Source organism: Sphaeramia orbicularis, chromosome 16 (assembly GCF_902148855.1).
Source record: "Sphaeramia orbicularis chromosome 16, fSphaOr1.1, whole genome shotgun sequence".
Classification (NCBI taxonomy): Eukaryota; Metazoa; Chordata; class Actinopteri; order Kurtiformes; family Apogonidae; genus Sphaeramia; species Sphaeramia orbicularis.
The window spans coordinates 38,395,675-38,539,853 of NC_043972.1; the positions used below are offsets into that span (position 1 = coordinate 38,395,675).

Genomic DNA, 144,179 nt, shown 5'->3' on the forward strand with positions numbered 1-144,179 from the left:
CTGGCTGCATCCATTTCAGGTAAAAGTCTTTTAGGCAGTTGTAGAACTTCCGCGGAGTCTCTCCCAGCTGCTGGTCCGGCTCCCGAAACCGTTGGCGGTATACCTCTTCATTGATCTCATATTTCATCAAAATTGCTTCTTTCACGCATTTATAACAACAAGAGTCTTCAACAGCCATGGCCATATATGCTGCACAGGCCTTACCATTCAGATATGGGACCAGCCTCACCGCCCAGTCCATCTTTGGCCAGTGGTAGGCAGTGGCCAGTTGTTCAAATGTGGTGAGGTATTGTTCTATATCATCCCCATCCTCTAATCTGGGAATTGCTGAATGTGCTGAGCCTCTTGTAGTGTCCCTCCCCCTGGGGGACACTGGAACTGGTTCTTCCAGTTGCCATGGAGGGGAACTGGGCCCAGGTTGGTTTCCACCCTGGGCCAGGGTCTCACGGCCACCTCTGAGTCAGTCCACCTGCACCTGCATTTGTCACCATTGCTCTTCTTACCTCACTCTCTCTCTGCTCCAACGTTCATTCAGATCTGATTGGAACTTCAAACATTGCTGAAGCGTACCCATAATGGTGCTCATGCTGGCGCCCCCTGGTGACTCTTCTTTGAGCTCTTCAACAACTGGCACTCCCCCTGTAGCCCCCTCCACCTGAGTGTCCTCCTCCGGGGTTTCAGCCACCTTCTGGACCTTGGGTGCTTTAGGTGGCATTTCTTTGTTGATTCATGCTCAGGCTAACTGCAACGATCCCACTCCTGACACCAAAATGTAAGATTTGTTGGTCTTCTTCCTTTAACCAGGGAAGCCACAGCGCCCGAGTCAAACAAAAGCCATTAGGAGTTGGAAAAATACTTAACTTTTTTTTTTTTTTTATGCACCAACAAAAATACAGCAGCATCTTCCCCCTTCACAGGCATCAGGGGGAAAGAAAGAAGAAAAAGGAAAAAAAAAAAAAAAAAGAACATTTACAAGTCTGTAGACCCCCTTTAAATAGATAGGCCTGGCCCACTCCACCACCCCCTCATCCACAGGTGAATCCAATACGGACTAGTTTACAAGTCTGAAACAAACATCCACCTCACTTAACCCCCTCTACAAACACAAACCTAAATATCAACCTTAATATTTAAATTAATGTATTATCTCTAAAAAAAAAATGTACCCCTTGTGATAACTTTAATCCTGTCCTTCCCTGCTACACCTCCCCTCCCTTTGGGCTCCATGGTCTGGCCTGATCAGGTCGATCGTCTGCACCTGGAGAGACTCTGGTGGTGAATGATCTGGACTGATCAGGCAGATCTTTTACACCTGCTTGCACTCACATGGGCGTACATCCATGTGAGTGCCCCACCTGCTGACCTCAAAAGGAGAGAGAGAAAACAAAATGAGCCAACTTCAAGTGAAGACAAACTAAATAGGTACCGTCTTAGATGTCAACACAAAAAGTGGTCATCAGTAAATTAAAGGATTAAATACCAATACTGAATAATTAAACTAAATAGGTGCAAGGATAAATACAAGTACTAAATGATTAAACTAAATGGGTGTGAGGTGGATGGGATACACCTGGTTAGTGGGGTGGTGGTGGTGGGGTCACTACAGCTCCCTCACACTGGCACAAGGAACAAATGATTAAATTTTGGTGGTGATCAGGGGGGGTTGGGGGATCACAGGGGCCCACTGATCTGCCTTGGTGGGGGTCTGTGCTCTATGAGTGCTTTTCTAGAAAAGACAGCGTAGACCTCCGCCAAGGCAGATTAGTGCCTCCCCCCCAATCACCACCAAAATGTAATCATTTGTTCCTTGTGCCAGTATCAACATTTCCTTAAATTTTCATCCAAATCTGTCCATAACTTTTTGAGTTATCTTGCACACAAACAGACAAACAGACAAACCAACGCCGACAAAAACATAACCTCCTTGGTGGAGATAATAATAATAAATAAAATATAAACAAAAAACAAAAATGAACCTCCACAATATCTGCATTTGAATAAATACCTAAAAATATCATTACAGTACTTTTTAATATCGATACAGTATTGTGAAATATTGCAGAACCAATATTTATTTTCTCACACCCCTAGTTATGATTGTTGACATTTGTATTATTATGTATGTTTTGTTTGTTCACATATATGTTAAATTTCATTGCATGTTCGGAATAAATGACTACATCGCTAATCACTAATATGTGGCTTCTCTCACTTCATCTCGCCCTCTATTTCATATCCCTGATCATTTCCATCTTAATTCTCCAGGGTCTGGCATTAACTATCTCATGTACCTGTGCAAACAACACAGGCCATTTCTTCTCTGTAATTTCGAGGTGATAAACAACCTTTCATTTCCTCTTCAAACACAGTGAGCTAAAGTCATTCAGTATAGGGTAGCTTCATGTTTTTTAAGTGTCTCAAAGCAATTGTTATGCTTTCTATTTTAGGATGAAATTATTTCCGTGTGTTATTGTTCCTCTGCTAAAGCTTTATCCTGGGAAACACAAAGTACAAATTCCACAGTCAGAATTCTGTAAAAGTGGAGGATAGTAAATACAGTCTTATTGCTTGGACACCTGAAGCCTCATATTTGGTTTATCTGTATCAATTTATGCACAGTGTGTAGTTGGGGATTTATAGCCTCCTGTCAGTTACTTTAGAATCGCTTCAGAAAGAGAGTCTTGAAATATAAAATTATCCTTGAAAAAATCTTTGAAAAAGAGGTCTGAGATGAGATATTATAGTGTCTAAGAGGCTTTCAAATGTTGACTTTTTATTTTTATGAATGACAAATGTTTTGTATCAGGTCATAGTGTTGTAGAATCACTTTTTACAGCACAATATCCAGGCATTTCCTGCATGGGTTCTGTGAGCTTAAGGTCTGGGGGCAGAGTACTTCAGAACAATGATACTTTCCTCTCAGGTCAGATTCACATTCCAAAGCTTCCATTCAGGATTTAATGGACTAACGTAATCAGAAGTTGTAAAGATAAGATGGCCTTGGTGGTCAGAAGGATATTTCTACCGCAGAATAAATCCTTAGCACAACTCTGACTCCCACGCTCTTTGCATTTTTGCAGTTTCATTTCTTCCAACAATACGACTATACGTTGGATGGATTGTGAACCCGACTATCGCAGTTTAACTTCCTGACTCCTGGCCCTGCCCTTTCCAAGTCTCTCCCCGTCTCTAACATACTGTAAATTATTTACCAACTTCTCAATATCCTCCCTTTCTCCTCCTCTCTTTTCTGGCTTCCATTACTTAGGCATGCATACACAGCCCACACTGAAAACAAATATCAGCCTCAATTGCCCAAACACCATGGCAAAAACTGATAAATGAGGGAATTAAAATGAATGATGATCCATAGGGGGAATTTTTTTTTTTTGCTTGGGTGTGACAGTGCTTATCAGTGGTTGGTACAATATCTGTAGAGTAAATGTGAGGCATCTCCCTCCCTCCCTCCCTTCATATTCCTCCATCGCTCTGTTTCTCCGGCGTACTGTCACCATCACTCATTGCAGGCTTGCATTCCCCACATTCCCATGTGGCACCTGGCTCATGAGAGAGGAAAAGTGGCGAACATAACACTCTAATGCACATTCACAAAGAGAGAAAGTGCACACACACAATCACACCCTGACTTTTTTTTTTTTTTTTTTCTGACTGGTCTTTTCTATGAGATGGAAATGAACACAGGAAGCTGACTTACTTACATTTAACACAAATATGTGCATGTGGGAATATCTGTGTGCGTGCAAATACACTGTACATTTGTGGGTTTCAATTCACAAGCCTAATGGTTCACTGAGAAAAGCACGGGCCAAGTCAATCATGCCCACTCCCTCTCCGTCATCCCATTGAGACCTGTGGCTCATCAGGGGAGATAATTAGTCTGAAGAGCTTTAATGAGACTAGCCTAATAGCTACAAGAGCATACTGAGAGCCACGAGCGTGCATGTGTGTTTTTGCGTGTGTGTGTGGGATGTGGTGTGTGAGAATGAAGGCATAAGTGATTAAAAACCATGTTTTGTTAATACATGTGTTCATGAGAGTGTGTGAATAGGTGATGATAAGTCAGAAGCTGATGGGATAATGAATATTATGGCTACCACCCTCAAAACCACCCACTCACCGGCACACCAAACCCTCACCCACTGTTACTTTGCTTTTCTCCCACTCCCTCCATTGTTAGCATTACAGACAAGTGGTGACTTCACTCACTCCCTGCAAATCCAACCCTGATGCACACAACCTCCTTCTGTGTGTGTGTGTGTGTGTGTGTGTGTGTGTGTGTGTGTGTATGCATGCGTAGGTATGTGTGTGTATTAGGCTTGTAACAGTAAACAAAATTTTCGGTTTGGTACGTTTTCGGTTTTCAAAGCCACGGTTCGTTTTTTTTTCGGTTCGATATGGGAAGAAAGAAAACCAAAATGCCTATTAATGCATTTATGAATTTTTAAAACATTTTTCCCCCAATTTTTGGAGACAATAGAATATAGAAAAACAGGAATAATATAATTCTGCTGCTACAAATGAAATTGAAAATAAAATAAATTATTAAATTTACTAAATGTATTTTAAACATTAGTATTGCACTTTTCCCAGAAAGGTAGTTTTGAACAAACAAGAAAAATCTAATCACAGTTCTGTCAGTTTTCATTCTGAATAAAAATAACACAAAAAATCCACGTGAAGTGCAACATTAACAAGAGGGTAAACTGGTATTCTGTTGAAACAAACTGAAGGGAAACTTTGACAACACAATGAACCAAATTATTTATTTTAGGACAGAGAACAAACTGTTTAGGACACTGTGTGTATTTGTGTGTGCCTGTGTGCACGGGGGATTTTTTTTTTTTTTTTTCGGAGCCGGGGCATGGGGGGGCACGCAATTATATACCTGGGGGTGCGGTCCATAACTAATGTAACGAATGCTGTCGTGAAACGAAAGTGAAACTTTACATACTTTCAACGTTCTATTTATTCCTCTATTATACAGCGTGTGTGATAGACAGACAAACTGACAGACAGACAGACAGACAGAGCTAGTGTAAGTGTTTTAGAACTACCGTAGTTCCTAGGGGCCAAACAACGTCTGTCTTATTAACGTCTCTTTCCTCGTTGTTGTCTTTCACCTGAACCTGAACTGATCCAAACTGGACTGTAATGATGGTGGAGGGTCTTCAGTCTCTTCCTTCCAGGTTCACATCATATTTGTTGTTTTTTTAACCTTATATCAACTGCTATTTCATATTCAATGTGTGCTCCTTTATTAAGTCCGTGTGAAAATTGCGCAGATTTAAAGTTCCGTGTTGAACGACGTCTTTCATTCCTTTTTCTTTTTCTCATCATACTGTGTTGTTTCGGTACAGCTGTGTACCGAAACGAACAGGTGGGTACCGAAACGGTTTGGTTCAGTACGCGTACCATTACAGGCCTAGTGTGTATATATATACATATATATATATGTATATATATATATATATATATATATATATATATATATGTATATAGGGAGAGAAAGAGAGAGAGAGAGAGAGAGAGAGAGAGATGCCCTTTTTAAGTGTATTTTAGCTATTAAAACCTGGATGGTAGAAAGCTTCTTACAGCTCAACCAGGGCAAAACTGAATTTTTAGTTGTCGGTCCTGAGGCTACGACAGAGAAACACTGACCAAAACTACAAGCGTGTTCCTTTAACCATCAAAACAAATAAAAAACCTGGGTGTTATCTTTGACTCTGAGCTCACTTTTATCCCACACATTAGATCCACCATAAAAACTGCTTTCTGGTCTTCCCAAAGATAGAACTTCACAACTCCAACTTCTCCAGAACTCAGCTGCTCCAGTGCTGACGAAGACCAGAAGGCGGGCTCACATTACAGCAGTTTGAAAACCACGGCATTGGCTCCCTGTGTATTTCAGAAATGATTTGAAGGTCCTTTGAATGGTTTTTAAATGTCTTAATGGTCTTGCTCCTTCTTATCTTGTAGACTTGCTTTTACCGTCTGAACCCTGGTGCAGCCTGAGCTCCTCTGGCACTGGCCTGAGAACTGTTCCAAAAGCTAACACGAAGACTCACGGTGAGGCAGCTTTTCAGCATTATGCCCTTGAGGAGAACCTGAGGAGAACCTGAGAAGAACCTGAGGAGAACTTGAGGAGGACCTGAGGAGAATCTGAGAAGAACCTGAGGAGAATTTGAGGAGAACCTAAGGAGAACCTGAGAAGAAATTGAGGAGACCCTGAGGAGAACCTGAGGAGAACCTGAGAAGAACCTAAGAAGAACTTGAGGAGAACCTGAGGAGAACCTGAGGAGAACTTGAGGGGAACCTGAGGAGAACCTGAGGAGAAATTGAGGAGAACCTGAGGAGAAATTGAGGAGAACTTGAGGAGAACCTGAGGAGAACTTGAGAATAACCTGAGGAGAACCTGAGAAGAATCTGAGGAGAACTTGAGGTGAACCTGAGGAGAACCTGAGGAGAACTTGAGACGAACCTGAGGAGAACTTAAGGAGAACCTGAGGAGAACCTGAGAAGAACTTGAGGAGAACCTGAGGAGAACCTGGGAAAAAACTTGAGGAGAACCTGAGGAGAACCTGAGAAGAACCCGAGGAGAACCTGAGGGGAACTTGAGGAGAACCTGAGGAGAACTTGAGAATAACCTGAGGAGAACCTGAGGAGAACCTGAGAAGAATCTGAGGAGAACTTGAGGAGAACCTGAGGAGAACTTGAGGAGAACTTGAAAAGAACCTGAGGAGAACTTGAGAATAACCTGAGGAGAACTTGAGGAGAATCTGAGAAGAACCTAAGAAGAACTTGAGGAGAACCTGAGAAGAACCCGAGGAGAACTTAAGGAGACCCTGAGGAGAACCTGAGAAGAATCTGAGGAGAACTTGAGGAGAACCTGAGGAGAACTTGAGGAGAACTTGAAAAGAACCTGAGGAGAACCTGAGAATAACCTGAGGAGAACTTGAGGAGAATCTGAGAAGAACCTAAGAAGAACTTGAGGAGAACCTGAGAAGAACCCGAGGAGAACTTAAGGAGACCCTGAGGAGAACCTGAGAAGAACCTAAGAAGAACTTGAGGAGAACCTGAGGAGAACTTGAGAAGAACCCGAGGAGAACCTGAGGAGAACTTGAGGAGAATCTGAGAAGAACCTAAGAAGAACTTGAGGAGAACCTGAGAAGAACCTGAGGAGAACTTAAGGAGACCCTGAGGAGAACCTGAGAAGAACCTAAGAAGAACTTGAGGAGAACCTGAGGAGAACTTGAGGAGAACCTGAGAAGAACCTGAGGAGAAATTGAGGTGAACCTGAGGAGAACCTGAGGAGAAATTGAGGAGAGCCTGAGGAGAACCTGGGAAGAACCTGAGGAGAACTTGAGGAGAACCTGAAAAGAACCTGAGGAGAACCTGAGGAGAACTTGAGGAGAACCTGAGAATAACCTGAGGAGAACTTGAGGAGAACCTGAGGAGAACCTGAGGGGAACTTGAGGAGAACCTGAGGAGAACTTGAGGAGAACCTGAGAAGAACCAATGGAGAACCTGAGGAGAACTTGAGGAGAACCTGAGAAGAACCTAAGAAGAACTTGAGGAGAACCTGAGGAGAACCTGAGAAGAACCCGAGGAGAACTTGAGGAGAACCTGAGGATAACCTGAGAAGAACTTGAGGGGAACATGAGGAGAACCTGAGAAGAACCTGAGGAGAAATTGAGGAGAGCCTGAGGAGAACCTGAGGAGAACTTGAGAATAACCTGAGGAGAACTTGAGGAGAATCTGAGGAGAAGTTGAGGAGAACCTGAGGAGAACTTGAGACGAACCTGAGGAGAACTTAAGGAGAACCTGAGGAGAACCTGAGAAGAACTTGAGGAGAACCTGAAAAGAACCTGAGGAGAACTTGAGGAGAACCTGAAAAGAACCTGAGGAGAACCTGAGGAGAACTTGAGGAAAACCTGAGGAGAACTTGAGGAGAACCTGAGAAGAACCTGAGGAGAACTTGAGCGCCAGTGCAGGTCGCTCCCTGTGATGGCGCCTCCTCTCTTTTGCTTTATGGTCCTCCTGTGCTCAGCCTGTTTCTTTTCTTTATTTCTTTATCTATTTCTTTTTATCTTACTGTTAATTATGCATACTAACACTGGGTACGTGTGTGTGTGTGTGTGTGTGTGTGTGTGTGTGTGTGTGTGTGTGTAGGTGTGTGTGTGTGTGTGGGGGGTGGGGTGGGGGGGGAGGATGTTTGAAAGAGACACAAATGAGGTCGGGCTGGAGGAAGTATAATGCATTCATATTGGAAAATTGTTGTGAATTGTAATGAGCATGTGTGCTTTGGTGGACACAGTCTGTTCAGTAAATGCAGTACAGGTCACTGCAGTGCAACAAGTGGAGACACAGTAATTGGAATATTGTATGCTGTTATACACTTATACTACAGCTTCATTGTGCAACATAAATACACAACATACAGCTGCATGTGCAACTACAGCTGGAGCTAAAAGAGAAGAAATCATTTGAACATTTATGACCATTTGAGCCTGTTCCTATAAAGTTACCATGACGCAAAACTAAGAATACATCGAAATCTTAAGGTTTGGATATCTAAACTGTGTGCATGATTCTGTGCTTGTGCAAACTTTTGTGTGCTAATTTTAGCTGACACCATTTCTGAGCTAGCAACTTTTTTTTGTTTGCTCGTTCGCTTACATCAGTCTATGTGAAGCACTTAGGTTTATGACCAGGTTTAGCGCTGTGTTTTTCAACCTTGGGGTCACGACCTCACGTGGGGTCACCTGCAATTCTTAGCAATTGATTAAAAAAAAAAAAAATTACTAATATTTGTTTTTAATGATTCAATATATATTTCATTATAATTAAAACACCGCATACTTTTCCTCATAAAAATCAAGTTCAAATAAAATGCAGGATATAATGTCTGAGAGGGCATATCTATGGAAGCAAATCCGTGTCGTCAGATTTTGAATTATAAAAGATTTGTAGCTGAAGAAAAGTTTTGAACACACGTAAAAAAAAAAGAGGTTGTAAAAATAATTTGTGCAAGTGTAGACCATATTTGTATCATTGGGAATGTTTTGTTCATATGATTGTGTTGTAATGCAAAAGTATTGCGTTATAACACAATACTTTTTGTTTTTTTCTTCACGTCCCTTCCCGGGCTCCGTAAGATTGTGATGAGAAATATAAAGGAAATCATATAACCAAAGAGGCTGTGATGCATCAATAATAAGCCTAGATGATGTTGTTATTAGGGTCTAAATTTTGTCCTCGGCTAATGGTTATAGTGTTGGTGTCGTACTTGTTGAACTGAGGGGATCGAATGGACGACTTCGAGCCCTCTTTTTAAAATACGCGATACACGGGAACGCCCCCTTTTTCTTGGTACCTTAGTGCCGCCGAGTTTCTATTTGATTTTCGAGTGTGTGCAGGAAATTTGCCGCTACTATTTGATTGGGTGGAAATTTGCATATAGGTGGGGTAATGTTGATTGGCAGGTCAGTGAATAACGCTCTGATTGGTTATTCGCTCGGACATCAGAACAAGGCCAAAATTCGTAATTCGTAACTTGTATTTGGTGATCTGTAACTTCAGTTTCGTAACTCGTAACTTCAGTTTTGTAACTTGTAACTTCAGGTTCATAACTTCCGTTTCGTAACTCGTAACTTCAGTTTCGTAATTCGTAACTTCACTTTTGAAACTCGTAACTTCAGCATTGCACCTGAGGGTGGCAGAGTTGTGCCTCCATCAGATTTAGTTATACATGTGAACAAAACATTCCCAATGATACAAATATGGTCTACACTTGCACAAATTATTTTTACAACCTCTTTTTTTTTTAACGTGTGTTCAAAACTTTTCTTCAGCTACAAATCTTCTTTTATAATTCAAAATCTGATGACACGGATTTGCTTCCATACATGTCTTGACTGACCCAATCATGTGACCGCATGTGTTACTACGCTTCAACCCGCCCAGACACAGTCGCAGTCAGAAAACCAGACGGAACAGAGAATGGAAAGATTTCTTTGCCTGCCTGACCCCGCTAAGATGTCTCTAAGAGAAAAATGTCTCCGTTTTGAATGTCTGGGGTCACCAGAAATTTGTGATGTTAAAATGGGGTCATAAGTAGGGATGGGACTCGTTAAGAATTTAACAATTCCAATTCCATTATTGATATTGCTTATCGATCCGATTCCTTATCGATTCTCATTGAGTGAAGGAATAAAAGAGTACAAACGGGTGTGTTTGCATTAACTGTCTTTAATATTTCCATCTCTGCACAAAAAATATAGCATATACACTATGTACAAATAATAACAGATGACGCTGGGCCCGGTTGGGGGGGCGCAGTGAAAGTGAAACTAAAGACTCTTTACTAATTCCTCTATTACCGCATTTCTACTACGTGGAACTGGTTCGACTGGGCTCGGCTTGTCTCTCGTTGTTGTGCACCTCATTTCCTTTCCCTTCTTACCTTCGGAAACTTGTATTTGAGGAGTTACCACGTTGTTGCCCACACCGGAACTGGCGTTCACTCTGCCGCTACATTCACAAGCGCCACTAAGTAGAGTATCAAATACATGACATTCCTGTAAATGATTCACTTGCTGTGGACAAATGTTTGAGGATATTGGAAGGATTCCACCCTTTTGAAGACATGGAAGCTTTGCACGTGTTCCAAGTAAGTGGACCTGGTGTCATCTGTTTAGACCGTTTCTGCCTCAACGCCATGTTGGCTACGTTCTGACCAAAACAATGCGTGTGACGTCATTGTGCATGCACAACAAAGGCGGAATCAATAAGCAAAATCGTTAAGCAGGCAGGCAAAGAATTCCAAGGAATCAAGCTACTGGGAAACGGTTCTCAAAAAAGAATTGATTTTCGATTCCCATCCCTAGTCATAAGCCAAAAAAGTTTGGGAACCACTGCTTTAAAGCCATCAAACAACACCGACTACAATATAAACTGTACAAATTTAATCCTAAAACTTCAACCTTTAACAATCATGGAATATGTTTGCTCTAAAGTCTAGTATTTGATCTAGTTTGACTACTGTTACTATTTGAGACCACACCCTGTTTATTGTAAGTGAAAGTGCCTTTATTCTTCTGAATCTCATTAATTTAAGTCCGACAGGGGATAGAGTTTGTGTATTTGTTGTGTGTATGTGGGTACAATTACACGACCAGTGTAATGGAACTGTATTGACTGATCTGGGAATGTTTGGGTATACGTGATGTGGAAGGAGGAAGATCACAGGCACATGTACTCTGATAATGCATTAGTATTGATGGCACTGTGTTGAGGAAGATCACAAACACACTCTTAAAATATCATCCACCCCCACCCCCACCCCACAAACACACACACACACAAACACACAAACACACACCGACTCAAGCGCCGACACACATGCACATTTGAAGTAATGGTTTCTCAAAAAGGGGCCACGGCAACAAAGAGGTAAACCCCACTGGGAATCCATTTGCCTTCCTTTTTGCAATCATCACACACTTTTCTAAAAACACTATGGACTGTGGCTGTTGCCATGGATACATGTGGCTTCACTCCTCCCTCTTACTTATGCTCTCCAAAGCATCTTATTTTTCTCTGTAAGGTCTGCAGTCCCAGCGGATTGGTTAACATTTGTGGAACATACCTGAACGTGTTGTTCCATGTATATACGTGTGTGTGTGTGTGTGTGTGTGTGTGTATGTGTGAGGAATGCAGGAGGAACACTCTACCTGGGGGCACATTTTACATCAGGGAGACAAAAAAAAAATAACACCCAGTGATCCTGCAAAAATACACACACTGGACATGATTCTGCTAACAGCTGCTCACCAAAGTGTGCAAGCGCCACACACAAACACACAAACACACAAACTTAAGCTGAGGAAGACGTCCCATCGTGAACACCAGGTAAGTCTGAAAACTCCCCCTTGAGCTAAGCCGGGACTCATTTATAGGTTTGTCACACAAGGGAGAGAAGTCGGCTCATATATCACCACAAAACCTGGAAACTCCCTGCCTGCAGACAAATGTCATCCATAGAATACTGAAAATGCCACAGACTGTTATTTTTCTGAGATAACCAAAGGAAAAACAGTTAGCTGATCAAAATGGATATGATCACAGCGATTCTGCTGTAGCTGACTATTCTTGTCTCACACCTGAGAATCATAAATAATACATCATTTAGCAAGATTTGCTTTTCACACCTGTGAGACCATTTAAACAGGTACACTTTAGAAGCAGAAAATGACTACAAACTGATAGGATCCTATTTGTAAGCTGAGAAAAAGCTCCATTTAACAGCTTATATAAAAAAAAATATGAGAAATTGAATTTTGGATTCAATTTTAGAACTCACTTCTTGTTGGTGGTTACTGCTGTTTCATTGTTGGTTCTGTCATATTTTATATTTTGTTACTTTTTCCTTAAAAACTCAATTTGAAAGACATTATCTTCACCTTATTTACAGTTAAGAGTAAAATGTGTATGTAAATGTTTCAGTTGTAAAATCTTTTATAATACCGGTATACGTTACATCACTGACTCCTTGTGGAATTTAAAGTATTTTTTACTCTTGTGTTTTTACTACTGTTGTTTTTAAGTTTGTGATACTGCTGGAACCTGTAAATTTCCTTATGGGATGAATAAATTATCTATCTATCTATCTATCTATCTATCTATCTATCTATCTATCTATCTATCTATCTATCTATCTATCTATCTATCTATCTATCTATCTATCTATCTATCTATCTATCTATCTATCTATCTATCTATCTATCTATCTATCTATATCTACAGTATCTCCCATAAATACCCAAACATCCTCCGTCGACCATAAGCATCTACTGATCTAAACTGTTGATCCATAATCCTATCAATACATGTAAATAATTGGTGTAAAATACAGTTTGTCATCTTTTCATGGTCATCAGATATGACTCATTTGGACGTTCAGAGGCTCCATAGTGAACGTGGAAACACTGTCATCTTCTACAGCATTGATTCAGCAGTAAAACCCATGGAGTTTGATCCATGACAGTGGATGGACACACTTGGTTTATGTCCAGTTAATGCTATATTTTACTGAAAAAGTCATCTTTTCTTCATTTTTTTCTGTTTTGATACAATAACCTTTGACTTTACTCTGAGCTTTTATGAACATCTTCATGATCAGTGAATTAAATATAAGAAATACATGATTTTCACTGGAAAAATGCAAAATTCAGAGGATAATACTATAATAAATGGCGATAAATCACTTAGGAAAGGTTAAATAAAGAGAAAAAATTCATGTGGGAACTGCAACAAAAGTCCCACTGGGTCCTTATGGGTTAAACAAACAAATAAAAATAGGAATAATCTTTTACTCATGTCAAATCATTCACATTCTTACATCTGATGTCTATAAGTCTAATGCCATGTGTCTTATTTGAAGCTCAAAACAAAAAAAGTGGCTTTGGTTTGATTTTTTTTTTTTTTTTTAAAGAAAAAAAAAAAAGCTGTATTATTTTTTTAACGCTGGAAACAGCCTTGACAAAAAACAACATTTCCTGATAAGATCATGACCTCATTTCTACTGTAATGTCACAGCGAACCTTAGCTCCTACCCTTCATGTCAAAGGTTGGCTTCTTTGCAGAAATTTTCCAAGCTGTTCTACACTGTGAAGCCCACAGAAATAACACGATGGTTTTTTTTTTTATGTGTTTAGAGGCAATTTCATTGACTCAGGTTTGTTTCTTTCAGCTTTACTGCAATCACAATATTCCTAACCCTTAAGTCAAGTCCTCACAAGTGCTTGTCAAAACAAATTTATGTCCCCGTAATGATATAAATACCCAGACTACACACACAAAGAGGGGAGGGTGGGGAAACACATACAATTAGTGAGGAATGTTCACCCTCTAACCCCACCCATGCCGCCCCCTACCCTGCAGCAAGGGTTGAAAAAACGCTTGCTATTACAGTACAGGTCATGACTAGATGGTCAGAAATCTGTATTTACGTTAAAATATTTCCATACTTTTACACAGGTCAAAGTTAATGTTAGTAGGTAAACAGATAAAATATACTGTATATGAATCTACATACTGTGTGTGGTCCAGGTATTTATTATGTGAGGACATGACACCGGTATAACAAATGAAACATGATGTATAAACAGTGTGGGGAGTAACATGTTACAAAAGTAATGCATTACAGTAACAGATTACTTTTTGCTGTAACACAGCAGTGTAAAGCATTACAAATCAGTTTTTGGTAGTATTTTACTCAGTACATGTTCAGTAGCACTTGTGTTACAACACACTTTTTTCCCATAATTTAATTGGTCAAATGAAAAAAAAAAAGGGGGGGGGGGGGGGGGGCGCATGACAAATTCATGGGGTCCAGCATTCCTGAGGGCCCATACAGCAGTGGAGTGTGCCCGGACAGTTAGAGGAATGGTAAATAAAGCTTTTTCAGTTTGATTTTCACTATCCCACCGCTCTGAACATCACAACCCCCCCCCCCCCCCCCCGCCCCAAAAGATTGTTTCCAGTGAGTTTTTTGTTGCAGGGGCCCAACATGATTATTTTTCAGGGGGCCCAAATTTGGTTGCAGTGCCCCAGCAGTAGACAGTACACTAGGGACATGAATGTATGCTAGTGTTGTCAGATGTACGATAATTACTGTATTTGTACAAAAATTTCACCTTCTGTACTGTGTCAATAATTCCAAAAATCCCAGAATGTACGATAATTTGACCCTTTCAATACATGACTATTTGCAAATACAAACAGGTGATTTAAATTTTTGATTTAGAAAGTGTGTTTTGAACATAATAAAACTGTAAAACAGCTTTCTTCAGTGAGTTCTTCAGTTATCAAGCATTTTAGTCATTTAAGTGGATTAATGGATTAAGTCTCCAAATACTGATGATACAAGACCTTGATACATGATAATTAAGACCATGGTTAAATTTGACTGGTATTCTGGGCTGTTCAGTGCAGTGGCTCATCCTGCACACCCCACAGGTGGGGGCGCTGTTCTGCCAGTGGCAGCTTTTTTCCATTAGTGCTGTTAGTTTATTTAAAGGTCATCTGTATTATAAGCTCTACTATACACAGTCTGTGGTAATGTTTTACTGAGGCAGATGGTCCTGATCAACATCAAATCGGGTATGTACGATCATTTCCTCAAAACACGATAATTTTAAGCTTCTGCTACGATAATTTGTCATTTCCCATCTGGCAACACTGACGTATGCTCATTACCAACCCTAACCCTGCTTTCAAGAATCTAGTTAACTTGGTCCATGTGATCAGCAATGACAAGGTAAGCTCATGTTTTTATGATTACTTAGAATTCTTTATCATTTTCAGATTTATCTACCGCTGTCCTCTGCGCCACATCAACTGTTTGAACATGTAAAATGTTGAAAAAAATGCAAGCGTTCCTGCTGGAATTCAAACATCACAGACTGTAGTGTTACTTACTGAGCTATCCATCCACATGTACTTCAGAGTGCAAATGAATGTGCCCCAAAGGTCTCCTATCTCTTGGTTGGTGGGTGGTTGTTATTCGACAAATTGGGGGGGGGGGGGGGGGGGGGGGGGTGTTCTACTGCACATGCCCCATTTATGACGAGAGTCTGTATGTTACTCAAAAGTAAGGAGTTATGTGATGCATTACAATTCTGAGACAGTAATATTGTAAGGTAAGGAATTACTATTAAATAACAGTAACATGTAATCTGTAATGTATTACATTTTGAAAGTAACTGGCACAACATTGTGTAAAAATAATTAAAATTAAGGTTTAAGTGTTTTAAAGCAAGAATGAAGTTAATGTTAGTGGTAAGTTAAGCCTCCTGGAAATTAAAGTAGTGTAATTCAGTGCAATATCCACTAAACACATGGAAACCCAACATATGTGTGTGTGTGTGTGTCTTAGTGAATGTGTGTGTGTGTGTGTGTGCGTGTGTGTGTCTGAGTGAATGTATGTGTGTGTGTGGACATAGTTAATTGGTAAGAGGCAGACACAGCCAGGTAGTGCAAGGCAGAGGGAGTAGAGTCTGGGGGCTTTGGACCTAAATAATTTACACTAAGATGCACTTTCAGTAGTTGACTCTTGGAAAAACATCTCACAAAAACACTTCTCGGTCTCTCACTGACACACACCCACATGGCTACACAATTTTTCCCCCATGTGTGTGTACGTGAGGAATTGCAGAGCTACGATGTGTCATCTGATTCCCCACCAAATAAGATGGACAGCCTCTGATAGGCTGATAAGGACAAGGAGAGAAATCCCAGGTCTGTTTCCCTACATACATAGAAGGAAAACCTTGACACGGGCAGAGCGGCAGACAGAACAGTGCCTGTCAGTGACTAAATACTGTGTCGTGTTTTCTATTACCAGCGAGAGCACTTTGATAAGACCTGTGTAATAAGCAGCACTAACTCATCACTCGGTAGCTTTTCCATTAAGGTAAAGGAAGTAGGGGAAGGTCACAGACGTGAACGAGTGGTATAGAATTAAAGCTGAGGTGAAAAGGGGAAATTGAAAATGGAAAAAAAGGAAAGACATGGAAAAAATGAGACAAGTCCGATCCAGCTTGTTCGAAAAACACACAAAAACCTTGTTTAACTAATAAAGACCCGCTGCTACTTTTGTGTCATTTCCCAAATGATTTTTTTCTCTATTTTTAACTTCTCTTAAAGGGGTCATATTTTGCTAAACCCACTTTTATTAAGCTTTGGTACATTTATTTGTATATTTGAGGACCCTAACAGTTTCCAAAGGGACAGTGGACAGTGGACAGTTTAAAGGGCCAGCGCTCAAAATGACCTTTTTGGTGTCATTACTCAGAAATAGAGTTGAAGATGGACCTGTGGAGTTGAATTAATGAAGAATTCAGACCCAAGCATAGCATTTACTGTTTATATAGAGCACAGAGAAATGTTTAAAAATGCAAAATCACATTTAAAAAGAGCAAAATATCATTCCTTCAAGTGATTTATCACCATTTATGCTAATTTGGTGAAAATCAAGTATTTTCTTATATTTAATTCTCTGATCATGTAGATCAGGGGTGTCGAACTCATTTTAGTTCAGGGGCTACATACAGCCTAATATGAAATAAAGTGGGCCGGACCAGTAAAATAATGTAAATAATAGGATAAGAACTTATAAATAATATCAACTCCAAAGTTTTCTCTATGTTTTTGAGTCAAAAAAGTAAAATTCCGTAATGAAAATGTTAACATCTATGAACCATACTTGAACATAACATGAACAAATATGAACAACCTGAAAATTCTTCAGAAAAATAAGTGCAATTTTAACAATATTACACCTCAGTTTATCATTTATACATGTGCATTACAACTTACAGATCACAGTGGATCTACAAATACACAAAACATTTAATAATAGGCTGAATATTGTTAAAATACTACGTACTTCTCTTAAGACATTTCAGGTTGTTCCTATTTTTTGTGAAAGGCTAGTCTGTAACTGTAAACTTTTTTTTGTAATTTTGCCTTTTTGACACTAAAACAAAAAGAAAAATTAGCTTTTTTCATTATTTATAGGTTATTATGATAGTATTTTACTGGTTTACAACTTTAGATTGAACATCCTTGATTGTTAATATCTTCAGTGTAATTTTTATATTTCACAAATTCATCCCAGGGGCCAGACTGGACCCTTTAGCGGCCGGTTTTGGCCCCCGGGCCGCATGTTTGACACCTGTGATGTAGATGTTCATAGAAGCTCAGATTAAAAATGAGGGTTATTATATGACAAATAGAGAAAAGTGAAGAAAAGTGACCTTTTCGGTAAAAAATATCAATAACTGAACATAAACCAAGCATCTCCATCTACTGTCATTGATCCAACTCTATGGGCTTTACTGGTGAATCAATATTGTAGAAGATGACGGTGTTTCCATGTTCACTACGGAGCCTCTGAATATCCAAATGGGTCATATCTGATGACCACGAACAGATGACAAACTGTACTTTACACCAATTATTTACATGTATTGATAGGATTAGTGGATCAACAGGTTTAGATCAGTAGACGGTTTTGGTCGGCGGTGGATGTTTGGGTCTTTATGGTTTAAGAAAAAGAAAGAAGCATACACATGAGATCAGGTTTACTCCGACAGCAGGAGAACTGAGGATGAATACAAGAATGAAAGAAAAAAGGGGGACAGGATGGGATATAAAAGCAAAGCTCCATTAGTAAGTCAGTGAAGCACATCATGGTAATTATCAGGTGTACTCTTGGGATGCCCTAAGCTGTTCCCACTGTCATTGCTGTTGCCGCTACAATGCACAAGGGAAACAAACACTTGCATATTACGGTACATTTGTACAATGATGGAAATCTAAACAAGACCAAAGGGAGTGAAGGAACGATACGTGCTGGCGTATGCTTCTGTGGTTTGTTGTGTGCCTTCGGCCTCAGTCAGGTGTGTATATGTGTGTCTGAGCTGTGTTTTTATAGTTGGAGTTGAGCAACAAGGTCAAACGCAAAGAATGTGCTACTCTTTCATTACGCTACAAAACTGAACATGCTTCTAGGTATGTATGTCATTTCAGGGGGATGGTCTTAAAGTGAACACACACACACATAGTGAGTATTCATGTGAGGATACAACATTTCTGTGGGGAAGACATAACCAAAAAGTGTGTAAGCGTGTGCGATGAATCCTCCAGACAGCTGCTGTGCTGTAATGGTAGCCAGTGGGAGGAGCCTGTAGCGTGTACTGAAGTTCTCGGAGGAGCGGCCCTCAACAGCTGCTCATCAGCTCCTCAGGGCCCTTCTCTCCTCTTCCTCTTCTTTTAGCTCTAACTTTCTTCTCTGATCCCCAGTCTCACTTTATTCCTATAAGCCCCAGGGGATTGTTTTGCACTTTTGGCACTACTTTAAATCAAACGTTACACGGTGTGTGACTGTGTGCAAAAACAAATGCAGGAGTATTCTGTGGTATAACATGTGGTATTTTATCCACAAGGAAGAAACTGGTGAACACAGCCTTGTTATAGTTTATCATAACCATTTTACAGTGAAATTGGTTAGCTTTTCATGCTTCAAAAGTCGCTAAAATTAATCTTCCACATCTTTATGCAGCGTGGTCTGGATTCTGTCTGTATTACTACACCCTTAACTTTGTTCTATAAAAAGTACTATATACAGTTTCACTTCACTTCATGTAATCAACAGTAACTGCCAAGGGCATCATTTTGTGTTGAAAAGTGGTGGGAACATTTTTTCATCTGACATCAGGGCTCAGGTGTAAAAACAACATGTAATGGAAGGATCAATATGAGGTTTGAGTGGGTAACTGTGGAAAAATAACTGCATAACGCATCAAGAATGCAAGAGTTTCCACAAACAAAACCTTTTTCATAATGTGCTTGTTTGCTTGTTACAATTTCTGGATTTTTTCAGATCATTTTTTAGGAAATTATGCTTTTAAAAGTCATGGAAATGCAACTGGATATTTCAAAAAGAAGTGACAACATGTCTTCAGTATGAAGGACAAAAGAATGATAAGACTGGTGGACAATTTTTTGTTATATAAATTATCTGCCTCAGATAAAATGTGCTAAATCTTACTTATTGTGTTAAGTTGAATTGCAAAACAAATAACAAAAGTGCTGGTTGGCTGATGTCTTTATGATACATGAAAAAGTGTTGTTATTACATATACACATTTATGTATATTTACCTGCCCCCACAGTGGAGGTAAGGGGTATTGGTTTTGGTTCGGTTTGTTTGTTTGATTGTTAACACTCTAGCAGCAAATGTATTGGTTGAATTCATCCCAGATTGGATTTATAGATTTCCAGGGACCCAGGATAGATCTGGTTACATTTTGGGAAAAGTAGGTCAAAGTTCAAATTTTTAAAGAATTTTTAAAATCTTTTTTTTTTTCTCCCATTTTCTTATAATGGGCGAAATTTCAAATGTCTATAAAAACATCAATTTGGTTTCAATGTCCTTCAAACTTGGCACATATAAAGAGGCAGTTGATATGCTGACATCAGCACATGCGTAGACATGATGACGTCAGCTGGACTGATGCCAAAATAAGTTACAATACATAGAGGCTGACTTTGTTGTGCCTGACACCATTTGTTATGTAATAGATTTATAAATCTTACACAAACAGAATGTGAAAAGTGAAGATATTTTAATGTACAGACTGTTTTGAAGTAGAACTGGAAGCTCAATGACAAATCATTCTCTTATAAATTTAGAGACATTTTTGTCTAATACTGTATTTTAAGCTGTAGCTAACTAGCACTTCTGACTTAATTTTTCTTTATGAGTGATCCAAATTTGATAAAGATTTGTTACACTCTGGAAACCTTATGTTTATAGACTAGCATAACAGCGTGGAGGTAGAACAATTATACTGTTTCCCATAAAGTTGGAATAAAATATTTTGACCTCTTCCCATGAAATGATAATGATAATGTGATTAACCCTTCATAGGGCACTCATAGAAATACCCTGAAATTAAAAATTTCAACCTTAGTTTGTTATTAGAGGACATAACAAGACTTTATGAGTTTCGTTTTTTATTTATTTATTTATTTATTTATTTATTTATTTATTTATTTATTCATTCATTCATTTATTTATGTATTCATTCATTTATTTATTTATTTATGTCATGTAGAAAATTAAGGTCAATGAAGTTACCCTATTTGGTTCCCATAAGTGGCAAAAAAAAAAATACAAGAACTAAATATAAAAAATACAAGAAAAACACAAGGTGAAAGGAACATGTATTTTAGAATATTAGAACATCACTTGTAGAACATTAGACCAACACAAGTGCTGATCCGGACCCCTGTCCACATTATCCCTTTGAATTTCATTCCTTACATTAGTACCATTACTTCATGGTACCTAACAAAGCAGGTACACTCACTGTTCATGCAGAGGTGGACCTTACAGACCCTGTAGACCACATTGGACCTGAGATTGTAGACTTACTGTCCTCACTGGAACTGTTGTTGTCACTGTCTTGTAATGAATGTGGAAATTACCAAAAAATAATCACTTGCCTGATAAAGGGTTAAAATGTAACTGGGACTCAATTTGTAATCAGTGTACCAGGTTAAAGGTGATTACTGATGTGTATAAATAGATAAAAAGTGGAATGTGATGTGAATGAAAACACCATTATTCCAACTTTATGGGTAACAGTGTATTATCCATGGGATGGAGTCAGCAGAGGACGACATCAAAACCCCATTTTACAAACGTGCATTTTAATGAGACATGACTAATCAGCTGTGTAGTCCATGGCTTATTTACATGTACCTAAACTTGGAAGTACAATGTGAAAGTTACCTGTACAAATTACTTACGCAACATCACTAAAATTATATTAACTCAGAGGGGGTTGAAGCACGTACAGCTCTCATTACAGTTTACTCCATTAACGCATTATGGATATTTATACACATATTCATAATCTTTAGCATAATAACCCCGCAGGAATTCCATCACCCTCTGTTTTATTTGCCTCTCATTCCGTCACATACAACACAAAGTAGCCTATTGAATAAACACCAAGACACACCCGGCTGCGACTTAATAACCAAACATCCCACAGGTGGTCTGACTCTCCTGAGCGAAACACATTCAACGCCGATGGAAGGAGATCGACTGACACTTGGCTTAATAGCACGCTCACTGATAAAATCAGTGAAACAAATCTTCCATGCGGCGAGATTGAATATTAGAAATACAGCAAATAAATATCAGCTGACACAGGTGCGTACGCTTTACACACGCTGGTAAGCACACAGGCGCCATCGCTGTGTCCTGACTCTCATAAACACACCCAGACAGTAAACACATTCAGGCCACACAGGATATTAAACCTCAGAAGTGACGGGGATAAACACATTTATCTCACAACTGCTCTTTTCTTCTTTATCTATGTCCACCTCCATCTCCTTGCTTCTATCTGTCTCCTACTTTATGTTTCCGAGCAGGTATTTGTTTAGAGCCCCGAGTCGGTGCCGATTTATGACATCTTAAGGACACTTCTACTGTTTCATCCCTCAGGGCCAATCACTATTTTGATTTTCTCCCATCTTGAGAGTAAAGCCTGCTTTACCTGCTCCCCTCACCTCCCTGCTTTTATCCCTTTAACCCCCGAGACATTATTTCTGCTGTGAATTTGCGTCTATTTCAGTGTCATAAAAGCTGTTGTGAGTATGTGCCTGTGTTCCTTTTAAGCAGTGGTTTTGCTTTACTGTGTGTTTTAGGTCAAAACAGGGTGGAATAACAGAAAAAGACAAAGAAGTTTGACAGGTTTTTACTTAATAAGGTGCTCAGAATGTACATCAGGAAGAGTTTTAGGATGTTGGACATGAACTGTGAACTGGAACACACTGAACAACCAGTATTTGAATTTTGGCCCAGTAGTTTTTGTTTTGGGGCTATTTATTTTCTAAGTCAGTCCAGCTACTTTTGACATCTGGTTGAACTCCAAAAAGCAGTTACACGGTCAAATCTTGATATAAAAAAAAAAAAGAAAAGAAAAGAAAAAGAAAGAAAGAAAAAAGAAAATCACCACATCACTGCAAACGACAGTAAAACAAAACAGAACATGCTGCACACCAGGGTTATTATCGTTAACGAAAACAAACAAAATGACGAAAACTAAAATTGAAAAACATTTTTGTTAACCGAAATAAATAAAAACTCAAATTAAAAGAAAAAAACGATAACTAACTGAAACTGTATTGTGTGCTTACAAAACTAACTAAAACATATAAAAATTCTGTAAAAAATTCCCTTAGTTTTCGTCTTTGTCAATGTTGATATAGGATAGAACGTGAAAATTTCGTCTAAGATCAGCGGTATAACAGAATATATAATATATAATAGAAGTCGGGGGGCCAACGGTGAAAGTATGGAAAGTTTCATTTTCATTTTCACGCACGTGACGTTGTGTATGGATCACACCCCCACCTACATTACCCCCTCCAACCTGCTACAGGGAATTTATACGTCGTACTGTACATATGTTTGTGTCTGTGCTCAGTCAGAGCCGCCCTAACCCCTCCACCAAATAAAGTGTCCAGGGTAACCTCACTAATTTCTTTGAATAGGATGGAAGATAAAATATATGAAAAAACTGAAACTAATACTAAAACTAAAATAAACTAAAACTAAGCATTCAGAAAAAAATGTCAACAAATAAAAACTAGCAAACCTGCTCTAAAACTAATTAAAACTAACTGAATTAGAGAAAAAAAGTCAAAACTAACTAAAACTAAACTATAATTAAAAATCCAAAACTATTATAACCTTGCTGCACACTTTTAATACCCCTTGACTAAATATAGTGTAAGATTCTGTTGAAAGTTACTTCCCTATAATTTACATTAGATTGTCTTTATGTAAAACGTATTACATACATATTTATATCTGGGGGCAGCTGTGGCCTAGTTGGCTGGAGTGTCAGCTTGAGACCCAACGTTTGCCGGTTCGATTCCCTAGACTGGCAGAGGGGTGTTGGCTGATGTGCATGATGAGGCCACTGCTCCTAGCATGCGGTGAGTGTGCTGCATGTGATGGGTGAAAGGCAAAAGACACATTTTGGTGTGTGGTCCATGTTTACATGTGTGACAAAATAAAGATTCTATTCTATATTTGAAAGTACTCAGATATTATAACTGCACCAGGCACAAGGCCATTTGACCTTGAGAAAGTAGGTCAAGGTCATCTATGTTCAACAGGCTTCTGCTCCATGCCAAGATGCATCCACAGTATAAATTTGGTGCAGATATCTCAATGCATTCTTCAGATAATGCGATTATGTCATTGAATGGACAGACAGACAGACAGATGACAAAAGGATTACAATACCCTTTCAGCCAGATGTTGGCCAAATGACAAGGAAAACGGTTAAAAAGAAAAGAAAAGAAAAGCCTAAACCGTCTATTTTTATAGTGAATCTATTTTTATATGGTCTGTGTTTTGCCCCCATTCCTCAGGTGATGGGGGGTGCACTGAGCATGCTCAGATATTTATGAAAAGAACATGGTCTTTTCTATCAGCACATTTTGAAAATGTTCCTATTGAGAAAACAGATGAATTTTTGAATTTTGAATTTTTAATGAATTTTTTAAATGAATCATACATTCAGAATGCTCACCACAGACACATCAGGGGTTAAAGGGGTTATTAAAGTTGTTTTTTTTTTTTTTTTTTACTTGTCTTATCCAGCATCCTAACAGCAGAATGGTAGTCTGGCTGCCTTTTGGTGCTTTGCCAAGGGAAACTTCATAAACTATACGAAGCTCCCCTTGATATTCTACTGTCTTTATTATGAGTTTTGTTGAACCACATTTCCATGCCGGACCTGACATTGGGGGGAGGGGCAAGAGAGAAGACGGTGGCGAAGACCATCACAAAAAAGTATCAACAATACAAACAGTAACAACCATGGTGATAATCATAATGGTAACAATAACTACAACCAGACCTGAGCAAACTGGGCAGAAGAGAGAGAGAGAAAAAACAAAGCAAACAAACAAAACTACAAAAAAATAAAATAAAATACATAAGACCTATTAAATCAGGGGTGTCAAACTCATTTTATTTCAGGGGCCACATTCACCCCAATATGATCTCAAGTGGGCCAGACCAATAAAAAATAATACCAGTGAAATAAGTAATAAAATTACATTGTTTCCTTAAAAATCTGAATAACATGAACAACTTGAAATGTCTTAAGAAAAACAAGTGCAGTTTAACAATATTCTGCATCAGTTTATCATTTACACATGTGCATTACAACTTACATTACAATTACAAATACACAAAACATTTAGTAACAGGTATAATATTGATGAAATTGCATTTACTTTTCTCAAGACATTTCATATTGTTCATATTTTTTCAGGTTATTCACATTTTTTGTAAAAGGATAGTTTGTAAATGCAAACATGTTCATGTAATTTTGCTTTTTTTTTTTACGCTAAAACAAAGATAAAATCTGCAGTTGTCATTATTTATAGGTTATTATGACAGTATTTTTCTGGTCTGACCCATTTGAGATCTAATTGGTTTATATGTGTATGTATGGAACCTGAAATAACATGATTTTTACACTATTGATTAATATCTTCAGTGTAATTTTTGCATTTTACAAATTCATCCTATGGGCCAGATTGGACCCTTTGGCGGGCCGGATTTGGCCCCCGGGCCGCATGTTTGACACCTGTGTATTAAATGATGAACATAAGGAAAGAAAGCATGAACAGAATATCATACACCACGTCCACCCAAATAATACCAGTAACAAATCCACACAACAGGGGGTTACTGAAGTTAAATAATACACTTGTACTCAGTGTCTTAAGTCTCTTTATAAATCATCTTGTTTCTCTCACTCCCTTCTGACACAATCCTCTATTAATCTATGCTAATCTTTTTCTTGGCTCATTGCAGTCGGCGTCATGTGTGCAGACTGTATATGTGAGTGCTCCTGATTGTGCAGCAAGATAGAGTACATACTGACATTAGAGCCTCGGTTAACCTGGATGTATCTCAGCAGTGCTGCATAAAGAGTTGTGTGTCTATTCCCCTTTGATTATCGAGCTGAACCCAGGCCAAGCACAACCGAGCGGCCATCAGATCCGGGTCAAACAGGCAGGAGGCGACAGATTGCGGCTGTCATCCCTCCATAGTCTGACAGTAAACAGCTAAATCAGTTTAAAGCCACTGTAACTAAACCCAATGGAGGAAGGAAGAAAAAGTCACAGCGGGCTCATGGAAGGAGGAGGGAGGAAGGGAAGGAATGACAGTAATCCCTGTCATTGTTAGCAAGGCTGAAAAGCACCGATCCTCTCATTCTCAAAAAACAACAAAAAAACAAAAGTGACGATCGTACTCAAACAAGATGCAGAAACACATGGACTCTGAGTGAATGCTTGGCATCTCGATCCAAATCCATTTACTGAGCTTAGAATGACATGTCATGTATTTATGCAACAATTTTACATACACTATAAAAAACATAATATTAAAATGAGAGATGACATAGCAGGATCATTCACTTCGAGTTCAGTTCCTGAGGAATGACGCCCTTTTTACTGACACTGACTTAACCCATAAAGACCCAAACATCCACTGGTGACCAGAACTATTTGCCTTGGTTTTGTGTATTGAAAAAGTTTAAATAAAATTGTATAAAAAAAGAAAAAAAGAAAAAAAAAATATTATCATAATCCAATCACCCAGCATTTAATAGCCTTAAACCATAAAAATCCAAACAACCACTGGCGACCAAACGCATCCGCTGATCTAAACTATTTAATACCTGTTGATGCACTAATTCTATCAATACTTGTAAATAATTAGTTTAAAATACAGTTTACCATCTTTTCATGGTCATCAGATATGACCCATTTGGACGTTCAGAGGCTGCATAGTTACCATGGAAACATTCATTCACCAGAAAAACCCATGGAGTTTAATAAGTAGTTGAAAATACTTGGTTTATGTTCAGTTAATGATATCTTTTACAAAAAAAAAGTCATTTTTTCCTCAGTTTTCTCCATTTTCGATATAATAACCCTTAACTTTATTTTGTAGCTTTAATGGACATCTACACAACACTCAAAAAACTGAAACCTTGACTTTAATTAAATTTATTTTGTCAACAGGTTCCATGTAAATGTATTGTGTTAGTTGAAAGCAAAAATGTTAAGTTCATCTAAAATTAAGTTAGATGAACTTAACATTTTTGCTTTCAACTAACATAATACATTTACGTGGAACCTGTTGACAAAATAAATTTAATTAAAGTCAATGTTTCAGTTTTTTGAGTGAATCAGTAAGTTAAATAAAGGAAAATACAAGATTTTCACACAAAAAAACTAAATTCAGAGCATAATATCAGAATTAATTGCGAAAAATCACTTAAGAAAGGTTAAAAATAGAGAAAGAATCATTTGGTAACTGCCACATAAGTAGCACTGGGTCTTTATGGGTGAATCTGTATTTTAGTGTCCAGAGCTGCTTTTCCCAAACTTTCGGTTGGAAACTAAAACAGGTCACAGGTGTGTTTTTATTAGGTCTACATTGGTAGAATAGTATACATTACAATACAGTGATATGTGGTTTGCAACTCTAGTTCTCTCGTCTCGTAAACCTGAAAATCTGATAGCGGAGTTGGTACAAATGTAGAAGTTAGAGTCATTCACTATGTATTTTTGTAAGTTTGGGGTCTTGAGCTGAGAAGATTCAGTAACCTTAGCTCCAGAGCTTCATGTCTTTTTCAATAACTAGAAGCTTATCCTCCAGAGACCCAGGAAAGTGCAGGATTCTGCTTTTTTACATGAAAAATGTGAGTGAAAACAGCAGGATGAAACACTGTGTCCCCCAGATTTTTTTCTGAAAGTTCTATAGATAGATAGTAGGTGGATGGATGGATGGATGGATGGGTGGGTGGATGGGTGGGTGGATGGATGGGTGGGTGAATAGATAGATAGATAGATAGATAGATAGATAGATAGATAGATAGATAGATAGATAGATAGATAGATAGATAGATAGATAGATAGATAGATAGATAGATAGATAGATAGATAGATAGATAGATAGATAGATAGATAGACTTTATTGATCCCAGTTGTAGTGCAGCATGACACATTTTTTTCAGTAAGATGAAGGTGCATAAATATCAATGAAGCACATAGTGGAAATATGTTTATGACCAGGTTTAAATATCAGTATCTGTTTAATGGATATTATTGATTTGTCAAAATTGTGTTTCCCACATTCATTACTAGTTTTGTGAGTAACGAGTTACAAAGTAAGTCGTCCAATGTTTTCTTGTCAAGTGCTCTGTTTGTGGCATTTTTTTTAGAACAAAGAGCACAGAAGAAATACTTGTTATGTCCTCCATAGAAGAACTTTATGTAGCCCCACACATTTAGGAACAGATATGTGGTTCTGCCCAAAGTCCAGCAACATAAAAATAATGTAAAAGTAATGAGTAACATAAGTTACTTTTGCAATGGAATTTAACTTCTTTATCTAATTCCCTTCTCTGTTCCCATATCCTTTCCTGAACACCCTTCCCCACTGTATGCTACCTTTCATGAATATGCCCACTCCCTGATGACTTTCCCATATTTTTTTTTTCTTTAAAAAAAATAAATTAAAAAAATAAAAAATAACTTTCCCATATCTTTACCCAAACCCCCCTATCACTCAATCAAAAGGCCCATTGAAGAGACTGGAGGTGTTACTTGCAAATGGGATTCACTCTATAAAAGGTGGATCTTGTGAGAAGCTCTTTGTCTTTTCTTCACAATCGCTGCTCGTGTGCAGAACTGAACTTTCTTCACAAAGAAATAAAATCTTTTCGGCCGGCAGATGTCTCTATTTCATTATTCACCAGCAGCAGAGCAAAATTTTCCGTAACACTTTCCATAGAGGGCTACTAAGTAAAGTAATGGATAACAAGCAAGTAACTTCCCCAACACTGTTTATTACAACACATACATAAACTCACCTTACCTTACAGGAGACATGTTTTCCACCTCCAGAGTTAAATAAAGTTGTACTGTACAATATGTGCTGCTGGAGTCCTTGAGCTGCTTCTCCATTCAACAAATAGATTAAATTGTGCCAGGACATTCTACTTAGACTTACTATACTTTATGTCAAGTTATTGAATGATGTCCTTATGGCCATTTGAGAAAATCTGAAGATTAAGTAGCTGTTAGTAGCCATTCTTTCTGTACAATACAGTGTAAAAGTCTTAGGAGCACCATTAGGTTTGTTGTTTCAATAAAAGTATAATGTAATGAGTTCTATGCAATTCTCATTTTCTGTATTAAGAAAAATACAGCAAATACAGGAAACATATAGACGATTAAAAACCAGAGTTTCAAGAAAATACATCTTCTACAAGTATGAAGTATTTTCTCTGACCTCCCTTTGCACTTAACATGTCTTTAACCCTTTATCAGGCAAGTGACTATTTTTGGTAATTTCTGCACACATTACAAGACAGTGACAGCAGCAGTTATCTCAGGTCCAATGTGGTCTACAAGGTCTGTAAGGTCCACCTCTGCATGAACAGTGAGTGTACCTGCTTTGTTAGGTACCATGAAATAATGGTACTAATGTAAGGAATGATGTTCAAAGGGAGAATGTGGATGTGGACAGGGGTCTGGATCAGCACTGATGTTGGTCTAATGTTCTAAAAGTGATGTTCTAATATTCTAAAATACATGCTAATTTTACATTACATGTGTTTTTCTTGTATTTTTTATATTGACTTCTTGGATTTTTATTTATTTTTATTATTTTTTGGCCACTTACGGGCAAGGAACCAATTTCGGTAACTTCATTGACCTTGATTTTCTACATGACAAAAAAAGGGGAAAATTTCACGAAAGTAATACAGTCTTGTTATGTCCTCTAATAACAAACTTTTTTTTTTTTTTTTGCCACTTATGGGAACCAAATATGGTAACTTCATTGACCTCGATTTTCAACGTAGCCATAAAAAAATTTTGAAAAAATTTACAAAAGTAATAAAGTCTTGTTATGTCCAATGTCTCCAATAACAAACTAAGGTTGAAATTTTGAATTCTATTTTTATAACTATAAAGGGTTAAGTCTTTTGTTCGGAGGTTTAGCCTGTATACTCCATTTTAGTTCTGTTTTATTTGTGATTTTTTGTTTTTAATACTGTGCACATATTTCCTATATTTTCTTATATCTGGAGCAGAGAGACTGAGAAACTCACTGATCAGTCAAAACAGTCTGACCCCTGACAGGCAACGTGGTAAGGGGACCTGTCAGTGGGTGGGATATACCGTATTACGCCGCAAGAGAACATTTAGTCCTTGAAGTTGATGTGTCAGAAAGAGCAAAATGGGCAAGAGTAGGCATCTGAGCAACTGTGACAAGGGAGAATATGTGATGGTTAAATCACTGGATCAGAACGTCTTGGTTGGTACTAACCACTACAGACCAGGAACACCCAACACGACTAACAGTTGTGGAGATACTCTGACCCAGTCATCACTGTTAATATATGACCCAGTTTTTTTTACATTGCTCATTTTGCTGCTTCCAACGTCAGCTTTTAGGCTTAAATTTTCACTTGCTGCCTAATACAGCTCTGGAAAAAAATAAGAGACCACTGTAAAATGATCACTTTCTCTGATTTTACTATTTATAGGTATGTTTTTGAGTAAAATTAACGTTTATGTTTTATTCTCTAAACCGCAGGTGTCAAACATGCGGCACAGGGGCCAAAACCGGCCCGCCAAAGGTTCCAGTCTGGTCCGCGAGATGAATTTGCAAAGTGCAAGTTAGGGCATCAAACTCAAATAAATAATGACAACACAATTTTTTTCCTCTTTGATTTAGTGCAAAAAACATTATATTATGAAAATGTTTACATTAACAAACCATCATTTAACAATAAAATGTGAACAACCTGAACAAATATGAACAACCTGAAATGTCTAAAGAGAATTAAGTGCAATTTTAACAATATTCTGCCTGTTACTAAATGTTTTGTGCCTTTGTAGATCTGTTCTTTAATGCATATGTATAAATGATAAGTTGAGGCATAATATTGATAAAACTGTACTTATATTTCTTAACAAATTGCATTTTTTTCAGGTTATTCACATCCTTTTTGTTTGGATAGTTTGTAAATGTAAATATTGGCATAACTGAATGTTATTTTTCGCACTAAAACAATTTGGAGTTGTCATTATTTATTGGCTGTCATGCTATTATTTTACTTCAGATTAAATTGGGCTGAATGTGGCCCCTTGAAGAAAATGAGTTTGACATCCCTGCTCTAAACTATCAACATTTCTCCCAAATTCCAAATAAAAATATTATTATTTAGAGTATGTATTTGCAGAACACGACACATGGTTAAAATAATAAACAGATGCCGTGTTTTCAGACCTCAAATAACACAAAGAAAACCAGTTCATCTTCATTTCTAAACAACACAATACTAATGTTGGAATTTGGGAAAAGTTCAGACGTCAATATTTGGTGGAATCGCTCTGATTTTCAGTGTCAGCTTTCATGTGTCTTGGTTGTCCTCCATAGCTGTTGGATGACTTTATGCAGCTCCTGACAGAGAAATTCAAGAAGCTCAGACATGCTCCATGGCTTGTGACCATCCATGTTCTTCCAGAAGTTTCCAAAGTGGGTTCAGGTCTGGAGATTGGACTGGCCATGACAGGGTCTTCATCTGGTGGTCCGTCATCCACACCTTTATAGACCTAGCTGAGGCCAGGAGCATTGTCTTGATAGAAAAACCAGTCCTCACAGTTTGGAAACATCGTCAGAGCAGAAGTCCAGCAGTTTTTAATAGTTATTTTTGGATTCTAGTCACTTTCGTGGTACTAATAGCACTGTTTTTGCCTGTTATAAGAAGATAGTGATGGCCTCAGTAGTGGTTTTTATACTTCTTCTTAAAAAAGACATGGATCAGGTGTTTATTCAGTAGAATAAGGTGTGCTTGTTGCAAGGTTTTAATAGTTTTGGATTTTTCATTATAGTTTAGTTTTATTAAGTTTTGACTTTTTTCTGTAATTCAGTTAGTTTTAATTCGTTTTTAGAGCAGGTTTGCTAGTTTTTATTAGTTTTCATTTTTTTCCTAAATGCTTAGTTTTAGTATTAATTTTAGTTTTGTCATATCTTTTATCTTCTTCGCCGTCATATTCAAATAAATCCCATACAGGACTTTGCTTTCTCCCACCTAGAGTGGGGACGAGAAAACGACTCTAAACAACAAGTGACGAGAAGTGACGGACTGTGAAGTGCCATCTAAAATTGCTAGAGCAAAATAAATCAATTTTGTATCAATCCAACATTGACAATGACAAAAATGAAGGGAATTTTATCCATAATTTGTATATGTTTTAGTTTTATAAGCACACAATACAGTTTCAGTTAGTTGTTTTTTTCTTTTAATTATAGTTTTCATTTATTTCAATTAACAAAAATGTTTTTTTCAATTCTAGTTTGCGTCATTTCGTTAGTTTTCGTTAACGATAATAACCTTGGCTTGTTGGAATTCAACAGACACAGGAATGGAATGGCTGTCATACATACAGACATGCTGATTTCACAGGAAATTGCAGTGGTCTCTTAATTTTTTTCCCAGACCTACAGGGTGGGGAAGCAAAATTTACAATATTTTGAGGCAGGGATTGAAAGACAGTGTATGACCAATTAGTTTATTGAAAGTCATGAGAATTTATTTGCCACAAGAAAATTGACATAATAGAAAATGTTTTTATTCTACGTATGTGTCCTCCTTCTTTCTCAATAACTGCCTTCACACGCTTCCTGAAACTTGCGCAAGTGTTCCTCAAATATTGGGGTGACAACTTCTCCCATTCTTCTTTAATAGTATCTTCCAGACTTTCTCGTAATAGTTTTGCTCATAGTCATTCTCTTCTTTACATTATAAACAGTCTTTATGGACACTCCAACTATTTTTGAAATCTCCTTTGGTGTGACGAGTGCATTCAGCAAATCACACACTCTTTGACGTTTGCTTTCCTGATTACTCATATGGGCAAAAGTTTCTGAAAAGGTATGGATAATAGTGTTAGGTATGATTATGACATCAATATATGTTTGGTTTCAAAACAATTGACGTAGTGCCTGCTGAGAAAAAACAACTAAATGTTCATTGTAAATTTTGCTTCCCCACCCTGTATATATCCAACACAGTTTAAAATGCCATTGTAATGAAATAAACAATATTATTTCCACCTCTTATGTCAGTGGTCAGGATTTTATGGTAGATCAGTATGAATAGTATATGTGTGCTCATTTACAACCTAACCTAATCCTGCTAAAAATAACTTACCTAATGTTGGCCTAAAACTTTTTACACAGAACTCTACATTTACACCAAATTATGCACTTTGATAGTTCTACTTTGTATTATCTACAGTGGTTTTTGTGCCAACATCGATGTTTATCTACATATATTTTGAGCCAATATTCACATTTGCTTTTAAATAAAAACACGGAACCCAAGCCCCATTACTACAGGAGTATCCTCACCTCCATCACATCAGCAGAGGATGACATTGACGCTTATTTACATTTCCCATAAATTCTCTCTTACTCCCCATAATGCATTACTGCTGCTTCCTTTAGTGCTGCTTTGTATTCAGAGCACAGATCGATTTGTGCAGGTCACATTGATGGGAGGCTTTTAATTTCCTAATGGACAGTCAGCAGAGCATGGGGTGTGTATCAGGACGGTGTAACCAGAGAGCCCGTGTAGATTCATGTGCTGGACAAAATTGGCACAACGTGGTACAAGGTTAGAGCACACTGTTATGTAACATCAATGTTATAGAAGATCAGGGGAGGGGTGTTTACATGTCTGGAGGAATTCTTTCATCTTATGTCCTGATCAATAGTTCATTTTGTTATTTTTAATATATTATTAATAGCCAAATAACCAATCATGGTTAAAGCAGTGACTGACAGGAATGATCCTACCAATTGTTACTAATCTATGCACAAAGCTGCATATTTGGTGATGATTGATGGCTTCATTTCATTTCATTTTTAAACATGAAAGAGAATAGAGGCAATACTGCATGACCGAATCTGCAATGAGCCCATCCTTTACACAGTTATCACGGAAGACACCAGCTTCCTCGATTTTTCTGTTCTGTCACAACAAATCATGGGATCAATCAGTGTGTGGGCACATTTACATAATACTGCTTATATCAAAGAGATTAAACTGTGGTGCAAACAAAGAATCAATTTAGATGTCATCTTTATGGAAGTGTAAGAAAAACATACATGGATGAATCACATCAAAAGCAATTGGATTTCTCATAGACCTTCATTTGGTGTATGATTTTGGAGAAAATATTAAGCCCTAAATATAGGGTTTCCTTATTATATGTGACTGGATAGACTTAATTGCTCCATTTCTCAATTTCACACTTTTTTTTGCAAATATTTGAATAAACACACAGAGAAGATAGGGGTGTGATTGGGTTTCTTGAGTTTTTCATTATAAATTCTACACAGCTGAAAAAAAAACAAAAACAAAAAAAAACATCAACACACAGAGGTCACAACAGCGTACCACAAAATATACAGGATACAAAGAGGTAAAGCACTGAGAATATTTTATAAAAAAAAAAAAAAAAAAAAAAAATAGAATAAAGAAAAAAAAAATCATCCTCTCAATGAAGTGGAAAAGCAGGAAAATGAAAACTCAGTAGTTCCAAAATTAAGAATCCCCTTTCTAAATATATATATAAAAAAAAGTCATAGCACAATATTTTATATAAAACATAAAAATCAAAGAGTTCAAAGTTCACTTATCTATCTTCACCTGCCATGACAGGTTTGCTAACAGTCAATATGTTGATGGCAAGATCAATAGACAGACATTTAGACAAATCAGCCTCATAGGCAGAGATAGTGGTTTGAGGTCGCCTTTTTTCTTTCTTTTTCTTTTTTTTTTTTTTTAAATTTTTATCAAGGCCATTAGTTCCAGTGTACATCAAAAGTTAAATGGCACGTCAACCCGCTATCACACCTGCTGACAGTGCAGTGAAAAAACAAAACAAAAAAAACAACAAAATGCCAGTATTTCGTACCGTACCAACAGAATCACTCTTGCTGTGATAGTCAAAGACTTTTTTCATTTGGTGAAATTAAAAGGTAAGTCACATACTCCGGTCTGAAACCCCCTCCCCCTTTTTTCGCTGCCCTGCCATGTCCTTGTATTGAACTCCAATGAACCTGTGTCGGTGGTTTCTCCGATTTTCAGGTGAATCGGCGACTGCTGTCCCACATGAAGGGAAAAAAAAACACAGCAAGGTGTAGTTTTTGCTAGATCTCCCTGATTTTAGAGTGACAGCTGATGATAATTGGGCTCTCTGTGCTTGTGAGAATAGTTTTAGACTGGAGAAAAAGGACTCTAAAACTGTGAAAGACTTGGTAAAAAAAAAACAAAAAAAAACAGTAGCAATTACAGCCCCTGGGCCAGCAGTTTTAGTAACCACAGACACTTTGAGCACAGTACTCATGCACAGTTCTCCTCCTGTGTGATAGACAGGGCAGTCACTAAATGAATTTACACACACACAAAAAAAAAAAACAGCACAGAAACGAAAACCAAGTTAACAGATAATATACTACCTTAATATACAAGTATGCTGGAAATGGCAAAAACAAATTTATACAACCTAACAGCTGGCTTATTTGGTTTATCTGGTTAAAAGCAGCCAATTTTAGTGACAGGACTGGTGCTATTTAATGTCTGGGCTGTCCCTAAGAGAAGCTAATTAGGGATATTGGAGAAAAAAACATTCACAGGTGGCAAAAATGCAATTAAACAAACAGCACTACAGCTTTTTTTTTTCAGCAGAAATGTTACAGCAGTGTGCTAAACAGTGTGCTTACGGATTAAATGTTGCAAGCGACCAAAAAAACAACACACTATTTACTGAGGTGGATAAAAGTGAAAGGCAGCCTGTGATTTTTTTTTCTAGTACACCAGCAGGAGCAGAGAATATAAGTGCAGACTCCAAAACAGAGGAGCTGTTTCAGTGTAACACTCAGATACAGAAACACTCCAGAAAATTGCTGTGGCTCAAAGTTACATTTGAAAGAGATAAGAAAGATGCTTTGCACAGCTCTTCTCTGCAGTGGAGTCTCCCCGAAGATGTGATTGGTGAGTTAAAAGTTAGAATCAAATCAAGCAATGGTAATAATCTGTCAGTGATGTCACATTATAATGTTGCACATGTGTAGTTTTCAACCTGCAGTAGTACAGAGGGGTGGAGTTTGGATCAAAAATGTCCCCAAAAAACTGAAAAATAAAAGGAGAAACTCCACTCATCAGCTCTACTCCAGGTTTTAAAACAAGCATAACCAACGTGCCTTCCCAAGGTCCCCTAAAACAAGCAAACACTTCACCGCGCCACCTTTTCCCGTCCCCTTATTCCCTCTAGTGACGTAAATAAAGAAAAATGAGCCCTGTTGTCTTCATAAGTCTCCTTCCCTTCATCCCTCCGTCGGTCACTTTCATTGTCCCACTTCATCACTACAAGACAGACAGAAGGACAGACAGACAGAAGAACACGTTTAAAAAGGGAAAAATCAACTGTACTGATAATATGTGTTCACTAAAAAGATCATGCGTGACTCAAAAATCAAAGTCTAACAATATTCATAACCTCCTTCTAGATGTACTTGACCTTTTTCATGTAAAATCATAATAATGGTTAAAAAATATGGATAGAAATATATACATAATAATAATAACTTTATTTATATAGCACTTTCAAAAACTGAGTTTACAAAATGCTCTGACAGACAAAGCAAAAGTGCATAACAGCAGAATAAAAACATAGCAAACAACACAACACAATGTTTACGCATTTATGTTTACGCATTTGGCAGACGCTTTTTTCCAAAGCGACTTACAGGGGAAAACCAATTAAATCACTCAATCAAATTTTATTTATATAGCGCCAGATCACAAGAAAGTTATCTCTTGACATTTTATATATAGAGTTGGTCAAAACCAGACTCTAAGTCAATTCTACAGAAACCCAACACAATAAAAGAGACGAGTACAGCAAACATGAAAACATGACTAACTTTGAATGTATCGTAGTGGAGAGGGCAGAAATAATATAACATGATGCTGTCAAATGCGAAATGAAGGAGTGGAATAAAACAACATCATGTTTGTCAATATAAATGAATAACCAAAACAGGGTAAAATTCAATATTCACATTAAAAACATTAAAAAGAGACATCACATGAAGGCAAGTCTATAAAAATGCATTTTAAGAAGTGACTTAAAAGATGACACTGATTCCGCAAGCCTTATCTCCTCGGGCAGGCCGTTCCAAAGTCGAGGGGCCCTGATTGAAAAGGCGCGGTCGCCTTTCGATTTAAACCTCAACTTTGGAACAACCAGGAGCCCTCCACCCGAGGATCTAAGGCTGCGTACTGGATCATAATTCGCTAGCATGTCCATTATGTAGCTAGGGGCCAGGCCCATTTGGGCTTTAAAAGTGATCAATAAAATCTTTAAATCAATTCTAAAATGCACAGGAAGCCAGTGAAGTGAAGCTAGGACTGGGTGATGTGATGTTGTCTGTTAAACCAGTGAGAAGCCTAGACAACATGACAACAGGACAGTTCAGTATGGTATAATATCAATTCAGTCTGCATTGACCACCATATATTTTTGCGTGTTATGTCATTTCAAAACTGTTACGCAGTGATATTGTATTCGTCATGCTATAGGAACATGTTTAGTTGCATGTGCAGTTTTGCTTTAGCTTAGTTGCACATTATGTACAAGAAGATAATAATAAAAAAACAAAAAACAAAAACAGATTGCTCAGAAGAGGTTAGATGCCAAAAGCGGCTTTTGCAAATATGTCTCCTAAGAAAAATTAAGCAATTAGATAAAAATCACAGACACTAATCCAAATTCATCTTAAGAATCTAGTTATTCTTCCTAATGTGCACATTTTATTTGTATTATTCCACCAAAACAACTACTCTGTGTAGACTATTATTGTAGCTGTTTTAACATTTACTAATCAGATGCAGATAAACTTTATTTATACCCAGGGGCAAATTCATCAATTCAAGAAAATAAAGACAAAAAAAATAGAAATAACATTAAAATTACATACTACCACTACTTCTACTGCTTCTTCTTCTTCTACAACTACTACTATTACTACTACTACTTCATTTCAAAATGTTAATGTTAATGTTGCAGTGACATTGTGGTTAGTTTAGTTCAGAATATTTACCACATTATGTACAGTAATAAAAAAAGTTATCACATTGTGCAGTAGAGGTTAGAAGCCAAAAATATGTCACCTTAAAAAAAATCAAATGAAGCAATCACATAAATTAATATAAAATCTTGGTAAGTACATAGTTAATATGTAAGACACTATAAATGTCCTTTTCAGATGATGTTTTTTGAATAAATAACATTTTTCTTAAATTATTTAACATGAAAATGCATCATAATATGAAATGTATCTGTGGCAGCGTTGTGGATGGCAGTGGTATTTTTTAATGATGTTGCAGGACAGGAACATGACTCAATAACACAGAGACAGACATTTACATCTTCTCATTATATCTATTTCAAAAGCAGAGCAAACGGTGTCTGCCGTCTCTTCCTGCGAGTCTGAAATGTCATGCGGTGTGCTGTCACTGGCTTCAAATACCACCTAAGACAAGGTTCTCCTAAACTGACTTTCACACGCACATCATATCTGCCACCGCTGTGAGTTTTATGATGAAATGTTTTACATTTATGATGACATTTTCAGATGAGTCTGAGCATGCTGCCATGCTGCACCATCTGAGGCAGCGCTATGAGACCGGCTGTCTTTGAAATAAAAGTTGGATGTAGAAAATCAATCATGTCTCTGAGGATCTATTTGCTGACTGTATGGCTGGCGTTCATGTCAGCCTGGTCTCAGTTTGTATGACGGAGAACGTCTACAAGGTCATATTTGACTGTTTTATGTGGAAGTACATTTAAAAGGATCTGGTAGTTTAGTTACAGCAGGATAAACTATTAAACCAAACTAAGCTCATTACATAAAGCATCAGCTCGTTTATACTGATTATAATGATAAGAATCTGAACCTGCTTACATGCACGCTAATACTCCGATCATTATCCGATTTCTGGAATTATCAGAATATTCAGGTGATCATGTTAACAGGATATCTAATATGGTTTATCAGATAACAACGGTAATCTGATTATGAGAAATCAGATTAACACACCTGTTCTAATTTTGTGTCTGAATAGAGTGTTTTAATATGTATTTTACTGTAGTGTGTACAAACAGCTTCTATAAACCAAAGCGGTCATATTTAGTGTGACCTTCCTTTACCTTCATTTGTTCAGATGATATGACATTTTGGCATTCACTTTCTGATGGTTTATACCAGGTTTCATTCAACACATGTCAGATGTTTCAAATGTTTTTTACTACTTCTTATCACAGGGTCAGGGGTCACACAAAATACTGACTTTAACCTTTAGAACCCGTTTAGTTCTGTTTTTTGTGTGTCTTTAAGGCTGTGGACATATTTTCTATATTTTCTTGTTGAATCTGAAGAAAAGACACTGAGAAATAAAATGCATGTTCATTTGAACGCTGCAAAAACAACAATTCTAAAGGCCGCCTCAAACTTTTTCACTGTAGTGTGTGTGTGTATTCCTATATGTTTGTATATATAGAGCCAAGAGGAGCCAAGGGGCATTATTTTTGGTTTGGTTTGTTGGTTTGTGTGTTTATTTGTTTGTTAACACTCTAGCAGCAAAATTATTAGCTGAATTCATACCAAATTATGTTTATAGATTGCCAGTGACCCAGAACAGATGTGATTAAATTTTGAGAATAGTAGGTCAAAGTTAAAATTTTTTATGAATTTTTTTAAATCTTTAAAAATCTTTAAGTCTTAATTATAATGGGCGATATTTCAAATGTCGACAAAAACATCAATTTTTTTTCACTTTACTTCAAACTTGGCACATATATAGAGGCAACTGATATGCTGACATCAGCATACGCATAGACATGGTGACATCAGCTGGATCGATGCCAAAATAAGCTACAATACATGCAAGGGGCGGGGTTGGTTGTGCCTGGCACCACCAATCTATAAACCCAATTTGGTATGAATTCGACCAATAGTTTAGCTGCTAGAGTGTTAACAAATAAACAAACAACCAAAAACAATACCCCTTGCCTCCCCTTCGGGGGTGGGGTAATAATTTCCCTTTGGGATTAATTAAGTATTCTGATTCTGATTTCTCCCCCATACTCCCATGTCTTCCTGCATATATACAGGGTTAACGTGATTTATTTCGTTCTTTTACATCTGTGCATGTGTAAAAACAATTATAGTCATAGAAAACGGAAGTTATGTAGTTAAACGTGAGCAGAAGACAATAACAGGAAGTTTGATTCTGCCATCACTACATACGTATGAAATCCGATAATAGACTGGAGCATCTAAACCAAGATTTACAATCACTGCATATCTTAAGTGCATGTAAACACATCAGATCTGATTATTAGAATTATCTGATTACTCTCAGTTATTAAATTTTATGGTCATGTAAACAGGCTCACTGCAAGCTTTAAAAAAAATCTACTTTTTTACCCCCTCTAAGAGCCCAATGGACTCACCAAAAACAACAGCAAACAAAACAACCTTTCAATAAGAGTTCAGTAGTGGAGTGTATTATTCTGACCTGCTCAGTAGATGGTCTCTTGTTGAGGAGACCTGCCTCTTCATTGGCCTTTTCTGTCTTCATCTCCACCACTATGTCGTTATTCACCTCTCCAGTGGCTCTGTAAAGAGAGCAGGAGAGAAAAAAACAGCAGCAAAGATGAGAGAAAAGCTGGGTGTGTTTCAGAGTTGAATGTTGTCCTTTGAAAGATGTTGACCAGTGGAACATCAGAGTATAACCTCTGTTCAGTGGTTGAATATAAGTACCAACATGTACTGCAGGACTAAATCTGATGTACTTACTTTCCGTTTGACGCAGCTCCGCTTTTATACCCATCCCAGAAGCAATATTGTATGTCTGTGATAAGGATGAAGTGTTCCTTTATGGATTCTTCTTCTTAAGCTACAAAAACTCTCTAAAATCCTGTTACAGAGAAAATACTTTTCATAAAGCTTGCATTTTAGAGATATATGGTTCCAACAGGACCAACACCACAAACACACTGAATGCTATCTTGAAAATACGATGCATTGTGGTAGATTACACTATAAAAGACTTTATAAAGTAATAGCCGAACACCTCAGAGCTGCAACTCCACATTGTAAGCGGCAAGTTTTGACAAAGTTGTATTGTTTTTTTTGGTAAGGATTTAGTTATTCTTCCTCATGTGCACATATTCTGACAAAACAACTCCTCTCAAAATACTATTTTTGAAAACTACTGTGTATGTCACCAAACCAGATTATTATTGTAGCTGTTTAACATTCAGATGCACAAACATTAACTTTATTTTATATCCAGGAGTGAATTCATTTCTTTATCAGTTCATGAAAATATAGAAAATACAAATAAAAATGACATTAAAATTAAACACTACGACTACCACCATTTCTATTGCGACTACTACAGCTACTACTACTACTACTACTACTATTACTACTACTACTAATAATAATAATCATGAATTAACACATTGCAGGGTCAAATGTACAATAGACTGCTAATAAAGTAAAGTGGTACGTATGGTATGAGCTCTACTTATCTTATAGTTTCCTGAATCATTAAAATATACTTACTGTCAGGTTCCAGTGAAGTACTACCTACTGAGTAACACGACAATATTACTGGCAAAGAAACAGCTGACCTTCAGCGTTAACAAAAATCTACCAGAGACCTTCCTTTTATTGTACTTTTAATTAAATTTTAATTAATTTTTTTCTTCTTTTTTTCTTTTTTAACTTTCTGTGCAAACTGCTGGTTTGGCAATGCAACTGAGACACAGAAAACCTCTATCAGGAAAACCAAACTAAAGCCAATAGGTTTGCTGGAGAGCCTCTAAAGAGAAGTTGTATAACTTCGTGCTACTTTTTAGGGTGACAATTTCACACCTGTCTAGGGACTGCAGATGAAAAATAGGGTCATTAGGGTAACTGTGGTGCATTTACAGTAATGTCAAATAATATATAATGTCCCTGTTAAACCAACCAGTCAACCAACCAACCAACCAGTCGTTCTCGAGACCAATTTTTTGTGGTCTTGGTCTTGTCACAGACTCAACTCATTTGGTCTTGGTCTTGTCTTGGTCTTGGACATAGAAGTCTTGATGGGATTTGTGAAAAAAACCGCATCATCACAGAATAGTATCATTATTTATTAGGCGCTCTCTTCAAGACATAAGGACAATATAACAGAAAAGACAACATGAATTTGATTTCAATGTCTTTAGCTCTACAACAGATATGAGTAATCATGTCATGTCGATTTTAACTCTAGTCTGTTTTCAGTCTTGGTCTTGGACTTGGTCTCGACAAGGCTTGGTCTTGGTCTCACCTTAGTGTGTCATGGTCTTGGCCTTTGTCTTGTCTTGGTCTCAATACCCTTCGGTCTCAGTCTAGCCGGTCTTGACTACAACACTAATATACAGGGGTTGGACAAAATAATGGAAACACCTTCACCTCAAGATGATAATGCCCCAATCCATACAGCGAGAATTGTTAAAGAATGGCATGAGGAACATTCTAATGAAGTTGAGCATCTCGTATGGCCGGCACAGTCCCCAGACCTCAACATTATTGAGCATTTATGGTCAGTTTTAGAGATTCAAGTAAGACGTCGATTTCCACCGCCATCGTCTCTAAAGAGTTGGAGGGTATTCTAACTGAAGAATGGCTTAAAATTCCTTTGGAAACATTTCACAAGTTGTATGAATCAATACCTCGGAGAATTGAGGCTGTAATTGCCGCAAAAGGCGGACCTACACCATATTAAATTATATTTTGTTGATTTTTTTAAGGTGTTTCCATTATTTTGTCCAACCCCTGTACATTCATACATACATACATACATACATATATGCATAAATTCATCCATCCATCCATCCATACATACATACATACATACATATATGCATAAATTCATCCATCCATCCATACATACATACATACATACATAGATGTATGCATAAATTCATACATGCATACATACATACACGCATGCATGCATTCATCCATACATGCATCCATACATGCATACATACACACATACATACATACATGCATACATACATACATTCTGGGTGTTGATAGGCCAGCTGTTTTCATTTGTACCTCATGCCATTAAGTTCTTAGACGTAAACACACATCCTATATCTGTTTGGTCAGTGGTATTGGAAATAAATACTATGTGATTCTGCAGCATACTAAAACTAAAAACTAATCTCAACCACGTTAATTCACGCCTTCCCCCATATCTTATACACTTACACTTCCTTTGCGTCCTTCTTGCTGCAGGGCAGTTTGCTCTTCTTGTTCAGGAAGTAGATGAGGGCCACCAGCAGCAGGAGCAGCAGAACACACACCACCACGGCTATCACCACCCCGCTGGAGCCTCCCTGCTGCTTGTCAGCTACAGCGCCGCAGTGGATGGACACATGGAGGGAGGGGCAGATGGTGGGGTGGGGGGTTGGTGGGATGTGGAGGGAGGTGCGAAGGAAACATAGAGGTGGTAGGGGGAAAATAATCACAGTGGAGAAGGTGGGAGGAAGGGCGTTGGATGAGGGGGTGATTTGATTTCATAGCGGCAATCACGATGGGTGGAGTGGGTTGGGATGTTTGATTCGTGGGCAGAAGAAGAAGAGGCAGTGGGGTGGGGGGTGGGGGGGTGGTGGTTCATTTTTGGGGTTGGGAGAGAGGAGGAGGAAAACAGGGAGAGGGAACGGGGCAGGAACAGGTGGGGTCCGGATGGAGACAATGGATGGGTAGGTGGGTGGAGAGGAGAAGGGGCAGGGGTGGGGAGTGGGATGTGGGGTTAGTTTAACTTTTGAATGAAATGACTTAAATGTGACGGGACCCCAGAGCAGGGTCTGTATACTCACACAATACTAGACAGCTCAGAGAACAACAGTGAACATACTCACCCATCCACCTACTCTTGTATTACTGTATGTGAGTGGACACGACACTGAAAGGAGGTTTCTAAAAACAAACGTCATCCTAAACATACAATAGGGTTAATTTAAGAGTTTTGAGAGCGGAAATCAAGGTTAATAGTATGTGATAGCTGTTTCTGTTTGACTGGACTGTCCTTTGAAAGTGGGTGATAGTCATATGTTGACTTTATTTTTTTTTTTATCTCTCACTTTACTGATTAAACCTATGAATTAAAAATGATGAACTGGCAACATGTCCAGGGTGTAGGTAGCTGAGATAAGACCCAGCATCCCTGGAAACCCCCTCAAGATTTAACTGTTCAGAAAATGAATGAATAAATTAAACAAACGTGACTTTTTTTAATTCATGTTCAGTTTTGACTCTATTACCAAATTAAACAGTGAGCATGAATCATCTGAACTGAGGTTTTATGAAGTATTTTATACTTCATAAAACCTGTTCAGATGATTCACAGTGAGTGTATTGCCCACATTAAATGATGGCCAGCATTTTGGAAAAGTCCACAGAAATGTTCTGCTTTGCTGTACTGCTTTGGAAAAGTATATATATTTTAAACCATTTAAAAAAGACCCACCTAAAGAAATCAACATAATTCCAAATGAGCTGTAAAATGTATAGTTAAAAAGAGCTTTTAAATAGCTTTTTATTATTTGAATAGAATCTAACATCCGATTTTAATTTTGACAGATATCAAAGTCTGCAGTAGCTGGTGGTTATCATGGAAGAGCAAATATTTGATTGAAAGATCTTATAGGTGAGATATAACACAATATGTCCCTGAGTGAGTTAACTATAGATTCATAAACACTGACACTAAAGGGACTAAAAACACACTATTTCTGCTAGTTCTGCAAATGACATACTTTATGTGAAAACTCAATTGTGCAGTCATGACCCCCACTCAGTTTATTTTAGAGTCACTTCTCTACATACATTTTTACACTACTTACATTTTAGAAAAACTTCTGAATCCCATAAAAGTGGGTTGTAATTTTATGACTTTGGAAAAATGTGTGTCCTAAGGCCAAGCAGGTTGAGAACCATTTATCTATTGTATAACCACAAAAATGCCCAAATATTGTTTATACAATGCATTCATTTAAGTTTCTGTCAGGCTCCAAAACAAATTTACCTCATATATTTACGTAGTCACAGAGAAACAACTATCACATAGCATGGACGACTTGCATGTTTGAATACTGTTTAAAAAAGCTGAACTTAAACTGATCTTAAAACAACAACAAAAAAAAGAAATCCCCGTAAGAAAACCTCCATATTTTGTCAAACGTCTCACTTTAAGCCTGTCCTCACACCACAGTAATACAAGTATTGACACACAGTAGCTCTTGTAAATACAAATACATTACCGGTGTGTGCACACAGACATAAATACACACACAGTAACTTACAGTGTCGAACATACACCATACACAAGTCAAAAGGGTTAGCAATACAGACCTTTAAGCACAGGGTTTCCAGAGAGCAGCACTTTGAGAAAAAGAGAGTTTCTCAGTCTTATAGCATAGCAAAGCAACAACCATATAACACAAACACACACCACTTAAAGCATATGCACACAAAAGCTAAAGTTCTACACACAGCAACCCGGTGAGTGGAAACGACGGAAGGTAAAAGCCACAAGAGACAAGAAGGCAGTTGGAAAGAAGAGGTGACCAAAAAGGAGACACTGAGTGAAGAAACAAAGAGAGGAAAGTAAAGAATAGAATAGAATAGAATCCTTTATTGTCCCCAAAGGGCCACAAAAAGTTGTAGTAGCATCCACAAAATATAGGACAGACATCATACAAAGGTGACAAGAGAAGAAGAATAACAATATACAATATCCACAGTGTTCGGTAGCAAGAGGGCAAATATACAAGATTACAGTACAGCCAGGGAGGTGTGTACGTGTGTGTGTGTATGTGTGTGTGTGTGTGTGTGTGTGTGTATGATGGAGGGGAGAAGGGGCAAGAGGAGGTGGGTGGAAGGGGGATTTCTAAATTACAGGGTCTGTACAACAAAGAGTCCTGAGAAAAGGAGGGAGGAGAGGAGGAGGAGGAGGGAGAAGGCTCTACCTCTGTCGGAGTTGACAAGTGCTGTAAGAGAAGAGAACATAAAGAGGTTCAGGCTGGACTTTATGGAGCACAAATATCTCTTCTCAGGTTATTGTTGAGGTCTAAAATCTCATTTTCTGAGAAAGAAAACATGAAGCAGTAGAAAAAGAAGGGAGGGGGATAGGACAACACAATCACTGCTGTCATCTGCTGACACTGACCTCTTTTGAGTGCTACCCCCATGACCGCGCTATCACTTCCGTGCTCGTTGGAGACCTCGCAGATCACCCCGTTCTTCATAACCTCGGCTGTGGCTTTTAGGGTCATGGTGCTCACCATCTTGTTACCTTCTGGTGATACGGACTGGCAGCACCGGAGGAATGGAAGGGAGGGGGGAGGGAGGAAGAAGACAACAAAGAGAAGACGTAAAAAGGAGCATTCTACAATAATTACTGACACACTTCCATTACTTCTATTACATACTATACTGTGTTATAATATTATATATATTATATATGAATAATACACTACTTATTATTATTATTATTATTATTACTTTGCTACTTGATTACCTCCGCCAAGGAGGTTATGTTTTTGCCAGGGTTTGTTTGTTTGTTTGTTTGTTTGTCCGTTAGTGTGCAACATAACTCAAAAAGTTATGGACAGATTTGGATGAAATTTTCAGGGTTTGTTGGAAATGGGATAAGGAAGAAATGATTAAATTTTGGTGGTGATCGGGGGGGGGGGGGGCCCACGGGGGGCGCCACTGATCAGCCTTGGCGGAGGTCTGCGCTCTCCGAGTGCTTCTAGTTCTACTAGTATTTTCCAATGTGTAATTGCAATTTTTCATTCTATTTTTATAGTTATTGTTTTTCTATTGTTATTTGCTGCTATTGGAACCTCAATTTCTTGTGGGTTCTGCCCAAAGGATCAGTAAAGTTATACCTAATCTAATCTAATCTAATCTAATTTACTCTAATCAATCTAATCAAATCTAATCTAATGTAATCCAATCCACTCCAATCCAATCTAATCTAATGTAATGTAATGTAATGTAATGTAATGTAATCTAATCTAATAACTTTGGTGTATGCTATAAATCTGTGGTGTTCTTCTTAATCTGGGTTTTAGGTTTGACATCAGGTTGCATCACACACTTAAGGGAAATCTTCACAGATGTTCTCTTTTTCTCATACATGAACATGTTAGATACATAACATAGAACAGGTTTTGTACCCAGGGGAGCGCTGCACCTCCACATGTGGGCTTGTGTAGTATAGAGTATGTGATAAAACTGAATATCACGTACAGTCCTATTAAAGGTATCCAACTGCTCACTGCACAGGACAGATTTCTCAGTATGCTGCTCAAGCTATCTGCATGATACACTGCATGCCACAATGTCATCTTCTTCTTCTCTTTGTGTAATTGCAGGCCAGACTTCATACAATTACTGTATTACTGCGCCCTGCTATGCTGGACCGGAGTTCACTGTTTACATATATTAGCACATGAGGACACAACTCCAAAAATGTAAGGCAAAAATGTGATGCAGAGATGAGTGACTACAAGTGCAAGTACATGTACCTCTCCTCTAGCAGGATCTAAGAATGATGTTTTTTCCTACAAATGATAATTTGCTGCAAAAATCATCAGATCATTGATATAATATATCATGGTGATAAGACTGGTGGTCATGTGACAGTGCGGTACACTGCATTAATATTCAGGATACTACAGAGTATAGTATAGAGGAGAAAATAGCATGTACAATCCAGTATGTATGTACACTGTTTACTTTGTTTTCAGACAAATTCCTCTTTTTATTCCTATTCTTACGCATCAGTAAAAACTTTTAACCAGGTGTAATGATTACAAACTGAGTCCCAGTTACACTTTACAATCAAGAATAAATCACATTGTCACAATAATTTCATAAGAAGAGGTAAAATATTTTAGTCCAACTTTATGGGCAACAGTGTAGTTGTTCTAACACAGACCACATCATCTTACTTATACATTGTTATGCTAGTCTATAAGCAAAATGCTTCCGAGTGTAGCTAATGAAACTTTACCAAATGTGGGTCACTAATAAAGAAAAATGAAGTAAAAGTGTGAGCTAGCTATAGTTTAAGATACAGTATTAGATCAAAATGTCCAATTCTGTAAACTGATTTGTTACCAGTTCTACTTCAAAATAGTCTGTACATTAGAATATCTTCACTTTTCAAATTCTCTAGTGTAAGCATAAATCTATTCTCTCTCTCTCTCTCTCTCCTCTCTCTCTCTCTCTCTCTCTATATATATATATATATATATAAATATATATATATATATAATATATATAGATATATATATATATATATATATATATATATATATATATATATATATATATATATACATATGCTTATGTATGCACTATGTAGCGTGTTATTTTCCAATTTTGAACCCAGCCTGGATTCCATCAAGTAATTAGGCTACGTTCATACAGCAGGTCTTAATGCACAACTCAGATTTTTTGGTGAAATCTGATTTTCTGTGTGCTCATTCATATTACACATTAAACGCAACTTCTATCAGTTTTGAGTATGAACTGAATGGGACCCTGAAGTAACCTGCATGCGTAAAAGAAGTCCTAACGTAATACGTGACCACGCAAGCACGCATTGTGTTTACGGAAGTAACATTCCTAGGACGCAGAATTGTAACATTTGTTGCATTTCAATGATGTAAAGGTCGGATAAATGCGACCTGGCTGCTCAGACTGAAGACACATTGCAAAATATCAGATACGGATCGGATTTAGGACCACATATGAAAGTGGCCTGGGTCAGATTTGAAAAAATCTGATCTGTGCTGTTCAAACTGTCTTTAATAGATCGGATACAGGTCATGTATGGGCAAAAAAATCGGATTTGGGCCACATTTGCCTGCAGTCTGAACGTAGCCTTAGATGTCAGATGTACAACTTAAAACATAGTCAAGCTGCTTCTGGTGTGGACACATAAAACTAAAAAGCACAAGGCTAAATGGAGAAATACTTGTGAAAAACAAAGTTAAAGGCTATAATATATACTATTGGTTTGCAGCACTAATGTTTTACCAATGTTACCGTTCACTAAGTACAAATGTAACATCCAGATTTTAACTCCTAAATATCAAACAGGTTCTGTGTAGGAGGCATAAAACTGGATCTTTAAAACCATGAAAAGCTATTCTGTTTATGATCTGGTTTGAAGATGTATTGGTTTGAAGGTAAATCAGCCAAAAACCTCTGTAGCATGAATCTGGAATTACTATATATATATATATATATATATATATATATATGTATACAGGGTGGAGAAGCAAAATTTACAATGAACATTTAGTTGTTTTTTCTCAGCAGGCACTACGTCAATTGTTTTGAAACCAAACATATATTGATGTCATAATCATATCTAACACTATTATCCATACCTTTTCAGAAACTTTTGCCCATATGAGTAATCAGGAAAGCAACGTCAAAGAGTGTGTGATTTGCTGAATGCACTCGTCACGCCAAAGGAGATTTCAAAAATAGTTGGAGTGTCCATAAAGACTGTTTCTAATGTAAAGAAGAGAATGACTATGAGCAAAACTATTACAAAGAAAGTCTGGAAGATACTATTAAAGAAGAATAGGAGAAGTTGTCACCCGAATATTTGATGAACACTTGCGCAAGTTTCAGGAAGCGTGTGAAGGCAGTTATTGAGAAAGGAGGAGGACACATAGAATAAAAAAACATTTTCTATTATGTAAATTTTCTTGTGGCAAATAAATTCTCATGACTTTCAATAAACTAATTGGTCATACACTGTCTTTCAATCCCTGCCTCAAAATATTGTAAATTTTGCTTCCCCACCCTGTGTGTGTGTGTGTGTATATATATATATATATATATATAATTTTGCATGCATCAGTACTGCAAGCAGAGAAAGTGGAGTCATTAAAGTTTCATTTTATTTTAGGATTATTTCAATAGTGAAGCTACGTACATTCCCTCTGTAGGTTTCTTTAAAGCTGCTTCGTGTGGGAGTTTTCCTTTTAACTATCACTTCAATATTAAATATTAGAATAAAATATTACTTTCCAAAGCCCTAAGATGTGCGTCTCTTTCCCTTCTCTTTCCATTACTTTTGAAGTTTGATACACCAGTCTACCAGGCAGATCTTAGGCTTGCCTGTAACTTCACATATTGACCCAAATGAAAATGCTTTTAAGTATGGCTCTGTTTGAAGTACATCTCCACTTTGGTTTATAGACTTATAATTGCAGTGTCCTTCAAGCAAAGCAGCAATGGCATCTGTTTACTAGCAATTCAAGTAAATTGCAAATGAGGAAAAAAAATGCAACGCTAATGTGTTTTTGTCTGTGTAAAAGCAAGACGTCTGTACTTGCTTGGGTCTGAGCCCTGTTTTTACATGTGTACCTCTTTTCCTGAAGGCTTCCAGGTGAACTGAGGGGAAGGGAGGCCGTACGCTGAGCACTTCAACGTCACCGTGTCTCCTTCCTTCTCCACCTCTGCAACAGCGGGAGATTCAATCACTGGCTTTCCTGGAAAAGAAAGGATATTTGATATTAATAAAGGAGCGAACACACAAACACAGACACACACTAATCTATACTAATCTATATCATAGCGCTGGGGTTGGAAATCAGTCGCTCCAGAACCACATCCGGCTCCATGTGTTGCCTTCACGTGCTATTGGGAAGATGATCCTTTCCACTAGTGAATTCGAAATAACCAGTGCGTTACATTCAAGTGCTTTTGTTAAAAATAGCTGACACACAATTATTGTGACCTGCTACTTGGAAAAAAACAGTTTTGGATATGTTAATTAACCCTTTAACCCCTGACGTGTCTGTGGTGAGTGTTCTGAATGTATGGTTTGTTTTAAATATTCCCAGAAATTCATCCTTTTGCTCAATAGTTAAAATTTCAAAACGTGCTGACAGAATACACCTTGTTCTTTCCATAGACATCTGAGCATGCTCAGTTCACCCCCCACCACCTGTGTAATGGGGGGTAAAACGTAGAAGAGTGAGTGAGACTGACTCACTACAAAAATAGGGCTGTTTTATTTTTACACTGTTTTCCTTATGATTTTTTGTTTTTACTGTTGTTTGCAGTGTTGTCATGATTTTCCTTTTTTGTTGTGTTTTTACCAAGTTTTGACTGACTTTTGGAATTCACCAGATGTCAAAAAGCCAGCTGGACTGATTTAGAAAAAAAGAGCCCCAAAACAAAAAAACTACTGGGGGCCAAAATTCAGTATGTTCCAGTTCACACTTCATGTTCAACATCTTACATGTCTTATTGAGGTTACATTCTGAGTGGTTTATTTAGTAACAAACCCTGTCAAACTCAATTCCTCTCTTTGTCTTTTTTCTGTTATTCCACCCTGTTTTGACCTAAAACACACAATGAAGCAAAACCACTGAAGAAAAGGAACACAAACATATACTCACATCAGCTTTTATGACACTGAGAAAGACGCTAATGCACAGCAACACGTTTATAACGTCTCCAGGATTAATCTGCCACAGTGTTTTTTTTCATTCGTTCATCTTCTGAACTTTATCCTCAAGAGGGTCACAGGGACATGTATACACTGACATACAGTATATAGACGAGCAACCAATCATTCTCATATTCACACCTATGGGCAATTTAGCTTAATTAACTTATCATTAGCATTATTAGCATTATTAGCATGTACCCACACACACGAGGAGAACATCCAAACTCCTCTTTTTTTTTTTTTTCCAAATTGTGTATTTCTATACTATAAATGTGCCAAATCATCAGCTAACAGCAGCAGAACAATAATAAAGGCAGTGTTTCATTCGCGATTAATCTTTCATTGCTCTCCGCTATGTTGAAGAGCTCAAAGGTTATTTTCATCTCTGTAACTTGTGTATCAAAATTGTTTTTCCCAGTTTGCCAGTGGAAAATATGACATGAGGGGCGTTGATGTGTAATTTTCGAGTTCGTAACTATATTTACCATTATTCCTATACCACATGAAGGCAGCATTAGTCCCATCTCCAGTGCCATATAGATACAAATATTAACATTTACTGTCATTAGTCCCATTGCTCAGGACTAATACATCCTGTGGACCTGTGATGATAAGCCTGTTTTTTACTCAGATTTGCTCACAATATTCCCTGGTTTTGGTGTTTGAAGCTCATCACTTACAGATAACTGTTGAAAGACAGAAAGTGTTCCTCAGTGTCACTGTCATACATCTTGTCAGCTGTCACCTCGTGTGACAAGATTTCAGGTTGATCTTTTAGTGATATCCCTATGCTGTACTGCAAATGGAGCCTAAATGCTTCTAAAACACCATTTAAAAACTCATAAAAATTCATCATCACCAGCGCTGCCTCCATCATCCTCAACCAGGAAACAGGCAGAATATAATATGTGGAGGAAACAAAACATGTTGCATATCCTACCAAATTAGCTACAGAGAAGTCAACTTGCACAGGACTAATCATATATCATATCATACCATACCATACCATACCATACCATACCATACCATACCATACCATATATCATATCATATCATATCATACCATATCATACCATACCATACCATACCATACCATACCATATCATATCATATCATATCATATTATATCATGTCATATCATATCATATCTTTACAAATAACAGACATGGCAGATTCACACAGAATTAAGCTCACAGACGACCTCCACAATTATTCTAAATTACCAGACATCCACAGATAAAACTAGTCCCATGTAAAGAGGGTAATTCTAACAGTATCTGCTGATAATCTGTGGATGATAATCAAATTAAAAAAAAAACTACAACATTAGATGCTACATTACAGTATAATGAAGACTACTCTTTATTTCATTAAGCATGGACTATTCATTTCATTTGCACAAATAATTGAAATGAGAAGACACCAAAATATTACCCACAACTTTAACTAGAGCAAAACATTGCATTATTCTAAACCTATTCTGAAAGTGCACATTTTAAGTACCTAATAACCATAAACATAATAACTTAGACCTAAAAGGGCTCTGATACCAGCACGTAAATACTGTGAAGTTTTCACTTTCTGATGCTTTAGATATTAAAGGTAGTAAACTTCTGTAATAATGAAACTGAGTTATTAACAAAGCAGAAAGCAGCTCCGCTTCACAGTTATTTCCACCCACTACACCATATCCTTCCTCTGATGAAAACAATACCCAGTAAAACCTGCCTGATAGTTGTTATTGTATTCTGCATGTGTGTGTGTGTGTGTGATTAATCGTGTTACCTTTGACAGTGAGGTTGACACTAGCTTCTGCTGTCAGTCCTGGCACAGATGGCACAGCTCCAACACACATACTCTCCTGCTTTATCATAGGAAACCTCTTGGATTGACAGAGTACCATCCTGAGAGAGCACTTCCGAACCCTGGACAGACACACAAGCACACAGATGCAATCAAAAAAACATTCATATCACCACTGGTTCCATTTTCATTGCACTGTACAATGGTATTTTGTAATGACAATAAAGGTTTTTGTATTGTATTGTATTGTATTGTATTGTATTGTATTGTATTGTATTATTATTATTCTATTCAACGGTGCTGGGTAAGTAAAAGATGAGCCTTCGCATACATTTTTCCAAACCGCCCTGATAACAGCAGTAAGTCCTTCATGATGAAACTGTCTCTTGCATTTTTTTTTTTTTTTGTACTTCTCATAGGAATCACTCTTTCTAAGAACAAACAAACTGTCTGGCCAGAAAGGCAGTGAGCTCCTATCACACCCTGGGGTCACAACAGCACCGTAGATACACAGACAACAGCAACAAGCCCGATGATAGAGCAACACATAACAAGGAGGAGTAGGGTTGAATACCAACACTTTTACAGGATTTATAAGTATAGAGGTGTTCCACAGTGTAAGTCCAGATGTCAAATATACTTTAAAAATTAATTAGAATGTACTTAAAAATTTAAGTTTGATGACATTACTAGAAAATATTAAGCATAGTCAACTCATTTGTAGATATAGCCGAATGTGTGAACAAATTTAAGTTAAATGGGTTTAAATTAATAAGTTTTAGTCATGACCACACCACTTTTTCTTTTGACTACGAAATTGACAACTCTTTGGCTTTTGAAACCACGTGAGATGTCTGAATGTATTGTTTTTATTCAGTTGTTTTATTTGGTATTGGTTTATTGCTCTTATTTGTTTTTTTTTAATTGTATAGCTTTTTATGTTTTAATCTGTTCTTGTATTTTATTCTTTTATTTAGGTTTTATCTATTCTTCTGTATTTTTATTTATTTATTTATTCATTATTTTATTTTTACTGTTGTTCTGTGTCTTCTAATCTATTCTTGCATTTTACTCTGTTATTTTGGTTTTTATTTATTTTTCTGTACAGCACTTTGGTCCACTGTGGTTGTTTTTAAAGTGCTTTACAAGTAAAGTTGGATTACATTGGAACTGCCCATGCATGTCTGGACATGCCAGTCTCAGTGCTTTCGGACAAAGAGTAGCTGCGATGGGAGTTTCGGTGCTTATCATACAAGATACAAATCAAAAAGTTCTAAGCGGCTGTCGGCTATCAACAATTGTCTGTTTTAACCATGAGAAGAGTGTTTTGTTTTATTGTCCACCAGTTCCATGGAAATTTTCTCTTAGCTCTGTGTCCGCTAGCTGACTTGCTACTTTTCTTAGTAACTGACTGTAAGCCCAGATAAGTTGAGTTTACTTAAAAACATTTGAAAAGTGGTTGCCTTAAAAAAAAAAATTAAGTATTGATTAATGAACTTTTTTTTTTTTTTTTAAGTAGATTTAATTTAAAGAATCTTAGTTAAATGTGAGTGAAATGTGCTTAAAAAGTTCATTAATCATTACTTAATTTTTTTTTAAGGCAACCACTTTCCTCAATTTTTTAAGTAAACTCAACTTACCTGGGCTTACAGTGCAAATCGACTCTGAGACTTAAGAACTATTCGTTAGTTTATGTGTTGTATTTATCATTGTATTGTGTTGCTGTAAAGCCCAGTTCAGGTCAAAGATTTATTGCAGGGAAAAACTGCAGCGGTGTGAATTGATCGGTAATGGTGTCAGCTGCAGCTCACCTGCAGAGCGATACAGTGTATGTTTTTCTGTAGCTCACCTATAAAATTTACAGGTATTTCCTACTGTCTGGTGAAATGTTGTTTTGGGGATAATTAATATTTTCTCTGCCAATGAGAGGTGAAACCGACTCCCTAATAGTGGAAAAAATGGGACAAATTCCTCATACTTACTTACTATTATTTATTTACTGTTTTCAATTATAGAATTGCAGCTGCAGAAAGAACCCTACTATCACTATCCTCATTCATATTTTAACACACTACAGATTCTATCCGGCTACAAATAAAGCTTGTAAAGATGACAGAAGTACAAAGAGTCATCGCTACAGAACGTACATGATCTCCTCTTGCTTTGCTATAAACTGCCAGGTTTTCAGGAAGTTATAGACCAGACCAGTGCAGTGCAAGAAGGTGCATGTTTCAGTGTGTCTGCGTGGAGTCTTTCGGTCTGAACAGGGTTTTAAATTCTGCCTATTCTGGTAAACGAGTATGCAACTTCCCAAATGTTGCATATACTATTGCATTTTCTGTTGACATCAGTCGCGTGACGTAAAGTTAAGGGGTATTGTTTTTGGTTTGGTTTGTTTGTTTCTTTGTTTGTTTCTTTGTTAACACTCTAGCAAAAACTATTGGTTAAATTCCAGCCAAACTGGGTTTATAGATTGCCAGTGACCAAGACAGATGTGGTTACATTTTGGGAACAGGAAGTCAAAGTAAAATTTTTATGAATTTTAAAAATCTCTTTGTTTTCCCATTTACTTATAATGGGTGAAATTTCAAATGTCTATATCAGCAAAAGTCTTAGTTGAATTCATACCAAATTGGGTCTATAGATTGCCAATGACCCAGAATAGATGTGATTAGGTTTTGGGAAAAGTAGGTCCAATTTTCAATTTTTAAGGAATTTTTTAAAAATATTTTTTCCCCATTTACTTTAATGGGCAGAATTTCAAAAGTCTGTAGCAGCGAAACTATTGGTTGAATTCATACCAAACTGGGTTTATATATTGCCAGTGGCACAGAATAGATGTGATTACATTTTGGGAAAAGTAACTCAGAGTTAAAAATTTTTAAGAATTTTAAAATCCCCCCCCCCCCCCCCATTTACTTGTAATGGGTGAAATTTCAAATGTCTGTAGCAGCAAACTCTGAGTTGAATTCATACCAACTGGGATTATAGATTGCCAGTGACCTAGAACAGATGTGGTTACATTTTGGGAAATGTCCAACTTTCAATTTTAATTAATTTTTATTTATTTATTTATTTATTTATTTTTCCACATTTACTTATAATGGGCAGAAATTCAAATGTCTGTAGCAGCAAAGCTATCAGTTGAATTCATACCACATTTGGTTTATAGGTAACCAGTGACCCAGAATAGATGTGGTTACATTTTGGGAAAAGTAAGTCAAAGTTAAAAATTTTTATGAATTTTTAAAATCTTTTTTTTTTTTTCCCATTTACTTACAATGGGTGAAATTTCAAATGTCTGTAGCAGCAAAACTCTTTTTTGAATTCATACCAAATTGGCTTTATGGTTTGCCAGTGACCCAAAATAGATGTGGTTACATTTTGGCAAAAGTAGTCAAAGTTAAAATTTTTTATGAATTTTTAAAATCTTTTTTCTTCTCCCATTGACCTATAATGGGCGAAATTTCAAATATCTATAAAAACATCCATTTACTTCAAACTTGGCACATATATAGAGGCCACTGATATGCTGACATCAGCACATGCAGAGACATGATGACATCAGCTGGATTGATGCCAAAATGAACTACAATACGTGCAAGGGCGAGGTTTGTTGTGCCTGGCACCACTTATTTTAGTTAAAGTTTACTTAAAGTTAAAATTAGTACTGAAAATATTGGACCTGAACATCTCCTTCATTGGTGTAGTTTTATTTTGAGACTAAACCATGGAACAAAATGCTAGTACATAATAAACCAGGGACTCTGTAAAGAGAAAAGAGCCTCAGACCTTCAGATCCAAAGCACTAAGTCTGTGTCATATCATAAAACATAGCACAACACAATGGAAAAGGCCAACCCAAAGCTGTGGTACAATCCCAAAATGTCCAAATATGGAGCGTCAGGGAGGACTGAACTTTTGAAGCATAGTTTAACACCAGCCGGTGGTGTTAATATTTAGGGGTGATAGATTCTTGGTGTTAAACTGTTATCTAGGAATCCTTTAAAAAAAAGTATTCTGTGGACAGATAAAACAGGGCATTTCTGTATTCTGAGTAATACAATCTTTGCCAGTAAAAGGATGAGGGTTACAGGGGTTGACAGTGATGGAGCTCACCTTCTTCCAGTGAACTGTATGTGCAGCAGAGGCCTTGGTCTTACACTGCCACTCCACCTTGTCTCCAAGCATGACAACTTGAGGTTCGACCGGGGTCACACTCACTGGGTCGATGTCTGACAGAAAGAAAATCAAAGCGAAAAGACAATAAAGAGCCGACGAACAGGCATGAAACCTCACATCCACCTTTAAACCCCATTTAAGGAGCTGTACTAACCAGCATGTTTCAGCTTTTCGGTGAGTACAAAGCTAATACACTTATTCTTAAGTTAAGCCCATTTTGGAGACTGTTAAACCTATTCAATGCAATTTCTTTCTCCACTTAATGCGTGCGATAGGATCAAATTAGGGAGTGTGGTTGGGATAACATTAAAGTAACTGATGAACTGTGAAAAATTGAGTTGGATATCTCCCAGCTGAAAGCATTCCATTAAAGCCCTAACCCTTTCAATTCTATGATTTACTGATGAAAAGAAAAGTCTCCAAAAAGGGTTTCAATTGCACAAACAGGAGGTAAATTGTGCCTGTGTACGTGTCTGTTTACTTAAATCTCATGTTTTTTTTTTCATGTGTGTGTTTGGTTTACTCACATTGGACAGTGAGTTCAATCTTCCCACTCAGGTCAGCATCCAAGTTATCGAAATCTGTGGCCTGGCACATGTATTCACCAGCATCTGTGCGCTTGACGGATTTCAGCGTCAGGAGACCCCCTTCACCTTTAATGTTATTTCCCTGGAGGTAGAGGTGGAGGTAGAGGGAGAGGAAGTGTGTCAAGACTTAATAATGAGTGCAAAAGCAGAAATCAACTAAAAATATTTCTTTCTCTGCAGATCTGCATCAAAGACACACATACATCTTTAGTGAAGTCAAACTCAGGCTGAGGGTTCCCATCAGTTTCACACTTCATGGTGACAGTATCGCCCTCTTTGACGGGAGTGGTGTTGAGTAATACAAAGGTTGCAGTCTCTGATGGATCTAATTGGACAAGAACAAACAACAAACAACACCTGTTTATCAGTAATCACAATGTTTTTTCCAGAGCTTCCTAATTACACTTCATTTCCTAAAAAAATATCATGCTTCATACTGAAGATGAAGAATCTGGATATAATTTTAAAACTTTAACAATGGCAGTCTCTCCAGTGCTACATTCTGTACTTCACAGTATTTCAATTACTGTAACTCCTGACCCGTTTGTGCTATCCACAAAATTCAAATGGAATCGGAAAAATGAGATCCTGAGCTTTCGGACTTTACAGCAGCAATGTTGGACTCTATTACAAGTGGAAAGGCACTGTTTCAGAGACTTCCACACAGGCTAAAAAACGCCTGTGAACAAAAATATGAAGCCATATAATTGATATTAAATGTTCTAGACCAAAAAGCATGTTTGAATGTTTGAGCAGATGTAAAATAAATGAAAGTTTATTTCAGCAATCTCAAAAAGTTGCATTATGGACATTTACAGTTGTTTCTGATAATAAATATGCTAACAACTTCAAGTCTGTTTTTTTTTCTTTTTTACTAAAACAGACTGTTTCAAGCATTTATTATTTATAATAATGATAATTATTGACCAGATATTGAAATTTAAGTTCTTCCTGCAAACAAAGGTGCAAAAAAAAAAATAATAATATATATATATATACATATATATATATACACACACACACACAAATTATCCATTAAAAAAAGTCTTATCTATAGAACATAACAGTCATTTGCTTAAAATGTTTGCATTCATTTGTCACATTTCTGGATAACACATGGTAGAATGACTTAAGGAGCTACAGCTCTAGCATTCTTTTGACTGTATGAACTAAAAGTTTGCATCATTTTTGACTGGGTCTCTTACATGAATTGCAAAGTTGGGCCAAATATATCAGTGCCCTTTGCTCTAAACGAGTCTGTCATGCCTGTGTAAATTGTTGAAAACATATCAAAAAGTAAAGGAGTATAATAAAGTAATTCTAGTGGTTACTACTTTTTAGAGGATGTTTCAGGCTTTACTGGATGAAGACAGTAGAGCTACAGAGATCCGATTGTTTTGTAATCAATTAATCAGTCGATTATTTTCTTTCAATTGATTCAATTAAATGATTATTTGAATGGGTGAAAACATAGTAAGAATGTGAAAAGACTTATCTGACAATGACAAACAACTTGTCATTTACTCTAGAACCGGCTGAAACAACAACCACAAAAAGTATAATAGTAAAAGCATATAGAAAAAAATATCTATACAACAATAACAGCAGCATAAAAATATATAAAAATAACTACAGATAAACAACAACAAAGTCAAATGAAATCAACAAACAATATGTGCACTGCAGTCTTCAACACATTTGTATCCAACTTACTGACCAAAAACTTAAGATGACACAAACAAACCACTCTGTGTTGATCCTGACGTCATGTGTGTCACAATAAGTGTCCATGTGAAACACAACAGTGGAACCAGTTTTTAATGGCTTCAAAATTAAGGAAGCAAAAGTTTAATTAAGGAAAATCGTAATCTTTTTTTTTTTTAATCAACTGAGTTGATGAATCAATTAATCATTTCAGCTCTAGAGAATACTATCCAAAAGCAGGAAATGAGAGGAGGAAGAGGAGGGAACTGACCTGAGACACTGCTCAGGGTATTTGTGCACATGTGATGTGTGAACTCAGCCAATAGGTAACACCGCAATAGGTACAATTCCATTTCTTATCAGATTTCTAGGGTAACTAATAATCTGTAACCTAGTACATCTCAGAAATAACACTCTAAAATAAAAAAAAATAAATAAAAATTAGAGTTTACAGCCCCAATACTTACAGTTAAGGTTGATGGAGATTTTGTCTGACATCTTTTTTCTGATCTGGTTTTGTGGCATTAGGTACTCCACCACACAGTAGAACACAGAGTCCTTGTCTGCCTTCGTGGGTCGCATATACAAGGTGCTCTGGATGGTGAAGAGCCCTGAGGCCTCCTTCACCACAGAGGGAACCATGTAGGTCTCTGACAGAGAAAACAGAACAGACTTTACACTTAACCCATGAAGACCCAAACATCCACCAGCAACCAAAACCATCTACTCTAAAACGTTTAATAACTTCTGATCCACTAATCCTATTAATCCATGCAAATAATTGGTAAAACACAGTTTATCATTTTCACGGTCATCAGACATGACCCACTTGGACGCTCAGAGCCCAGAGTTACCGTGGAAACACTGTCATCTTCTGCAACATTGATCCACCAGTAAAACTCATGTAGTTGGATCAATGACAGTGGATGGAGACACTTGATTTTACATTCAGTTAATGATATATTTTACTGAAAAAGTTACTTTTTCTTAAGTTTTCTCTGTTTTTTGATAGAAAAACCCTCAAATATAATCTAACTCTGATGATTAAAGCACATAATCAGTAAATTAAACATGAGAAAATACCTGATTTTCACTGAAAAAATGCAAAATACAGAGTATAATTATGATAAATGGTGATAAATCACTTAAAAACAGTTAGAGAGAAAAAAATTATTTGGGAACTGACACAAAAATAGCACTGGGTCTTTATGGGCCATTTTCAGGACGTAAAATGGTTTATGCTTCCTCCTACTATCATCTTTTTAATGACAACACATACCCTGTGTCTTGTCCTTGACCTCAGCTAGAGGGTTGTTATCTTTAAACCAGATGATTCTTGGTTGAGGGTGTCCATTCATAGACACACATTTGCTGATCTGTCACACATGAAGAAAGAAGAAATAATAAACAGATAATGTGCAGCTTTTGGTATTTAGTTAATTACGATATTTGCGCTTATACTGCGATTAAACGCAGCTGCTTACATACCTCGGAGCTTTCAGACCCTCCGATATAAATGGCCTGACTTGATGGCTTTGTAAGTTCCGGCTTCTCTGGAGCAACTGAGGAAAAGGGAGAAAAGTGAAAGCAGATAATATTATTACATCATTATGATTCACAGGAAGAAAGGCCTGTACCTTTAACCTTACAAAAAACAAAAAACACACACAAACACATACTCTAGTACTACTTATGCAGGCCAATCTTCAAACCCGATGACCTTGTTAATTAAGTTGGTCGGTAAATATCCTGCTTCACATAATTCCACCGTGACCTCTTTCACATGAGCTGATAAGGGTCAAATCACAAAAACAAAACTCCCCAGTTCTATGACTCACACACACAACTAGAGGTGTGAGCGTCATTTCTCTCCTCAGCTCTCGAGCTCAGTTGTTCACATGCAAGGTCAAGTTATCACTACCTGCAGCTGTGGCCAGATATAATAAAACAGTAGATATTTGAGGATATTCATGCCTCTTCACTCACTCCTTTCACTTTAGTTTTTTTTTTTTTTTTGTCTTTTTTGTCCTAAAATGCACCACAAACTGCTTTAACGTCTGTCCTCACATGTATTAATGCAGGCTGTGAATGTAAGAACAGAAATTTAGATGCAAAATGAGGACTTGATACAGAAGTAGGTCACCCAAAACACACTGAACACCACAAATGCTCTCTTTCTCTTCCTCTTACACATTAAGCCCCTTAAAGGTTTGAAGAATTTTAAATATTAAGAGAGTTAACATGAAAGTACAGGCAGGATGTTCTTTTTTTTTGCTTTAATATACTTTGTACTGCTTATGTTCGTCTGCAGACTGAAACCAGGCTATCACTGACATGCTCAGCCCTCTGGAGACCTTATAACTCACATTTATTAAGTTAAAGCAGGATGCACACACTATAACTCACCCAAAATGACTCAAGTAGCCAAATGTGGACTAAGAGAAATAGCTGGTTCGCAACACAGGCTATGTTTTGAGACTGTGTGCATTAAGTGCATTTAACAAAACCTTTGTCAAACATCACTTCATTGAAGTGGTATGTGAATGATGCACTCTACACAGGGCTGACTCATTCACAATTAAATTTTATGGGTTTGGGATTTTAAAATGCAGTACTTTTGGGTGCATAAATGTTGATGAGTAACTTGTAAGTTCCTTTTCTTAAAGAAGAAGAAGAGGTTGTTTCGCTATTCTCTAAAAGAAAACAGTTATCTTTAGAATGATTGATCAGTGCAATCCAAAATGCAAATACATCCTTTTCGTTTTATTGAGGCAACTAAATGCTAAAACTGTGATTGATGTCTGTTAGGGTTCGCTGTGGGAGGGGCAAGGACAAGGCAGCCTGCGTCAGGGTCAGCCTGGGCACCGTGGTGATAAATCTGGACTGTTATTAAGGTGATATGTATGAGACATGACAGATGTGATTGAATATCATCAATTGTGTCAAGAGTGATTAGATTGTGGTTAATTGACCTCCAGGGAATTTATCAAAGGGATTCTTCAACCCTGGATACCAAAAAAGTCTGTAAAGTGTCTGAAGTCTTAAACATGCTAAAAAACAAAACTATTAGACCAATGTTGTATAAAAGTCATGACAAGTGATGGCTTATGATGCTATATTTCTGTTAAGTGGTTTTGCACGGTGTTAAGATGAATATGTGAAATGCAATCATCAAAGTGTATTATAGGAATTAGGCACAGTTAATTAAGGTATGCATGAACAAACAAGCAAAGCCATAAAAACATTTAGTAGAAGTGACACTAACAAACAAGTCATAAATTCCATAAGTCAACAACTGGTGGGAAGTGACGGGGGAGGCCAGAAAAAGGTCACGCTAAGGTCAAAGGGCACTGGTTGACTCACAGAAGACTTTGAGCTGAGTGGCACCATCTCCAACCCCAGCAGGGCCTGCGGTGACCTGGCAGATGTAGGTCAGCTCATCGGAGGGTTGAACGACCTTAATGGTCAAGCTGGAGTCGTCACCGATGGTGACCCGACTGGACAAAGGGGTACCCTCATCACTTTTGCCCTCACCACCCTCAGAACGGAAAGCCACACGTTTCCTGGTTCCTTGTTCCTCCTGATAAAATGGGTGAATGTGTAAGAAGAAGGAAAAAAAATTACAGAAAAATGTATTATCATAACCCAATCACACAACATTTAATAGCCTACTTTTTTGCCTGTCTAAAGTTAATTTGTGATTGTTGTTTTGGTTTGTTTATACTCATTAAGAGTATTTGCTTTGGTTATGTGTATTGAAAAAAGTTTAAATAAAACTGTCTGAAAAAAAAAAAAATATATATATATTATCATAACCCAATCACCCAACATTTAATAGCCTTAACCCATAAAAATCCAAACAACCACTAGTGACCATACGCATCCACTGATATAAAATGTTTAATACCTGTTGATCCACTAATACTATCAATACATTTAAATAATTGGTGTAAAATGCAGTTTGTCATCTTTTCATGGTCATCAGATATGACCCATTTGGACGTTCAGAAGCTCCGTAGTTACCGTGGAAACACCATCCTCTTCAACAACAATGATTCATCAGTAAAACCCATGGAGTTTGATAAATGACAGTGACTTGTTTTTACATTCAATTATTGATATCTTTGCTAAAAAACAACACTTTTTCTTCATTTTTTTTCTTTTTCTGATATAATAACCTATGAATTTACTATGAGTTTTCATCAACATCTACACGATCAGCAAATTAAATATAGGAAAGTGCATGATTTACACTGAAAATGCAAAATACGGAGGATAATATTATAATAAATTCTTTTAATTCACTTAAAAAAATAATGTTAAACATGGAGAAAAATTCATTTGGTAGTTGCCACGAAAATAGCACTGGGTCTTTATGGGTTAAATGAGTGAATAGTGTAAATTTCAGGAATAATGGTGCCTTTGTGGAGTTTTATTCAACTACTTGCAAGCAGGAATATAATCACTAACATAGCAAGTGTCAGCATGTTTATACATTCCAAACTGCAGTTACTAAGTGTGAGGCCGGTACATATTAGCTCCTGCACCATTTTACCCCTACATACACATTTTAAAAGTTGGTCAGAGATCAGACAGGTGTTACAACTTATGCTGAAAAAACATTTGAGATTAAACTCTTAAGCACTGCAAAAATCAAAATCTTACCAAGTGTATTTTTCTAATTTCTAGTCAAAATCTCTTTTTTTTTTTTTGCCTAATTCAAGCAAAAAAATCTGCCAATGGAACAAGTGAAAATTATCGTATCTAAGGTTTCTTGAAATAAGATTTTCTAGATCTATTGTCTAAAAATAAGTTCTTCTATCTGACTTACAAGTTAGTCTTTAGGTGATTATGTCTTATTTCAAGTATGATGAGATATTTGGACTAGAAATGAGAAAAATACACTTGGTAAGATTTTGATTTTTGTAGTGAGAAGAGCAACTTACTGCAGAGAAATAAAAAACCATTACAAACTGGAAAGAGAACCGTAGCACAGGGGTTCAAGGTAACATAAAGTCAGACTAGTTAAGTAAACTGTTATTATAGAGGATAAATATAGATATAGAAAAAATATGTCAAGAAACTACTTACAATGTACCATTCAATGACAGCTTTGCTTGATGATGACGAGACGGTGTATGTGCAGGGTAGACTGATGGCTTCACCTTTTTCCACTTCCACAACGGGAGTCACTTTCACAGTCACAGTCCCGTTGCAAACTGTAAACAGAGAATGAAATAAGAATGTCAAAAAAGGCTTGAAGGAACATCTATGTGTGAATGATGTAAAATGATTTATAAAAACTCTTCTCTGAACGTAAAAGCAGCCAATACCAACATGATCGTCAGTCAAAAGTACATAGAACTCGAGAGAATTGGTGTTTTTAATGGATGAATGTTAAAATGGATGCTGTCATGGCAGGAAAAAATAAACAGAAACAGAAATTTACTCACTTCAGTATAAGAATCAGAATACTTTATTAACCCATAAAGACCCAAACAGCCACTGGTGACCAAAACTATCTACTGATGTAAAATGTTTCATACCTGTTGATCCACTAATCATATCAATACATGTAAAACTAGAAGCACTCGGAGAGCGCAGACCTCCGCCAAGGCTGATCAGTGCCCCCCCGTGGGCCCCCCCATCCCCGATCACCACCAAAATTAATCATTTCTTCCTTATCCCATTTCAAACAAACCCTGAAAATTTCATCAAAATCTGTCCATAACTTTTTGAGTTATGTTGCACAACGGACAGACAAACAAACAGACAGACAGACAAACAAACCCTGGCAAAAACATAACCTCCTTGGCGGAGGTAAAAATTGGAGTAAAATATAGTTTGTCATATTTTTATGGTCATTAGATATGACCCATTTGGATGTTCAGAGGTCCGTGATGAACATGGAAACACCGTCATCTTCTACAACATTGATTCAACAGTAAAATCAATAGAGTCGGATGAATGACAGTGGATGGAGACACTGGGTTGGTGTTCAATTAATGACAGATTTTAAAGAAAAATACCGTTTTTCCTTCAGTTTTTTTTTTTGTTTTGTTTGTTTTGATATAATAACCTTTGAATTTACTGCTTTTACGACCATCTGCATGATCAGTGAATTAAATATAGGAAAATCCGGATTATCTCTTAAAAAACACAAAATCCAGAGGATAATTTTAGAATAAATGGTAATAAGTTACTTAAGAAATATTAAATATAGAGAAAAATTCATTTGAGAACAAACACAGAAGTAGCACTGGGTCTTTATGGGTTAATCCAAGGGGAAAATTATTGGGTGCTACATTGTGCCATTTAAATATAATAAAAAGAAGTAGGAGAAAAAAACTATCAATACAACAGAAAAAGATTTAAAAAAATACATATATAAAGCTCTAAATATAAAAACATATATATACAGTAACATCATATATACAGTATACAGTGAAAAGAACAATAGACAAATTTACAACTTGTAGTAATCAGTACACTTCAGTAAAGTACAGTGCTTGTGAAAAAAGGCAAGAAGCAATGAGATGGAAAGAATAGCAAGCTAAGACAAATAAAGCCACAATGACAACAGTTTTCTCTTGTTATTAGATTGAAACGCTGTGTGTTTTGTTTAATGCCCTCAGGCTTTCCGTCTGTTAAACTAGTGTGTTACGAGAACCGGGGACGGCCGCGTGGCATCCGCACAGGACTTTTATCAGCAGTGGAGCACGCCTTTTCCTGAAGTGCCCTGGGCAGTTCACACTCATCACTCCTCACAAACACACACACATAACTACACAAACACAACAAGAGTCCAGGGTCTGCGATTTCTCCAAGCTTTTAAGTGGGGAACCTCCCCCGCTGGAAGTGCAGCTACAGAGACACACACATTTATTCATGCGATACACGCCCACAGAGGGACAATAAAGCAAACACATGTAGTATTGTAAGGTTTAAGAGATGACAACGGACACCAGAACATCACTAGAGGGTAAACACATAGACCACACACACATAAAATCTAATAGGGCTGCACAATATTAGAAAAACACTAAGACAGACTTACATCTTATTGTACTTTCCCCTGGAACTTATATGAGAAAATATAGCTGGGCCTGCTTTGTTTGATCAATAAAAATACTTACCATGAATAAAAATAGGACCAATAGCCCTGTATCTCACTGGCATGTTCTATCAATAAATCAATAACAAGTAGAATTTGTGAGGTTGTCCAGTTCTGGCACTAGTCCTGTGGTGCAGGAGATCAATCTCCCAACAGAAGTGGGCGGTACTTTCACTGGAGGAGAACTCAACTAATTAAATGAAAGTCCATATATGACTTCCATCAGTGACCAATAGTAAATATATTGATGTCTGTAACCATTTACATGTTATGAGCCATCAAAACTGTGACCAAACTTTGTAGACATTGGCCCAAGGAGGCTACATATGAAGTTTTAAATGAATCTGATCAGTAGTTTCCATGGAGACGATGTTTGAAGAAATTGCTAATGAAGACGACGAAGATGATAATGACATAGATGATAATGACAAAGGTGATGATGACGAAGATGATGATGATGATGATGACATAGATAATGACAAAGGTGATGATGACGAGAGATGATGATGATGATGATGACATAGATGATAATGACAAAGATGATAATGACAAAGAGATGATGATGAAGATGATGACGACGAAAATGATAAGACGAAGATGATAATGACGAAAAGGATAATGACGAAGATAATGACGAAAAGGATAATGATGAAGATGAAATGACAAAGATCATAATGCCGAAGATGATAATGACAAAGATGATAATGACAAAGATGATAATGACGAAGATCATAATGACAAGATCATAATGACGACAGATGATAATGACGAAGATGATAATGACAAAGATGATAATGACGAAGATGATACTGACGAAGATGATACTGACGAAGACGATAATGACGAAGATGATAATGACGAAAAGGATAATGACAAAGATGATTATGACAAAGATGATTATGACAAAGATGATTATGACGAAAAGGATAATGACAAAGATCATAATGACAAGATCACAATGACGAAGATGATAATGACAAAGATGATAATGATGAAGATGATAATGACAAAAAGGATAATGAGGAAGATCATAATGACAAAGATGATAATGACAAATATGATAATGACAAAGATCATAATGACAAAGATGATAATGACAAAGATAATAATTTGAAGATGACGGTGGAAGCAGAGCTTTCACAATTGCTCATGGCCTATCATCTGGTGAGCTAAAAAAGCCTCTACGTCACTCACTAACAAAAAACCTTAAAAGTTCTATTCAAAAGTCCAACACAAGAGTAAATAATATTAAACAAATTTCTGACAGATTGATCAGTGATTCGGATGTATTTATGTCGATATTTATTACTTTGACTTTGATGCTCACACAAAATTAAACACATGGACAGTGGTTGGATGATTCTTATATCAGCCTTTAACATCATAGTAATGTTCAACCTCCAGAGGAAACAGTATATTGTAGAGCAGTAAACTGTACCCTGTTTTAATATAGAATACCACAGACAACCCACAGTGCGGCCATGAATCCAGACGTCCATATAAACTACTCCTCTGCAGCATAATTCACTTTCTGTTGTTGCTGTATTGGTATTCAGTTTCATCACATCATAGTTCAATCTAACGCTTCCACAAGTCCTAACTTTAAAGCTCTGCCCTCAGGGAGAATATTAGTGACTTATTAACCCATAAAGTTCCAAAATATGTTTTTCTCCAATATTTGACTTTTATTAAGTCAGGGGTTCTGACTTTATCATTTAAAAAAAAAAAAAAATCACGGACCACCTAACCAGCCGGCCAGCCACCCCCCCCAAAAAAAAAACAAAAAACAAACAAACAAAAAAACTTTTTAAACAGCCTATATTACAATATTATTATATTTTGTATATTACAAATTAAGTCTGCAGTATATTACAAATGGTGCTAACAGCTCGATGCTAACAGAATGTCTTTGCACCTTGTTGCTAACACTGGTCGTTGTTTCTCCAGCTTTTCTCTTCTGTCACCGAGCCATTGTTGTATTTTATAAATGTTCAAGTCGCTCTTTATTTTGTTTCATTTTGTTTCACGCTTCATTTCTGATTAGTTAGTTATTCTACTTCATTTCCACCACAATTCACAAGTCATGAGAGGTCTTTGATATGACAATAGGCAACCTGGGTAATGTAACTGTATAGAGACGGTGACTCAAAACATTGGTTGGCATAGACAAATTCAATAACAGTCGACTCTTAGGCTTATTTAGACTCATTTGATTCACTTTTAATTTAGAAAACAATTATCTATTCTTGTAACTTTGCACTGGAAGTCAGATGAGGGCGATTTCAGAAACACTGATATAGATTAGACTTTTTACGACATTCTCTCACGGACCACACACTTTGATTATCACTGTCTAAAGTGATTGAACACCATCTTATAATATTATCTACTGTATTTTGTATTTGTTCAGTGAAAATCACTTTTTCCTCTATTTAATTCACTAATCATGTAGATGTTCATTAAAGCTCAGAGTAAAGTTGAGGGTTATTATATCAAAAACAGAGAAAACTGAAGAAAAGTGACTTTTTCAGTAAAATCTATCATCAACTGAACATAAAACAAATGTCTCCATCCACTGTCATTTATCAAACTCCATGGGTTTTACTGGTGAATCAATCTTGTAGAAGCTAACAGAGCTGCTGAACATCTAAATGGGTCATATCTGATGACCGTGAAAAGATGACAAACTGTTTTTACACTAATTATTTACATGTATTGACAGGATTAGAGGATCAACAGGTATTAATGTTTGACATCAGTAGATGGTTTTGGTTGCCAGAGGCTGTTTGGGTCTTTACGGGCTAAGAAGAGGAGGTTGTTTACAGCAACCCAACATATGGATCAATAGCGAAGTGGATTATACTGTTAGAAAGGTTGTTGAATGTTGAGCTCCATGAACCTGGGTCTGCATTTATGATAAATATTGCAAATTTAAGCTATAACAAGTTGACAGCTTTTAACAGCCTCCTCTAAAGTTGGTGTAAAAGTGTTGAGTGACCTCGAGGGAAGCTAGAAGGTCCTCGTGACTGAGACCGTCTGTGTCCTGTCCTCCATTCAGTGGAGACATTAGGATGCACAATGTGTTCCAGATCTCAATAGGATAGAGTATGCAGTTGGTGGGGACATAATGGACCCAGACTAGTTCCTACGGGGATAGGAAACACTATAGATGTGTAACTCTCACATCTTGCTGTGGTGTAAACAACATGACAATGAGATTGGATTACTGAGAGGCAGGCAATGAGGGAGGAGTGGAAAAAGAATCTGAAGAGGAAGCACAATAAGAAGCTGAGGAAGCAACGGAGCTCCATTTTTGCTAATGAAGTCAGAGTTATAAAACCTGTGGTTCAGTAAAGCGTAAAAGTGGGGAAATAACAAACAAAGGCAATGCTGTTTAAATGAGAAGTGCACAAGACAAATTAATTTTGTGGTCTGACTTAAAAATCAATACGCTAACACTGCTTTGTTCTTAGTCTATGTAACATGATCCACATGTCTGCTGTACATTAGGTTTATAGGAGCGATGAGTGCATGAGAACACACTTAAATTGGCTGATTTGACAGCTAAAGAGGCATTTTTTTCCCCCTTAAAATCAAAGACTAGAAAATATATGTGCTGAATTAGTAATGGATGCATCAGGGATATAGTAAACAAACACTCAGTCGCATCCTCCGAAACCTTTCTGTACTACAAACCCAAAATTTATTATAGTCATTAAAAAGAAAGAAATTTACACTCAAATTAATATTCATATTTAGGATTTACATGTTTCTAAAGAACAACCCTGCCCCCAAATACTGTATGAAAAAATAAATTAATCATGCAATCAATTTCTGGACTACAAAATCCACAGTTTAATAATTTATTTGTTGTGTAAAAAAGCCAAGAGTGGGGAGGATGGACTTCTGGGAATCATAGTTGTTTGACAGACTCGTTTTTAATAACAGGGAAGAGAAACGCAGACAGGGAGGATGAAAGAGTGTTTGCTGAAAATGTCTAAAGGGAGATGAGAGGACGCTGAGGGATGGCCACCTTGTTATCACTATACTGTGAGGAAGAAAGACATTGAAGGAAATGAGAAGGCAGACAGGACATATAGTGGAGATAATAAGAAGAGTTGTCAAAAACACATGATATGGCTGCGTGAAAGAGGCAGGAGTGTGTAAATGACATTCCACCAGGGCCGTACACAAACACACTAACCACACAGAGGTCAAGAGTCAGCCAAGCACTGACATTTGATGAAAAGATTCAATTCTCTCTGTCGTAATGTCTTTTCGCTTCCTCTTACCACACTTTTTCACTTCCCACTTGTTTCTATTTCTATCTCGCCTCATTTTCTTCATCTCTCTAAATATTTGGTTCTGTCAGCTCGGTAGCTCACGAGTGAACCGACATCGGTTTTACAAACACGCGGTCTCATGTTCTGCGTTTGTGAGGAGAACGCTGCCCAAAAGAAAATCCTCCTCTGTTTCTGCGCCAACTCAAACAGCAAGCCAGACAAGCAAACCTACAAGAATGTGAGAGCAAATGGAGAGCAATGCACTTTTAGGCAGCGCTCAGGATTTTAGAGCTCTGTTAAGTGGTGCATGGGGAAAAATATACACTCACACACATACCGCATTAAATCAAGTGACTTTCTGGCACAAGGACAGAGGCAAAATCTTAACTTTGTTACTTGAGTAATTTGTTTTTCATCTTTTGAAAACTCAGAATCCCAATATTTGGGAATTGCCAGATTACAGGCAAAACTGAATTGAATTCTGCTGGTTACAATGTGGCATTCACATCATCTGAAACCACCAGACATTAAATATATATCTGGGGATGGAAATCATTAAGAATTTAACGATTCCGATTCCATTATCGATATTGCTTATCGATCCAATTCTCTTATTGATTCTCATGAGGGAATAAAAGAGTACAAACGGGTGTGTTTGCATTAACTGTCTTTTATATTTCCATCTCTGCACAGAAAATAGAACATATACAATATGTACAAATAATAATAACAGATGACGCTGGGCCAGGGTGGGAGGGGGGTTGCAGTGAAAGTGAAACTAAAGACGCTTTACTAATTCCTCTATTGCCGCATTTCTAGTACGTGGAACTGGTTCGACTCAGCTCGGCTCGTCTCCCATTGTTGTGCACCTCATTTCCTTTCCCTTCTTACCTTCGGAAACTTGTATTTGAGGAGTTACGACGTTTGTTGCCCACACTGGAACCGGCCAAGCGTTCACTCTGCCGCTACATTCACAAGCGCCACTAAGCCACATACGACAAATATGTGACATTCCTGTAAATGAATCACATGCTGTGGACAAATGTTTGAGGATATTGGAGGGATTCCACCCTTTTGAAGACATGGAAGCTTTGCACGTGTTCCAAGTAAGTGGACCTGGTGTCGTCTGTTTAGACCGTTTCTGCCTCAATGCCATGTTGGCTACATTCTGACCAAAACAATGCAGCATACGTGTGACGTCATCGTGCATGCACAACGAAGGCGGAATTGATAAGCAGAATCGTTAAGCAGGCAGGCAAACGATTCCAAGGAATCGAGCCAGTGGGAACCGGTTCTCAAAAAGAACCAGTTCTCGATTCCCATCCCTATATATAACTAATACTGAAACCTAAGAAAACAAACTCTTAAAAAATAAGTGGTGTCAGGCACAACAAACCCCGCCCCTCGCATGTATTGTAGCTTATTTTGGCATCGATCCAACTGATGACATCATGTCTTGCATGTGGTGATGTCAGCATATCATTTGCCTCTATATATGTGCCAAGTTTGAAGTAAATTGAAACAAAATTGATGTTTTTATAGATGTTTGAAATTTTCCCGTTGGTAAGTGGAGAAAAAAAAATCATAAAAAATTTGAACTTTGACCTACTTTTCCCAAAATGTAATCACATCTATTCTCAGTCAATGGCAATCTATACACCCAATTTTGTATGAATTCAACTAATAATTTTGCTGCTAAGACATGTGAAATTTTGTCCATTGTAAGTAAAAGGGGAAAAAAATAAATGAATAAATAAAAATTCCTAAAAAATTGAAACTTTGACCTACTTTTCCCAAAATGTAATCACATCTGTTCTGGGTCACTGGCAATCTATAAACCCAATTTTGTATGAATTCAACCCATAATTTTGCTGCTAGAGTGTTAACAACCAAAGAAAGAAAGAAAGAAGGAAAGAAAGAAGGTTTTAATGGGTGGGCTGGGGAGGACAGAAGATAGACCAGGTAAAGTCAACACAGAAAGGCTTCAAAATGGTAAACTTTCTGTGAGGCATAAGTGCTAACCACTATGCCACCATATCACCAAAAATGAGTTTTTGTCTCTTACAAAATTATTTAAGATTATTATATAAAACCATGCAAACAAATTATCTAGACAAAGACACAGAGTGGGAATAATTATTTACTGCAGTGTATATTTATTCTATGAGGATATTAACATGTACTCATTACTTTTTTATTTCCAATGTATGAACCAAGGATTAAAAAAAAAAACCTTAAAAAAGATTGCTTTCCAATAATACTTAGGTTGTCTACATTGATGCATTCCAATTGCCTTTGCATTAGTTTCTATGAAGAGGACTTGGGTCAAGTTTTCTATGTGCGCAAATGCAACACTAGCCATTGTTAGCTTTTATCAACAATAACCAATTCCCAGCACAATACAAACTTCCCAGGATCATGCACAAATCTTACATATTGCACCTTTAAAATCACTTGATAGATCTTTATTGTCATGATGAAAAATCCATGATTACCTTCCAGGGTATTGTAATTCAAGTGGTCTGACTTCTGCTGTAGAAGATCTACTTGGTGATGCAGGTTTCTGGTCAATCACAGGTGTTTTCAGACAGGCAGGGAGGTTGAATACATGACTGATAGCTAATAATTACAGATTGCAGATCAGATTCTGTCAAGATGTGACCTGGACACATATCTACTGCTCTGCTCTGTGTTTTAACAAAGAAGTTTGGAAATGGAAACCCACCTCTTTTCTTTGGCTTTTCAGACCAAATAGGTTTTTGATTTTATGTGCATGGATATTTTATCTGAGGTGGACAATCTATATATTTATTTATTTATTATGTTTCATTGTGTTTTTATCTTAGAATTTTATCCTCTTATTATGTTTTTACTGTATTTATTTTACTCTACAACACTTTGGAAAACTGTGTTTCTTTAAATTTGTGCTTTATAACTAAAAATGGATTGGATTGGATTGGATTGGGTTGGAAATGTGGATTCAGTTTTCCATAACGGCACGAAACAGTGTCAGGATCATCTACCTTTAATATTAGGTCTATTGATATGGACCAAGTGGACAGAGCTGCGGGTGGGCATTTCTAAATTCAAGTGTTTCTTCCCCCTAATCTTTGAGGATGAACCTAAACTTTAAAAAAAAAAAAAAAAAAAGAAACTTGGCCAGTGACAGGTTTAAAGCAGGTAAATGTGAAAAGAAGTTAATTCTCTAACAAAAACGGCTCATATATAACTGAGAGCAATCATGGTTCTCTCTCTGACTCACTTCCTTTGTCAGTTTTTCTTCCTCCTCCTCCCTATCTCTTGATTCAATTTTATTCTGTGCCTCACTCTCATTTTCTTTTTGTACACTCATCTTTTAGTGTCAGTCACAATATGTTTTAGTGATCAATGAGACCGGCCCTCTATGTTTTACACACATGGCAGCTGGACTGACAGAGACGGGCAATTAAAGCTTAATTAGAGAGGCCTCTGTCCAATCTGAGCCGAGAACAGAATGTGTGTTTGTGTATTTAGACACAGGCTGTTGGCCATTACTGTGTGTGTCTAAGTGAGTGAGGAAGAAAGAGGTTTGGGGGGACGCTGGGGAGGGGGAGTAAAACTGGCTACATGGGGGTCTCGTTAGCTGACGCAGGCCAGATAATCGGATTTAACCAGAAAGGAAAAGTGTGTGTGTGTGTGTGTGTGTGTGTGTGTGTGGGTGTGTGTGTGTGTGTGAGGTGGTGTGTGATGGGGTGCGTGACCGGGTAGAAAGACAGATGGGAACGAGACGGTCAGACTGCGACCCATATGCACACACACACACAAAACACACACACACACAACACATACACTCCCTTACAGTATATCTATAATACATGTGATATTTATGAGTAACTGAAGTACCCTCAAGAGCCACGGTTACGCACATTGTGTGTACAAAGAAGATCCAAGTGCACAGTCAAAGCAGCGTGGCAGAGTCAAGGAGACCCAGAGAGCTGTGTCATTCCCACATCTACTGAAATGTTAATGTCAAGCTATCTTTAATACTCTCTGTATGTGCCTCCTTTTGCCTTTTTCCATCTACTTTTCTCTATGGCTGCATCTCTTTCTTAGTCTGACACACAAGCCGGTGCCCCTCATTACTAAAAGAGCCGGTTGGATCTTCCCTCTTCTGTCCTCTTTTCTTCTGTTGTTCTCCCTTCACCTACTGTCGTATTCTGGACTTCAAACCAGGAACTTCTTTCTCTCTCACACTCTCCCCTTTTTTATTCCCCATTCTCAAAGAGCATTCTTTAATACCCAGGGCACAACTGTGCCCTGTGCCTTGTCTGCACATACATGTGGTCGGGTGTTTGAAAAGAGTAAGACCAGAGAGAGGAGACAAAGAAAATGCAAGACACTCAAAAGAAGCTGAGAGAAAATAAGAAATGCAAGAAGGGCATAAAAGGAAGAAAAGGCCCATCACTCGTATCAAAAACTAGAGCCCCCACAAATGTCATTTATTGTTAGGACGTGCTCGACGCCTTGCAAACCCAAACAAGAGTGATGTTCATGGTGGTATCTTTATTTAAGTCAACTACATACACCTGGATGGTGGTGCTAAGGGTGTGAAAGCAGAAAAACAAAAAAAAGAGTTTATGCAAGACAAGAGTATACATGTGAAAAGGATAGAATAACTCTAACTTAGTGCTGATGGATGAACAGTGGCAGTTAGTGTGCATTTTTGTACCTGAGTGTATTGTACGTGTGTGTATGTGTAGCCCAAAACATCCTTGAACTCTAACAGGATTAGTGTGTTTGATTGTTGGCAAAGCAAACAGTGTCCTGCTGCAGAAGACTCAGCTTCAATGTCACGAGGATGGAGAAACCTCCAGCATGAGGACACACACACACAAAGGTCATAAAGTACGAATAAAAAAAAAACCTTATTTCAGTCCTTTCTACTAATCAGCAGGTTTTTCATTTCACACTGACCTTTTCCATTTTAATCAGCAGTACATACATCACATTTTTAATTCTTTGTTCAGAGGTTATTTTTGGACAAATGATGTGTTCTTCAAGCAGTCACAAGGTGCTGAGTAATCTTATTTTCCATAACGGTCGACATATTTTTTGACCTTGCAAAGTCATCTCCATTGCACATTATCTGCTCACCATACTTCTCCCTCTTATCACAAAGTAAAACAAAGAATGTAAACACAGCTTCTTACTTCAGCAGTCTGGTAATACTCAACACAAGGTCTAGTGTTGTGGTGGGGACATCAGCAGGGAAACTCACTTCTCTAAGTCTTAATTTAATTCCTAGGTCTGAGCTGTGACTGCTAAACACACTGACCCACAAGCCTCACCCTCACCCAACCTCCTGGGCTGAAAAATGAAGCCAGTGCCAAGTGCCAAAACCTGCCTTTTCTTCAAATAGTGGGCTCCTACTTCAACGCAATCAGCCTGGTATAAAAAATTGTTGTGGTCTCTGCAGCTAATTTTACGTAGTAATACAAAGGAGGTAAATTTCAGTAGAAATCACCTCTTTACGATACATTTAACTGAGAAACTGAGAGTTACACATAATTAAGGGGCAGTGTTGAATGGAAGGATTGCGTTTGGAAAGTCAACATTTGATTCGTATCACTCCTCTGAGCTTCTGTTTAGTGAGGAAAATATATTTTTCCTGACAAACAGCTGATCTGTAATGTGACCAATGTTAAGTTACACTAATAAGAACATCATGGTTTTACTAATGATATTGAGAAAGGTAGTTGTTGTAAACATGTCAGTAGTTTTTCACTAATTCACACCTTCGCTCCAAGATTATTATCATTAACAAAAACTAAGGAAATGATGAAAACTAGTATTGTAAAAACATTTTCATTAACTGAAGTAAATAATAACTATAATTAAAAGAAAAAATGAAAACTAATTGAAACTGTATTGTGTGCTTAAAAACTAACTAAAACGTATAAAAATTATGGATAAAATTCCTTTTGTTTTCGTCTTTGTCAGTGTCGGATTGATATGAAATCAATTTGTTTCCCTTAAGCAATTTTAGCTGCTGGCACCGTATGATATTTAACGGTCCGTCACTTCTTGTCACTTGTCGTTTAGTCGTCTTCCTCTCGTCCCCACTCTACCTGGAAACATGGAGACTAAAGTTGGGAGAAAGCAGCAGAGTCCTGTCTGGGATTTATTTGAATATGACAGAGAAGAAGATAAAAGACATAAAGAAATTAAACTAAACTAAAACTAAGCATTTAGAAATAATGAAAATTAAAAAAACTTGCAAATCTGCTCTAAAAACTAATTAAAACTAACTGAATTAGAGAAAAAAAGTCAAAACTAATAAAACTAAACTATAATGAAAAATCCAAAACTATTATAACCTTGCTTCGCTCATTGAAAAATTCCACCATTTCTGAAAATGATTCTCTTCAAATCTCAACTCTGTCCCCATGGTTTCCAGTGGTACTGCTCCATATTCTCTGGTTGGGTTCTCATATGCAAGCTCCCAGAGGATGGAGAGAAATACAGAATGCAAAGAATGGACAGAGCATGCTGTAGATACGTGTGCGTATTTAAAGTTGAGCATAAATGAAATGGCTTGGTGGTGCTACATACCAGTGTGGTCTGTCCAGTAAGTTAGCAGTAATGTTGGAAGAAAAAAAGCTAAACTCATTTCTTCAGTACAGCAGTTTCAAACAACTTTCTGATGGTGGAGGCAATGCTAACTCTTTACCAGCCTCGGCTCCCACCACGTGCTCTACTGGCTACTGTGAGCACAGCCTTGGTGTGGCTGACTCACAGGAATCCCCACCATGAGCCAGATGGGTCTGCGTAGTACAGTTACAGGCGTGGCAGGGTGCCCTAAGTTCCAGTCTGGGACATTAACGACCCATTATCTGTGTGAGAAAGCTGACTCGAATGTTGTGTTTATGGTCCTTTCACATTCACTCGGGGCTCACATTAGTTTGTACCCACTGGTGAATGGGAACAGTTTGTGCTCCTTTAGGATATTCAGCTTGTTCTGCTTGTTTCCTTTTGCTGGACAAACACAACACATAAGGGGGACATAAACATAAAAGGCTCCCATGTAAAAAAGAATGGTGTTTATTTACTGTAGTGGTAGGTAAATGGTAGTTAGGTCAATGCTTTATTTATCGCTGCTTGCTGTCAAAGTGTGAATGGCAGACTGTTGAAGATGTATAGCAGACTGGGTATCTGGGTGTGTATTTCTGATATACAGTATGCTTGCGTGTGTGACGTGAGTGGGTGGGGGGATGACGGGGCCAGACTGGGTCACACCACTAGTGTCAGGGTGGGTCCATGTAAGGCCTGGAGTCCGTCAACGCCTAACTGATGAGACAAGAACAGGTGCAGTGCAGGAACAGCAGCTGCAGCAAAGCACACACCACACACACTCCCCAACAATGAATGCCACTTAAGAGACGGCAGGGAAGAAAAGGCTGAGACAGACACGCACTGTGAGAGTGACAGACATGGAGAGAGGAAGCTGTTCTCATGACAGCCGTGTACAGAACTAAACGTATTCAAGAAGTAAAACCACTCAGAAACCAAGGAAACAAAAAACATAAACATAGAGTCAGAAAGTCACTGTCTGTCTGCCGGGATATTCCTAATAAAAGTAATATAAGGGGCATGCATTACAGACTGAATGGAGCACAGGCACAAAGTGGAGCACTCAGATATTAATTTCAACCAAATTGTTATTAACAATGGCCACTTTTACACAGAGATCCTGGAAAAAAGGTGAGATGGTGATCCCACCTTTTTTCCACCATTAAACGATTTTCACAGCCAAACAGAGGTGAGACAGGCTGAACTTCTACACAGCGGACCTGCATTCTGGAATCAAAGGGGCGGTGATGCAATGCAGCATATAGTGTGACGTAGAACTTGCACATTGGGAACACCCCAAGCATAGCGGTGTTGCTAACCTCTCCAGAGTTGGCCTGCCTTTCACCGTTCCACAAATGTTAGCATGGATAGAGTCCTCTGCCTGAAGTGACAACAGCTCACGGATCTCAGCGTCTCCCCACTTCATCTTTCTGGCGGCGTTGATATGTGTGTTTACTGTACAGCATTTACTGCGTTCGGGAATCAAAGGGGCAGTGACGCAGCGCAGCGTATAGTGTGATGTAACTTGCACATCGGAAATACCCCGAGCATAATGGTGTTGCTAACCTCTCCAGAGTCGACCCGTCTTTCACTGTTCCACAATTGTTAGCATGGATGGAGTCCTCCGCCTGAAGTGACAACAGCTCACGGATCTCGGCGTCTCCCCAGTTCATCTTTCTGGTCTGCTCCGATATGTTTGTTTACTGTGCACGGCTCACACTTATTTCTAAATCTCTCGGCACGGGGTCGCACACACAATTCGTCATCAAAACGACACCTTGGTTGAGGAACTATTGGGGAAAATATTTAGTATGGTGATCTCATTTCATGAAGTTGAGTAACTTCTGGTAAATTGTGTGGTTATGTGTGTCCTGTTTCCTTGAAGGCCTATCAATAGGTCACAGCGACCTGGCAAATTGACAGAACTTTGGACAGCTTAGTGGTGACAGCCGAGAAGACTGGAAGTTCTCACAAGCACATTTCCAAACCATTCTAAGAGAGTCATTAATAACATAACATCATATTTGGCTAAAGAGTCTATCACGTACCCATCAGATGGTTGATTCCTTTTATGGTAGTAATGATGTTCAGATCACCCCTGTTTAAAACCCCTGTTGAATAAAGAATGGGAGAGATTCCCTGACACCATCCAGAAGTTGTGGTTTCTTCGTTATTTTAGCCACAACAGAACGATAGGTGTTCCTTTTACATAATGTTCCGAAATCATGATTCCACCTTTATCACAGCTCTGTTACTACCTCCAGAGGTGTTACAAAGCCGCAATAAAGGTGGGACCAAATGATCCCACCATTTAATTTACACAGACGTTGTTCCAGAATAAAGGTGAAATATTCCTGTAGCAGAAGTGCTGTGTTAAAAGGGGCTTAGAGTAGGATAACTCAAAGACAAATACAAAGAGAGTATAAAGAATAAGAACAGGAGTAGAGGTTGGAAAAAGTAGGGAAGAAAGTGAGGACTAATTGGTAGTTTTCTGCTTCTTCTGTAGATCCTCACTAAAAAGAGTTTACTTCAAAGTACTAGTCAAGACTTTTGAGAAACTTCTAATGAACGAGCTCAATACAACAACCTGGCTTTAACTACAGCGAACTTTGCAAAAAAATCCACAGCAAGCTTTTATTTTTTATATTTTATTTTTATCAATAAAACATTGATGGTGGTGCTCAAAAGTACCAGTTACAACCAATCAGGAATGGGAGAATCAGACTGGTAATCTTGTAAATCTCATCTGACCACTCACAGATGGGTCAAAAGCTCCTGCAGTCATAACTAAGACCATATCTGGGCCTCTAATTGGAGTCAAACACAACAATATCTCCTGAGTTTCATTTCTTGTTGAAACTGTGCACCTCTGCTGTTTTTCATGGATCTGACTTATGTTTTATGAGGGTTATGTTTGATGTATAAGTGAAGGGTACTTGATTAAGGGTGAGATAGTCTGATCCCGGATGTAGAGATGCAAAACCTCTCCACTACAATTACAGGATATGGAGGGGCCGTGATTCTGTCTGGGCTTGTAAACGCACCACCTGAGTGGAGGTAAAATTCACACCTGTGACCCTGCGGCAACACAAACACATACTCACTCATATATTCATGTTGCAGCTGGTCCAAAGGGTCATTTGAGTCTAGCAGAGGAGATAGTGTTTACAGGTTTGTTTATTCATTGGTGCTAAATCATCGGCTACTGCCTGTTTACAGACAGAGGAGAGAAGACAGGGCATAGGAGAGAGTGCAAGGATAGATTTTATTATTTTTTTTGGCATCTGTTTTGAGAAAGTTCTTGCATTAGCTCTATTTTCTCTCTCTCTCTCTCTCTCTCCTCATTTTTACTTTCCCGTCTGTTCTGCAAAGCCTGAGTTGATGTGATTAGCACTTGAAACAACTTAATTTAGATTCATTCGTTGAACTTCATTTAATATACGAGAGGATAACCAGAGGACGGAGGCAAAGGGAGGGAACAAGGACAGTGGTTTAGACGAGGTTTGATGTTCCCAGGGACTTGACGTTGACGTAATGCAGCTGAGTCAAACATAAAGCTATTAGCAATTAGCCTGCGTACACTTCAGTCTCCTGCAAAGCAGTAAACCCAAGAATATCAGCATCTGTGTATCCTTCACAACACAATAAAATCCAGAACCCAGAGTCATCACAAAGCTCACTGACTTGACAAATGATGCCTCTGAGCCAAGCTGCATGTGCACGCTTTTGTATATGACAGTATCTGTTGTGCTAGACAGACGGGCTGAGGGCACGGAGGTAACATCACAGTGTGTGCAGTTGCAACTGATAAATCACAGCTTTACAAATGTGTGTGTGTGTTGTGTCATGTCACTGTAGTTTAGAGGTCTAGACAAACAGTGTGAAGTGGGCAACAAGGTCGGCCTTTCACACACTCCTTGTCTACTAGTGATTCCCCTTCGCCAGTCCTGTTTCCTGGCCAACGGGGTGAAAGGTCAACACAAGAGTTTGGAGTGGTGTGGTCACTTAGCATGTTTGGTGTGTGTGTGTGTGTGTGTAGGTGTTTGGGTGTTGGATGAGTGGGAGTGGGTGTTTTGTCCTCTGTGGGTCAAGACAGGAAAATGAGGACAAGGATATATGGTAAGAAAGGAGAGAAAAAGAAAGTGAGACAGAGGCACTAGCAGAAGTATGAATTTGCACAGCTGACTTGCAGTCTTCCCCCCTAGTCTGTAGAGAACTACAGTTGAAAAAAAAAAAAAGACATATTTTAAAGGGATTATAAATAGGGCTATGGATACATGGAACTTGTGAGTTTTAGTGCTGTGTAGTGCTTCATGCAAAAAGTAGCTTTGATATATAGTCTCAGTGATAATCGGCAGGATTCTCTGTATGTCCTATGCCATTAGTTCACTGAATAAAATTGGAACTAATCTCTCATACAGAATATCTGCGCCATTTATAAAACTAATGTCTCTGAGCTGACCAATCGACTGCCATTATATGTGCCTCCATTAGAGAGTGGTTAACATGACAATAGCCAGTGTCTTGCCCTGTTAGAGCTCAAATTTAGGCTTTAATACAGAGACGATGACAAAGAAAGAAAAGCAAGGCCAGATCAGTGGATGGCACCACATCAGATGAAAATATCAAGAAGATTTCATTATTTTTAGAATCAAAGGGCAACAACACAGAAGGTCCGCCAATTACTGCACCGTGTCTTCTCCTGGCCACCTTCACATTCTGGGGGAACTCAGTTTGGTGAGAGAGCAACACACACACACACATAGAAAGAGCGATCAACTGAGAGAGCAAACCAATCAGTGAGGTCACTAAAGGGGCAGAGATGAGAAAAGGTGTTAATATTTAATGTTTCGGGGGCCCCGAATCTGGGCCTCCTTTCCTCTTCTCCCTCTTCCTTCCATCACTACTCGCCTCAGGCACTCCAATTAACACACCCTGTCCTTTTTCCTACCCCCCCACCCCCACTTCTCTTTCCCACTCTTTCTTGTTATTCCCTCCTTCCTTAAAATGCAGCTCTTGGCAAAAATAAAAATTTCAAGCAGGAGTAGAGGGAATGCAGGAATGGAATGATGGAAAAGGAAGGAACGGGGTAGTGTAAGGCAGCACAGAGGCTCAAGTTTGCAAAGTTGAGAAGTCTGGAGGGCTCAAAGAAGTGAGCAAGGAAAGACAGAAGAAGACAGATGCAAGTGAATGGCATGTGGGGAAAGTGTGCTCAGAAACCCACACAGAAGGAGATGTTAAAATTGCAGCAAAGGAGAAAGAAAAAGATGAAGTGAGGGAAGGAAAGAGTCCCCTGCCTTTTCAATTCCCCTGAGCCTCTACCTATTTATCAAGGTAAATGACTTGCTTTAATGGACCAGAATGATATGCAGTGTTTGGCAGAGGCAATCTGCTTGCATATGTTGCTGCTAATGTGGCTGGCGTCCATAATGGAGTGTCCTAATGAGGTGCATTCAATGATGGGAGAGCCAGTAAATATTATAAATTCCTACCAATATCCCATAAGACCAAGGGCAGCACTGGAAAGATGATGGATGCGTGGCTTGATGGATGAATACAGAATGACAGAGTGTGCTCAACGCTCTGTTTGTGTGTTTTTGCAGGACTGCAGCACTGGTAGAGCAGTATTGTGGTGGTTTGTGTGCGGTGAATTTGATTACATGTTTGCACTGAACATGACATAATGTATTATATCTATTATGTAGTGGTTGACCAATGGATTTGTTAAAAGCAACTCAGATTTGGCTCTAAAATTCAATTATAAGCCGAAAATACGCTGACATGTCCAGTATTTCAACCATGTTAATGCAACAGTATCATGAGAGCTTATTTTTGAGCCTTTAACATCATTCAAATAATTCCCCTGCACATTATTTTACCTCAAAGCCTGTAATTACAGCAGTGAAAGCTAACATTTCCTATAAGAGCCAGCTCCTGCCATTACTGAGAGTCGTATAAGCACCACATAACAACCCAAATAGATTAATAATTTTATCTTTAATGCAAGGTTTGTGAATGTTAAAGGAAAAGCTTTGACAGCATTACTATGTATACAGTGTATTATTAGTAAAATGAAGAGTAACCCAGAATACAAAATTCCTAAAAAGACAAAAAAGAGGAATTAAGCATTTATTGACTGTAATGCAAATAGCCAGGAAAGTCTATTTACAAAAATACCAGTTATAATTCAGCACCAGTGTACTGATAAAGTATCATAAGCAGAGGTAATACAATATAGTTTCGTACATCCTGTCCCATTCTGAATATGAGGTACATTATCCACAGGAACCTTTTACACATTTCCTACAATAAATGGGTAATTTCACTTCTGCATTCCATATTCGTAGTCATATTAAGCGTCTTAGTGGTGGTGTTTGGAGGACTCTGAAACATTTCAGTAGTCGCTTTTCCATTGGACATCTGCACAAAACTTTACCGATATTTACTAAATGTCAAAAAAACAGAAGTGCGTAATGTTGGTTTTTCCATTAAATCACACATGCGATGATTTGTTTATTTATTATCGTGAGATGACGTGAAAAGTCTTCCATAACCATGCGACAAACGTAAATATAGTGTTGATTTACAGATATATTCATTATTATTATATATTACCCCTCTATCTCGTACTAATTAAAAATGATTGGGTTTCCTCATGTGTCCACACATACCGTGACATGTTTCTTCTTCTTTACTTGTTGTACGTCTGTCAGCATCCATTTTTTATTCACCTGACTCTAGTTGCGAAAAAAGGTCTTTCCATTGCAGTTTTGCGCTACGCCCGAAAAACCACCTCTAGCCAGCGCAAAAACCTTTAATTGAAAAATTTGACTTTTGGCAAAATTGTCATTTTTCCATTAGGTAATTTTTATGCAAAAGTTATATTTGCGCAGTTTGAGGGTCAATGGAAAAGCGACTAGTGAGACAACATGTATTCAATTGTAAAAGGAGAGGCAGAAAGAAGAAAAAAAAAACTACTGTCCTTCCTGGGGATGAAACTCACGGTGGTCTTAACTTGTTTTGGATGACTGCCACACTGCAGTGCAGAACAGGTTCATTAATAGTTATTGCTATTTTTTTGGTTTTTGGCTTGTTTATATCTTCAAAAACAGAAGCAGACATGAAGGCACGCTCTAATTTGACGCCAACTGCTATGGATTTCATATTTTCCAAATGAAAAGGTATTGACAACCTCTGTCTTTTATGGTCAGGACAGACTGAAGGAGAGGAGAAAAGGCTGACTCAGAGTATAAATAAGGGGAGAGACATTAGGACTACAGCTAATCACACTAAAAGGGTTGGGACAAAGTGCTGCTGGCCTCGCTGTCTCTCTCACTTCCCCTCTCCCTCTATCCTTGAATCAATTCATTCTGGCGAGTCATTTCCAAAGCGTCTACTGTACAGACAAATGCTCAGAGTAAGGCAGCTCTTATGTCCATTTACTGAAATAAAAACCTACTGGAGTCTGTCCATTACATCCACAGATCCGCATTTGTACTGTCTATGTGTGTGTTTTTGTGTGTGTGTATGTGGTTTTCTAACAATACATGACATTATCGTGTGTTTGATTAAGATTAAAAAATACAGTAGCCGGCTTTTTTGTTCTCTGGGGGAAATCCGATTGGAGATAAGTTGTAAAATGAAAGCAGGCCAACATGTCTCACTGTATGTCTCAAGTTTCTACTCTGGACTCTACTACCAAAACCACACACTCCTTCTGTCACACATGGGGAGGTCTTGCCAAGCTGTGTATATTTTAATACTGACGAGTTGAGGGATGAATGCCTCCCCGTCCATTTACAGTAGCCTGTTTACAGTATGATCAGTGTTGCATTCACAAGCGCACACAAACACACCTGCCTGCCCTTCATATCTCAACAGCTCATTTCCTCAAACACCTCACGCTACCACCTTTTACTCAGTGGTCGTCATTTAGTGAATTGTAGCACCCAGGTGTTTGGTTGGCCTGACAAAGGGGCTTATTTCTGGATGAATGTTTTATGCACCACTCCACAAGCTGAGGTAAACAGTGTAAAGGGAACAGAGGGTAAATAACACCAGGATGCTATTACTGCTTACTGAAAGCTTACCGATGTGCTCTTTCCGAAGATAACTTTCATGTATAAATTCCGTTTGGGACTATCTTCACACTAGATCTGAATACAGTATTTTTTTTTTTGCTCTAGTTTGCACACTAATGCATTTTTTCCCACTCAATTCTAAGCTTTAAAATGGTTTCAAGAGTGGGACAACCATTCGCCAGTAGACTTAAACTGTTTACGGTTAAAAATATCATCAGACTTCATTGTGATTAAAATGGTCTTTTGATCCACATCTGCATTCAAATTACTAGAATGTATTTTACATCTGGTTTTATATAATCACATTAACGTCAGCATGATCCATTATACTGAAAATTCCAAGTCAGTTTTGCTACAATATTGAAGATGGTGCATCTGTTCCTCGGAGCGCCCATGGCCAAGCTGCGTAATGAAAATTCATCCATTATTATTCCTCCAATTAACTAAATGAATAAAAGAAAGCACTCATAGACCCATCACTTTCTTCCCTAACACATCACTAGTCTGATAACATAAAATGAACCCTTTAGATGAAGCTAAATGCAGTTCAGTTGTGACTTTGGCTGTATTAAAAAAAAAAAAAAATCTGCCATGGTTTAAGGGTTACAGACCACTACTCCATCACCACTTACTTTTCAGTTCTGGGTAGTTTTATGCTAATTTTAAAGATTAGGTGATTGCAAGGATTGAGCCAATCTGCACTAATGTTTTGCTGTTAACGTTTTAATGGCTTTGGGCTCTAAAATGTAATGGGTTCATTCATGATCCACACCTTACTTTACCATCAAGTTTAACCCATAAAGACCCAAATATCCACCGCCAACTAAAAGCATCTACTGATCCAAGATGTTAAATAACTGTTGAACCTCTAATCCTGTCAATACAAGTAAATAATTGGTGTAAAATGCAGTTTGGCGTCTTTTCATGGTCATCAAATATGACCCATTTGAACGTTCAGAGGCTCTGTAGTGAACATGAAAACACTCATTTTCTATAAAACTTATTCACCAGTAAAACTCATTTTGTTTGATAAATGACAGTGGTTGTAGACACTTGCTTTTATGTTCAGTTCATGATATATTTTGTTGAAAAGGCCACATTCAAAGTCATTTTAAATCAATGGGAAAAGGACAAACGTGGGTGTAGATGTGTTTCTAATTGATTGAATTGGGTTCAGCTTTGAGATGCTTTTAACGAACATTGTTATTATACTTTTAGTACCTTTTAAAATAAACGTGATGCTTCATATGTATGTTCTTATCAGTTTTAAGTTTGTTTTTAGTACTGACTTTCATTGTGTTTATGTATATTCCTAGTGTGGATGTATGGCTGTGATTTCCACTTTGTGTAACTTCTGTTACTGCTGCTGAGATTTTTAATCTCATTAGCTTTTTTCCTGGTTAAATAAAGGCTATAATAATAATAATAATAATAATAAAAAATAATAATAATAATAATAATAATAATAATAATATAACTTTTTCCCACATTTTTCTGATTTGACCTAATAATCCGTGAATTAAGTCTGAGCTTTCATAACTTCTACATGATTAGTAAATTAAATACAGGAAAATACCAGATTTTCACTAAAAATCCAAGATGCAGAGGATAATATTATAATAACTGGCGATAAATCACTTGGGAAAAGGTTTAATAAAAAAATCAGTGGAAACAAATGGTTACAAAAATGAAAAGTTAGAAGCATTTTTTTTAGCCTCTATGTGGACGTGTGTTTGCTTCTTTAATTTTCTCCCCTTACATTCACTGTATGTGTTCTCCATACCGTTCCTTCCCTTGCTTTATTTTTGAGGGAGAGAAGCAACCTCTGGCTTGCTTCTCTCCCTCATTCCCTCTCTGTAGGAGTGCTGAGTAGCACTCTGCCCATCTCATTTATAACAGACCTCCCTTCACTTCTAATGAGCCTTCATTTTGGCAGAAGAGAGAGAGAAAAACCAGCGAGAGGAACACCATCGCAACTACTTGAGCTGACAGCAGTTCCCCTCTTTAAGTCCTCTTCAAATACTCACATGGGACTGTACAAGAGGGGTGGAATAGGGAGAAATGGTGGAACAAATGGATATCCACCCTCTCTATTAGCCTTCATTATCCATAAGCGTCATTTCATAACTAGCGACTGACGAGGCCTCTGTGCATGTGTCTATGGCCCTGTTGTATGTTGAATGTGTGCCTCGTTAGGTTTGGATACACAAATCTGGTGTGGAAAGCCCAGAGACCAGAGAGATTGCCCTTCTTTGTGCCTGAACTGAAAATACGAGAGTGCCGGGTGAATAAAGGAGGTCTTATAAAGGGGCAAGGGTGCTCCTTAGGGGGGTCACTCAGCCATGCGTGACAAGCCGGTACCGCTGTAATGAGATAACAGGCCACGGTGTACATGTTGATTCATTCCTCTTTTCTTCCTTTCTCTACATCGGTTATGCCTTTGCTGTTTTCTCATCCTTCTTCTTTTTTTTTTGTAACAACATGCCATCGGATCAGCAGGCCGGTAAAGCCTGTGTGTGAGGACAGATAGGAGGGGGATATCGAAGAGGGGGTAACACACTGGCAGAGAGATAGGCCAATGGAGAAAGAAAGGGGGTACAAGATTGAAATTGAAAGCAAGGAGGAGTGTATCCCCATGTGTGTGTGGTGTTTCCTGGAAAGACATTCAAGCACAGATTCATAGGGGCTTGAAAAGCAAGATGAATGCAGGCATGACTGCAGAGGAAAACAGCACTTCAATGAAGGATGAATAGAGTACATAAAGTAATCAAGAGATAGTAGAGGTGTATAGGCCACACTGCTGAATTGGTACTAAGTGCTTTCCTCATAACTGAAAACCAAATTTAAATGCATTTAATTTGGCAAATCTAGGATGTTTTCTAAATGCTTCTATTACCCACTGACCACAAACCACGACTTGCAAAACAAGCATCATTTACAGAGTACTTGCCATTCCATTTCCATTCCAAAGTACTAAACTTCTAAATTTCAACTCCTGAAAGAGATACCTAAATTGTTTTGCTATGTAAAAATAATGTTCGCTGCATCTAAGTCTGAGTCCATTGGCCAAAGCAATACATGTTTGGATAGAAAGTCTGTTTGAGCTCAGTTAGTTCCATTATTTTTGATGCAAATGTGTTCCAAAGAGTGAAATCAAGGTGGAAAAAAACCAAACAAAAAAAACATCCATAGCAAACAGTATTTTCTGCAAAAAGAAAAAAAAAAGCTTTTTAGGTGTTACGGCAGCAAAATATAGTTGAAACTGTCCAGAACTGAGCGAACCATCTGCTGAAAATTGGATCAAAATGAGCTAAAAATGGGCTTTAACGAAAACAGTCGCAACCAAAACTACACAGGGCACAGCCAGAAAGGGTTGCACAAGAAGTAGTGACGCCAAAATATGAAATGAGTGTTGTGTTTTTAATTGGGGTTTGGCGGTTTGTTTGTTTGTTTGTTATAGCAGGATAGACTCAAAAAATGACGGATTTGGAATGAAATTTCAGAAATGTTGACACTGGCACAAGGAACAAATGATTCAATTTTGGTGGTGATCGGGGGGGACTGATCTGCCTTGGTGGAGTCTGCGCTCTCCGAGTGCTTTTCTAGTGCTGTAAATATTAAGTTTACAGTACTATTTTAACCCTTTCATGCAATAGTGGTCACTACAGTGACAGTTATTCTACAGCTGTTCTCTTGTATATTCATGGATTTTATTATTTTAGTTTCATATCAGCCAACACAATACACAATGCACGGTAACTGATAACATTACAGTAACTTGGCTTTCTTGATAAACCCGATCTAACATGTTTGAGTGTAAATCAATTCCTTGTTATCGTTACAGGAGGTCCTCGGGTTACGCGGTACTCGACATACGCTGTTTCGACTTTACGACGCGTGAGTCTAGAGTGTCTGTGTTGTGCTCCGTAATTTTCCTCGGTATCCTCGCCTTTTTCACCCTCCTTTTTCACATCATGGCCCCAAAAAAGAAAGCAGTATCTTCTAGCAATGCTGGTCCAGCCAAGAGGAAAGCCATTACGATGGAAAACGAAGCAGGATATCATCAAATGGTCGGAGAAAGGGCGAGATGCCGACGAACATCGGTAAAGCCTTAGGCTTCAGTTGGTCGACCGTGGCGACCAGTATTAAAGACAAAGCCCGTAATATGTGTATTTGGATATTTATTTAGAGATTTAGGTGGTATTTAGGTGGTATTAAAGGGTTAATTCCGATTTACCGATTTTTTCCGATTTCCGCTGAAATTCGGGTTACGTCGCCAGCGTAGGAACGGAACTCGTTCATAACCCGAGGACCTCCTGTATTAGACTTTAATTAACAACAAAAATTCTTTTTTTTTTTTTTTGGCATGAAGAGACTAGTATTGGAGTTCACTACAAACAAAAAGTTAAGGATATTTCTTTTTTGTCATTTTTTTGGTGGTCATTTTTGCCATTTGTAAATAAAATTATGTCTGGTCATTAAAAAAATGTTTCAATTCAATTCACACACAAAAAAAGTAAAAAGTGTTGTGCAAAAACCCCAACTGAAAAAATAGCCCCAAAAATTTTAAATATCCATAACTTTCTGTTTGTAGTGTGTGTTAAATGTGAGAAAACATCAAATTAGCAGCATTTAATGTTTTTATTTCATAGTTTCACACAGTATATCAGTAAATACACGTTTCGTTGCTTTAAAAATTAAACGCACATTTTGGCAACTCCGTGAAAAACAGCTTCATTAAAAAAAAAAAATAATATATATATATATATATATATATATATATATATATATATATATATATATATAATATATATATATAAATAATCCCATTGTTTTTTAAATGCCTAAAGAGGAATAAAGAAAAAAAATCTTGATTGACACTCTCATAATTAATGCATGAAAGAGTTAACTATTAATGTAGGTTCAGTAGGTAAACAGGTGAGTCTTATCTGTGATTTGCACCAGATCATGTAAATTCAGTGGTTTACACCAGTTTGGTAGAATGGCCCACGGCCCACCACAGTCTGGGTCACTGCCTCCAGACATGTTGAAAAAAATCCACCTCCACTCCTCAGCCATCACCAATGTACCCTTGCACCTGCCCTCTGCCCCCCCCTTCTTTCCCTCCTCCTGATCCCTCCCATCCTGAACAAACTTAACAGTGTTGACAGTGGCAACACTTAGTGGGAGGTAGAGAGATACGGGAAATCCAAGCTAAAGGGTACACTCATTCATCGTATGTTAGCGAATGTATGACTTCAGCTTCCTTGGACAAAGGCCACTGCACAGCCCCCCACCCCCCCTCTATCTTCATAACATGTTCTAATTCATGCCTTTACTGACCTCTACGTGACACCTGAACCAATCCATTTCTACTTATCTTTCTCACTTCTTCATACTCCGCCGGTGATTCATTCATAAAAAAAAAAAAACCAACAAAATAAATGTGCTCAGTTGCTCCCTTCAGATTCCGTTGTGTTACAAAGGGGCGGCTAGAGCAATGATTTCATCTAAGTGACATGAGGTGTCTGCCCACCTGGCTTATCAACACTCGCTGTCCCAGAACAGGGTATAAGCCGAAGATTTAGAACGGTCTGTCTAGCTTTAAATCTGTAGTCTCCCGCCTGGCATACCTCACACACAGCAGACTGTTACACACACTCACCACCTTTTGAAGCCCCACCTCCCCAGCCCTGTTCCTCCTTTACCTCCCTACCTCCCACACCCGCTCAACCCCCGTTTTCTGTCTTTTTGCCTATTATGGGGGATTAACTTATAATGCTTGGATGAACTTTGGTAAGTGGGGGGTAGAGTCATACATCAATACACACACAATTGCTGGCTGGCAGGCAGATATGGTCACAAGCCCTCTGGCACAGACACATGGAGCCTTCTGGAATACAGCGAGACACATGAGGACGCCCGTATGCGCACACATACTGTACATGCACACATAAACAAATGTTTGCATAGAGGAACCAGACTCCCATACTGGAAAAGTGCAAAATCCCATCCAAAGCCTCTATTAATCCCCCTGATCCCTTGGAGATAGAATAATTCAGAGTTAATTACTATTCTCCTGAATTCCTCCCTTTTTTCCTTCTTCATTTCTAAATCCAGTAAACACCCTCTTTTCCCTTATTTAGGCAATGTTTGAATATACTGTCTTTCACTGCCTACTGTAGAGTCTTCTTTGTGTTCCCTCCCAGCTTTTATTTGTTTTCCCCCGCTGCTCCTTTTTTGCCTTGGCAGACTCTTCTACACTATGTCTCAACAGAGTACAATGAGAAGTAAATATGGTTATGAGCCCATCTCAATTTTTCTCCCCTGACACTCGTAAAAACATGCAGGTCTTGGCAACAGCTGACAGAGAGACTGGCACTAAGGTTGTGTCTTTCTGGTTGGAGTTTGGAACCACAGGGAGTTTAATTACAGTGGAGAGAGACCACATGGTTGGTGGACTGGCTCGGGTAAGACTGGCTGAGAGATATGGACAAGAGAGATCCACCACAATCACACTGTGAGACACTAACACTGGGTAGAAATGTATTTGTACAGCTACAGTAGCTCCACACTCATTTGTATGCAGACAGCGAAGTCAAATATCTTTTTTTTCTATCTTTTTGGCTCCGGCTAAAGCCAACAATGTTTTCCTGCAGATAATTTCATATAGATTAGAAAAAATTGCTGGTGTTACACAGTTAAAAACATCCTGTGTCATTGCTCACATTATGCTGCTTTATCTTTTGTGTCTCGTGGTTTTGTGTTGCATGTGTAGTGCATATTTGAGAATGCATTCCCACAAAGTAGTTTCTATTTTCTGCAACCAACACTTCAAGACAGGCCAGAAGATAAGTTGGAGACAAGGAGATAGTGAGCGGCTACTCTCGCCCATACATGGGGAGGGCAAGGAGATGGAAGAAAGCTGAGGTATGCGCACACACACATACACACATTTACACACACCCAGTAAGCATATTTCAAATTTCATTCAGCATATGGAGAGAGTAAGCACACATATCATAACTGGCAGGCAGATCATATATTTTACGCACATATTTTGACATAAACCCGAGGGAATATGAGCCAGAAAGCGTGCACAAATATGCATCTGCGTTATCCAACTCCCGTCTGTGTTAACCTTCCTGCATTCCCCACTAATCTGCACCATAATGGCACACCTGTCTTTCCCCATTCTCTATTACCTCCACATACATGCAGGGTTTGGGGAGGAAGAAAGGGGGCAAAAGAGTTCACTAAATATATTCATGGCCAAGCAGCTGATCAATCCTGGTTTTGTTTTTTAATAAGTATGCTTTTATGCATTTCTATATCTGTTTCCAGGCACCCTCTCTTGATTTGTCTCTTTAGGAAAAAAGACTGTTCAAACAAGGAGAGTGCAGGTTTGTCTTTGATTTGAGGCTGAGGTGTTGGGGGGGGTGGGGGGGTGCTTTCTGTGTTACCACGGTAACAGACCAAGAGGTTATTGTCATAGTTAGACAGGCATTATCTGTAAAAGTGGTCAAGACAGGGCACAAAAGGGTGTTTTTCAGGGGCGGCAGCAGGTCAGAGATTTGAGCAGTGCAGGCCAGGGGGTGAATAACTAAAGCGGTGGGCAGGCCGGGTAGGCAGGTAGGTCACATTATTATTGATTGCCTGACATTATGTGGACAGCAGGGGAGTCCGCAGAGACAGACGAATAAATTGTGGCTTGACATCAAAGTCAGGCTGCTGACATTGAGCCCACAGGGGACAAAAGCTGCCCGAGGCTATATTAGAGGTGGATATATACACATATGCACGCGAAGAAACCGAAATAAACAGCCAATAAGAACCCTGTCCGTGAGTTACTGTTTGGAAAGAGATAGCTTGCAAAATGAAAATGACAGAAGGAGACAGGAGGAAATGTCAGCCATGGATAATTTCAATTATAAGCTCTGATTTCTTATGCAGCCATATCTTATAATTTGGACATTTCCTACATGAAGAACCCAAAAATGTCTCGCTTATTTACATATCAAGGCTCACCAGAGACTTTGAGAAGGTGTGTTATTCCAGTCCTCATAAAATTCAAATCTGCTACCCAGTACATTTTCACATTCATTAATGCTTCATTAAATTATTATTCATAGCTTAGACGATGAGGTGATTAGTAAAGAAATTGGAGAGAACAGATGAAATAATTTAGAAAATGAAGCTCCGATTTAAATATTAAATATTCATTTGCCTTTTGACCGATTCCAGGGACACTTGTCTGGCGTAAAGCACAACAGACATTATAACTGACAGCAGAACAGAGTTGTCTGAAGAGATAACGACCGGATTGTCCAACATGACATATGTATTATCCAGTTGAGGCCATGCCTAATACATGCCTTTCATCTGTGGGCATCAGGCCTGACCAAGAGGGCACCATCCGTCATTGTCTGTAAAGTGATTGACTGTCCCGTCTAGATGGCTATCAGTTAAGTTAAATTATCACCAGGGCCAGGCTGGTGATAATATCTGGAATGCGTGAAACCTGAGAGAGACAAAACAACACGTGTCTCAACCTGTGCTAACCTGCAGCTCCAAATGATGGGAGATAAAGATACAATAGGGCTGACGAAGATGAGTGGATGGAGAGAGGAAAAGTGTGAAAATTAAAATGAAAAAAAAAACAAAAAAGGTATCTGCATGGATGGAACAACAGACAAATACAAGCAGGGTGTTTCCTCTATCGTTCTACTATTACTACTACTACAACTGTCTATCAAGTAAAGTGTAAAATACAAAAAAAAAAAAAAAAGATAATACTGTTGCCTTTTTATCTCTCGTTCAAGTGTACATACCAAAGGTCATATCTTGATGTGTGACGTTTGCCTCTCATGAGATTTTCCACCAGATGGACCAGTGACCTTACAGGTTACACTTCCTATTGCACCCTACCGATTCCCTGAGATACACATTCACCCTAATTTAAATAAAATCTCTATACATCTACACAAACCAATCAATAAAAACTCCTCTATGCCCGCCTCTTATGCAAAAACACAACGCGTGTCTCCAGTGAAGAGCCTGTATCTGAGGAATACAACGGACGGGTACAAGGACAGTCATGACAAGAAAATGGACTTAACACACAAGGGTTACAAGGATGACAGAAGATGATAAGTAAGGAATGAAAAAAAAGGCCAAGCACATGTGGCAAAACTGGCATGAAGACTCGTTACTAATCACCAGCATACCACGATCAAAGGAAGAACGAAGCATGAGAAAGGAGTGTGTCAGAGTGCCCTTGTATCACTTTAATCATCGCAGTGGCATACCACAGAGCCAGACAGTGTGGAGAGTGATTTATTCCTCCTGTTTTAATTAATAATGTGCGTCCTGGAGTAACAATGCCATCCTGTGATGTCTGTCAAAGAAGTACTGAACTAGGTTAAATTTTACATGTTTTTTTTTTTTTTACATTACCATCACAAACCTTTGTGAGCATATCTGCAAACACCAGCACTAAAGCATACAATTAAAACGGTCTCACCTCAGGTTGCATAAAAAAGACAAATGGTTTACAGTATTATTCACCGAGCCTCAGCCTGAAAATGATCACAAATGTTGAGGGTTTTCTGTTTAGCTTAATCATTCTTTTTTTGTTGTTTTTTACAGGAGCAGATGGTCCAGGTGGGTGTTGTAAGTGCTGGTTGTTTGGGATAATGTTGGAAATGAAAAAAAAAAAAAATCACATGGTGGAGAACCTAGCAAGATGTTGATGGTGTATGTGTGTGTGTGTATCTATGAAAATGTGTATGAAGAGGAGGTTTCTGGAAGTTCATAAGGGTGTTGACGCTTAGCTATCAGCACCTCAGCTACCCTGGCACCAGCTCCTCCTCCTCCTCCTCTTCCTCCTCCTCCTCCATATCTAAACATTTGGCAATAATGCAGAGATGTTGGAGCATGTGACAGTGGAGGCAGGTAGAAAGCAAGCAGTGGTGGTTAGAGAAGGAGAAGTAGGAGAATACACAGAGGCAGGCAGAGCTACTATATGCAAGATAAAGATAGGAAGGATAAAAGGACTTTCCACTGAGGCATATATTTTCAGCCAGATGACACAGAAGAATGGAGTGAGCGTTAAAAATATTTCACTCCAATAGAACCAAACGGGCTGAAAAAACAAGAAAGAAAAATGAGAAAAGACAAGAGAAATGAAATGCATCCCATGTTTTACTGGACATCTGTAATCTTGACTCTCCTCTCTGATGTCAGCCTGTTCAGTTTTATAATACAAATTGCAGGGAGGAAGAGAGAAAAGGAAATGGTAAAACGATACAAAGATAAAAGCAGACGTGACGCATTTGAATGTCTTTCAGTTTACATGAATGCAAAGACAGCGTTGCAGTGGAAATGAAGCCATCGGTTTAATTTGATATATTATTCATGTCTAAAAAACACAGGCCTTGTTAGAAAATATGTTTTTATTCTAAAGTTGACTTGAGTTTCAATAAGATATTCAATTAATTTCCCCGGATTATTTTAGCAGCTATGGTGCAAACCACTAATACGAGTTTTTCTTTGAATATTCTGCACATCAGTAAGTTTATGTCATTTGAGAACTGTGTGCTTTTTTAATAATAGGTTAGAATTACATACATTCTGTAGTTGGTTTGAAGGGCCTTGAGGCCATCTTTAACATTTACGGTGGGGAAGGTAAGTGTGTGTTTGTGAGGGGTTTGCAGAGACAGGCAAAAGCTTGTCCACACAGGTTCTCTCCTGCGATGAGGGATACAAAGAGAATGGCAAAAGGGAAGAATAGGAAGGGGGGGGGTGTATCTGTCAAAACCTGGGAAGAGGTGAGAAGAAGTACCAATGAACTGTGAGCTGAGGAATGTAGAAGGAAAGTAAACCATGGTGACAGGCAGGAGAAGTGGAAGCTGTCTATCATCTGCAGAATTTTCCATGACTGCATCTCTGCCTTCCAGAAAAGCAGAAAGGTAGCTGTGGGGCAGATAAGCCAAATCTATCTCTATAATGAGCTGTGAATCACTACTGGCTGATGTGGAACAGAAAGGAGGGGAGACACATGGAGGTAACACTTGGAAGCAACAGTCCGGCTTAGGTTTCAGCCGTGCACAAGTAAAGGCAGATGGGCAAAGAAGACTGAGTAGAATGGGGACAATGTGTTCCCCAGATTAAACCAAGCATTATATACATTTAGTATAGTAGTACCCAGATGCTCACCACCTTCTGCTGATATAAATCACACCAACTGGTGGATTTGAGCGTAACATTTTGCAAATGCACAGAAATGCAAAGTAGCAGCATATGGGGATGAAACCAATGAAAATGCATTGGATGAGATCTTATATATTTAATACACCCTTTTTATGAGTTCAAAATAATAGGTCACCACAGAATGAATCAGACAGTGCTCCATATTTACACTTTCCTATTTGAGGAGTCTTCCATATAATTTACAGCTTGTATTATCCATCACTGTATCCAATTGTGACGGCACATCAAAGTCTAGTTTGTCCTGCCAGTTTCATAATAAACTATTTTTGCACCTCTCATAGAAACATATAGTATAAGATCTTACATTGGGTTTTATGTGATGATCAGCAGCAGCAAAACACACTAGACAAACTCCTGCAGGTAAAACTGGACCATCTGAACACTGTTAATGCTGGAAAACTCTAAAAAAACAGACATTTTTGCTATAAACTACCCATAATGCAATGCTGCCTGTAAATGCTGTTTTTATTCTGGCATCTGGCCATTAAAAAGGAATAAACCAATGTGTTAAAGTACCCTAGAAAACAGAAACTAATTGATGTATTGTATGGTTTGGTTGTTTTTCAGCTTTTTATTTTAGTGTGAGATTATATATTGTTTCTATTTAGTAGTAGATGGATTCTGTACAAATTCATCCCAATCATTTTGTAATGTTTAATTCTTTCCAAATAGAATTACTGAAGTCATCTGCTGCTGAAAATAGTCTTTTTTTTCTTTATACTGCCAAGAAAGTTTGTTCAAGTTTGAGCTCCCAGGAGTGCAATATTAAAAAAGCAGAATGAAAAACTGACATTGAAATTGCTATTTCTATATTCCAGAAACAACAACTGTGAAGCAACTTTATTTTTTCTAATATAGTGCAGCCCTACTGGGAGCTCAAACTAAAGCAGAAACAACACTTCTTGGCCTGGCTGATGACTGAACATGCCTCCACTAACCACAAGTAAATACAAGAAAAACTGCGTCTGAGTAGCACACAGTTGTTGACATTGCTTAAAAGAACTTCTGAAGTTCATAGTCTTCTTGCCACCCACATGAAACAAAAACTGGTGCAGTCTTATGTGAAAACAAATGATAGCAACTTCTGTGTTTATCTGATAATGTATTCCATTTTGGATTGTGTTACGCCAAAGCCAGCTGCTGCAAACAAACAGAAGCACTGCATCATGTTAGCGGCTAATATGGTTTATGGGCAGGCCTGTGGTCCGAGCCTGGCTCAGGCTGATATGGGGGCCAGCTTCCACGGTCCACAGCCAACCATCCAATCATTCGGATATTGTCTCATGTTTGTACTGGAGGCTTTGGCTGCCCTCTGTGAGTCAACTGACCGATAATCCACTGCAGGGGCTCGAACCACATAGTAGAGTGGAAACACACAGATACAAACACAACAAAACAAAACAACATGGAAAAAAAAAAACAAAGGGACTGAGAAATTCAATGTACAAAACAAAGAAATGAGACAAACAGGTGGTAGTTACTGCAGCAGAGAGTGGAGAGAGGGACAATAAAAGTGGAACTGGAGGATGCTGCGTCCAAAGAAGACTGCCAAAAGATGTAGGGAGGGTAGAAGCAAGACAGAAAGAAATGAGGACAGAGAGAAAAGGAGGTGCAGACGGTGTTGTAAGTGAACACATGCAACATGATCTGGTGTCCATGGTCATCCAGCTGTCTCTAGTCTTTCCCTGTTACTGTTTCTTTTGTCCAGTTAAATATGTTGGGCTTGCCCATGGGAGAAGGCAAAGAAAGACAAAAAAAGCAAGTGAAAAACACAGCGGGCGGAGGAGTAAATGTCCAATGAAGGACAGGAGGTCCTGTTTGGATACTTGGAAACAGTCAAAGTGAGGGAGGACAAAACAGGTGGGAAGCCACAGGAAAACAAGTATGCCATTGTTTGGCTGATACCAATGTAACCGTAGGATCCGTGTGTCATTGAACTGCTTCTAACACGTAGCATGTCTCAGCCAATGTGAGAGGGAGTTAGTATTAGCTAGGGGTTACTCTCACATACACCAAGCCTTGACTTTGCCGGCCCTGTCATGCCGATGGTGGGCCCAGTTTTGATGCTCTTCTAAACCGTCGCACCAACTGCCCCCGAACCAGCGCCAAAAGCACACATACACAAACAGATGGGCAAGTCAGGGGGTGGGTGGGTGAGGGGCGACAGAAAAGGGTGGTAGATGGTAGATTTTTTTGGCTAGCTTTGCCTTGCTAACTTCCTTGCCAAGAGGACCAGGCTGGATCAGATATCACCAGCTGGCATTCAGAAGATGGAACCATGGCGGCACAATATGATATAATGCAACACAGGACAGAGACAGCCACCAATTTGAAAGACAAAGAGAGACAGAGTGCATATTTCAGTATTGATAAGTGGGAAATCAAGCTTGACAGCTTATCTAAAATGTGTAATGTAATATCCAATATCAAGGGGAAAGTCAGGAGACAGGGAGAGTGAAAGCAAGAGGAAGACAGTAGAGTTAGAAACAGAACGAGAATTAAAAGGGAAATAACCCAGACAGTTTGAGCCATGTGGGACCTTTGAGAAGGCACGGTGGTGGGCTCTCCTGCAGGTCCACCACTGTCCCATCACCAGCTGGTACTGCCATTGATGTGAGGCTGAACACGCGCCTATTTATAACTATAGTTAAGTCCGGATTCCAGTTCACGTTGGGGTTGTATTAATGTTCACATGCTCTTTACAGGCCTGACTGCTCAAAGTGACGGACGCCCACACACACAGTCGAATCCTACACCCGGGGCCAACTCTCCCCTTTGTCAAACACCACACAGTCACACTTACACATGCAGTGTTAGTTCAGTTAATAGGGAATGCATTCCAGACACACAGTGTGAATACACATTTAAACTCTGAGAGAAACAACCCCTTGGTTTGTGAATTCACATTAGACAAATATAATAAGAGGAAGATTTGCAACATGTGATAACAGCTTTTATACTGCAGTGATGTTATGACTCGACAGATAAATTTGAGGGTAACTGAAGGTAACATGGCCAGTCAACAAAATCATTCTTATTCATTGCATTTCAGTGCAAGATAAATGTGTTGTATTGGTCAGCCCTAAAAAACATGACCATTCACATAAGCATCTACAGGGTGGGGAAGCAAAATTTACAATGAACATTTAGTTGTTTTTTCTCAGCAGGCACTACGTCAATTGTTTTGAAACCAAACATGTATTAATGTCATAATCATACCTAACACTATTATCCATACCTTTTCAGAAACTTTTGCCCATATGAGTAATCAGGAAAGCAAATGTCAAAGAGTGTGTGATTTGCTGAATGCACTCGTCACACCAAAGGAGATTTCATAAATAGTTGGAGTGTCCATAAAGACTGTTTATAATGTAAAGAAGAGAATGACTATGAGCAAAACTATTACGAGAAAGTCTGGAAGATACTATTAAAGAAGAATGGGAGAAGTTGTCACCCGAATATTTGAGGAACACTTGCGCAAGTTTCAGGAAGCATGTGAAGGCAGTTATTGAGAAAGAAGGAGGACACATAGAATAAAATCATTTTCTATTATGTACATTTTCTTGTGGCAAATAAATTCTCATGACTTTCAATAAACTAATTGGTCACACACTGTCTTTCAATCCCTGCCTCAGAATATTGTAAATTTTGTTTCCCCACCCTGTACATATGATGATGCATGTACCTGTATTCATATACTTCCATAAAATCAGGAATGGACAGTCTCACAATCAAAAGTATAATCTGAAGTGTCACCATGAGGACAACACTCAGTGGACACACTAAAGACCCTGGAGGTGTAAAATGAAACAAAACAAGATGGTCGATGAGGATGATTTGATCCTAGTATAAATACAAGGTAAGCAGTATTGTGGATTGTGACTGTCATATGATCTGTTGTCCATCACCCAGCCCTAGTTTAAACATTATAAACACAGCAGGTCAGACTTCCTTTCACTGTGCCTCAACATGCTGCCTTCCTCCACTTATCTTCACTCTACACCTCCTCTCCTCTCGATTCCTGTCTCCTTTTCCTTCACTCTCCTCTTCCCGGTGCTTGTGTGTGTAATCAGCCCGGTATTAATACCTGCATTCCAACAGCCTAAAGGAATGTCTTAACAATGTAGCCTTGTTCAGGTACACTGAGAGAGCAACCTCACTGAAAAATATATAACAAATGAGGAGTTGCAGAGCCACAAAGTGTGTGTATCAACTGAGACCCTTTTTGCTTAGTGATGAGCCTAGTGGAGTGAGATACACTTGGGTCTCATACTGCCTCTAACACTTAAGGCCAATATATAAAAAGGCATACACGAGCATAGATACTGACCAAGTACCACTTAGAACAACAGAACTGTCTCATACATATAACATATTCTATTGTCACACAATACACAGGACAGATTTTCACATGGTTGAGCGCTACTGCCTCATTTGTAGAACTGGAGTTATCTGACACTGTGGTTTAAAGGAGTGATATTTTGCTTTTTTTCAATGGAATTATGCATTTTCAAACATTTCCCTGTGGTCTACATAAACTGTAAATGCTGTGCTTGGGTCTGAATTATTCAGTAATTCAACTCCACAGGTCCATCTTCAACCCTGTTTCTGAGTAGTGACACCAGAAAGGTTGTTTTGAGCACTGGCCCTTTAAATCCAAATGAGCAACTTCACGCCCCACCCCCTCCAGGTTGTTGACTGTGTTGCTCTGTCCTGTTCAACCAACAACTGAGTATTTTGGGTAATCTGCTTGAAGTTTGGGCATATTTTCAGTATGGACTACAACCGCTGCTGCTGACAAACAATTATGTCGTACTCGGAGAAATGTTCGTCAGAAGTCTTGACCTTATATGTGCAAATGTCGTGACGTAACTAGTTATAAAACATAACAAATTAAGCAGGAATTATAACTGGTTGTAGAAATCCAGTCAATTGTTGCCAAAATGAATATAAAGATAGCTTTGCAGCACCTGGAGGGTTCAAATCCAACCTTTATGGACTATTAGGATCCAAATACACAAATTAAAGTACCAAAGACTAATAAAAGTGGGTTTAGCAAAATATTACCCCCTTAATATGTACATAATCTGACTTCAACCTCCAAGTTTTATTTCACACATTTACAAAATAAAACAGAGCTGTATACATTTTACTATGTGATGTCCTACATGTCCTACTATATCTAAAGGTGGAAAAATGATTAATATCATGATATTGATTTCAGGCCTTAAATCAAAGTGAGATAATGAAAAGCAGTCAGACACTGAATCCTCCATCATCCTCCCATCCTCCCTCTGCCCATCCTCCTTTGTCAGGCCTTATTATTGAACATGTGTCCTTTCTACCCCTGCTATTAACTAACCCCACCCTTCCCCATGCTCCTTTCAATGCAAAGACACACACACATTGTGCAGCTCGGACTCCCCAACTGCTAATTGACATCGGGAGTTGGTACATCTTTCATCATTCTCCATGGAGACAAATCTTAAAGTGTGCGTGTGGGGGTGTGGGTGTTGAGAGTGGGAAACGGGATCAAAGGGGGTATTCCAAGCTGCCAGTCATGGACCCCAGTGAATCTCTCAACACTTAAAGTACAGCAGCTTGAAAAGGCCAAGCAACGATCCATAGTACACTCCATTCACAAGTAGAGCCGTCATAGTTATTATATAATTGCCATATCACAGTAATTTGAAATGATAATAATTATTTTACAGAGGTGTGATAACCATGTCATTCCATCTATATAAAAACTATTGGGTGAAACTAACAGAAACTACATTTTATCCTTATTTCCACATGCCTGACAGGTTCCTTTTTGTCATTCTTCTTCTGCTGCGTGTTGAATGGAGAACAAAAGCCACAGTGATTTATTAAGATTTTGTACCTTGGTCCAATATTTCACAGGTGGATTTTATGTTTGAGTCACGTCATGTCTGCCATGTTCAATTTTTATTAACTGAAGGCACAAAGAAATATAATGTTTCAACATACTAGGCCAATAAATGGCTCGTCTTTATGCACAAAATTCTCAAAACTCTTATCACACTTGTACTACAGTAGTGACAAAGAAGAATAGGCAATAACACTGTTAATCACAATTATCTATGACATTTAATCACATCTCAATATTGTGAGTCCCATTCACAAGATGACGACTATAACACCAACGCACAGTTGACTTTGTTCGAGAAATTTTAGCCTTAGCAACCGTTAGCTCCTATGAGGTTAGAGCATAGATCACTCTACTCATTCATTTATCGAAGGCACATAATGCTTCTAGAACAAGGTTGGCAGATGGATATTTTACCTTAACTTTATTCCTTAGTCTCCTTTAGGATCTACACGTGTGAACCGGTCGTTATGTTTTACTTAAAGGAGTGATATTTTGCTTTTTAAAATGGAATTATGCATTTTCAAACATTTCCCTGTGGTCTACATAAACTGTCAATGCTATACTTGGGTCTGAATTCTTCATTAATTCAACTCCACAGGTCCATCTTCAACCCTATTTCTGAGTAATGATATCAGAAAGGTTGTTTTGAGCGCAAATGAGCCACTTCATGCCACACCCCCTCCAGGTTGTTGGCTGTGCTGCTCTGTCCTTATTCAACCAACAACTGAACATTTTAGGTAATTGGCTCGAAGTTTGGACATATTTTCAGTATGGACTACAACCACTGCTGCTGACAAACAATTATGGCGTACTCGGAGAAATGTTCTTTGGAAGTTTTGACCTTATATGTGCAAATGTCGTGACGAAGATCCTACTATATAATGCATGTTTTGGCCCCACCCCATGTCCGTCCCATCAATGTCCGTCCGATTGATGTTGCAAAAGCACGGGACACAGGAGGGCACTATCGTACAATAGCACCACGGGTAGAATGACACTAGTAGTTATAAAACGTAATAAATTAAGCAGGAATTAAAACGGGTTGTAGAAATCCGCCCGATTTTTGCCAGAATGAATATAAAGATAGATTTGCAGCACCTGGAAGGTTCAAATTCACACTTTATGAACTATTATGGTCCAAATACACAAATAAATGTACCAAAGACCAATAAAAGTGGGTTTAGCAAAATATGACCCCTTTAACAGCGGTGTATGATCAAGTTATGGGTATTTTTACACTATTTGATGTGTTACGGAGTGACACACATACACCATCTTCTGTTTTGGACCAATGAGTTTGTTGTAGAATATTAGATTAATGCATTCGGAACTGGGTTCATCAATGTCTCACACCAATCCCTGATCTCACAAGCTCAATTAGTTATATCCAAAGAGTCTTCTAGCTTCAATATCTTTCTACACCTGTTTAGAGTAAATTACTTACCAGACCTCTGCTTGCAAACCATTCATTACCAATAATCATTAACTAAATTTAGACTTACAGTTGCAACATGCCCACCGGCGTCGAATGCAAGATGCTCTTGAGGCAAAAAACTCTGAGTTATAATTACTTTAGCCCTTAATAACAAGAGGCTAAATCAGTTAGGCACTCTGTAAGTCAAAAATTATCTCCACAATAACTATCCATCAAGTTTGTTGTTTTGCAGTTTACATAGACATGTAATTGAGAATCATTTAGCCTGATGGAGTCATAACCCAATTGAATGTTATTGATTTTGGATTAAATATTCATATGGACCCGGAGCAAGCTCGCACTGTTTTCCTGTGAGACAGAATCAAAATGAAGCTATGAAACTTGAGTGTCTTGGTATTACTGGAATATGGGTACAACTGACGCACAACATGAGTGAATCAGCCTTAAAACTGCCAGTGAAAAGTAAATTTTAAAAATGCACTTGCCTTAATGCACTTTCACTGCTTTCTGCTGTAGCACTAAACTGATGCAATTTTATACATATTGTTACATAAGTGAGTTTACTGTAGGTCAGAGCAGTTCCTCATGATTATTGTCATTAGCTGAAGTGTCAGTTTGACACTGCCGCTGCTGAGATCTATCCGGGATCAGAAACCACCCCCACCTATTGGCTCCTTCTATTCTGGCTTTTGTGATAATGAGATAGCACATGGTCAGAGGGATTCGTACATCGTCTTTCATCCCCTGCTAGGATTAACAGACAGATGATGAATGGAGGGTGAGAAAAAGTAAGAAGATGAGAGAGACAAATGAGTTCAAGAGATGTAGAAAAAAAAAGCAAGGATAAAAGTGATGATTCACCGAGCTGTGCGTAACGTTGGGTGTAGTTAAGAGGCTGACTGAATTCCAGGGAGAAAAGAAAGAGATGTTCACTGAGGTAAAGAACAGGATGTGACTTGAGGAGAATATTAACAGTTTAAGCAGAGTAACTTCATCCTTCTACTTCTTTCAATGTCAAGTTCACTCACACAGAGAGGGAACTTCAATGTAATGTGGTTGTTGTTTCAGAGGAGCTCCAGTAAGTGAAACCTCAATAAAACAAAGACGAGTCATATCCTTAGGGCTGTCACCTGATTCGGATGCTGCGAAAGCCGACACTGGGTCTGTTTAGTGATGCTACACAACTCTGTCGCTCTCGGGTGACACGGGGAGCCCCCTTTTTCTCACACTTACAGACATTAGGTCATGCATCCAGGATACAGAAGCAAAATCTTGCAGAAGCTGAAAGCACATCCGCATACAAACGCTACCTTTGAACGTCGCATACCTCCACAGCCACACCCGCCTCCACCTTTTACTCCTCTTCCTTCCCAACATAGAGGATTAATGTACCCGCTCCTGTCTCTCAAGTCCCCCTGGCCCAGTTAAAGCAATGAGATCTCATTGTCAAACAGTGACCAGCCTCCCCAGAGAGGTTAACCACCGCTGCTTAACCATTAACTAGATTAAAGTCAGGGGGCGCAGGAATGTTCTCTGACAGATGGAAACTGAGATTGGACATGAAGAGTGGTCTGAAAGCGCAAGAGTAATCACTGTGGTTTCAGCCCACCTTTGTGATAGTGGTTTGAGTAAATTTGCTCACGAACATGCACATTTGTGCCTGTGTGCACCCATGCAAATACATCCTGTAGTCTAGTGAACTTTAAGTCACCCTCGTCTCCTTGTTATCATTATGTGATGCAGATAAGGCAGGAAAAGAATGCCTCAAGACTTGGCCTTCATATTTATGAAATCAGAAGCTTGGAATGAATGAATTATCAAGTCAAAGGTGCATTTGAAATCATACAGAGGAATTCTGGGGTTATTTTTTAATGTTAAATAAATTCTCACACTCATATTAGAAGTGTGCTCGCTGTAAAAGTCTCCTCCCCCAACACCAGGCCAGTGGCGTGGAAAGACATGAGGTGGTAATGGAACCCAAGTGTGCATGTGTGTAAAAGGAAGGGGGGGTGACAGGGCTTTTTGGAGAGGTGCATTCAACAACTGCTGCTGAGGCAACTGTTGATGTCTGAAAAGCAACAGCTTGTGGGTCTCCCAGAGGACGCTCTGCCAGCCAACAGTCAGATGGAGGGTTTAGGGTTGGAGGGGCACAGGGGTTAGGATTTCTTCTTTACTGCCAGGAAACTGATCTCCTTGGCTACAGATCTAGGCTTTTCCACGACATTCCCCATTCCTAATTGGTATTCCTCAATCCTGATATACCCCGACTCTCTGTTCCTCACTTCTGCTTTGTCTGCCTTTGTCACTTTTGATTATTTTCACCCCTTTTCATGATATTTGATGGATGAAACCAGCTGTAGAAGACACAAGATGGATTTTGTGAATGCATTTTGTCCAGCTAACATAAAACAGGATGGTTTCATGCTGTTTTACTGGCAAAAAGTTAGACATGGAGCTGCACACCGAACTAAAGTCAGTCTTACTGCTTTGTGTACTCCTGCATAAAACACAGAAACATGAAAGCTCTTCGCTGTGTCTTGCTGCGGCTTCTGCTAAATGGATTGGCAGTGCTTAACCTTGTCAAGCAAAAGTGCTTTGAGGATTTTTCAATTTTCCTCCAACCCTGACTTGTATCCCCCCCTCTTTGCCACTGGCACAAACATGCACATATAAATATACTGTATATATATACAGACAAGGACATACTGTACATAGAGAAACATGCAGCCACTTTTCAAGGCCACACATGAAATTAACCTTCACCATCATCTTCCTCCCCTGAGACAAGAATGAGAATGCATGAATGTAACACAATAGTTGGATGTAATCACGTCTTATCCTCGCCCTTCATCTCTGTCTGTCTGTCCATCCCTTTCCTCTGTGTTTCCTTCCCCCCCTGCCCCTCCCTTCCACTCCCACTTACAACATGACAGCAAAAAAAGCTGCCTTTGTCTGAAACTAAACAACCTTCAACCAGGTTCCTTCTACATTTTATTTTTTTTTATCTACAATTCATTATATCTAACCTTTTAACATCCACTTTTTCATGGCAAAACTCAAGGAATATTTGCTTCAATGTTGTGAGTTATAATAGTATAATTGTGAGGCCAAGACTTCATTCTAAAAGGAACATCTTCTGGTTTCTGAGTTAAATATGTAACATAACCTAAAAACTCCATCAGTTCAAACATTATATACTAGTAAAGCATAATAAGATGTGTTCGTTTTTGCACATGCACTATTTACTGTGTGTCAATGTAAGACTTTTCACACCTATTGAGAGCTGTTTTTCTAATTCTTTCTCATTTTTCATTCAAACACTGCCAACACACTACAAAGCCTTCTTCAGGAAAGTGACAAATAGTAAAGATGCCGAGCAGTGGAGGATGGTCATTGTCATATTAAATCATCTATAGTAGCCATAAATCTGCCGACCGTTCAACAGCTTGAGGAATAGGTGTAAAAGCAAAGAGGCCTCTCTCAATAAAACGCAAGCAATCCTCACAAAGCTATGCAGGGTTCATTGTGAACCACAAAAACACACACAAGCGCCATCCAACGACCTCTCAGCTGCCACCGTAAAAGTGAAAAGTTAGGAGCACAAGTGAGACAGACCAGCGCCGGTAGACAGACACAGATAAGAGGGGATAAGACAGAGACAGACAGGACGACAGCGATGTCAGATAGGAATACAGACAATGTTAATCTGGAGAAACCACCTTTTGTTTATGTATGAGTACCTGTAGAAGTGTGTGTATGTGTAAATGCAATGTGAACTTAAGCTCCTTTGAAGCTGTTGAAGGGATATGAGGATGAAAAGCAAGAGGATCAACTCACATCTCCGCTGAGAACCATATCATTTGTGCTAACTGGCTTCAAACCAGGATTAACCATGCACATGCAACCTACCACCTGCTCTTACCCACTTTTCCACTAGTACTCAATGCCAGCGCTCTGACTGACATCACTTCACTATCAAACTACCATAAGGGCTTTAAATGTATCATAAACTGCAAATAATAAACCTAAAAATCACTAGTAGATGAGTGAAACCCTGACAAAAAGAAAACCTTATCTAAAGCCAATGATGATAACTTCGTCGCACAAATCAACCTGAACCGACCCTTTAAGTAGCTGATTAATGTTCAACTGGTATCTCCTGGATGTTCAGCAGAGTGAAACCCAGTCACACCTCAGGAATGCACACTGGCTGTGAACACACTCCAGCTTTGCACCTTCGATACCGAGATGGAAGCCACATTGTTGCTGTTTGTTTATATGTGGATTACTAATTGTGACTTGTAGTGAGAGGGGGTTTTAGAGGAGAAAGGAGGCCCTTTTCCACAGAATCTGAAGTGATGACAACCACATACGAGCTCCAACATGTCCAGAAGAATGCCACTCATTCCATCTTAGTGGCCTACCTACACATAAACACACAGGGGGGAATGAATCTCCTCAATAATTACAGCCACAACCATTCCACAGCCCATTCCCCCTTAAGGTCTAAATGACAAGGGGGCAAACACAGACTTGCTCACTCAAATATGTCTCTCACTGCTTTACAAGCTTAGGTTTCCACTGTTGCGTAAAGCCAAAATCTTGCAGTTGGGGGCTTGGGTTTTGATGTGTGTCTACATGAACGGTAAACATGTGTGCATCTCTATGCTCCAGTAAGTATATGGATGTGACAGTGGTGTATGTATTCATGCCTATAATTATTTATGCATTGTACATGCACAAAAGTAATCCTAAAACCAAACGCCAAGACAGTTGTGGAGGAAGTTCCGTGCACTTTTATCTCCTCACGGCTAAATGTTTCTTTTTTTTTTCTGGGCCTAATACCATAATAATTACACATGGCCACAGGGGGTACACTTTTGATGCTTGCTGTGGGGACAGAAATTAAAAGCAAGGAAATGACTGTGGGGAATTAAGGCGACAATAGACAAAGAGGCTGACACTGTGTGTTAGAGGCTAACACCTTGAACTCTGCTAATGCTTGTCACAATGATTCTTTCCATCTGTTCCTGACGTTAATTCATCTGACCATTTCTGTTCCACATGTATATGTATGTCCCCTTATAAGAAGTTAAGAAAGAACAAAATACAGAGTTAGAATTAGTGCAAAGATGTTTTCCTCTTTAAAAAACATAGTTCCTATAGATAACCACATCTAGGTGGGGCGTTACAGTGTTGTCATCACCCTTTCATTTTACTTGAACTAAACTATACTATCGTTATTTTTAAAGCTGTACAATGAATTCTCTCTGTTGATATGGCAATAAAGTCAATGGCATCTCAGGAGTGTAAAACAGTGACTTTAACCACTATGTGTAGGCAAGTGGGTCAAAGGGTCAGCGTGATCCTGGGCACAAGCATGCCGAGCGCACCCTTAGTTGCTATGCGTCGCATAACTGGCGTTCACAACCACACAGTTATGCACATACTTGATACAGACACACATGTCTACACACTCAAAGAAGATGACACAAACACATAAACACATCTGGTGTTATGTGTCCTGTGGGTCTATTTAGTTCACTGCTCAACACTGACATAGCTGGAAGTTGCAAATACGTGACCAGTTATTGTGAGAATGTGGGTCTGTGTGACAGAATCCCACTGAGACCAACAAGAGCTGCTATTATTAGACAAAACTATGCTAGATTGAGAGGGAGAGGGATGAAGCTTCGAACCACTGGGACACTAAAACAAACTTTAATGTTTCCAGCACCCAAGCAAAAAAAAAAAAAGAGCTTTTCTCTCCCAAGACTTTAGAGACATGGAAGACTTTAGAGAGTTCAGAGACTTTAGTGGGTAGGGGAATGAGCTCAGCACCTGGAGCCAAGCCTTTAAGTCAATACACCACTGCTGTACTGAGGGATGTGTGATCTATACTGCCTCTATCAATTACAGGGCACTGTTTAGGCACCTGTTTATAGGCTCCATGAAGGGGAGACACACTACAAAGCTCAACAACTGTCTCTGAGGCAAGAGTGGAGGGAGCGCTTGTTAACAGAAGTCTGGGAATGAAGAGGTGTAAAGAAAAGCAGTGGAACAAGGGTGTAAAATATTAACAGAGTAAGCCGTAGTATATGGGGAGAAGACTGTCTATGAGTGTAAAAAATAAATAACTACAAATGTGATGAGAAACGGATGATGGTCTTAATGAAAATGTAAAAAAGAAGAAAAATGAAGAAGAAGAAGAAGAACCCAGGGTGTTACCCAGCACTCCAGCCCCACCCTTTAGCTCAGCCTGACACAAATCACCACAGGGTATCAACACAGTTTAGGAAGAACACTGTATTTTTGAGCCAAACATTAAAAAAAAAAAACATAAAATTTTTTGCTATTAACATAAAAAAATGACAGTGACACTTAGAACATGAAAAACAGATCATGTAGTTGAGTGCACCCATAAACACAAAACCACTGATGGTCCCACTGGGATTAAACTGGAACTGTGGAATCATTTAACACTGTGGTTTTTACTCAACAGCTGACTTAGGCCACTATAACCAACTTCTTTTTTTCCCATAGATCATAAAAGGCCTTCCTCTGCACCCAGGGGTGCTGTTGAGGGTGAGGCGCACTGCCAGTACTGAGGAAGACTATCCGGACCCGCAGATCAAACATCAAAGCGCTGAAAACTGTGCGCAACGCAGCAGCAGCAGCAGCAGCTACAGAGGCTTTAGAGACTGGATGAGCCCGGCAACGTGGATTTCAAAATAAAACATTTGTCTCAATAATACAAAGTGACTAAACACTAAACATGTTTCCATTCATTCATTGAATCAGTAGCATGGTGGATATTCATGAGGAATTATTTGCGCAATTTTGGGAGGTTTAGTGGTTTTATTCACTCTGCATTGTCCAGATGAGAGGGGTACAGTAGTGCTGTCCGGATCTGGGACTTCCCCCGCATCTGCAAGGAGCTGACCCGCAAAACATCCAAATCAGTGCAAATAAAGAACACCTTAGCGCTGCGTAAACTTATCCTTCAAACAAACCTGCTCCATGTTACAGCGCGCTTTCGTTTATTTGCATCATAAACAGGTTGTTTATTAGCGATGCAGCGCGAGCTTTAACGCAACTAAACGTAAATACGCGGACTTAAAGTGGGACAAGTTGTACAAACAGGTCGGGTGGACGCAGCGGACCTCTCCAACTCGTCCAAGAACAGGGCAAAAGTGGAAATGTGTAATCCGAGGCGGCGGAAAACTAAGCAAAAACAGCGTCCAAATGTGCCGTGGATTCCGAAGTTTTGCCGGGGAGACGCGCAATAAAGATAGAAATGTAGTGGAAAGTAAAACCACTTACCTTGCAGTGCCAACAGGAGCAAGGTGCACAGGACAGACGCGCGTCCCACTGATATCCCGTCCATGGCCGCTTTTCCAAGTTTTTTCAAGGGAAACAATTCACTGGTTTGTGGTGGGTTAAGAGTGTGGAAATCTGGCAGCAGCAGGTCTTCTTTATTCTTTCAAAGCTCCAAACCTGTGTGGACCTTTCACTCTCTCTCTCCTTCTCTCTCTCTCTCTCTCTCTGCAAAAGGAGTGCCTCTCAACCCTCACACACACACTGGCCTACACACAGAAATCTGATGCTGGTGGCAGTCTTCTTGGTTGATATATTTGCACAAAAGGTGACCCCCCTCCCTTCCTAATACAACCCCCTCCTCTCTCTCTCGCCCTCTCTCTCTCTCTCTCTCTCTCTCTCCACCTCACTTGCATTGAAAAGACCTGTTTGACTAAGCTCACAGGTCTCAGGGGCCCGGAGGATTTTTTTTTTTTTTTTTTTTTACAGAAACTTAAAAGTGATTTTATCATGAGTCTTTTCTGAGTCATAGTTACTCTAAAATCTTACCCCATTAGTCAAAATAATTAGAACTGCACATTCACAGCTACATTAATATTCACTCGCATTAATGTCAACTTACAAAGAGCTTTAGTTTTAGATCAGATTAATTAGTACACTGTTGAACATAAAGTTGGAATAATTTTGTTTTCAGACACTTCACTCTTTTTATTTCTATTTATACACATCAGTAATCACATTTAAACGGGTGCAATAATTGAATACTGAGTCCCAGTTATCAAAAATAAATCAAACTGTCATGATCATTTCAAGAGAAGAGGTAAAATATTTTATTCCAACATTATTCCAGTTCATTTTTTCATTTTATCTATTCATTCCAATCTAAATTATTTGAAAGGAGCAGGTTGAAGAAAACTTCTAATACCTGTCCCTTTCTTGAAACATCTGCTTACATCAGATAAATTGCCATTACAGCTATTACAGTAAACAGTTTACATGATAGCCAATGAAAATAAAACAAATCCCAAATCCATAAGGAAAATTATTTCATTACATGCTTTTATAAAGCTTCTCTATTCTTTCCGTATACGTCTTAAACTGAAAAAATTTGTACAGCTCTTCTTTTCCATTGCCAAAGAATTCCACATTCTGACACCCACAACAGAAGAGAATCAGAATCAGAAGAGAGAGAGAAGAATCAGAATAGCCTTTATTATCATTTGACAGCACAGAGTACATCAAACGAAATTACGATCAATGATTAGGGACATCAGAAATACACATTTGCTTTACATTGGTTCGAACCCTTTGCCCAACGTTATTTTGTGCAGATTTTTGCCACTGCAGAAACCTGAAAGTGTCACTGCTTGAAACTGTTAAATTAAAAACAAATGGATTAATAATTATAGAACAGTTAATTGCCGGTTATGTGGGAAATTGGAAGAAAACAACATTATGATTGTAGACATAGGAAATGAAAACAATTAACTCCAGCTAGACTGACGGCTGCTAAATCATTCATCATGCCGCACGCTCAATCCCTCCCAAAACCCATATACTCACAAAATTAATATCAATTCTCCAGGTTTTTGTCATCCCCTGAACAAATTTCCTGTTAGGCTTGAAACTTTACAACGTCCTTACCCCCATGTCTCACACAATGATTTTCATTTTCGAAGTACAACCATGGGCTATTCTGTGGGAGTGGGCTAAGCTGTCTGTCACTGACAGACATACCATTCATTCCTAGACATGTAATCCTTTCAAAATCTGTTGGGGTATTTACTGGGTATGGCACAGGCTATTTGAGTATTTATGGTTTCGATATGTAGTTATCATTAAAAACTAAGTGGCTTATTGTCAAGACTCTAATGTTGGTCTGAGTGCTTGGGGTGGCTATAGTTTGACCCATGAAGTTGATTTAAGCCAAAGCCCATAAGCTAGGAGTTGGAAAGCATCAACAGATGTCAGTCCACTATAACATGGCTTAATGTTACCATTATCCTTCGAACGGCACAATATGAACATCCATCTTTATGGAGTTTCTTGCTTTTAGAGACCGCCTGACTGGAGCGGCTCTAAATGATCGGCACACCCTGCAGGTAATAATAGTCCCTTACAGAGCACTTGCTTTCAAAGACACACATTCCAGTCATAGTTGGTCCAAAAACAGCTTGTTAATATTTTCTCAACCCCGTTCGTGGAGGAAAAATGGTACTTACAACTTGCTCCACTGCACCACATACATAACAGCTGCACTGACAGGGGTTTACAGTATATATAGGGTACTCCATTTAGTTTACTACTTCTGTTCCACGCAATCACAGTCATTGGATCTCTTGATTTGTTCCATGCTATGGCAGGAGGTTGTAATGGGGGTTTGCCTTCCCACTGAGTATCTAACATCAATATACTCACTCATCCCTGTTATCGACCCAGTCATAATCATCTCCCCATGCTTGAAGACATGACATGGGCAAAGAAGTCTTCTGTACTGCAGTGAAGGACTTAGCTCAGTATACTTCTCGCATTACCTTACATAAGACCTATAGCCTGCCGCATAGCATGGGCTAAAGACTGATTCAGCTGAGCACTGGGCATTCTTACATAAGGCTCTTTACTCATATGTACAGTAGGTGGGGGTGTGATTTACTGTATGGGCTCATTACCTAATGGAGCTGGAGAGGAGAGGAGAGGAGAGGAGAGGAGAGGAGAGGAGAGGAGAGGAGAGGAGAGGAGAAGAGAAGAGAAGAGAAGAGAAGAGAAGAGAAGAGAAGAGAAGAGAAGAGAAGAGAAGAGAAGAGAAGAGAAGAGAAGAGAAGAGGTTGAAAGACTGGAGAAGGTTGAGGCGATACAAGGCAAAAAAGTGAAAAAAAAAGGGGGGGGGTTTATCACAAAAGAACGAAAAGAGGTAAAGGTGTAAAGACAGAATATGGTGTGAGAATGAAATATGAGTCCTTTTGGATATTTCCGATGCTTCAAGCTGACGGCAAACTGAAGTCATTCGCAGTGACAAATAGCTGATATTCATCTCCGAGTTCAGCCCAGGTGAACACGAGTCGAGCAAAGGTGGCCCTGAAATCGTACAGAGATAACTCCAGGCCCATTTTGTAAAAGCCATGTCAGACAAGTGTAGTTTTAAAATGACAAGGTGCTCATTTTTCTCCAGACAGACTGTGTTTGAACGACTTTAGCCTAATCCACCGACTGTAAAGCACTGTACAAATGCTATTATTTTACAACCTGTTCCCTGTACTTAGAGTAAAAATAATGTGTTCAACTATTCACTCACTTTGTGTAAACAAAAGTTATACATTTTGATTCTATGGTACATGTTACACACAATAATACACATAACAGGCAGTGTTGGGAAGGTTATTTTAAAATGTCATTATAGTTTAAACAATACTTGTAATTTGCAGCATATTTTACTAGATTACTCAAAGCAAGTAAAATTAGTTTGGCACGATCATACATTATTATTGCATGTCAAAGTGTGACTCAGTGTGGCATTCACACAATACAGCTGTGGATTCAGTGGAGTTTCTGAATATACATTAACATTTTTAGAAGTACAGAATGTTCACAAAAGGAGTGTGATATTTTATCTGGCAAAAGGGATGGAGACCCAACTTTCTATTGATTTTTGTTTTTATTATCCATATGTTAGAGTGAAAATAGTAAAAATATGAACACTAATGATGCATATTTATTTCTCAGCAGGGCAACATTTTTACTTCACAGTGTTTTCAGGGTTTTGACACCTTCTGACCAAATATAAATGCAGTGGAAAATGCATTTTACCGTCTTTGTTTTCACACAGCATGAGATCGGTGGGAAAGAAAAATAGTAAAGCTTCTATAAATTTACCGTACAATCAAACACACAGCTTGACTGCCATGTTGCGGCTCATTCTCTGTGTTATGTGTGGACAGGTATTAGCTGTGTACTATGATTCATTTACTACTTCTGCTTTATTTTCAACCAGAGGCTTATGGGAAATTAGTTATGCCATTTAAAATTGCAGCGGTTATTAAAATCGGTTTGATTTGAAGTTTATAAACTGGGAATGCAGATGAAAATAGCCATTAGGCTGGTGCATTTACAGCTATGTGAATTACATACAATGTTCCGGTTAAATAAACCAATAAAAAAGTAAATAAATGAGGCTATAAAATTATTTTGTGATGTTATTATGCTCATTATGTGGTTGTTGAGCCATTGTTCTGACCAAATTGTAACAGTTCTGACCTTGTTAGGTCAAGGTGATTTGTGGTTTTACTGTGACTGTTTTTCTGTTTAAAAACAAAGTTAAGCTAACAGAGCAATATTGTAAACTATCAGCTGATGCAACACGTGGCAGCATTATTTTAATTGACAAAATAATCAGATAGTTTTTGGTTAAAGGACAAAATGTGTTAACATCATGATACAGATGTGTATAAGCAATATATTTAATGAGTGATACAGTCTGTGGAAGCATAGCAGTGTGTTCTGTATTACCGGTTTGGAATATTAATAGTTAATAGTCGACAGCATTAGTTGGTTCTAATTTTCAGGACACATTATTGGGTCAAAATATGACATTTATTGAATAAACAGGACAAATGATTCACTTTCCAGATTCACTGTAATGTAAGCTTTATAAAGGTGAAGACACACCTACCTGATTTTTGGTGGTCGGCTGTTGTTGGTCAGTCTGGTGAGGTCGGAGACATGAGTCTGTTTGGTGCGTTCTCTGCAATCGGTCGTCGTTAATGCCGTCGCCAGTCTTTTCATCTAATTCAACATGTGTAATCGGCCACTACCTGTCGTTCAGTCGGACCAGTCTGATTGGTGGAGGGATAGCCCTTCACTAGTGAATCAGTGAACCAGAAGCTTCCATGTGAATACAGCTATGCCAAGGTACTTCACACTATTATTGTCTTCTATATTAGACCATTCACTGCTCATATTGTATCTGAATGAGTGCCAGTCAGTGTTGTCTGTGGACTTCATTCATTCCATGCAGTGAATACTGTTAGCATTGTTAGCATAGTGCGATTTCTCCTTAGTTTTCACCTGCGACATCTTTCTTCTCCCACAAGAAGAAGAGAAGGAGCAGACAACCCCAGTATCTTCTTATTACTAGTCATCTGTCCAACAAGTACAACAACAACCACAACCCTTCTTGACTACTCAACACTCTCTGCTGACAACAATGACTGACGACAGCGAGCTCTGTGTTTTGGGCTACAGAGATGTTCTATCATTTCCGGTTTTACATCTCATGCAAGCGCAGAATGTATGGTCAAGTAGGTAGTTGATTTGGTGTGTTCTTCACACTTTTTCGACTGCGTTGGGGAGACAGGACCGACTGATCAGTCGGGCTACCTTTTCTGGTGACGATCTGCAGTCGGGTTGGTGTATCTTCGCCTTAAGTCTATGACATAAATATACATAAACCTATGTATATATGTAATAACAATTTACCATATATCTTGAACACATTTTTGTCATTTATTTTGAAGTATGTTAGATTTTGAACATTATCTCTAAAGCCTAATTGACAATATATTGCAACTATAACCAAATGCAGTTACTTGTATTTTGTGTTTTAAATACAGTTACTGTCCAACACTCATAATAGGACAAATTTCACCAATAAACCACTCTATTTACTAATTAAAAAGCTCCAAGACTGCTAAAGTAGCATAAAAGATTTGAGTACACCTGCTTGTTTTGCGACCTGTCAGCATTTTTTTTATTCTTCAATATAAAACATAATCATTTGGTTAGGTGACACCCCCCTCGGAGGTCTGTACAAGCAATTTGTCATACATAGCAAAATATAATCACACAACTCATTTTAAAGTCCCTTGTTTTATGTGCTTTACAGTCTCCTCTCTGTGTCAAAAATTAGGCTACCTGACAAGGAGAATATTTGACATGTCAGCCTAAAGCGAGGGGATAAAGAGAAGCAGAGACATGGAGGCACTACAAAGGGGAACAGAGCTGTGTAATGAAAGAATAATGAAGAGCATAGATTAGAAGTGATGGAGGAGGGGAGAACTTTAATTCCAAAGTCAGGGGATGGGTAGCGCATAGCCCCGAGGAATAACAGTAAAGTATGGGCAAAGAGAAAAAGAGGGGGAGAGATAGAAAGTGAAGGTAGCTGTTATCTGGTATGAATTCTCATGTCTTGTCTCTGCATTGCAGGGAAGAATGAATGAAAGATGTGCTAAGCCTCCATTCTTCACTTCGGCCTGCGTTTCTTTGATCTATCCCTTTGTTTCACTCTTCCACTCTCTCTTTCTGGATGCCCTCCATCTCTGTCCACTCTAATCTCTCCATATATCTTTGTTTCCCCCCCTCTCTTCCCGCTCCCTTCCAGCGCTCATTCCGTCTTCGCTCTCTTGGCCTCTTTCGTCTTGGCTTGGCTACAGATGATCACACAGCTGTTTTCCAGGCATTGATATAGAGGCGATCATGAGTCACAGTGCAGTATTTGTGCGCTGATGAAGCCGTTCTGTGCAATCCAACGCTATCGTACGGAACTGGGATCACTTATGGTTGATTTTGTGGATCAATAACAACAAGTATGACACTGAAATTCTCATCATGATTCATCATAGCACCACTTAGACTCTGGGAATTCACCTGCCTTTCAGATGGTGTATCACTCTGTGGGCACAATAACAGTCATTGGCACACTGATCTGTATCCTCCAGACAGACGGTATTTGATATTTTAGTTGTAACCAGACCAAAGTTGTAGCTTGCAACTCTTTGTTTGGACAGTTTTAGTGGGACCAATATGTAAGCCTGTGTCTTGTCTATCATGGGGATTGTGGCTGAGTGGATGCCAGGCGTGATACAATGTGCTCTGTGGGGGAGAAATCTGTCACTATAGGGAGGGAAAAACCAAAAAACCACAGGAAATGGTGCTGAACAATACGGGAGTCACACACACCCACTTCCACGGCCAGAGCAAGTCACTGCATCAGAAAGGTCAAGTGTGGTCAGCTATGGTTTACAAGAACCAAGTCATAGACAGCAAACAACACATGCCATTCATGCTCTTAAGTTTTCACTGGTTTAAATATACTGTATAGATTTTCTAGAAATCTATTTAATCCTTTTAAAGGAGTGATATTTTGCTTTTTTTTTTTTTTTTAAACGGAATTATGCATTTTAAAATGTTTCCCTGTGGTCTACATAAACCTGGCGATGCACCAAATCAGCTTGTTGTTAGCTCCAGACATGCAAAAATAACCCACTGCAGAAACACGCTGATACATGGAAAGACTTATTACTGCAACATGTAGAGAAAACAGAAAGGGAAAGGGCAGGATCTGAAATACCAGGGATACCAGTGCTGACCTCTGGGGTATTCCACATGAACCTTATAAACTATTTAACCATACATTCACATTAAAGGAGTGATATTTTGCTTTTTAAAAAAAAAAAAAAAACAGAATTATGCATTTTCAAACATTTCTCTGTGGTCTACATAAACTGTAAATGCTATGCTTGGGTCTGAATTCTTTATTAATTCAACTCCACGCGTCCATCTTCAACCCTATTTCTGACTAATGACACCAGAAAGGTCGTTTTGAGCACTGGCCCTTTAAATGCACATGAGCCACTTCAGGCCCCGCCCCCTCCAGGTTGTTGGCTGTGCTGCTCTGTCCCGTTCAACCAACAACTGAACATTTTAGGTAATCGGCTCAAAGTTTGGACATATTTTCAGTATAGACTACAATCGCTGCTGCTGACAAACATGTGGCGTTATGTCCTACTCTGAGAAATGTTCGTCAGAAATCTTGACCTTATGTGTGCAAATGTCGTGACGCAACTAGTTATAGACGTAACAAATGAAGCAGGAATTGAAATGGGTTGTAGAAATCCACCCAGTTTTTGCCAGAATTAATATAAAGATAGTTTTGCAGCACCTGGAGGATTCAAATTCAAACTTTTGGAACTATTAGGGTCAGGGGCGCTGCTACCAACTGTGGGCCCCATCAAAGCATAAACTTTGTGGACCCTTCATAAATTTGGGGGGGTTGGGGGGTGGGGGGTGCAGTCCGTACATAACATCACTTACGCTATTGTGAAACGAAACTGAAACTTAACATGCTTTCAACGTCCAACTCCCAACTTCTATGCCTCTGTTATACAGCGGACCTTACACAAAATTTTGACAACTTCTAACCTGTATCCACTGGACCCCCTCCACTGCTCTATGGGCCCCCCACAAATGCTGGGCCCCATGAATTTGTCATGTTTACCCCCCCTTAATCGCGCCTCAAATTAGGGTCCGCAAATACACATATAAATGTACCAAAAACTAATAAAAGCGGATTTAGCAAAATATGATCCCTTTAAGACTGCCAATCTAAAAGGCCACTTAGGTGTCTTCATGCTTTCTTTGCAATAAAAGTGTCAGAAAATGTCTTAACTTTCAATATCGGGCCATTAATTATCATTATTATACGTAATAAATGCTTAAAACAGTGTGTTTCACTAAAAAAAAGAAAAAATACACTTGAAGTTTTTAGCATATTTACTAACAGAAACAACTGTAAATGTCCATAATGAAACTTTTTGAGATTGCAGAAATAAACTCTCAACTATTTTACATCTCCTCAAACATGCTTTTTGGTCTTGAACATTCAGTATTCATATTATGGCTTTGTATTTTTTGTTATTTCCAGGCGTTTTTTAGCCTGTGTGGAAGTCTCTGAAACTTGTAATAAAGTCCAACACTGTTACCATAAAGTGTTATATAGTGTTAGAAAGCTCAGGATCTGCTTTCAGATTCTGTTTGAATTTTTTGGATAGTGCAAACAGTTCAGGATTTACAGTAATTTTTTTTGCTGTAAAGTGCAAAATGCAGCAGAGAGAGAGAGAGAGAGAGATTTCCGTAGTTAAAGGGTTTTTAATTTAAGTTTAAACAAGTCCAACTGTAGAATTACTGTAAATCCTAAAGCACTTCGATGGACAGAGAATAATGAACCAATACTAATTATACGAGGATAAGGGGACGTTTCAGATCCACAACTGTAAGCCCAGCACTAGAACTCTGAAGACTGTGCAATCCCCTTTAAATCAGCATCTAATACAATGTCACTTAGACATTCTCCAGCCTAGTTAAGTATAATATTTGGCAGCATGCAAATGATGTGCTTTATAATTCTGTTTGTTTCATTAAAATTCATTTAGTCCTATTAGTAGCATTAAGCCCAAGAGAAAAATGGCCATAATCTACTTTAATCACTTCTGGCTAACCTAGTGTTCAAATTGGTATTCTTCAGGTTTTTAAGCCGTAAAAAATGAATAGATTTTTTAAAGCAGTTCTCCTCCCCGTCATTTCACCATCAGGGGAGGATTTGTCCTTACCCTTGGTTATTCATTTAAAATAAGGGAGCGTTTAAATGAGATCACTGATGAATATCTGTAATAACCATTATTATTAAGAAGCAGACAACAGCCGGCACATCTTTTAACTTGAATGGGTGATTATTTTAAATTAAATTTTAATCCCCAGTTTTATTATTCCATTTCATGCACCATATCAGGTGTAGACATTAAACCAGAGTTTCTTATTACCTATTATACTATTTTACTAACTCATATTGTTTATTGTACTATCACTGTTCTAGATAACATTACAAGTGGACGTTTATCTTTTTGATGAGAATAGCAGACTGTCAAGAGCAAAAGCTAAAACCACCAAAAATCATTTTATGGAGCTTACTGTTTTATAGTCTTGAACTAAAGTTGGCTTTTCTTCAGTCGTCTTTTAAATGCATGTAAATGTAGCTTTCAGAGGAAAATTAATTAGTAATCCGCTCTTTGCCTTCAAAGTCAAAGCTTTCTGTTGCTTACAAACACACATTTGCCTGCTGGGCTGTGCGGACTTCAACATGCCTACGCCAACTCAGTGCTGGTGTCGTCTCTGCGCAAACCCCCTCCGGCTTTGAATGTGAATATAAACTATTTTATAGAATATTAATCATTCTTCGCCACTGAATGAATTGCAGGCAGTTGCACATTCCCGGTGTCTGCCCCAGGGTTACACTAAGTACTACCGCCTCTGTCAAACCTCGAATAGTGCATTTGTACGGGGAACATTGTTATTTGCATGTTTACGCTATCCTGTTACGTTTCTGGTGTGACCCAAAGCAATGTTACTCTGAACTGTAAGAACCCTTTTATTGTGTACATTGTATTCTCTAAAACACACAAATGCTGGTATAACTGCTTAACATACTGCACTTGTAAAATAATATGTGAATTATAAAATCATTACCTTTTTTTGTCAATGTGATGATGTTTGCATGTAATTGAATTAATTAACAGAAAAATACATTTATAATAAAGAGCATTTAAAAAAAAAAATCCTGACAAAATTCTGATTATTTTAAAGAAAACAAGTTATGTTTTTTATTTTACAATTGAATATTTGGTAGCTTGTAAGTGGGGGTCAAACAACAGTCAATATCCATCACCTTGCACTATTTATATATGTACATTTATTCATATCCATTCATATACATATTTATACACATTTCTTCCCTATTTATATGCATTACATCTACATTTACTGATAGCACTCTTTTATTACAGTATTGTTTTCTTGGTCCCTGTTGCACTTGAAACTGGATGCCAAACTGAGTTCATTGTCAAGTACTTATGGAACGAAAATGTTGAATTTAGTCTAATGTTATCTAAAGTGAACAGCCAAATTGCTCTTATACTATAGACGTTTATGCTTTAAACACACAGTAGGTAATTTCTGACATCAGGGCTTTGTCATTCGAAACAATAACAAGTGGTGTCAGGCACAACAAACCCCGCCCCTCGCACATATTTCGTCCATTATAAGTAAACGGGAAGAATTTAAAAAATCATATTAAATTTTAACTTTGACCTACTTTTCCCAAAATGTAATGAGATCTATTCTGGATCATTGGCAATTTATAAACCTAATCAGGTATGAATTCAACCAATAGTTTTGCCACTAAAGTGTTAACAATCAAAGAAACAAGCAAGCGGTGCCAGACACAGCAAACCCCGCCCTTTGCATGTACTGTAGCTTATTTTAGCATCGATTTAGCTGATGTCATCATGTCTATACGTGTGGTGATGGATGTCAGCATATCACCTGCCTCTATATATGTGTCAAGTTTGAAGTAAATTGAGACAAAATTGATGTTTTTATAGACATTTGAAATTTTGCCCATTATAAGTAAATGGGGGAAAAAAAAAAGATTTAAAAAAGTCATTAAAAATTTGAGCTTTGACCTACTTTTCCCAAAATATAACCACATTTATTCTGGATCACTGGCAATCTATACACCCAATTTGGTATGAATTCAACCAATAGTTTTGCTGCTACAACATGTGAAATTTTCCTTATTATTAGTAAATGGGGGAAAAAAGATATTAAAAATTCATTAAAAATTTTGAACTTGACCTACTGTTCTTAAAATGGAACCAGATCTATTCTGGGTCACTGGTAATCTATAAACCCAATTTGGTATGAACTCAACTGATAATTTTGCTGCTAGAGTGTTAACAAAGAAAGGAAGAAAGACAGAAAGAAAGAAAGAAAGAAAGAAAGAAACAAACAAACAAACAAACAAACAAACAAACAAACAAACAAACCAGATGAAAAATAATACCCCTTGCCTCCCTTTCGGGGGGGGGGGGGCGGGGTAATAAAAGACATAATGAAAAAGGAAGTCAAAAAGTAGTGTAGAATCATGGCAATTGTTTTTAATAAGCAGTATTGATTTAAAAAAAGAAAAAAAAATCTATCTATTGACTCAGAAATTATGCTTAAAGATGAGACAAATTTTATTCACATTACTTGGGAATACTTGGGTGGTGTGGTGGGTAGCGCTCCCATCTCACAACTAGGTTTCAGGTTCAGTTCGGACCTGCTGGACCAGTTATTCTCTTCAGGGTGCAGGGATTTCTTTCAGTTTCCCCTGGCAATTAAACACAAACCCTAGGTAAATTCTCCTGTCAGTGCCCTTGACCACAGTACTGATGAAAATCTGGAGCTGGTCCCCAAGTGTTGTCAATGGCAGCTCACTGTGTCTAATCTGCTAAATCTAATTGCTAATGCTAAGTGAGTATTAGAATGTGTAAAACGCAGAGACTGAATTTCCCTATAGGGATAAAAAAAAAAGAGTTAACCATAACCTTTTAGCCATATGAAGCGAAATATTTTCACAAAATGTTTCATTCAATTCCATTTACTTGGAACCAAAAGGAGCAGGTGGTTTTATAAAATGACAAATTTCTCTGAATTTGAACAATGTTGGCAACATTTGATAGAATGTAAGTAAATGAACAAGAGTAGAGATTTGCATACGGATGACAGAAACAAGTCCCATTTCCAATACTCTGAAGAGTAGAATTGGTTTTACTGATAATCGAGTGAACTCATGCATACTATCTTATCTTTAGGATTGTAAAGTCTGTCTGTGCACACACACCGAATAATAAAAGTGTAGCTTTGTCTATCGTATGCAGTGCAGTTCACATACAGTCATGTCGTCATCAAAAACAGAGTCTAAATCCATATGATTTTAGAATGAAAACCCACTACTTATCCTGTGGAAGACAATGCCCACAGATGATAGTCAACAATGTTATTCATTAACTAAGATGATGATCATACATTCTGTCTTCTGTTAGTAGTAGACTGGTTGTCATTAGAGGAAAACATTTAACAGGGCACAAGCGATATAGAATAATGAATTTCAGTGTGCAGATCCCATGATGAGGGACAGAGGTGCATCTTTAGGGTTTGAAGTGATGTCCTATTATTTATCAATTATATAATTACAGACAGGAATTAAAGCTACTGATTCAATGTTGAATAAATAGTGGTTTAAATATAATGACGCAGAATTCTTACATATCAAAGCACATCCTTGATGTGTTTTTGTTGATGTGTGTCTGATGTAGCCTCGGTGTGGGACCCATCTGTGTGTGTCCAATGAAGCCTGAACCATTACACTCTAACTGATGTGTCACCCCCCACCCACCCACACACACTCCAGGGTCCAAGGGCAGGTGGTCTCCAAAGATGCACAGTCCCAGAAGGTTTTTTACTTTTTTTTTTTTTTCTCAAACTCATGACAACATACAAGACTTTCACTCATTACATCAGATCCCATCACACTGATCATGTCCCCTATAGACCACTGCCTACATCTCTACACTACCACTGCCCCCCTTTACCCATAATGGGGGGTAATTATGCCATTACAGCCACAATGACGATGACGGGGGTTGAGGAACCATGACACACGCTCACACACCACAGCTCAGTGTTGCATTCAGTACAGTTTTCTGTGACTCTGCAGGAGGGCATTAAGATAGAGGGAGGGAAAAAAACAAGCTAGGGTTGGGGGTTGGAGGGTAAAAAATAAGGGGGTTGAGGAAGACAGATAACAGTAGGTGGTTGTCAGAGGTGTGGAGAGTCAATCAGTCCAAAAAGACAGGAAAGAACATAAAAGAAAGAGAGAAAGTACAGGTTGTTAAGATGTTTGAAGGTGAAACAAAGACTTGGAAGTGTGGGTACAGGCAAGATCAAAAGTAAAAGAGGCAAGAAAAGTTTAAGACTGCAGTTCATCGACACAGTGCAGGGAAGAAAAGAAAGAGGCGAATTCTGTCAATACAAGCAATGAGCACCTGCAGCCAGAGGACCCCTCTGCCCGGCTGAGCAGTTTGTCTAGTTCGGCCTGCTGAGCCGTGCAGACCACTTGGCATAACAAGATTTAATGCAAGTCTGTAGTCGACTGCCAATGGGAAATAGATGTGAAGCAAGGCAGTTTATCAAACCACAGAGTGGGGCAAGAGGAGGCAGCCACGTGTGGGGGAGTGGTCAGGGAAAAGAAATCCAATCACATGGATTTCTCAGGTCAGTCACTAGGAAAAATGCTGCTCCTGTAAAACTACAGATGTGTTTTAATATCAGTATGAGCCTGAAATATCATATTAACATTTCCTGACACATGAATCAACAATATAAGGTCTAAATCAACCTTTCAGACTCTCCGCAGTGGGCAGGATTTAGCTGGGGAGGAAGCTGGAAGTTGCTATGCTAAATCCATTACTTTCTATGGGATATTGGCTGGTTCATCTCAACTACTGCAGGTTTTATGCTGAGGCAATAAAACCAAACTGGTCAGTGTCAAGAAAACATCATGGCTTGGTTCAAATGTTACTAAATATATTGACTTTTTTTTTTTTTTTTTTAAATCAGATACTTGCAGAGATTTATTTTACATGGACAGAGTTTATTTTTGTTTTGATATGGGCATTATTACTGCTAAGAAAAGGGCAGAGTTTATTTTGATGTGAAACGCTGTTGTGAAGTAGTCTATTTTTGATATGTATTACATTTTTGTGTTGTGTGCTTTGTCTGAATTTAGTCAGATATGTGTAGGATTTTTGAGTTACTCATGGGATCTGACATAAGAATTTAGGATAGGTAGGAGGCAAGGTTATTATCGTCAACGAAAAGTAACGAAATGACGAAAACTAAAATTGCAAAAACATTTTCGTTAACTGAAATAAATAAAAACTACAATTAAAAGAAAAAAACGACAACTAACTGAAACTGTATTGTGTGTTTACAAAACTAACTAAAACGTATAGAAATTCAGGATAAAATTCCCTTAGTTCTCGACCTCATCAATGTCTGATTGATATGAAATCAATTTATTTCCCTCAAGCAATTTTAGCTGCTGGCACCATATGATATTTAATGGTCCGTCACTTCTCGTCACTTGTCATTTAGGCATCTTCTGGTCCCCACTCTACCATGAAACATGGAGACTAAAGTTGGGAGAAAGCAGCAGAGTCCTATCTGGGATTTATTTGAATTCGACAGTGAAGAAGATAAAAGATAAAAAGAAATTAAAACTAAACTAAAACTAAGCATTTAGAAAATAACAAAAACTAATAAAACTAGCAAACCTGCTCTAAAAAGTAATTAAAACTAACTGAATTAGAGAAAAAAGTCTAAACTAAATAAAACAAAATTGTAATGAAAAATCCAAAACTATTATAACCTTGGTAAGAGGATGTGGTAAGGGGGTGAGAGATTATAAATTAAACTTCATCCTGCTCCTTTTTCGAATGTTTTCCTTTTTTTTTATATATATAAATCTTTTTGTTCTTTGGTTTTAATGTCATATTCGAAACAAACAAACAAACAAACATTTCTGAAATCAAACCCTGGTATCTTTTCATAAAACTTAAACACTGTCAGTGTCTAAACCTTACCATTAAAATGAATACCATTTCTGAAAATAACACAAATGGTCAAAACACTGTCATTGATATACACATAAGCAGGAATAGATGTACAGTATATATGAAAAGTATTCCTACTCGACAAACACTGAAATTACACATATTGATGGAAAAAATAAAAATGTGGAAAAAAAGACATTCTGAAAAACATGATGTAATTTAAGGAGTGGACAAGGACAAAGGCATTAAAAATTAAACAGGCACATTATGGGGTCACCATACTCTGTCATACCTCATTGCCTCCTTATGAGTAAATGACTTCTCCTGCTGAGCACGCTCATTAAAATCAATACATGTTGTTGTAATCAATTGGCAGCAGATGGTTTTGTCATAAATGTAATTCAACTGAAACTGGAGTGCCTGGCGGCTCAGTACTTGAACAGAGTGCATTAGGGGCCCTGTCCCACAACAAAAACATCAATTAGTGTGTATGTTACTCAGTCTGTGTATCTGCAGCCCTTATAATGGATGCTGCTGGTAGATCATATGACCGTCCAAAAGCTTCTCTGTGCCGTCAGACCAAAACAATCCCCCATATTCACCGGTTAGTGCTTTGACTCAGTCCGGCAGGACTCTGATGTCATCAACACAGGCCTGATTCTTAAGTCACGCGCACAGTGATGACCTCATGGTTATTTGTCATCGTGGTCAGGGTATGAAAGTTCGGTGACAGCATTTGACTGTAGGCAGAGATGAACAGACCGTCTATGTCCACTATGAATCATAAAGCGGAGATGTGGGAAGAGCATGAAAGTGAATATGAGTTATTGACTGTACAGTGAGTCAGGGGCATGCAAGTTGGTTTGGCATTCTTTTTGCTTATTGTGTATGATTTAATCTTTTTTTAATCTTTTACATTGCAAACTCCAGAGGTAGATCATCACTGCCCCAGATAAAGTGTACATATTTGCTATCTGTTTGGAAAGTTAACATCGGGGTATACCTCAGGGCATTTTGATGTTTAAAGATCCTTGAAGGTCTTGTTGAAAGTGTTTTATTTTGGAGTTTCTTTTTTTTTTTTTTTTTTACCTGATATTTTTGCTGTTATCCAGACTCAGACCACCTCTTTTTGTTTGGGCCAATGATTAGTTGTTTACTCCAGTCCACGGTTCATTACGGTTTCACACCCGAAAATTTGGATCAAACTAAAAAGTCCAAAAATTGTCTTCGAAAGCAACCTCAAAACAATTTCTCAGGACTCTTGAGATGGTGAATCCCTCCAAGGAAACACAGACCAACATGGATGGGGTGCCAACCTGGTTTATGAATCCCATTTAAAATCCTTAGCATTTTGACAAAAATGAATTGCTTCAGAACCTGGAAGTGTGGAACCAAACACTTTAGATTCATATTTCACATATAGAGTGAACTGTGATGATGATCAGTGGCCATGTCATGCTCTACAGGCTAAAAAGACAAAAACCCAACGAAAGTGTTTTGTTGTGATTTGGTCAAGAGGAAGCTGAATGCTAAATAACTGACCAAGGCTTATTTCACTAAAATGTGAGAACAAATATAAAAATTAAGCTAGTTTAGGGTCGTAGGTTGCCATATTTTAATAATACAGAGCAAAGTGGTCCAGCCTCTGGGAGCAACTTAGGGCTCAGTATCTTGACCAATGACACTTCAACATTTGGACAGGAGACAAAAACAGCCACCTTCCAACTTGTGGATGACCCAATGAGACACAGCCGACCCACTGGTCTGCTGTGCATAGTGAAACGTCCTCAGATGATGGTGCATCCTTGTTTGGTTCCACTTAAAACTGGTGGATGCATTAAATGACATTAAAGCAACACTAAAGAACTTTTGCTTGCGGGATCCCCGTAAAGTAAAGAAACGGTATTGTCTGTAAGAACAATCGTAAAATCTCTATCTTGGTAATACTCGCACGTTTGTTGACAAGCCATTGATGCTGGCAAACTTCCTGAGGCAAGACAGGAGAAATACTGATAGAAATTTGATAAGTTCTTCCTCAGTAAGACATGATTAAAATCACCAAAAATAAAGTTCGGAGCCTCTGGTGAGATAGTCTGCAGTCTCTGTACAACATCAAATACACTGCAGGAGAAAGTGAAACTTAAGATTCCTTACTACTGCCTCTAAGTCTCCCACTGTTGTGAAGCTCATTTACCTTTTCCCTACCTCCTGAAACTTTGCAAACTTTAATTTGAGGGGGCAGAATATTTATTTGTTTTGTCCAGTTCTAGGGGGGTTTGCTTCCCCCCAGGAACCAGCCCCGGAGGAAACTCCTAGGGCAGGTAAAATACGACACGACACAAACAAAACTTCAATGTGTGGTGTACAGACTGTGTTCTCCGATAATAACAGAACCTTGTATCGTTCATTACTATACAGACATACCCCACCTTCCTGTGTTTTACCCATTACTTCAGTGTTGCAGTTCAGTCGGAAGGGGGTCCCGAAGCCATCAATGGAGTTGTGGTCCTGTTCAGTGAGCCATGTCTCAGTGACACAACAGTCCTAAAAATTCTTTTGGAAGAGAACGTTCCCCTGGAGCTTGTTTCCTTTATTCCTTAAAAACGAACATAAAAGCTCAAAAGCTGGGACGCCAAACTCCTTACTGTCGGTCAGTGCATACATTAGGGCTGAACGATATGGACAAAATGTCATATCTCAATATTCATGCCAGATATCTCAATATCGAAACGATACGATATGACTATGGGTTCGGTGAAATCCAAGCATTTTTCAGAAAAATACAAACATCATTATACAAAAGATTGTGGAAAGTGTAGTTTTATTTATAAGAACTCACTGCCAGTCATCAACATTAACATAAAGTACGAATAAATGAAATTTGTTGTGACTTCCAGAGCTGTACATGCAGGGCGAGCACGGAGGAAGTCTATATTGTTTATATCGTTGCTTTTTCGATATAAATGTCTTGAATGTTCACATCTAGATATCGATACGATAACGATATATCTTTCAGCCCTAGCATGCATGTGTGCCCATCAATTATGTGACGTATCAGTGACGTATACCCTAAAGCAGTAAAATTTTGTAGTTCTTTTTGTGTGGGGGTCCCGACCCAAAAGATGCATAGTGCCAGTGCAGGCAAGACATGATGAAAGTTGTGAGCTGTTTTACTACTGAAAGGACCTTGAAAATATAGTTTGAAGGCTGAAGAAGTCTGGTTTGTTGCTTTAATGTTAGAGGAAATCTTAATGGAGCTGGTTCAAGAGGCCACGCTAATTTAGTGAACAGTCCCTTTAGAATGTGCAGAGACTGTGGTGATCTCCTGACTGGTGTCTGCACAGACCTCACTCACACTCAAGCCAAAACTGAGAATCCTGTCCCCAGGGGATTATGGTTCGATTTAGAAACCAAAAAAAAAGAATGTTCTGCAACAGGTTGTTTAAATTGCAAAGCTTTGGTCTCCCTTCGGTGGACGCTGAGGACACACTCTGTTCAGGTGAAGGAACGGGCCAGAGAGGATCAGCACACACCGTGTCACACTCAGAAACAGCTTCTTTGCAGTGGTAGTCGAACTGGTTGCCAAGGACATTCAAGCTGGTGTTAAATGTCCTCACTCCACTTTTACTCCTATAGACCCTGCGGTGTCTTAGCACATACACACCCATACACATCCCACACTATCTACACTGCATTTACACTGGAAAACACCCAAGTAACTTTTGATGGTTTATTGACAACATAGTGCTACATTTTTTCTAATTTATCGTATGCTTCTTATTTAATAAAATACTGGTAAATATTAAAATACTAATGCTATTTTACTTATTAACTTCATGTATTATATGTCCACACAAACAACAGGAGATTTCCAACTCACTTAAAGTCACACTCAAGAAAAAGTGTGAGTAGTGTGATTCACCAGCAAGTGGCATTTCTTTGTTTTTTCCATTTTTTTCTTTTTTCTAATGAAAACACACATGGTTTCAGTTTTGTCGCCTGGCTTTGTGCTTTTGTGAGTTGTGGTACACTGTTTGACAGATGGACTATACTTTCTTGTCATTTTGTCCTGTTTTGGTTCTTGTTTAGATGATGCTGTGACCCACAAAATGTTACATCTTCTGTCGTGCTCTTGTTTAAGCTTGAATGACAATGCCATTGATTTGAATGATTTCCTTCTGCTGGCAACTGTTGCTTTGCTTCTTCACATAATATTTCATTTTTTTTCAACCTCCAGTGCCCCTCTTTACCTCCCTCTCTCCTGCCCATCTCTTGTCTGAATGTTCATTCTGGAAAAAGTCAACTCTGCTCATCTGCATGCAGAGTGCCTTGGTTCCAGCTGTGAACGGAGGATTGAAATGGAAATAGGAATGGGAGAAAGAGCAGATTATGCTCCTCAAATGTCTGCTCTGCCTCCTGGCTGGGCCACCAGCTGAGAAGGGAGAGAGAAAAAGGAACATGGGTGGGTGGATGATGGGGAACAAGAGGGAAAATGTAGGAAGTGACGATAGACCACAGAAAAGTGGAGCAAGTGAGTGGCAAATGTGGGAAATGAAGAGAAAGAACTGAAGAAAGAAGAGTTACCTTGGACAAAAGTTGATGAGTGAAGACTCGAGAGAATAAACAACTGCAAAACTGTGTAAAAGTACATCGACTGTCTCAGGACAGACTCTAATGAAGAAGACACAAATAATGAACAGACTTGGCCACACCTAGAAATGGCAAAATCTGGCAATTTTGTTTGGAAAATTATACATGTTGCTACACAAAGCACCAGTCACACTGCACTTCTGACGAGCAAACAAGAAAATATTAGCAAAATTCAAACATTGAATTGTGCTGTTGTTTAGGAAAATGAAACATGTTAAATGAAATGGAATAGAAATGTGAAAAAAAAGTAATAACATGAAAATGTTAAATATAATAAAGAAATTATATCATAATAAATGTAATATGTTAAATATTATTAATTATGGTACATTGTTAAAGATGTACAACCTAATACATAATGTTTCGATTTAACGCTTAGATGCATAACTGAGCCAAAAATGACCTGGTGAAGTTGTTTTCTTGCAAAATATTTGTAATAAAAAGTTATTTCATATTCCAGGTATTCCTCCAAAAATTGTTTTCATATCATGCCATTTAAATTTCTAATTTACCTTTTATAGGTTTTATGAAATTGCAATTTTTTTTATTACTACCCCAAGCTTGCATGAGAGGGTCAAAAATGACTCACATTCATTTTTCATCTGAACCTGTGATTCATCCTACATGCTACAGCAAGACCAAAGGAGGAGACACCACAGACCAGATGGTTTACACCTACACCTGCTAGCGTCAAACACAAAGGTGGCCCATGGTGGTGTCGCACACACCATGGGAGCAAGGATTATTTTTGACCCATTTATGGATGAGTATACGGTCCAGCCACTCATGCATCTAAGGGTTAAGCAAAAAAAAAAAAAAGAAAAAAAAAAAAAAGAACTTTAACAGAGGAAATAAAACTGCCTTAAAGCAGTGTAAACCTCAGAAATACAACAGTGCTCAACACTGATTACTGTCAGATTTCCCAGTTTCTTCCTATTTTGGAGATGTGCAGTAGAATACAAGTCGTGACGAAATAAAGCTTGTCTTTGTTTTGTTCATTAAGTGAAAGGTTTACAGAGTTATTAAATCTCAGGCTGAGGGGGCAGGTTTCTGATGTTTGGTTGAGAACATAGATTCAAACCATAGCATTTATTCCTTCATGTACACCTGGTAGAAATGGGGCTGAAATATGGTCCTAGATATAGATACAGGCACAGCTTCTGTTGCACCTTCTGGTAACCATGTTAGGCAGGAAACTAGATATATATTGATGAAACCAGGTGTTTAGTTAGGTGGAAAGTACAAAGTTCACCAGGTCACACACAGGCCATACATCAACCATAAAAGTACTTTTATGACTGATATATGTGCAAAGTATTATATACTGCCTGGCTAAAAAAGGCTCCTCCTGGATTTAACTAAACACATAGATAAGATCCTTCCTTTGGATAATTACTGCAGTGATTAATATGTCTCACCTGCAGTCGGTTCTTTATCCCTTTAACTGGTTCAGTGAGTAGCCTCTCATTTCTGAAACAACCATCAGCTTAAGCAAAAAGATTGGACTGTGTTTCAATGGAAAAAGGTCATGTGGTCTGATGAGTCTAGATTGACCCTGTTCCAGAGTGATAGATGCATCAGTGTGAGATGAGGGGGAGATGCAGTGATTACCCATCATGCCTAGTGCCAGTAGTACAAGCCTGTGGGGGCAGTGTTATGATCTGGGGTTGGTTCAGTTGGTCAGGTCTATAGGTTCAGCAGCAGTACTTGAAAAAGTACAGAAAATTATGGAAATGTGACACTGCATAAGCTTATCCAGAAGATGCCATGCCATAAAAACAGGTAAAGGCAGTCCAATAAAATATGAGAATGTGCATAACCCACCAAGTCTTACCCTTGATGATGTTGCTCTAAAATATGCCCTGACAGATAAGAGTTGACCAGGTACATGGACAAAGCATTCCTGCACAGTGAAAAGAAACAATAAATGTTATATTGCACATAAAACCTTTTTTAAAACAAAAAAAGCATTTAAATGGAACCTCTTTGTAATGACCAACATTTTCATGCAGATTAACACTTTTCGTCCAAAGCATCTGTATTTGTTTGTTTTTCTGTCCTGTCCAACTGTCTGCTGCTGATCATTACTTATACATTGTAGCTGTTGTACATAATATGTCTACATTTTTAAAAAATGTAATGTATTGTTCACCCAATTTTCTGTTGAAAAAAGTGTCTGTTGTATGTCCATCCTGGAGGAAAGACCCATCCACTCAGGGATTTCTCCATTTAAAGGGTCTTAAAAGGGAGTTGTTTCTCACTCAGACTGGGGATCAAAGGACACAGAGTATTGTATATTGTATTAACTTCTGAATCTATCTATCTATCTATCTATCTATCTATCTATCTATCTATCTATCTATCTATCTATCTATCTATCTATCTATCTATCTATCTATCTATCTATCTATCTATCTATCTATCTATCTATCTATCTATCTATCTATCTATCTATCTATCTATCTATCCATCCATCCATCCATCCATCCATCCATCCATCCATCCATCCATCCATCCATCCATCCATCCATCCATAGGACTTTCAGAAAAAAATCTGGGGGAAACAGTGTTTCATCCTGCTGTTTTCACTCACATTTTTCATGTAAAAAATCTAGAATTCTCCTCTGCCATTTATCATCATTTATCAAAATACTACACTTCGATTTTTGTATTTTTCACTGAAAATCGGGTATTTTCCTATATTTAATTTACTGATAATGTCGATATTCATAAAAACTCAGAGTAAATTAAGTGGTCATTTTATCAAAACAAAGAAAAATGGCGAAAAAGTGACTTTTTCAGCAAAATATTTCATAAAAATAAGTGTCTACAGCCACTGTCATGTGTCACACTACATGGGTTTTTAACTGCTGACTCAATATTCCTGAAAATGATGATGTTTCCAAGTTCAATACAGAGCCTCTGAACATCCAGATGGGTCATATCTCATGCTGCGGATAAGCTGAGAAACTGTATTTTACATGAATTATTTCAAAAATATTGATAGGAGATGTGGTTCAAAGGTTATTAAACATTTTAGATCAGTAGATGCTTTTGGTCTCTGGGGCTGTTTCGGTTTATGAGGGTCAACGTCCTTTGAGACAATTGTCTGATTTGTGGTAGTAGAACTGGACTGAAAACAGGGGAGCAAATGTTCAACAATGTAATTAATTCACATACTCTCCGATGCTACTGTATATGTGAATTCCGAAGATGGCTCCTTCGGCCATAACAAGTGTCATATTGAGGCTGGACTTGAGTTAAATCCACACTTTCCAAATGTCAGGTGGCGTGTCAGTTTGGTATATTGCTATTCATGAGATTCCTTAGTCTCTGTGGCACACTAGAGTGGCAGTTTGACCGAAACTTGAACAGCCAGATGGGAAAAAGACATAGAGAGAGGGGATGTGTGTGAAAAAATGTACAATGGAAAATGGAAAAAAATCAAATAATGAGAAAAGAAAATGAGAGAGCGAAACCGGAGAGAACAATTTCTCTATCAGTAGGCAGAGAAGCATGACCTTGTGCATTGCTGCATGCCCTGGTTTGGCTGGCCTGGGGCAACTGTATAACTTTAGCCTAATGTTGAAATGAAATTCCGCCACAGCAGGATCCAACTGTAATATTAAACGCTCTCTCAAAAGATCTGTTCCTGTGGTTGGCATGGCTTTTCCAGAGAGGAGCAGTAAAATTTCTATGTCCATTGTCAGTGGTCAAATGTGGCATTAGGTCAGTTGCTGTAATCATCATAATGTGGCAATCCCAAACTGTTTCAAATGACACATAATCATTGCTCACAAAACAATTCAGTTGCATCCACTCCATAGTCATTATAAAATATTTTTGCAAAACAGGCAGAATTGTGCACAATCTGCATTGGTAATACACAGTATTTGGAGACACAGTATGGCTGGCAGGGGCAGTGAGGAGTTTTTCAGGAGATGTTTTGACAGATAACTGTGAGCAAAGACAGGAGCTCTGAAAGCAACTCGGCAGTTAATAAGATTTCTGCTAACACAACCTCACCCCTCTGCCTCGCAGTTTTTGCACGCACACTTGTCTCTCTCAGTCACACCCACACAAACTTAATCTCATCGTCTATCATTGTCTTTGTGTGCATTAAACATGCCCATACAGTATGTATCACTGGTCAAGGCGGGAGGCGACAGCGAATAAGACACATTGATCTATTTCTTGTCCAGGAGGCGTGATACACAAACAATAGTTTCTTTAGTCCAAGGTCACTTTTAAAATAATTCTGCGTCTGGAATGAGCAAGGAGGCTTGGGGGGGTGGGGAGACAGATATGAAAACAGTCAATAAAAGAATCTGGAGGAAAGAAAATGAATGAGCAAATGTAGCAGATATATGCAGATGTGTGGGGAAAAAGGAAACTGTAGATGTGTGAGCAGGCATTAGTACAACTACAGTACACACTCTGAAATATACACACACAAATATAGCATAAAATGGGAAGTCTTATCAAATGACAACAGAATCAGCAGCTATACCATGTCATGTACAATAGCCAAATCCATGCAGCTCTACACTTTGATCCAATTTACCTCTTGTTTTCAAAATTTAATTGAAAAACAAGCCAGGAAGTCACAAGATAATCACATTGAAGCTATTAGGGAAGTATGCAAGTCACGAGACACTTGCTTTATAGATCCAGATCTTGGCAAATAAACTCAATAAGGTTGAAAATGTGGGAACTGTGCGACAGAAAAAGTAAACTGATTATTCAAACTGTTAACTGATTATCATGTCAGAGATCACTGTAGATGATTAAACCTGCTGGATTCTTGCTAATATTTAGATCACATGTTTGGAGTCACCTTCGGATTTGCCTCTACATGAAGTGATTTCGATAACCCGGTTTAACCCTCAAAGAACTAAACAGCCGCCAATGACCAGAAGTATCTACAGATCTAAAATATGTAATAACCTTTCAACCACTGATCCTGTCAATACATGTAAATAATTAAAGTAAACTGCAATTTCTCAGCTTTTCCCTGGCATCAAATGTGAGGCTCTGTAGTGAACACAGAAACACCACCATCCTTTATAACATTGATTCACCTCTACAACCCATGTATTTTGACAAATAACTGTGGTTGTAGAGGTTTGTTTTTATGTTCAGCTTATGATGTATTTAACTGAAAAAGCGACTTTTCACCTTTTCTGCAGGTCTCTCTGTTTTGATATAACCTTTGCATCAACTCTGAGTTGGTGGTCAGAGAATTACGTATAGGAAAATACCTGATTTGCACCGAAAAATGCAAAATGCAGAGGATAATATTATAACAAAATGGGATAAATCATTTAAAAGAGGTTAAGGCCCTATCCCAATTCCCCCCCGTGGCCCTTACCCCTACCCCTCCATTTTGCACGTTCACGTGAAGGGGTAGGGGTGTCCCGATTCTCAATGAGTTGGAGAGGAAGGGCTAAGGGGGAAGGCAGTTTGGCCCTCCAAACAGAGATTTTTCAGGACCACACTACAAACAGAGGAGTATGAGAAATCTCCCATGATTCTGATTGAATCATCAGCAAGATAGAGGAAAACACAGCAAAAAAAATGCAGTAGTGTGATGAAAGAAACTCACAAAGGTATGTATTTTCTTTGTAAACAACTTCATCATTTGATCATCAGTTTAAAGCTGTTTCAGTGTGTTATAGATTGCATTTCTGCAGTTTGCGGTTGATAGTGATAAAAAGATGCTCAAAGCCTATGCAAAAGAGACAGTTACAGCTACTGAGGGCATGGAGAATACTTTTGGAAACAAAGTTGTTCCATCTTTTCATGGCAGCATCGATGACTGCTGATGACGTAACTGGTCTCGTAGGGTTGTCCTATTTCATAGGGGAATGTTTCAATCCCTACCCCTTGCAACTCTGTTTCAATGAGTAGTGCCAAGTGCAAGAGCCAAGGGGTTAATTGTGATTGGGCCAAAATGTAGAGGGGGGAAAAACATTTGAAAGTTACTATAAACTATATTGATCTTTAAGGGTTAAATGATTGACTTGTAAAGTATTTGCGTGACTGGCTCATGTTCCGTGACAGTGAATGTCACTGTAGATTAGTTGATATGTTTTCAAATCTCAGTTATTTATTTACTGGCTGCAGTTACATCATAGCCACTAAAAATGACAATCAAAACTGGATCAAAGTAAACTTTCATGTTTGTAGGATTTATAGCTTTGGCTTTGAACCACAATAAAACATCTGTTTTTACATGTACACTGACACACTGTGTATAGATGAGTCAAAAGACACATTCCAATCATATCCCAGTGATGACGGAGATAAATCTATAACTGCTGGGTTTCTGCTTGCTTTCCTTACATTGTTACTGAAGAATTCACAAAGTCACTATCATATTAATTCTGTTCTTTAATCATAAAAGAATCTTTATTCAACATACATTCAAACATCCACATATCCAATATGTAATCACTGAATTGTAGGTTTTTGTAACATTTAAGGAAGCGTAAGGATTTGCAGGAAGCTTTTGTAGTACCTATGCATGACGGAATAAATGCAAGAAGCTGAGGGGTTTGAAGTCAGATAAAGAACTGGTACAGCGGGAGGAGTGGAAAATAATTAAAGATCTGTAGTAATGGATAAAGGATAAAGAAACACGAAAAGGTAGAAAGAGAACTGTGAGAAGAATGAAGTGACAGTAAACGTATTCACTTGGCTGGAAAAAGAGAAACAACTTTCTTGTTTAGCGCCTGTCTCTTAACTCCCCATAACCTAGAGGTTAAATCTGTAAAGTGCCTGGATCAGTGTCCTATTTATCACTCTGAGGGAACTAAATAATGTGGAATGACACCTCATTGCCACAACTGCTTTACAGGTAATACAACCTATCAGCATCTAATGATTCAAGGGGTTTAAGGGGAAGCTGGTCTTTTGTTCCTCAGCTTGGCTCAGTTTTTCAGGCTTTGGTTAAATCTAAAGCCAGAATTCACGCCTTTTCATCATATTTTGGCTTCAATATTGTTTAAGACTGGTACATACTGTGGAATTTTGGACCATCTCAGATGAATGATGGGGAAAATATAGTCATATTATTGGTCATGGATAGTATCAGAAACTTAGTTTGACTATCAGAAAGGGGAAGTTGGTGTGACATACATCTACTTAAAAACCTACAGGAATTTAGCATGAAATGACACACTGATCCACTTGACAGTTGTGCTTATGTGGCTAAAAGTCCCAACCCTTGAGCTCTCCTACTTCCTCTCCTCTTTGGATTATTTGCATACATATCATTTTTACTTCTGTAACAGGGTGACCGTTAGCTTAGTTTCACTGTCTGCACTAGGGGTCTCCAATACGCCAAACACTATCAAGGTAGATCTTGAAGGTAGCATGGGTAGATAACATGGACTTAAAAAAACACACGCTAGCCTATGGGGTAACTGATGTTATTGTTTACATTCCTGCCAGGATTTATACCACGATCTCCCACATTGAAGTCAGTAGTGTTACATACTTAGCTACTTCACTGCAGATAAATCCCACAATAGTATTACCTACTGATCTATCCACTGATACTTATATTAATATATAGTGAAGGTAGATCATTGTCTTGGTCATTTTAAAAGTGTGGGCCTCCTTGTCTACAGCTATAGCAGCCTAGTATAGCAGAAAGTGATATGTACATGTGATGTATGATTCGTGTACTTTGTAGCCTGAGGTTTAGTAGATTTTATTTTAGTAAAGCTTGCACACACGTCATACTCAAGTGTATTTCGTGTTCCTAAGGCTACGTTCAGACAGCAGGTCTTAATGGACAACTCAGATTTTTTGGTGAAATTCAATTTTTTTGTGTGCTCGTTCATATTACACATCAAATGTGACTTCTATTAGTTTTGAGTACGAACTGAAAGTGACCCTGAAGTGACCCACATGCACAAAAGAGGTCCTGACGTAATGCGTGACCACATTGGCATGCACTGTGTTTATGGAAGTAAATATGTTTTTCCTGTCGCTCCTCCTCCTGGGACGCAGAGTTGTAATGTTTGTCGCATTTCAATGACAGAAAGGTTGGATAAATGTGACCTGGAGGTTCAGACTGAGGTTGCATTGCAAAATATCAGATACGGATCAGATTTAGGACCACATATGAAAAAGTGGTCTGGGTCAGATTTGAAAAAATCAGACTTGTGCTGTTCAAACTGTCTTTACTAGATCAGATACAGATCACGTATGGGCAAAGAAACTGGATTTGGGCTGCATTTGCCTGCAGTCTGAATGTAGCCTAAATGTTACTGTGGACAAACTCTCTTAACCCATAAAGACCCAAACATCCACAGGTGACCAAAATCATCTACTGATCTTAAATGTTTAATACCTGTTGATCCACTAATCCTATCAATCCATGTAAATAATTGGTGTACAATGCAGTTTGTCATCTTTTCATGCAGATATGACCCATTTGGACGTTCAGAGGCTTCGTAGCAAATGTGGAAACATTGTCATCTTCTATAACACTGATTCACCAGTAAAACCCATGGAGTTTGGATCAATGATAGTGGATGGAGACACTTGGATTATGCTTGCTTACTGATATATTTTACTGAAAAGGTCACTTTTTCTTCAGTTTTCTCTGTTTCTAATATTATAACAATCAACTTTAATCTTAGCTTTTATGAACATCTACACAATCCGTAAATTAAATATTGGAAATTTCATGATTTACACTGAAAAAACACAAAATATACAGAGTATAATAGTACAGTTAAGGGTGATAAATTACATAAGAAAGGTTAGATATCCTACAAAAAGTTGTGGCCTTTTCATTGTTCCTAGCTAGGCATACTATTCCTTTCAAATGGAAGGACTCAACACCTCCAACACACAATCAATGGATCAGAGACACCATGCTTAATAGAAAGTAATGTTGGAAAAAATTAGGTTCAGCCTAAAAAACTCTGCCAACAAATTTAACAAAATATGGGAGCCTGTTTTACACTATGTGTTACCTGGCCTGGAACTGTAAATACATTTTAGTTGTTTATATTGTGATTGACCTGTTTGTTTATTTACTTATTTACTTCCTTAAATGTACCAGAATGCACTGTCTTGATATATGTGTACTGTTTTGTTTGTATTGCGCCCCTCCCCCCCCACCTTTTTTTTTTTTTTATAGATCTGTTTGTTTATCATGTCCGGTGTCAATCTTTGTGTTATGAACACATCACTTGAAATTATAAGTGTTAAGTTTGTTAAATGTTGAAAAGTTATATAAATAAAGTAAAAAAAAAAAAAAAAAAAAAAAAAAAGAAAGAAAGAAAAAAAAAAGTTAAATATATAGGAAAAATTCATTTGGGAACTGTCACAAAAGTAGCTCTGGGTCTTTAAGGGTTAATATTTTGATACAGTTTACATATAAGACATAGGGGATGTCATTTTGACATTAAATTTTCATAATTTTACTCAGGAATAACTTATAGCAGACTTGCTTGCTGCTTGTTTTTGTTTACTGATTGATAGTCATAGCGCTTGTTGCAACTTATTATTTCATGCCCAATTTATACTCTGATGTCTTAGTGGAGTTTTTACCCACAATTTGGAGATATCTGAGCCTACAATCAAATCTGCTCAAATTGTCACTTGTATTACAGGCTGAAGTGAGTAGTTTTTCCAGCCAAGTGAGCATGTTTACAGTAAATCCAACATGACATGAAACCCAGAGAAAGGCCACACAGTACAACGGTAGGTGTAGCAATCATTGCAAAGTTAGCTCACCGAAGGGAATCTCAATTGCCTCCTCTGCACTGTGTCTGAACCTTGAAAACATTTTTTACAGTGCAACACAAGAGGATGACCTGTCAGAGCTGTGGGTGATGTAAAAGCTGGGTTTTAGGCAGGGGCACCTCTGTATGGTGTTTCTGTGAAGATTCTGCCTCCCTTTCCACAGACATGTTTGAAGATAGGGGGAGACAGTGAGAGAGATAGTGAAAAGATGAAGCTCAGAGCTACTGTACAAACACACACACACTTCCTCCTATCTCAGTCTGTCACTGTGTCAACTATCTCCACAGCCATTCGGTGTCACACTGGTGTTGAGCTGTCTCCCTCTGTCACTCTTTTGTTCAGTGTGGAAGAAAGCACAGGGCCGCGGCATCAAAGTATGAATGACTTGAAAGCTTTGATCTAAATGTGTGCATATACACGAGCATGAGCACGGCATCGACAAAATATGGGCTACACACACACACACACACACACACACACACACACACACACACACACACACATAGACACACTGCAATTGAGTCAGTTCGGCTGCCTTTGTATCTGCAGCATCTGTTCTGTAGCCCCATCATCTTCCCCTTACACCCCACCCTCTGTGACAGGTGGAAAGGATTCAGACTCACATACTAAAGAAACACACACACACATGAGAACTCACAAAGGCCCAAAAATCAGTGACACATGATTAGTGTTTCGCCTACACATCCACACACACCTGCTGTGGGCCAGCGCTGCAGTGCCCTGTGGTGCCAGGCAGGCTGAGCAGCACATAGGCTGTTTACACCACCTGCTCAGGGGCCAAACGCCGGCGGAGGGATTATACATGACAACACACAGATGAGCAACACGCGTACGGGAGACAGATGTAAATTACAGTCACGGAGGTCAAATATATTGTTTCTTCCGCGTGCAGAAAAAGAGACACTGGGAAAGACAAGTAAGAGAAGTAAGTGAAAGAATCTCAAATATTTTCTCACTGGAGATTTTTTTCAATTATAGTAAAAACACCCTGCGCCACACCTGCTGTCGGTAAAAACACTGACTTATATGGTAGGATTTTAATATTGTGGATTTTACATTTAGACACACAGTTCATCATTTCCAATATGTGCCTCAAAATGTAATAAAAGAAAGAAAAGTAGTAGCGATGTCAAAGGAGAGCGGGATCATGGGAGTTGTGTTTGGATCAGCGCGTCAGTGAATATCTATCTGTCCTGACACTGCAGATATTAACCCTATAACGGCCAGACGTATCATATTTAACACATGAGTTTTGAAGCCCTCTACATTATCAGTGTGACATTTTTTTTCTTGAAAAAACTGATGTATACAATTAGATACATGCAATACACAGATAATCCACCAGGGGGGAGGAATTCATTCACCACAGGCCTTTCCAGTGACACTACAAGAAGGAGGCAGAACTTTACCAATTTTGAAAAGGAATTACCAATTTGTTTGACATGTTTGCATCATATTATGTTTTTGTTTGTTAAAAAAATAATATTTTTAAGCATTGAGACCTGATGTATCAAATATGAAACAAAACTGAAATATATACATGGAACTTGATATTTTAAAAAACTAGAAAAGCACTCGGAGTGCGCAGACCAAGGCAGATCAGCCCCCCCCCCCGATCACCACCAAAATTTAATCATTTGTTCCTTGTGCCAGTATCAACATTTCCTGAAATTTTCATCCAAATCCGTCCATAACTTTTTGAGTTATCTTGCACACAGACAGACAGACGGACAAACCAACGCCGGCAAAAACATAACCTCCTTGGCGGAGGTAATAATTGGGGGTTGTTCAGAAGGATCAATAAAGGCTCCAGTTTCAAAGAATTGGAATTTTCTGTCAATGATTCAATGGTTCAAGCTCTACAGGGTTAAAATAATGTGCTAACACATTATTTACATTAGGTTTAGTGACATTAAGTATGTCATTTGATGAAATTGTAGCAAGTAATGTTAACTGTTTAACGACAATAAAGGGGATGTGACTTTGTGAGTGTATGTACACTAAGGAATAAAATATATGACAAAGGCCTAATTAACCCATAAAGACCCAACACTACTTTTATGTCAGTTCCCAAATGAAATTATCTTTATATCTAACCTTTCTTAAGTGATTTATCACTATTTATTTATAATAATATCCTCTGTATTTTGTAGTTTATCAGTGTAAATCAGGTAATTTCCTGTATTTAATTTACTGATTATGAATGTTCATAAACGCTCAGATTAAAGTTGATTGTTATTATATTAAAAGCAGAGAAAACTCAAGAATAAGTGACTTTTTCAGTAAAATCTATCATTAACTGAACATAAACCTAGTGTCTCCATCCACTATCATTTGTCCAACTCCATGGGTTTTACTGGTGAATCAATGTTGTAGAAGATGACGGTGTTTCCATGTTCACTATGGAGCCTCTGAACATCCAAATGGGTCATATCTGATGACCATGAAAACATGACAAACTGCATTGTACACCAATTATTTACAGGGATTGATAGGATTAGTGGATCAACAGGTACTAAACAGTTTAGATCAGTAGATGCTTTTGGTCAGTTTTGGATGTTTGGGTCTTTATGGGTTAATTTTAATGCAGGAACATTAAACATTACAATGTTAGCTAAGTTTTACTTTAGGGAAGGAGCAAAAGATGCACAATAAAAAGTAGTGAAAAACATGTATTTAAACTAGTCATTAATCTACATTTTGTGGTTCAAATACACAACACAGCAAAAACAAGTCACAACCTGGATTTAACCAAATGAACAGTTCACATTCTTCTATTGGATAATTACTGAAG

General features: G+C 38.3%; 1 protein-coding gene across 1 annotated transcript; it reads right to left on the bottom strand.

The window, feature by feature from the left end:
* Positions 1-34,483: 34,483 nt before the first annotated feature.
* On the bottom strand, positions 34,484-111,947 carry LOC115436193 (basal cell adhesion molecule-like). The gene is given in 18 exon segments (XM_030158964.1): positions 34,484-36,158; positions 40,377-40,476; positions 43,118-43,259; positions 45,263-45,292; positions 45,880-45,900; positions 46,080-46,221; positions 50,312-50,436; positions 53,190-53,257; positions 53,259-53,329; positions 57,327-57,442; positions 57,917-58,058; positions 58,180-58,301; positions 60,148-60,330; positions 60,960-61,056; positions 61,169-61,242; positions 63,044-63,260; positions 64,772-64,899; positions 111,690-111,947. Coding segments are annotated over 18 exon segments (1,845 nt in total). The 5' UTR covers positions 111,754-111,947; the 3' UTR covers positions 34,484-36,155.
* Between the last annotated feature and the right edge of the window lie 32,232 nt (positions 111,948-144,179).